Source organism: Candoia aspera, chromosome 3, assembly GCF_035149785.1.
Source record: "Candoia aspera isolate rCanAsp1 chromosome 3, rCanAsp1.hap2, whole genome shotgun sequence".
In the NCBI taxonomy this organism is placed as follows: Eukaryota; Metazoa; Chordata; class Lepidosauria; order Squamata; family Boidae; genus Candoia; species Candoia aspera.
Genome location: NC_086155.1, coordinates 203920632 through 204057314, shown reverse-complemented (window position 1 = coordinate 204057314; position 136683 = coordinate 203920632). Strand labels below are relative to the sequence as shown.

The 136683-nt window shown below is 42.1% G+C and overlaps 1 protein-coding gene across 1 annotated transcript; it reads left to right on the top strand.

Moving 5' to 3' along the window:
• The first annotated feature begins 15275 nt into the window (after positions 1 to 15275).
• On the top strand, positions 15276 to 119050 carry KCNK9 (potassium two pore domain channel subfamily K member 9). The gene is made up of 2 exons (XM_063299704.1): positions 15276 to 15558; positions 118138 to 119050. The coding sequence occupies exons 1-2, from the start codon at positions 15276 to 15278 to the stop codon at positions 118974 to 118976; spliced, it is 1122 nt and encodes a 373-aa protein (XP_063155774.1). The 3' UTR covers positions 118977 to 119050.
• Positions 119051 to 136683: the final 17633 nt, after the last annotated feature.

Genomic DNA, 136683 nt, shown 5'->3' with positions numbered 1-136683 from the left:
GGGAGTTGAAGTCCACTCATCTCAAGCTTGCCAAGCTTGAGAAACACTGACCCAGCCTGTCCGGTTAGTTGTTCCGGATTTTCAGTGTGCTTTGCAAACCCAGGGAATGGGATGAATTGAATAATCATACTTGTGAACTTGGATGTGCAAACTTCTAAGCAAGCAAGTATCAAGGTAGTACCTTCTCCTTATCATGTTAGTTTCTGTACGGAGTTTCCTTCCTTCTGCAAGGGAATATATTCAACCATAACCTGCCCTCCCACTTGCAGTGCACCAGGCCAAGAACACTTTTCATGGCTGACTTACTGTACTATGCCCAGCCCAAGCTGCTTTTAATCTGGTTTGTTGAATAAGCCTGCACTCAGTACTAAACCCAACCAACCACCCAAATGTTTAGCATGATGTCTGATCTCAGGCACTCTGGGTTTTATTGTTTGCTTAACCTTGTCTCTCAGCCTGGGGACCAAAAAGCAATGTATCTGCAGTATAATTCGCTAGGTAAGTTACAAATCATGCAGCTGTACTTGCACAGCATGCTAACTTTGCTTAGTGTTTTGCACAACCCCAGCCTGTTTGGTTGGTCTATGCTTCAAAGTGTTGTTCAAACCAAGAACAATGATGAATTCAATAGCTAGGTCAAGCAGATTGTGTGACTGCAGTCATATTGGAATATTTAGCAGAACGGAGGGCTTTCTCCCATTTGAATGGTGCATATAACCATGGTACAGTCATCCCTTGGTGTCACCCTTATTCTGCCATGCCCTCATAGCACCACTTTCATCTCGTCCCCAACCCATGCATGAGACAGCCTTAAATCATGCTTAGCTGTAGTAGGGTTACAGTAGTGATTTCCCATTAAATCAACAACAATAACTGTCAGTTTCAGTTGAAGGACAATCTGTCCCACTTGCTGGTGGTGCTGTAATCCCCTGATTCTTGGGGAGCAGGACAAGCCCATCACTTAGGGGTAACATTGAGCTGGTGCTCTTCATGGTCTCACCACCTGGACCCAAGGTCCTCTCCTCTGGTCAGTTTCTTTTCTTCCCCTGGGGGAAGAAGAAGCTGTTGCGATTGGTGACTTTTTACTCACTGGATGGGATGTTCAGAAAAGGGGAGGAAAGCAAAAACAGTGATGCCTTGTTTTGTATGCTCTAAACACCCTAAATCATTCCTAAATTCCATTCTCCTGGAAGCCAGAAAGAAGGATATAACAGCAGAATGGAGTTTGGCAATGGGGATACCAAATTTTATGCTTGCATAGTTTTTTGCCGCCTGACGGATGGGTGGAGAGCATTTGAAGGACTCAACCACACAGCTTCCTTGCTCCAGCTCCAAGGTGGCCCACTTAGAGACATATCCTCAAGGTGGTAGCCTTATCTCAGTGCCAGTCTGCTGCTGGGGCAGACTGAAGCCGGATCAAGATGTTTCAGCAGGAAAGTTGTCTTTTTCATCAGAAAACAGAATAAAATCACCTATGCAAATATCTACGTGGCATGAAGGAGATGCCTTTGGAAGATTGATGTCCTGTAGGTCTCTTGCCCTGCAGGACCTCCACCTATGGCCCTCCACAGCTATTTCTTTTTTGGCTCCTGGTGAGAACAGGTCCTGAACTGGCAGCGATTTTCTTTTCCTTTTCCAGTCAGGAGAATATCAGCCTTAAGGAAAACCAAATGCAGGTCTCCCACAATGTTGACCTTCCCATCTGCATACTACAAACTTAGAAGGACCAGGCCTTTCTTTGTTTGACAAGCCTGGGTTGGAAGAACTGTTAGGAGCCCCTTGGACCTCTTGTGGCTGTTCCTCCTGGACAGGCTCATTCTGATGTCAACTGGTTAACTGTTGTTTTTGCCAGCTCAGCTGCTTTGGAGAAGTGCATGGTGGTGATGCTAATTATTTGAGGGCACCTGGTTGGAGTAGTAAGTAGCTGTGTGGGGAAGCAGATGGGAGTCACTCTGAGACAGTGACTGCAGCCCACAGTGGAAGCAGAAGGGAGAAGGGAACTCAAGGAGAGAGGGACTTAACCAACTCCTGTCCAAAAAGTCACTCATGTTACATAGCTCACCAGCGTTACCGTACATATCTCAGGGAAGGGAGGAAAGCATGCAAGGCTAAACCCTATGAAGAATGGCTAAAGGAACTAGTTATGTTTTGCTTAATGATGAGGAGACTGAGGGGAGTCATGATAGCAGTCTTTCAATACTTGAAGGTCTACCACAGAAAGGAGGGTGTCAATTTATTCTCCATAGCACCTGAGGGTAGGACAAGAAGCAATGGGTGGAAGCTCATCAGAGGGAGATCCAACCTGGAAACCAGGAGGAATTTCCTGACAGTAAGAACTATTAAGCAGTGGAACAGCTGGCCTCCCGGAGTTGTGGGTGCTCCATTGCTGGAGGTTTTCAAGGAAAGATTGGACAGCCATTTGTCCATGATGGTATGAGGATTCCTGCCTTGGGCAGGGAGTTGGACTAGAAGACCTCCAAGGTCCCATCCAACCCTATGATTCTATGATTCTATGATTCTGTGATTCTGTGATTCTGTGATTCTGTGATTGATTCTGTGATTGATTCTGTGATTGATTCTATGATTGATTCTATGATGTCTGTGTGAATGAGCCCAAAGCCATGGGGAAAAATCCAGACAAAATCCTCTGAATTTCATATTAACTTGGGGGAGAAGGACAGTGAAGTTGCATATAGATCCAGGTTTTTTCAATGAAAAATAACAAGAAATGGACAGGATCAGGATTTGGTGGTGGTGGGGGGGAGGAATTCCTGTGGGAAGAAGACCCTGTTGATGTTGTCAACTTGGTGCTGCAAATCTCTGATTAAAGCATTATGCAGATGAACTGATTTCTACATTTAATTCCAGAGAAAATAATCCTTGGATTCAGTTTCTGAAAGGGGGAGAGCTGTCGAATTTCAGTGTAATTCTCCCCCCAAAATTAAGTGGCATTGGTTTTGTAACTAAGCCTACCAAGGCCTCTCATCGTATGCTTTGCAGTTCCTCCCTCTGGTTGGGCATTTCCTTTGGGAGGCAATGCTCCCTTGCAGCATTTAGCATTCCTTCCTGGCAAAAAAGGGTAATCATTCAAGAGGACGTTTTCATTCCAAGCTGCTGCCCCCAGCCTGAGCTCTATTTTTAGCACAGCTCCTTCATTGCTATTGATCCCAGTCACCCTTTGTTAATTAGATACACACAACACCCGCAGAATTTGCACCTCATTTATCAATTCTCTTCACCATCTCTATTCCTGGAGATGTAATTTGGAGCCCTCCTTGCGACAGGCTATTGATCTGTGCCACAACTTTACTCCGGTGTCGCACACTATTTATAGAAATTGCTATATGCAATTCCCTTCCTGTGCTCCCTTATGGGTATCAGAAAGGGCCAACATAAATCAGACTTTGAGGTCTGAGAAGAGAGTAGAAGAGATTTCTGGAGCAGGGGAATGTCAGGCATGGGACTTTGGCATTAAGATGTTGCTAAATCTTTCATTGCTGGAAGATGAGGTGAAAAACAGGATTAGTGGCCAGTTAGAACACAAAGTCTTCCAGGGACTTTCATGTCTCCTACCAAGTCACATCACTGGCTTATCTACTCCTATATTGCTTACATAATCCTTCCCAATGTGGTATCCTCAGACAGTTTGGATTATGACTCCATTATGACCACTCACGTGGACACTGACTATGTTGGCTGAAAATCCTGAGAATTGTGGTCCTTGCAGCTTGGAGGGTGTTGATTGGACAAGGTTGCCTTAAACAACCATGTCACTCTCCAGATGGAAGGCTCTTCATGGTATGAGTCACTGCACATTTCACGGGCTCTTCATTTTGCTGGACCAGTGGTAGGAGGAGAGAGCACTCAGGATGTGCAGCTCAAAGATAAAAGGCTGCCTTGCCCAAGGTAAAAGAAAGGCAGAAGCCCTACTATTCTCGGTGATTAACCCCAAAACATAGCACTCATATCAAGAATGGGCCTCCTTATGAGTAAGGAATTACTCAGAAATAGAGTCCTCCATGCAAGGGAGGAATTCTTTTGGTATGGTTGTCAGCTACATCCTGAGATGAGCTGTAGGAACTGCAGCTTTCTAAGCTGCTAGTTCAGAACAATCAGTAATAGCAAAAGTGGCTTTGTTTTATATACTTCTAAGACATATTTTTTTGTTCGGGCTTAATGTCTTGTTCAGATCCCACCATTTTACTTAGTGTTATATGCATAATGGGCTTGTTATGGCATGTTCATACTAACATTTGAGGAAAGAGAAACTGGGGGGAAAAGGAACTGCCTTCCTATCATGCTAGATTCCAAATGCAGGTTGCATTCAACCAGAATCCCTCCCCACCACCCATTTACACTACACCAGACCTGAAACAGTTTACACGGGCTGTTATCACATATCACACCCAGTCATAGTTTGTTTTAACCTTAGTTAAAATATTTACCCATTAGTTAAAAACCTTTGTTATAAGATTACATGGATCTGTTGACCTTGGGTCAACCCTTGACTTGACCCTTGGATTCTGCCCTGGTTAGTGGATTCTACTGGGAGCCTCAAACTTCCTTGGAACTCCTGTGCATGAACTTTGGCCTGGATTTTGATCCTCTTCTCCTGTTGACTTATTTGGGAGGTTGCTATCCTGGGCTTGTTCCTTCAGACAGGATGCCAAAGGATGCTGCTTCTCTGCCTTTTGCACTCATTGCTGGAAATTTCCATAAATGCAATCTGCTCATAAATTTGTGATATGCTGCCAAAGCCTCCCCCACCAAAAGTGCACACCTATAGATCTGGCCAAGCCATTCCTTTCAGTCTATGACCAGCAGCCATCCCTCACTTGGAATCCTTGCCCTTCTCTCCATTTTCCAGGGCAAAGGATCTGCCTGGTTCTCACCTGCCTTTATATTTCAGACAGAGAGAAAAAGGATGTAGAAGTGCCTTCACTATTATCCTGACAAAATGTCATCTACAATTAAGCAACAGGAGAGAGGAAAAAAACCTTTATGCCATGCTGCCTTTGTTCTCTTTCCCAGCTTCACAGCAATAGGATTACTGAACGTATCTATTAAATGGTGCATTAATTGCCCTGCCATCCCAAAACTTTAAATTTCACTTCAGTAAAAGGAGAAAACAGCAAAATTGGACACACCTACCTTCCTCCGTTTGCTAGCTGATATGAAAAAGCCAAATTATGATGGGGAATCAACCAAAGATTATTCATTTATTTATTTTGATTACTTTGCCAGGGGCCTATATGCCAGTTCTGATCCAAAAGGAAAAGTATGTTTGGGTGGCACCCCTTCATTCTTTTATTCTGGTCTGCAACTTTTCCATCAGCTGGAGGGCCACCTGATTTTACAAGGCATTTTGGACTCCAAAAGTGGGCAGGAATAGGGCCATTTTGGAAAGGTGGGACAGTAGTTTTAAATAACAAAATGGGTATTTTAAGCACTCATGTGGCCTCTGAACTCCATCCAGGACCCCCCCCCCTCAATGCCCAAAAGGGAGACAAATGTTTGTTCCCCCACACAGACATACTCTGGGGCTCACAAAGAGATGCTGATAGGTGGCATGTAGCTTTTTTTTTTTTTAATCCATTCAATCATGTCCAATTCTCAGAGACTGCCTGGACAGGTCCCTGCAGTTTTCTTGGCAAGGTTTTTTCAGAAGTGGTTTGCCATTGCCCCCTTCCTAGGGCTGAGAGAAAGTGACTGGCCCAAGGTCACCCAGCTGGCTTTGTGCCTAAGGCGGGACTAGAACTCACGGTCTCCTGGTTTCTAACCTGATACCTTTAATCACTATACCAAATTGGCTCTTATGTACTCCTAGGCTATCTTTTTTTCCATCCCTGGTTTACAGGAGTAGCACTTTCCATCCATAGTGTCTTTCTTTCCGTGCTCTGGAGTGATGCTAAGTTGGAAGTCATTGGGAATTTAAAATAGCCAACTTGCCTCTTGATGCAGGATGAAAACCCACTAAGGCTAGGCAGCAATAACTGGGCCTGCTGGATGCTGGTGTCTTCCCATGCTCCTTCCCTGAAAATGTGGCTTGCTGATACCAGTCCTGAAAAGAAACTGTCCAGAAGACCAGAACTCTCTTCTTGTTCTCTTCCTTGTAGAAACCTTATGAAGGCCAAGGGCAAATGCTTATGCTCTATCTCTAAGCCAAAAGGGAATGAAAGGAGGCAAGAGGCTCCAAGCAGGGACTGTTCCATGGTTGCAACTGACAGTTGGCCTTTTATTCTTTATCGTATTTATATTCCTAGAATAACATTTTATCTATCTATCTATCTATCTATCTATCTATCTATCTATCTATCTATCTATCTATCTATCTATCTAATCTATCTATCTAATTTATCCCCGCCCATCTCCTCCCGTTGGAGGCCTCTGGGTGGTTTACAAGTGATTAAAACCATCACAATAGTACAAAAAATAAAATACAGTAAAAATACTATAAATAGAAATAAAAAATAAAGAATAAAAAATCCAAGCGATGAAACGTCTAAAACAGTCCAAGTGTGGGAGGAGTGGTCTATAACAACCATCCCCATGTAGGTCTATTCCCCTCTCCACCCCAAGCGAGGCGGCAGAACCAGGTCTTCAGATTCCGCCGAAGGGCCAGGAGCGATGGGGCCAATCTTACTCAATTTAGTAACTTAGGAAACCACATTACTATGAGTTAGAACATTGCTCCTTCCTAAATGGTAATATCAACCCTGATGGACAGCACTCTTGCAGTTTCAGAGAATGCTGGAAATGTTGGTCTAGAAAAAGAGGTTGTTATGCAACGGCTCAGTGCACTTGAGCATCTACAGCAATGTTTCTCAACCTTGGCAACTTTAAGATATGTGGACTTCAACTTCCAGAATTCCCCAGCCAGCCATGAGAGTTGAAGTCCACACATCTTAACGTTGCTAAGGTTGAGAAACCCTGATCTACAGAAAGTCTTTGATCAATCAGGGGGCTCAAATGCCTTACAAGAAACGGCTAGAATATTTGGGATTCTATACTTTGGGAAAAGGGCTACTAAGAAGGAACATGTTCAGAGTGTTCATAAAATCATGCATGGCATAGAGACTGTTGCCCCTCCTCTCAAGGCACTAGAAGCAGGGGTCACACAATGAAATGAATTGGGAGATTTAGATTTAGAACAAAGAAAATCAGTGCTTCCTTACATAATATATAATTAACCGGTGGAATTCATCATCATAAGATGTGGTAAGGACTACTAATTTGAACAGCTTTCAAGGGGATGAGATACATTCATGTAGGACAGATCTATCTAGGACTATGGGTCTTCAAGGTTACTTCTGGGTTGGGGGCGGCATGGCTCCAAATATCAGTTATCAGTTTGGTAGCCAGTTTGGTCTAGTGGTTAAAGCAACAGGCTAGAAACCAGGAGATGGAGAGTTCTAGACCCACCTTAGGCATGAAAGTCAGCTGGGTGACCTTGGGCCAGTCACTGTCTCTCTCAGCCCAACTCACCTCACAGAGTGGTTGTTGTGGGGAAAATAGGAGGAAGAAGGAGTATTAGGTATGTTCGCCACCTTAAGTTATTTATAAAAATAATAAAGGTGGGATAGAAAATAAAATAAATAAAAATAAATCATGGAACAACAGTGGGAGAGGGGAATGGCTCCACCTCCAGCTTGCCAGCACCCTAGAAACATCTATTGGCCACTGTGAGAAACAAAATGCTAGACTAAGGTAAGCCTCGTTCTGATCCAGCAGAGTTATTCTTACATTCTTTCTCCATGTCTGTGAGCAGTCACAAGCAATTCCATAAATGTGGTATGGACACAATTATCCAAGTGCAGGTGAACTCTTGGAAATCTGTTTTCTTCTGGAACAGCAATAATCAGTACGAGCAGATAATCAAAATCCGTGGAAGCTATGTCAATCAAAATCTGCCCATTGGCTGATTTAATGGTGCACTATGACCAATATTGTCTTTTCAGCAAGGAAGATTACGGTTGTAAAAGCATTGGGCATCAAAGATAATCTAGTCAGTGAGTCACATTTGTAATATTTTTGCAGTATTAGAGAGCAACGTAGACGCTAGGCAGAAGAGGAATTCCCACAGTCCGTTTCTTTTAATTGCTCTGTCTGCCCGGAATTCTAGTCCTTGTGAATTCTGGCTCAGCTTGACAGATTTCCCTCACTGAATTTAAGCTGACATGTCCCCATCAGATATGTCCCCATTCATTTATCATTCCCCTCCTCCCATCTCTGTCTTGTAGATGTGCTCACTCTAAAGATTGCAGCTTAATGTGATGGTATATCCAAATACACCAAGATGAATTTTTGTACAGTATTTTAGTAATGTGCATGTCTTGATAAAACACTACGCAAAAGTCACTCAAAATAACTATTATATGTACTATGGTAATGGATTTTATTTAGTGTAGTGTTTGAAAATAAACGAGCATTGCATTTATTGAGGTAGAGAAATACAGGGCTCTTAAAACTAAGTGGAAAAGATAGGCAACAATTACACCAAAATGGATGCATGTGTAATGTTTTATTAATGCACACCTGCATAGTAGCAGAGGAACGGGGAAGAGGAATATTTCAAGGTACTGAAAGCAGCGGCATACGGCAAATACAGCAAAGGCTTGAGGAGCGAGGTTAACTTGGTTACAGAGCTTTGCCTTCTATCCAGAGGTTCTTGCGATGGGGAAATAATAAGATTACACTGTCACACAATTTGTGTAACTGTGACTCAGTAATGAGTATTGGATATTGATTGGCCCTCTTCGCATAACACATTTAACTGGGCCATGTGGCAAGGTAGCATGCCTTTTGAACACGCTAAGCCAAATAAATCATCCAAACACTTCAAAGATGCTTAGCTTTAGCCTGTAATTGTCTTAGGGCTGTTTGTGGCTAAAGTAGTTCAAACTGGTCAGTTGTCCAAGTGGTTAGTGTGCCTTTTTCCTCATCAGCCAAGGACAAAGTCCTAGAGAGACCCTATCCTATGCAAATGGGACTTGGTCTAGATTAGTGTTTCTCAAACTTGGCAACTTTAAGATGTGCAGACTTCAACTCCCAGAAGTCCACACATCTTAAAATTGCCAAGTTTAGAAACACTGGTCTACAGTAGTTGCTCCATCTCTCACCATTTCAGTTTTGACCCACCCCTTTGTAGTGGCTGTGGGTGTCATGAGTAAGGATGGCGAGCAGGGGGCTCCCATCCAGACTGTCAAGCGCATGCGTAGCACTGAGGAATTGTTCAGCCATTCAAAGAGACACAGATCGGGACCACCTTAACCCTTGGGGGTTATATGTCTGGGTTTTTCCCATGCTTCTTCAGTTTGTTAGGATTCCTGTTAAGTACTAGTAATAAATATTAGAGACCAGTTCCTCGTCTCAGTGTGTTTCCTGGTTGTTAGGACAGTGGGCATTTGAAAGGGGTGGGATAGGATAAGATTCAGCCCGTTATCTTCTGTAAAAAGGCTAATGAAACTGGAGAACTGTAGGGGAAATAAAAACATGGATCTGGATGGACAAAGTCTGACTTATATAAGGAATTCTTTTTCATATTCCTATTTTTTTTAAGGGAAAGGAATGGAGAATTCCTAATGCCTTGGTTTCATTGTGCGAACAAGATCAGTCATGGGAACCTGGAGCAAAATTTGAATGAGAATGTCAGAAACATTCTTTTTCAATTATTTATTGGGTATTTTAAAAGAATATAAGAAATAAGTAACATAAAAAAGAAAATCAGGCACAAATAGCAAAATGTGGGTGGATAAACTACAATTATTATAAAACTAATATATTCCAATACTTCATTAGGAACTCATACTACATTTTCTATTCAAAATCCACATATCTCTGTTGAGCTTTAAACTAAAAAACACTTCGTTAACATTATTCACATCATTAAGAGAAAGTGTAAATAGTAAATAATGCATCCCACTAATACTATGAATTATAGAACTAATTAAAATATGAGCTCTAAAAAACAAATTTTGAGTGAGGCACAGTTCCATGTATGAGATGTAAGAAGCATTCCTAACAAATGGGGACAACTACTTCTATCTTCTCAAAAGGACTTGATGTGTGATGTTGGTCTGAACATGGTTAATATGCTTATTTCAGTTTGTCAGATAACTTTTCCGAGTCCTGCTTTTTCTGCAGGCACTCAAAGCAATCAAATTATACTCCTTTCCATCAATTTTCTTCCTACCACACCACCACCACAAGGTAGAAGTTGGACTGATTGTGTGACATAATTAATGGAGAAATGTTGGTAAATTGTACAAGTAATATAACAAGTTGAGGGGAAAAAAAGAGTACTGTGAATACTAGGTATGCTTAACATTTAATCTGTAAGGTTGTGAAAGTTACTGTGATGGATCCTGTACTGGGCAGAGGATGAGACTGAAGGATCTCTGAAGTTCCTTCCAACTTTGTGATTTGATCATTTTATAACTGATAGCTATTCTGTGAGCTTACATAAAACATCTCCAGTGTTGCAACTTGTTCTGTGGAAGACAGATCAGGACCAGGGATGCAAGAATTCAGACTGTGATGGCATTTGCATAGAATCAAAGGCCATCATGGGGGGAGATGGGCAGTGATAAAAATACAATAAATAAATAAATAAATAAGAATAGAATAGAATAGAATAGAATCAGGGACAATGTTGGAACCACAGTTAAGTTCCTACAAACCACTCCATTTCTGTTCTTTGATGTACAGCCAAAACTGAATGCATAAACAGACTAAAGAGGTGATGCTTTGGAAGAGGCATTACAATGGAGATTAAATTTTTACACTCCATAGTCTCAGAACTCTGCAGAGAAGACTATGCCTTCAAGAATGTCTCAAGGCCTTTTTGGTTTGGGAAATGGCAAATCCAGACCATTTCCACTGATTGCAAATGGTTGGGGAAAACTACCACACTGGACAACATCTCTCATGTAATCTTGTCCATTTGGATAGTCCTTGAACAAGGAGGACCACAGCTGAGTTTGCACTATGGATCGTTTCCTGCTATGTTCTTGTTTATTGATCCAGTTACTTCCAGCTCTTCATGACTTCATGGACCAGCCCACGCCAGAGATTCCTGTCGGTCGTCACCACCCCCAGCTCCCCCAAGGTTGAGGCCATCACCTCTAGAATATCATCCATCCATCTTGCCCTTGGTCAGCCCCTCTTCCTTTTGCCTTCCACCTTCCCCAGCATCAGCATCTTCTCCAGGCTTCTCATTAAGTGGCCAAAGTACTTCAGTCTTGCCTTTAATAAGAGCAAAGTCCACCCAGTGTTGAGCCTCAAGCATAGCATTAAGAATCATTACCAGTTGTGTAAATGCAGTTGCAAGGTGTGTAACTGATCTGGTTAAGCATGGTGTGCAGATACAACCTCTGTGTCATGCTTAATGGCATCCCAACTCTACCCCCTGAATGCACAATCTTTGTATCACATGGGACAATTACTTGTTTTGGGTCATTCGATGGATTGTACAGCTCTGTTCAAACATTATTCTACTGTTCACTTGAAAGATCTCCCAGAGTAGGTTGCCTCTAGTCAAGCAAAACAAGAGGATCCCTGCTCAGAGTCTTACAGCCTGAAAGGCAAAATGCAAAGGGAAAAAAAACCAACAGGTAGGAGGAATGGCAAAATCCAAACTTAAGCACTCACTCTCAACAGCAAAGAAATAAGACTAATGGCCAGCATCTGAAGAAGAGAGACCAAGCAGTCAACCTCTATCACTCCTGATCCAACCTGGGAGTAATGTCTGCATTAGAGACAATATAGTTAGAGTAGAACCTACTCTCTTGCTTGCATGGAGGAGGAACACACACACACAAATGCCCACAATGGTGCTTTTTTTTAGTAATGTGTAAATACAAACTCAGCTTCTGATATTTCCTTACAGCCTTGTTTCTTTGCCTTTACCAGAGTCCTGATGGGCGTTTCAGACAACGGATATGGGAAATTCAGGTTGGCCACCATACAAAACCTCAGCAGAAAGCTACAACCAGTTTTAACTCTTCAAGATGTGAGCAACAGATACATGAAAGCCAGTTCTAAGCATGTTTCCCTCCTTCTCTTGTGTCATCATAAGAGGTGACCATTCTTCTTGTTCAGTTCTGATGCAGCTGTAACCCCTTTGCCTCTTGCTGAATTTTGTGGTCTCCCCCTCCCCATGCACACACATGTAATTGCTTTGGTGTCTTAATTTTTAAAAGGGGGAGTGTTAATCTTTGAAAACAGTTCACCCTGAATTAAATCAAAAGGCTAGATTCAAGCAAAGTATGTTGGATCTACTCTCTCTGCAATAAGGTGAACTCTTTGGTTGATTTCAGCAGGAGCAGAATCATCCTACAGAAACCCACTTGGTTGGAAAGACCTCTGGTTGAGTTCAGTGAACTTTCTTCTTGTAACTGAGAATGTGAGTGCAACTGACTGTCCCACCTACACCAAGGAAGATAGGAAACTGAATCTGAAGTTCATCCAGAACAACAGTAGGGCCTTCTGGACCATTCCTTGGGACTGAAGTTGCAGACACTCTAAATACCATTCACTTACCTCTGAGTAGACACCTTCAGGTTTACCCTTTTGGTACAGCTCAGTTAGCTTGCAGACAACCCTAACTTTGCAAGCCGCTCAGAGTTTTGAACAAGGAGTAAGCAGGTGCCGTGGACTTTCTGCTTCAGGGCTGTGAAAGGTGCAGCTGCAGCAGGGGCGCAACGGGGTAGAAGGCCAGGTGGCCACCTTCTCTAGATCTTCGTCCAGGGGCCACGGAGCAGCCCAGAAGCCCCTCCTCCTCCTGGCGGCGGCGGGAGAGGAAAAATTCCCACAACTCAGCAAGACACCACGCCTTGAGAGACTAAAAGGCCCACCAGCGCGCGCCTCCTGCAATTAGAGCCGGATTTCAAACCCCGAGCAGAGGGGGCGGGGCCGCATCGGGGGCGGGGCCAGAGGCTGAGACAACGAGGCCGTGGACCGCAAGACAGCAGCCCAAGGACTCAGCAGGCCAGCTTCCTCCCCCCGCCAGACAAGGTGGGTGGATGGGAAACAAGCGGGGCTGCCTTTTTCTCTCCCCCAGCCTGGGAAAGGCTCCGCTTCGGTTCGGTGAGCCAGGCGCCCCGTGGCGGGGGGGATGGGGGAGGCACCGGCGTCAAGCCGCGGGTTACTCCCCCTACCCAACCTCAACTCTGAGACTGGAGCAAGAATCGACCCGGCTGCCTGGCTCAGGCGAGGAAGGGCCGGAGGGGAGAGGTCGCCTCCCCTTCGGCCGCCGCCTCCCGTGGTCTCGATCCTGGGCAGGTGGCGGGGCCGCCGAGCCTGGAAGGAAGGGCGATTCTTCCTTTCGCGCCAGGGAAGGCAGAGCTCGAGTCCTGCAAACGCCCTGATTCCTCCAGACTTCCTGGGCGAGGGGGAGGGCGGTTGGGATGGGGAAGGGCCGAGCGAACCCTCCTATTCTGGTCCCCCTAATCTCGATTTCTTCCTTTTCCCAGCAGGGTGTCTCGGAAAGCTGCTGCGGGATTCAGACCAGCCCTTCCCTCTTTTCTGTCGCCTGCGAAAGAAGACGGAGAGGAAAGGAAAGGGACGGGGGCGGGGGGCAGCGGGCGATCAATCGCCTTCCAGGCGACTCCAAGCACGGAGCCGAGCCGGGGATCGCTTGCAGTCTTGGCCAGCCTCCTCCTCCTCGCTGCTTTCTCTCCTCCCCTTCCCACGTTTGGGGAGGGGGGAGCCCTTCTGCAGAATGCAACCTCCCGAATCGAGGCTCCCGCACGCACACCTGTCTCCGCGGATGCCCCAGCCTGACTGATAGATGTGCATTTTCTCGCACTCCGCCGAGTTGGCCGAGGCAGGCCAAGAAGCCGGGCGGATCCAGCCTCTGCTCCTCCGAAGTCAAGCCGAGGGTCGGGCTTCGCAAGCCAGACCTTCATCCGGAGCATTTCTTTTGTTCCGCGGCGAGCGCCAGCCAGGTCCAGCCGAAAGCGGCAGGGGAGGGGCGGCTCTCTTTCTCCGGGCTCTCCCCCCTCCCCCAGCCTTTCTCCTATTTGAACAAGTCTCTCAAAAGTTGAGTTAAGTGAGAGGAGAGGTCGAACAGAGAGCGGAGGAGGAAATGGCAAAGAGCGATTGACCCCCCTCCCCCGAAGATTTGCCGCTCCCCATTCTCCGCCGCTGCCCTCCCCACAGGCCCGGCCAGGTTGGGAGCTCAGGAGGAGGCCAGGCTGAAGTGGAGCCGAAGAGGGTTGCCCGGCTTCCCCAGGGCTGTGCGCGGAGCACCTCTGGAGATAGCACTTGCGGGGGTGCGCGTCTCCGGTTGGCTGATCTCTCGCTCCTGGTGCTCCTGCCCGCAGAGCATTCGCATTTCGTCCCCCCTACACCTTTTCTGGGAGGAGGAGGAGGACCTAAGGCAGCCGCGGGGTTTGCAAGCTGGTCAGTCGCTCTCTCACTTCCCGGAAGTTCTCTCTCCGTCCCTTCCGAAGTCCGGGAGCCTGGCCGATGCCGGGGAGGCCTCCTCCGGGACAGCACCACCGGACTGGGCACCGCTGGCCGCTCGGCCGCTTCTGGGGAGAAAGCCCAGCCGTGCCCGGGCTGGAAGAGGCGTGCCTCTCGGCCGTCTTTCGATGGGACTCCCCTCCCCTCTGGCCCCCCGCGCACCTCGTTTGAGCCCCTCTGATGGGACCCCCGCATCCTTCCACCCCTCCCGGGGCTTAAGGGCCGCCCGGTAATCAAGTTCCGGAGGGGAGCGTCCCCGGGAAAGAGAAGTGAAGAGAGAGAGAGAGAGAGAGAGAGAGAAGTAGAGTTCGGGACTTCTCCGCGCCACCGGCTCGACGTGGGTCGCGAGTTTGCCAAGAGTGGGCGGCCGGGCGAGAGAAAGCGCAGATCGGGCTGGGGCCACGCGGGCCGGAGCCTCCTTTCCCCTCCCGACGGCTCCAAGCTGGCTTCTTGAGGAGGCGCCGTTGATGGCCCTGCGCGCCGGGACGGCTTGCTTGGCGCAGCTCTTGCGCAGAGTTTGCCGGCTGCGCCTTCCTCTGTCCAGACGCTCCAGCAGCCTCCTCTGCCTCTCCGCCTCCCAGGAAGCCGACCACGCAGGCGGGGAGCAGTCGCCGCCGCCGCCGCCGCCGCTTCAGCACCAAGGACAGCAGCCGTGCCCAGGGAGTCCCGGCGCCCGCCGCCGCCCCCGCCGCCGCCGCCGCCGCCCCGCGCTCCTCGCCTGGCGGGGCGGCTGCCTCGGGTGCACCCTGTCGGATCCGCGGGCGGCCAGGGGGGGACATGGTCCCCTCCGTGGGCCCTTCCTGGCGGCCATGAAGAGGCAGAACGTGCGGACCCTCTCGCTGATCATCTGCACGTTCACTTACCTGCTGGTGGGGGCGGCCGTCTTCGACGCCCTGGAGTCCGAGCGCGAGCTGCGCGAGGAGGAACAGCTGAAAGCCGAGGAGACTCGGCTGAAGGGGAAATACAACATCACCAGCGACGACTACCAGCAGCTGGAGGAGATCATCATGCAGTCCGAGCCCCATCGCGCCGGGGTCCAGTGGAAATTTGCCGGCTCCTTCTACTTTGCCATAACGGTCATCACCACCATCGGTAAGTCCCCCTGTCAGTGGGCTGGTTGGGCGCTGAGGTGGGAGGGGGCTGGCTTGCGGGGGGGGGGGGAAGGAGGCCAAGTCTTACCTGAGCAATTGAAAGATGGACCGCGGGGCGAGGAGGCAATAAGAAGGGAAAGATGCCTCCACGTAAGTTTGGGGTTCGCTGAAGGGTTGGCAGCTGCAGGATGGTGGGAAGAGAAGGCAAGGAAATCCGTGGACCTCAGGCTGAACTTTCACCCTTCCTTAATTTGCTGGGGGTCTCCCCCTTTCCTTAAAGGGTTATGCAATTTGCATTTCCCAAACTTACACTTGGGTCTTTTCCACTTGCCCATATTCCTGGGGAAAGTTTTCTCCCTTGCAAAAAGCTAGCATTCGGAGTGAAAGTAGTGCCTGGAAGGCTTTAAGAGGAAATTAACTGTTGGTTTGATCTCTCTACTCTCCTGTCTGGGAAGCAACACAAATAATGAACAGGTTTCCTCAGAAATACTGAGGGCAATGCAAGGAAGCGTTTCTGGTGTTTAGTCGTTGGCTTGGAATCCCTGGTACAAAAATATTTACTTTGGAAAAGAATGTCAAACCAGCAACTTTTCAGGACAGCTAGGCCTGCAATCTTAAGCACAAGCATTTGCAAATAACTCTGGTCAGATTCAGGTTTCTGGGGAAAATGGGGTGAAGGATTTGAGCTGCAAGTCTTTTGTTGAACTTGGTCGTGTCCTAGGGAAAAGATTTGCAAACTTCCATGGTTGTTCCCTGGCCATTATTATAAAACCCTTCTAGTGAGGTAAATAGGAATATTTACAGATTGATAGTTGGGACGATGTTACATCTGAGCCCCAAAGTTGTTGTGATACAAAGAATTCAGTATTATACTTTTAACTCTTCCTTCTGACTGTTTACTAAGGGAAGGAGGGGAATTGTCTCGAAAGTGTTTCCGACTATACTAGTTACAGCGGTCTTTCTCAACTTCGGCAACTTTAAGACGTGTGGACTTCAACTCCCACAATTCCCCAGCCAGTCAGGCTGGCTGGGGAATTCTGGGAGTTGAAGTCCACACGTCTTAAAGTTGCCAAGGTTGAGAAATACTGAGTTACAAGCTCACAACGTCTCTCTCTTTTTCTGAAAGAGAAAGTAGTCAGCCATCAAACAATATAACAATGGGAGTATTTATTTTTCAAGAGTTGAACTCCTCACTGTCTTTAAAGATCTAAACTGGTTATAGTGGAGTAGAATTGGCAATGCATTCAAGGGAACCTTTCCTTCCTACATTTAAAGTAAATATTGGTTTATCAACCACATCATCCTAAAACTCCTGGCTAAAAGGAAGCTGGCAAAAAAGCAGAGTCAGAAAAGATCCCAGCACTTGGCTGAATTCCCTAACCATTTCTGCAGTTGTTCAGCTACAAGACATGTATGTTTAATAAGCCAATAGATATGTCCTCTTAGGACACTGCCACCCGTGGCGGTCCAAAAATATCACTTCAGCTCTGGTTAATTTTGCCTTGGTTGGATTCTGTTGGGCAGGACATGAACAAATAGGATTGTGTGATTAATCAAGATGGACATTATCATGTGACTGTTTGGTCTTGTTGCACCAACACAGTCATTAATACATGAAAATGCTGCCTGTTTTCTAAAGAAGGTCCATTCCACCTTAATTAGAATTGTCAGGGAAACAACACAGCTGCCTCTTACCTTATGTTTAAGTTTTGACTTTCTTACCTGTGTCAATGAATTGCTTACTGGAAAGACAATCCAACACACTTCTTAACTGATGTCTTCATTTGGGAAAAAGTTTTGTGTGTGTCACATGCGTATGCTCATTCCCTGCTCTGTCACATATCAGTCTCTTCCTTACCTTATAATAAAGGTTCCCTGTGAAATTCATTGTCTGAATGGCTTAGAACCAGTGTTAACATTTGTTTATTATTGGAGCGGGTAGGACCATAACATTAAAGCATCACAACCGCTTCTTTTTATGGTGTTTTAACCTACCTATCCTAGTTAAGTGTCCTTTGACAGTTTCTGTATGCTATAGCAACATTTGAGATCAGTTATGTCAAGTATTTTGCTTTCATTTGGGTTGGCTATTAAATAAATAGTACAGATAATAAGAGCAAAAGTTGGACAACGAAGGGGAAATATTTTGTACAGATGGAGCCATTTGTGAAAACTTGCTGTCCTCAACTTTTCTGAGCTGTTAATTTTAGTAGGAGACTTAAATGCTTAGCTTTTGGCTGTCTCCCAAATGTAGCTAGAATTTCTAGTTCTCATTTTGTTAAAAACACAAACAAAATCAGAATGGTGGCCAAGATTTAAGTAATCCTGGATGCCATGGGCTGGCAGTGCTTCATTAAGAGTGGGAATAATATACTTTGTGCCTACCCATCCAACATCTGACTGTAGGTTTTAGAAGTCTAGATAGTTTCAGCTGCAGTTACAGATGGGAACCTAGGATAATTTATAGCGAAGGCAGTTCCTGGAGCTAACTCTAGATCCTGAAGGGAAATATAGTTGAGATATATAAAATGATACATGAAAAAGAGGCTAGAAATATGTTTTGCTCTTGCTCAGTGTGGAATTTGTAGTCCTTTCTTGTAGAAAAATACTGCAGAAATCAGGACTGATTAAAGGAAGACCCTCTTTACACAATACAGAGTTCAACTGTGGGATTCCATTCTACCTGTCTGTCTGTCTGTCTGTCTGTCTGTCTGTCTGTCTGTCTATCTATCTATCTATCTATCTATCTATCTATCTATCTATCTATCTATCTATCATCCATCCAATTACCTAAGGAACTCTAGGTGGCCTACCAAGTAGTAGGTCACTACATTCTATTCCAGGGCCTGCTGAAAGAACTAGGTTTTCACAGCTGTACAAAAGCCCAGCAGGATCAAGGCCTCAGGAGGGATGCTCTTCCAAAGGGGAGACATAGCTATGGAGAAGCTGTACCTCCTAGATTCCATCAGTTGCCAATGATTTAGAGCTGGAATATGGAGCATGCCAACTCTTCCAGGTATTACTGGTTGGGCAGATGCAATAGGAGAGAGAAGGTCCCTTGACCACCAGATGTCATGAAGGACACAGAAATGCCAAATTTAATAAAGGGTACTAGATTGACAGAAAGAGTTATCAATGGCTTCTGCCTTCCAATCGAAGGCAGCATTGCCATGTATATTGGTTTCTAGGAAGCAACAGTGACATGTCTGTCCTTTTCTGTCCATGCTCATGAACTGTCTGAATACGCCTGTGATACAAAATGCTGGACCAGTTGTGCTTTTCTTACATTTTTGCTGAAATACAAACCTTCAGCATTCATGTGGCGGTGTGTCGCATCATTCTGCCTTAAATCAATGAGTAAATTCTTTGCTGAATGCTAAGGATTTGTTACTCCTCATCATGGGATTAGTTGCCTGCAGAACACATCAAAATCAATGGGAAATTAGTCATGATTTAATTTCAGTCCTGCAGAATTCAGCCAACTCACAATCCATGATTCTGTTTGCACAACACACACGACTTGTTACTGAATTAATCCATTTTCCAGGTTCACAGTATGCACTGAACCATAAACTGCTGAAGTAGGTTAGGTTTGTACAACATCCTAAGCTTTAAAAAACTAACCGAGAATGCTAGCCAAGCTGTGTGAATGTACGTGTTAGATCTTTTACCTGATGTGTTGCTATGTGTGAATGCAGCCACTCTCAGAACAAGTGAAAATATATTTGCTTTCTTTCATTAAGCAGTTAATTTCTTTCACTCACTCACTTACATTTTTCCCTTTTTTTTTACTTTAGAGAAAAACATTTTTAAAAGTTGAAAAAACAGTTGTTGACCTGAAGGGTGCCACTTTTGTTGAGTGTTCGGTGTTTTTTTTTCCTTTTGGTTTTGTTTCTATTTTTAAACTCACCTTGAAGACATTGTTTGCTCACACTATTTCTGTTCTGAAGCCACCTGAGTACAATTCAGAATAAAAATGTGTTTTGTGGCTTAATGAGAAAAGATTTAGGGGTTCACTGGGCTGGGTTAGTAGGAGTTTTCTTGCAAATGTAATTTCCATTGTCCATGAATACATCTAGCTGCACTTTCTGGATCTGATTCTTATCAAAGATTGGGAGGGGAAAGGAAGGAAACAACAACAACAACAACAACAACAACTCCCCAAAGGTTAGTTTCTCTGGGAGATAAATTGGCATTTGACTGTGAGATGGTTAAAGCTTTCTGAATCCTCTGTTTGTTTAAAATATTTAAACATTTGGAATTAAAATGGTCTGGTTTCCTCCCAAGCACTGTCCGAATTTGATAATCCTTTTACAGTTTGATTATTAACACTTATTCCTAGGATACTGATTTTTTTTTTTGTTTGAACCACACCAAACCAAAAAAAGATAGGTTTCAACCCAAGGAACAGACACTGTAGTTTCGGCCAGACAGTAGAGGGGAAGCAAATAGGTGGGTGACTGTCAATAAGGAATGAGTTCCCCGATGGGAGGAGATGGGTGGGGCCAAAATAAATAAATAAATAAAAATAAATGAATGGATATGAGCAAATGCTGTTGCTGATAGGATGATCTTGTTACAGATTATTGCTGAATTTTGGGTTCAGCTGGGGATCCAGGTGTGAAATGGAAGCTTAGTGAAGAGAACGTATTTTGTCCTTGCATATTTTGGGGATCTTTCTATTTTACCACTGAGATGCTTCATATGTTGCCCTAAGCCCTAATGTGATTTGTAAAGCATACTTGTAAGCATGACTTAGGGCAATGTGTGGATGCACCCAGTTGTGGTTTATTCAATAAACTATAATTAATAATAATGATTAATTAAATTTATATGCTGTCCAGCTCCCAGCGACCTAGGACAAGAGTTGAACCCAGTCACTGTTTCTCAGCTTACAAGCCCAGTAGCTAACTGGGTCTAATCTTTAAGATGTCCCAGAGTGGCATTTGCAGCAAACCATGATGATACCAAAACAATGACTTGCAAATGCTGTAATTACATATTTGCATCTCACCATCTGGCAAAAATACATATGTCCCAGCATTTGTGGGACAATGATGTACAACTCTTTGCATTTCCCCTCCTGCAGATGTCCATGATCATAGGCAACCATGGGTGTCTGTGTGTGGGTCTGTGTGTGTGTATATGAGACAACCTTGCACATTGTAAGGTTACATTGCCAACTCTGCCCCTTACATACTTGCAAGTAACTTTGTGATGCAAGTATAAAAGGGCTGGGCTTGTATCATGGCAGCCCAGCACACACTTGGTCTTTTTGGCCTTGTTCGTAGAAATGATGCCTTGCGGGATATGATGCCTAGGCCTGTGGTGCCCGCTGTTCTGGCCTTGTGTTAGGTTTAGATGGCAACTAAGTTTATTTAGTGATTGTCCCAGAACTCTGAAAGATCCAAATTGAGGAAGAGTTTAGGACACCACCAATTATCTTCTTGATGGTTGATGGTGGTCTGATAACTTCTGTTACGGTTTTTAACTAAGAAAATGGTTGTCTGTGGCTATTTTACCACTGCAGCAGGGGCATTGCTGTTGCATTTTTATCCTCTACTTTTAATGAGTTGGATCCAGATGTAGGAAGGCTTAATCTATTGAAATCCATAGGACTTTAGTTAGCTGTGAATAACTTGTCCTGAAGATTTCATTAGGACCAACCTACCACAAGAAAGGTTGGCTCTAACTCAATTAATTCCTACTTTTTAAGTTTTCAAGTTTGAACAGTTTTCAAATGGTGGTAAAGTGGTATATAACCATATCAACAAATAATCGGTATTATTTATTTATTTTTTAATTTATATGGCTGCCCATCTCAAATTCATGACTCTGGGTGGCTAACAACAATTAAAAATGATACAAAAAACATGTGACAATAACGCCCCCCCCACACGTATATTATCAGTGCTCAGGTAAAAACCACCAAACAACATAACTGTTGGACAGGCTCTGCTACATGTCTGGATCCCCAAGTGTGGTGATAAAACCAGTTCTTCTGAAAGGCCAGCAAGGTTGGGGCCAATCTAATCTCTGGGGGCCTGATGTTCCATAGAGCTGGCACCACAAAAGAAAAGGTTCTCTTTCTCAGTCCCACCAGATGACATTCTCTAATAGACAGGACCCAGAGCTTGCCTCTCCTGCTGAACCTAATGGGATGGGTGGATATGATTGGGGACAGGCCATCCCTTAAATTTATGTTTGAGTGGGAAGGAAGGAACTGATTTACCCAATGCCTTCAAATCCTCCTTTCACATTCTCCAAAGATCGTGGCACTGCTACACTTGACACAGTAGATGTGTTTATACAGCAGATCTAATCTGATTTCCAAATTAACACAATTCCTGCATTTCCACTGAAATTGATCCTTAAGCTAGTCAAGCAGATTGGGTTGGTACATTAGGCTAAGCCGGATTTTAAAAAAATCACTAAACTAGTCAACATTAAGTCTAATCATTAAGTCTAATCAAGTTTAGCCATGTGTGCTGATGCATCTGCTAGCATTATGGATGATTTGGTTAAATGCGTAATGTACATACAACCTGTGACCTTGCCACTGAATGTGCTGTCAGCAATGACCTGCTTTGGGCAAGTAGATGTATGTTTCCAATGGCATGGTTTGCTTTTCTACCAACTGCATTTTTAGGTGTACATGTGCCTGAAGTGTATATGTGAGGATCTTATTTCCCTCTCATCTCAAATCTATGAGGGAAGTCATTCATCATAGAGAAATTAAGAGTATGGAAAATCCAGGCTTAATGTGCACTTCTTGTTCTGGCAACATCAAGTGATGGTGACTATTTTGTGTGGGGAAAGATTAAGGAAGATAAAGGATCTTCATCTTTGCATCCATTTCTTTTTCTGTTAACCCTTTCCCAAATTTTCCCCATCGTTGAGACACCATGGTAGACACTATATAGAACATTAGCTTGTATGGGGGTGGGGGGTGGGGAAATGGAAGGGAAAGTAGGGCATGATGGCACTGATGCTAATTTTATGGCTCATGTTATTTGCATAATGACATCCCGACCATCAAGAGTTGGACTGCGTATCTATTCTTACATGAAGTCTTTGCGATACAAAAGGAGCTCTTTTGTTTAATTGTTAGTTAGTTAATTAATTAATGTTGCTTAATTGATAGGACCCAATGGTCCCAATGGGTCCATTGGTTACCAGTGGGGTTTCTTCACAAGGCCAGTGTAGCAACACAGTGAATTCCTCCAGAGAGGTCAGGTTCTTTATTGACATTGACCAGTATTGTCAACTCTACCTGGCAGATGTTCCCTGGGGATGGTTGAAGAGGCCTATCCTTTTGCCATAGCCTGGTGCCTGATAGTTTTAATTCAAGAGAGAGATTTGTGGACTCCATGAGCTATAATTGACCTCTCCCCAAATGTGGATGAATTGTAATTTTTAAGGATGTGCCTGGTGTCTCACATTGTTTTGGCAAGGTGCTTTCTGCTATTGGAATGTCATGATGAACCTGTTGGAGCACTGAGCTGAAGCATGGACATAACTCAATTTGTTTCACCAATATATGGAGTCTGTCAGAAGGGTATAAGCAGTCCACCTTCCCTTAAGTTTCCTGTGTGGTGTTTTCAGTCAAGTAAAACCTTTTACGCAGGGTCATGACATAATGAAACATCTGTATATTTCTCTCTCTGAGAGTTTAAGGGAAGGAGAACTGTATATACCATTCTGATAGATTCTGTATAGCCCTTCCTATATAGATTCTATATAACACCACAGAATGCCAGAACCTGGATAGCTCCTAAAGCTAATGCATTGCATGTAGGAATCCAAAGTGCAAGTTCAACTCCTAGTAAAGGGTTTGAATCCCATTGAATAAGATCTGAAAATTCCTAAAGATGGAATAGGTTACATACTACCTCCTGGAGGTCATTAAATGCGAGTGTTGTTATTTGTCTCACTGAAATTACTCCTACTGGCCACAAGAAGGCCCTGTGCATGGACAAAACACTTGGCTTAGCTTTTTGGGGCAACCAGAGGTATCAGGGGAGGCCCACGTGTGACATAAAGTGAACCAACGGGTTAGCTTTGCCTCACTCCTTAGAAGCAAAAGAGCCACAGTATTTTTGCAAAATAGCTTTGAAAGGATGTGTAGCTCAGAGTTTCACAGCCCTGGCCATTTTGAATGGGACAGAAGGAGGAGGTGATTGAATCTTTGAGGACTAATTAAATTTGAATTAAAGGCAAATGAACTTACATCAGATTTAGTTGCAGATCCTTCTTTGCCCTGACCCCACCTATTGTTGGTAGTGGATCCCCTCGCAGCATGCTCTTTAAAGGCCAAATAAGTTCCTCAGCCTGAAAAAATGTGATGCAGTGCTATTTAATTGGCAATACCAAATTTTGAACTGGGAGTCGTCTGTTTGCAAAGCATTCCTAATTTTCCTTATATTGTGCTAGATCCAAAAGCCTTAATGATATTCCAAGTGTCTGACAGTTTAGCTATGTTACTTCCATTCAAGAAGTTCCTGATTTGATCTTTACTTGGTCTTCTTCAGTAAGGCTGAAAGGAAACAGAGATGTGGCAACTGAATACTCCAATTCATATGTGTAGTTTGCAGATATTTCTCTGTCAGCTACTGTTGTGTAGACCAATCTGAAATATATCCTTACCCTACCCTTGGCAGACATAATATGAACTGAGAGTTGGCCAGAATGGATTCCATCCATCCGTCCATCTATTCATCCATCATGGCCAACTCCACTTATAGCAGATGTAGGTTGCATCCAGTATAGGTGAATTACACTTAGTTTCCGCTGATATGAAAGGGAGCAACTAACTCTTGTCAGTGATTTTAATGAGACTTCCGTGTGCTTAACTTTCCAATGTAGCCAGACTACTGGCAGGGTCACATCAAGGCTAACTGATGCCCTAAGCACAGTCCAACCACTGTGCCCTTCAAAACTCTTGTGCCCTGAGATGGAAACGAATATGCCACCTGAAGACATTTTCAAACCAAACTTTTGAACTTCAGGCACTCACTGTGCCAAATAAAACATTTTTTTAAACAATGCAGATTAAAGCTGAACACAGCAGATAAGGATGATAAAATTTTTTGACTTAAGTCGACTGTGGCGGTGCAAGAGTTAAGGGCATGAGAGCTAGGGGAAAAGTTCTGTGGTGCCTCCCATCCCTCGGTGCCCTCAGCATGTGCTTATTTTGCTTAATGGTTAATCCAGGGTGGACTACTAGCCCCTGGGGCTATACAGTGCTTCAAACTGGAAGGGTGAAAGGTGCTTTGGAGCCCTCAGAAAGAGGATCTAGCACCCACTTGTAATTCCTTGAGGCAATTTTGTCTTCTCCCAGGATCCCTTTTTGCTTCTGAATCCAAAACACTTCACAGCCCTTATAACCAACCCTGTTGGGCAACTCCTCGCTTGCATGAGTATAGCAGTTTTGATATTCCTTTTTGGGTAGGTTATAGAAATAAGCATAGCTGCTGAGTGGAGATGTATTCAAAAAGATGGCCTACCCTGCCTCGCTTTTTGAGTCGGTACATAATTCTGCAATGACACATATGAAATGTGAGCCCCCAGGTCCATAGAGGGGTGGAGTAAAGTGATGTCAAAGATCACGGTCTGAGAACAGCCATGCTGCAATTTCAAAAAGCTCCTCCCAGCCCTGAATTGACTAGATGGACAGGCAGGCTCACTTCTTTCTCTCTCCCCTTTTCCATCCTCAGCCTTGGCACCCTCCTTATCTACAAGACTGGTAGGTAGTGATAGTACTATATAATGTACGCTGATGTAAGGATAAGTGTGAAAAATATCAATGGATCTTGGTGATACAGGCAGTCCTTGCTTAACCATTCATTTAGCGGCTGTTCAGACTTACGATGATGCTGGAAAAACCAACTTATGACCGTTTTTCACACTTACGACTGTTGCAGCATCCCCATAGTCATGTGACCATGATCTGGGCACTTGGCACCTGGTTCACATTTATTTATTTATTTAATTTTTATCCCGCCTTTATTATTTTTATAAATAACTCAAGGTGGCAAACATACCTAGTACTCCTTCCTCCTCCTATTGTCCCCACAACAACAACCCTGTGAGATGAATTGGGCTGAGAGAGAGGGGCTGCCCAGTCACCCAGCCAGCTTTCATGCCTAAGGCGGGACTAGAACTCACAGACTCCTGGTTTCTAGCCCAGCACCTTAACCACTAGGCCAAACTGGCTCTTATTTATGACCATTGCAGCATCCCATGGTTATGTGATTGCCATTTTTGACCTTCCTGTCTGGCTTCTGGCAAGCAAAGTCAATGGGGAACCACATGATTCACTTAATGACCACATGGTTTGTTTAGTACCCACAGTATTTGCTTAACGACCACTGCAAAAAAGGTCGTAAAATTGGTTCAGATTTGCTCAATGGCTGCTTCACTTAGCAACTGAAATTGTGGTCCCAATTGTGGTCATTAAGCGAGGACTACCTGTACTGGAGATTCCTCCCCCTTCTTCTCCATTACAATCTGTAAAAGATATTCTTAGGAAGATCATTCCTGAAAAGATTTGAAGATAGGGTTCTTGACAGTCTAGGACCATTCTTGTAGAGCCATTCAAGGTTCATGGAGACAGAGAGATGGTGTCTCTTTTACAGGCCTCCCACCCCAGACCTTCTTCTCCATGTATTGTAGTACTAAGGTATACTTGAACCCTGAGCAGCTCATGACTATATAAACCTGGCTGGGAATTCTGGAGTTTTCAGGTCCAACACATCTGAACAGCAGCCAGATGGGGAAGGCTGAGAGCTGTCTTAGGTTGTGTTTTCTCCCTTCTTTCCATAGGTTCATTGGCTACGAGCTTCCACGAATGCTCCGATCTCACAGGCATTTGCTCAACCCCTGTTCTATTATATATTTACCCAACTTCCCACATGCATATCTGTGTGCCTTGTGAATTTGCCCTGAAATATAACCTCCTCCCCCACTTTTCTGGTATGTGTGTAACTCTTTCCTTTCCAAACTGATAGCTGTCCAACCTCATGAGTTTCCTGTTAGTGAATACTATGACTTATAGTCCCAGAAAACATAGATGGGCACACAAGTGATGCTCTTAGGTTGAGTGAGATGGGTAAAAGACGGACAAACAGAAAGTGCCAGACAGGAACACCCTGGCCAGAGTCCACCATCCATAGGAGAGGACTTGTTGTTTCCAGAAGATGGCTTGTGGATCACATACGAGAAGAACCATCATCTCTTTCCTTGCAGTTTTAGTGCTTCCCTTCTCTGCTTTCAGAAAATGTATTCAAATACATTTTAATGTAGCCCTTTGTTAATTATGTCATCATGATTTTTTGAAACATTTACTTTTCTGCTGCCTTGAGTGCCATTCGCTAATGGAAAAGTGTGGTATCAGACTTAAGGTCTAATAAATAAATTATTCCATTATGCATGCTAGGGCTCAGAGCAGCCAGCCCCTAAATTTCCTAAGGTTAGAGACTGCCAATTTGGACTGTTTAATTTTGTAATTTCCATAATTTATTCTGATTGCAACATCTGTGGGCTTACATATGCCCACAAAATCCAGTTTTGCTATCAGGTGATAAAGGGAATTTTGGTAGTGGAGTTGACATGAATCCACTTATAGATGCAATTAAAATTTATCTGTTTGCCCCGCTCTCCATACTGAAGTGAGCAAACAGCGCTGTCAAAATGTGTTTCTACTATCAAAATCACCCAGATATTTCTCTGGCTTTTAGGAATGTTAGCCATACTTGTTTTAACACCATAGAACTTTAGGGAACACCGAATATTTTTGCAAGCTTGGGTGGCGAATGCAGAGAAACTGAGGCAATCAACAGGTAGAACAATTGGTGGCTGCCTTGAGCTTTATCCAATGATGAGGGGTCAAAGGAAAGCATGGGATGTGGGGTCCCTTCCCCATGTCTACTATCTACCACTGACTTGGTAGCAAGTGATGTATGGATATGGTGAAGGTGAGGATAGTTTGCAAGGACAGAAAGGTATCAAGAGGTATAGTGTACCGCATTGGTGTAAGGTGCATTTAGTTAGCTTTCCTTTCTTTTTCTCTTATCTCCTGTCTTTAATTCCTCTTGCCTATTACTTCTCAATATTTTTCTGTCTTTTGCAGTTGCTTATCCCAAAAGGGAATAGAGAGGTGGGTATGGATGTGCCACTGAGTTTTGATTTAGATGCTGGTATGTCCCCCATAGAGAGGACAAGAAGTTTAAAATTTCCCATAAACAGCAATCTGATGCTGAGTTGGCCCATTGATTGACTGAGTCATCTGCAACTTCCAGCAGCTCTCTAAAGCAAATGGGCTCAGCCTGGACTCAAAGAGCTGCAAGCAGTTCTTGTCCCCATTTTTTATGCCCCTGGAATTCTTTCTGAATGTAGTTGCTGGTAATCAGTGGCACAGTTTCCCAACGTTTTGAGTTGGAAACAGAGAAAAACAGTAGGCTTAACTATTTGTGTTAGGCTAAAACAGGCTTAACATAGTTAAGCAGGCCTCCAAAACCTAAAAAATAGCAACTGTTTCAAGAACAACGGAAAATCCTGCTCTGCGTTTGCAGCACGGTCATGTTTATTTTTCTCCAGAGCCTCACCCTTGTCTACTCTTGCCTCTCAAAAACTGCAGATTTGGCATTCTGAGTCCATTAACCTGTGATTTTTAACTGTGAGATGGGGTATGTGTCACCCTCTGGAACTGTTGAATTCCAATGCTCATCTGGAGCAGGTAGCACCATGGTTTAATAGTTTGCATATCGGCACCACGGTCGCAATGGTGGCATCACAGTTGTGACTGTGGTGCTGATATGCAAGCTATTAAACATATTGTGCAAGACTGCCCACAACGTGCATTCCCTGGCTCCGTAGAAGATCTGCACGAAGCAAGACCAGAAGCGATCGCCTGGGTAGCTGAACTGGACATCCAGTTATGAGGCTACTGCTGTATCCCTGCAGAAGTTTTGTATATAATCGTATGGACTGTGTGTATATATTTGCCTCCCTCTTGTCATATACTCATCATATGCTATATATATAGCACCATGGTGAAGCATGATGAGACTTCATTTGAGAATATTTGGAGATGTCAGAATGTGAACATGGACTTTTGCTGGTGCAAAAGCTGTGCCCTAGGACTGGGTGCTGGTTCTGCAGTTCTGCGTTGGCTCATGTATGTATGCATGTATGTATGTATGTATAGAGACTGCCCAGCTGCAAATGACTCTGAGTGGTTTAGACTGTAAAAGCCAGAAGCAATACAACGAAAAACATAAGTGATACTCATTAAAAAAACCATACACACACAACATCCTACAGGGGCTCAACAACTACCCTACCAAGTCTGGGAGAATAACAAAGTTTTCAATGTCTTCTTGAGCATCATCAGAGTGAGAACCATATGGATCTCCAGGGGAAGCTGTTTCAGAAAGCAGGCACTTTCAGAAAAGGCATGCTTTTGAGGTCCTAATAGATGATATTGTTTCACTGAAGGGACTTGAAATCCATCCACTCTGCTGGGGTAGTATCAGGTAAGCAAAACTATCAAAGATAGGTGGTCCCTAAAAATTCAAGCCCCATGCCATGAAGAGCTTTTATACCTCTTTTACATTTATCCATTTTTAATTGAATTTATATGCTACTTTAGTCCGTGCAAACACTCAAGGTGGCTTATAGTAATTAAAAAGAAAAAACAAAACGTATCAGCAAAATCAATACAATCAAAGTTAAAACCAGTATCATTTAACTAAACTAACAGTTTAAAGGTGGTGAAAGAAATAGAGAATGGGGGCAAACACCTTGAGATTAGAACAGTGTTTCTCAACCTTGGCCACTTTAAGATATCTGGCTGGGGAATTCTGGGAGTTGAAGTTCAGACATCTTAAAGTGGCCAAGGTTGAGAAACACTGGATTAGAAGCTACATCCTCTCTCACATACCCAATAGCTGAGCTTCTGACAGTGAGGACACCTCCAGAACGGCATTTCCTGCTGGTCTGAGTAACTGGGCAGGTTTGTAGTGTTGGAAGTCCTGGCAAATCCAGCATGCCTCATTAGCATGTGAATTAGCATGTAAATTGAGTTGTCCCACAATGCAACTCTGAGGAAGCTGTTTGTTGCCACTCCCACTTTTTCTCTCTCTCTTCCTTCTTCTTCCACCCAGGGAGAAGCAAGCATGCTGCTCTCCTCCATTCTGGGCACCATATGGTGGGCCTGGAATTCCCCTTTCTTCCATGCAGCCCTTGGCAGCAAAATAGGGCTGAGGCGTTAGGGCAAACTAAGTAGTTAGAAAGCAAAGCAGAACAAAGGAACTTCATCTTTTCCACCAAGATGGATGTAACAGAAGCAACCATAAAGTCAGTAAGAAATTCTTTTACTTATCTTAACCTAATCTGTCTAAGCGTGTGGTTCTTTATGCTTGAAAGATCCAAAACCTGTATTTCTCTGGCATGCTCATTAAAGGTATCTAAGATAATATTCTTTTTCTGTGCCAGCTTCTCAGCTGTGTTATAAGCTCTGTTCCATTTTAGTGGTTCTAGCAGGCCACTAAATTCACTTCATGTAGTAGGAAATGTGGTCCATCAGATCTTCTTGAAGGCCAGTATCTTTTTGTCTTCAGCAGGCATATTAATTCCATTCTGACTTGAAAACACACAGCCACACCTCTAGCAGGCTTCCCCCAAACTGGAGCCTGGAAGATGTGCTGAATGGCAGTTCCTACAATTCTAACCCAAAGATCATATTCACCAGGACTTTAGGGACTTGAAAGTCCAACACAGGAAGAATACAGTCTTGACTATTGTATAATTGTGTTTGGCTCTTTTCAGCTTCCTTTTGAAGAGCTTAACTTCCTTTTGCCTGCCATTATAATTGGAATGTCAAATGTCTCTGCCTGCCAAGGGATATCAGGGCAGATTTTTTTCCCCAATGATTTCCACATTTGTGGCTGGAAGGTATGTTTTACAATTCCTGAAAATCAGCATGGGAATGCCATCCACTAGCTCTTTGCATTAAAGTCTGCAGATGGTGCAGGTCTCTGTAGAATTCATGAAATGATCTATGGAAACTTTCATGTAACTCACCTCACAAGTCTCTCAGAACAGAAGTGACCAGTGCTGTATTGTAAATGATCAATTCACCCTCTTGTTATGACAGTCCCCAGAACCATGACCTGATTACTACTACTACTACTGTTACTACTGCTACTAATATGTACACACACACACAGCATAAGAACCCTTGCCCTCCTGCATTGGGTGAGAAAGAGTGCATGAACAAGGAGAAACAACTTACCCAATTCTATACATTTTAATCTCCAACATGAACGGGTTGTTTCAAAAATCCAATGCATCTCAACTGCCCATTCAAGAACAAGATATTTAGGAGCGCTCCTCAGCTGATAGCCTTTTTGTTTCACAGTTCTTCTGGTCCCAGCATACAATGTGGCTCTGATAAATCCAGGCTGTTCAAAGTGTTTATCAATCAATTCTCCTTTTGTTGAAACTCTTCCCAGGGCCAGGAACCCAGACAAAGTGGGGAGGAGTTGAATTGATCTGATATATTTGGAGTTGATCAGTTGTAACTTCTTCTGGTATGCTAGAGAGAAACATCTTCCACTGGTAGGGGATAATCTAACATACAAAATGCCAAGAGCAGGATAATTTTCCCTCTTCCACTTCTTGCAGTTTTAGAAAGTGTAACTTTTTTGGAGATAAAACGATCTCCATCCAAGAGAACAATAGAGGTATGTTGAGATTGCACATGTTTCCAACCCTCTGGTCATGGTGTTATTAGGGGTTGATCTATTACCAAAGTTGAGACTGCACATTTATTTAGCAAGCTGCTTTGCATTACAGAAGAGAAGAGACAAAACCAGGTGTGTCTCTTGCTTGGAAGGTGATGCAGTGATAAATCTGGAAGGATGATGTAATAGCTAAGACCCTAATGTGTGGCCAAGGATATCATCCATGAAGGGTCGTGATATTGATAGCATACTCTATAGGGTAATACCATTGATCCAACCCTGGAAAGGGTTGCCCAGAACTATGGCTGGCCGTAATGACATATTATTGCTGGGACAATCCATGTTTCTCTCTCACTAACAATGCTGTGAGGATTACAGGTTCCTGTAAATTTTGATTTTCTAAAGAATGGATGTTCAGGATCCAAAAGCATTTTTTTCCACCTCTACTTGAGAGGAAGGGGCTCTACATATGCTCCGAAGTACCTTCAGTTATTTCCTCAAGCAAGGCTGAAACTTAGCAAGGAAGGCAGACTCATCTGTTGTCTCATATCCAAGTTCCCTTGGATATCCTTGGATTCCTTCAATCCTCTAATGAGGTAGTGCTTTGGCAAAATATTTTCCATCTTCCATTGCATCACTGCCATATAGGAGAAGAGCCAAAGAATAGCAACAAATTCTTTTTCTTTATTTGCATCCAATTAGCAGATAAATGCAAGCATGCCTCTTAACAAGGATTTGCCTTTTTTGGGGAATATCATTATCATCTCAGTAAAGCAAGCGGTTTTAGAAAAGGTGGTGAGCCAGTAGTCCTCTAGTCAATTTAATGTTGCATAACCTTCTTATGGCAAACTTCCAAACGTTAACAAAAAGTTTATGTAATGCTGAAAAAAAGAGAAAGAAATGAAGAGAACAAGAGAGACAGAGGGGGAAATGAAGCATTTCTTTTTCTGATGCAAAAGCAAAGGAAATGGATATAGGAGACCCCTTAAACCAAAAGCTGAACTGAAATGGTCTTATCAAATACACCAGATGAAGACTGACAGAATATCTGCTTTTAGCAAAAATATGACAGGGTTTTTAAAAAAATAATTTGCCCTCTTTCAACAACTATTTGTTGTATAACTGTTGGTGTGGCAAGTGTGCGTTTCTTAGTTCACACACACACAACCATCAGGCTGTTTGATTTTAGTCTTTGGCCTTGCAGATGGTAGGGTGGCAGGAGCTAGCAGTATATGCTGGACTAGATGTGTAACATCTGGCTTAATGACAGGGTGCACACAACACACATACCTAGGTTATTGAATTAAACTATTTTCTTGATGGGTGAATTCACTGAGCCATGAACTAAGCAATCAGGCTGGGTTTGTATGATATACTTAGCTGCTCAACCCTCCAAAACCTTCTCAAAATAAACACTAAGTTTTGCCAGCTGTTTAATGCAGGCTGCTTAAAGCTGTTGTCTGAACCCAAGAACCAGCTTTCTTTTATCCCTATGAGAGACATTCACCTCTCTAAAGTTGCAGGAAATGGGCTATGTTCCAATCAGCAACTTTCTGGCTCACAGCCTGTTAATCTCTATGTTCTATTAGACATAACCCAATGGAACTGGTGGCCCAAGTAACCATTTCTGTTGAATTATCTAAATCCTCATGCTTTTCCTGTTTCTTAGGGCAACTGAAATTCAACACTTCCAAAAGTTGAATTTAGTACTTACTTTTCCTTTTCACTTATGCTGGATGATGCCTGAAGCAAGCAACTTCATCTTGGCCAACTGGCTGAGTCCTAGGTGGTATACGTCACTTCCTGAACTTTGGCTTGGTACTCTAGCTTACGTTAGCTAGAAGGTGATGCTTTTCGTTTCCCCAGAAAGATTCCTTCTCTTGCCCAAATGATGTTGAAATACACAATGCTGTGAACCTTACTACAGTACAATTGATTCTGTCCCTGCATTATCTCTTTCCTACCATGTGTTGTCTTAAGCTTTTGCACCACTGAGCAGTTGCTATGGTTAAAATGAGATCCATCCAGTTCCAGGCACCATATAGTTGAAACGCACACTTTTCTCTCTCTATTATTCTCCCCTTTTGCAAGGAACAACAAACTTCAATTTCATGCTCAAGAACCGCATGCAAATCATGACAGTAATATTTGACTTGATATTTCTGCTTATTGGCTATATTTGTAGCTGGGAAATCACAGTTCTGTTTATCCAGGCAAGTGGAAGAAGTCACATGCTCTGGAAATACTCATGAATTGCAGATGGCTATCTCTTAAATAAATAAATAAATAAATAAACAAATACATAAAAACTCTGGTTCCATAGAGGGATGAGATATGTAGGCTGGATCTGGTTGAAAGATCAGCACCAAGCCATATGATTTAAGGCACTACAAAAAAGTGTGTTGTGTGCATCAAATAGTAAATAGGTATGTCTGTAAATGGTGCTAGGCGTTCTAAGCAAAACTACAGAAGAGAGTGAGATATTTGACTTGGCCACTGAAATCCAGAATGGATATATATGCTCATGGATACAACTCATGAAAATCTATTGTGTTCTGAGAAACCCATGAATGTGGTGGAGAAGCAGATGCTCAGTGTTGATGCATATAAGGAAGACCTGTTGTTTTCTATGGATTGCTCTGTATTAAAACACAGGTTAAATGGAACTTTAGTGCAGCCATTGATGTAACATCTAAGCACTTGAAAATATCTTATGGTCATCCCAATTACTACAGAAATATAGCTGGTAGCTAAGACGAATGCACCTGATTTCTCTATTTACTGTTTGCATCCACTTCTATTTCTGAAACCATCTAACTGCAGAACATTGCTTTCCCACTAAATGATGACTTCTCCCTACACTCTCAATTGCTGTGTTTATGTGACATATCTTCAGGGGTTAGCCCTTTTTTTCATTATTGGTCCATGCAACACCTTTGTAAAATTACGGTTTTGTTTCAGCTTTCATTTTTCCCAGCTTTTTGAAATTCCTGCCATTTTGTTGTTGTCATTGTCATCATTTGAGCCTTCTGAGCCCACCATAGAATTTCTAGCTGATTGAAATAAATCCAGAAGCATCAGTAAATTCATTCATGTCAGTCCTGGTTTGTCTCTGACAGAGTAGACGCTTCAATCTGCGCCATCAGAGTCTCCTCTACCAGGAAGGACTGTACCGAAAAATGAATTATTTCAGGCATGAAAATCAATGGGGGAGACTTCAAGTGTTGCATTTGCGAAATGGGAGAAAGAGGAGGCTATGAATCAAGACTCTTCATCCTGGATAGTTGCTGAGTAGGCTGGACTGCCAAGCAGAGAGGGAGGAAGCCTTGGCAATCAGCAAGATAAGTAAGAAGGAAGGGGGAATTGCAGTATCAGGACTAGCTGATGTTGTACAGACAGTCTAGATGTTGTAGTGATGATGAAAATGCAAAATCAGGAAGTACTTAAATCAGGGGAAGCTCCAACATAAGAAACAGAGAGTTAGCCTTAGGTGTTTGAGAAAATTAGGTAGTGGGGATCATGGAATGAGAAATTCAGGCCAAAGGCCAGAGAACAAGGCTGGGCAGTGATTTTCTCATCTAAGGGCTTCCCAGCTGAACCCTTTTCCAGCCTTTCCCAATCTACTGTCTTCCAGTTGTGTTTGGATCCCAGCTCCAAGAATTCCCAGCCAGTGCGGACACTAGCTGAGAATTTTAGAAGATGCCCATCCAACCCATCTGTAGTGCAACAGCTTCAGAAAGGCTGCCCTATCCACCGTCAAGCAGTTCCTCCTTTTGTAGACCCAACTTTCTTTTGGTGGGCATGCTTAGGAAAAAAAAAAATCTTCCTTCACTCTATTTGGCAAGGAGTAAGTGGTTGAAATATATCAAATGAATGGTTCTTCCAAATCTTTGGTTGATATATGCATTGGAGAAAAGGGGCTGGGTATTACAGTCTGTGTGTGATTTTTCAAAGGCCCCATGTTTGATGGCATGCATTGAGTCTAGTGACTTACATTGTCTCTCTTGGTTTACAACAGCTGAGAAAGATGTATGTCAAGTATGCAGGGAATCATATCATTATACTTTTGGCTTCCATTCCAGTTCCTAGTGAGCTGCAACTGACATTTGCTCTGGTTTGGTTCCTGCTGAGGTTCAGCGACGGATCTGGCATATTCTGCCATCTGATTCAGTTTAATTTTTCATGAGAAACTTTTAAAAGAAATCATATTATTTACACATATTAATAACCGGAAGGGGTGTTAATGGGTGAATAGGTCGCTATTCAATGCAGGCAGTAAGATTTATGAAGCATGCCAAGAATGAAGCACAAATGCTAAAGAAACGCTTATTTTATTTATATTGTTTAATTTTGATTGTACAACCAGAAGCAAGTGAAACAAGTGAAAGAACAATAACATCTATTTCAGAAGAGAAAAGAAAGGTCTTTTACATAATCATGGAACTTTCTCTGTGATTAGTGAACACCAGCAGTCTATTTCCAACATTTAATAATGCTTGGAAAACAAAGAATTACCAGCCTTTAACGGATGAATCCTAGGTTGTATAACCATTCTGTATTTTCTACATTTTTGGCTTGGTGTTGTTTTTAAGTGAGAGGAGCCTTCAGAGGGGTGTGAATTAAACAAGATGGCAGCTCCAATTACATGATCAAAGCCCCACCCCTTTTTGCTTGCATTGTAACACACATTAAAAGGGGGAGATCCTCCATCAAGACTAGTTTGACCTCCACCGCCTCATGGTTGCCCCTGTTAGTCAAGAGGAAGAGTATAGTAGCACATCAAACCCAGATTTACAGAAAATCTTCTCTAAGAGTATTTTTCTTTTATGTGTTTGTTCTAATGCTGTCAGGATCAGTAAAGTTCCCATCAGGTGCTTTGTTATTTGGCTGAACCCTTAATTTGAATGAATAATCTATTTTTTCCTGAGTTTAGCTTTGATGCAAGTGAGACTTTCAGAGAAAGGTTCAGCATCTGTTCTAGTGGAAGGAAGGAAGGAAGGAAGGAAGGAAGGAAGGAAGGAAGGAAGGAAGGAAGGAAGGAAGGAAGGAAGGAAGATTTTGACTTGTGTTCCAAGTTCAGTTTGACTTCCTGCATGTAGACCTCCTTTAAGTTTCCCTTGACATTAAGTCCAGTCGTGTCCGACTCTAGAGGGTGGTGCTCATCTCCGTTTCTAAGCCGAAGAGCCGGAGTTTGTCCGTAGACACTTCCGTGGTCATGTGGCTGGCATGACTAAACAGAACACTGTTACCTGCCCGCCAAAGCGGTACCTATTAATCTCCTCACATTTGCATGTTTTCGAACTGCTAGGTTGGCAGGAACTGGGACTAGCAACAGGAGCTCACCCCATCATGCGGATTCGAACCACCGACCTTCTGATTGGCAAGCTCAGCAGCTCAGCGGTTTAACCTGCAGCGCCACTGCGTCCCTTTTTTTTTTAAGATCTCCTTTACTCTAATGAAAATGAAAAAAAATTCACAACAGTATCAACCGTCCTTCCTTCTGTCCTTCTGTCCATCATAACTAAGATTGTAAAAAATAATTGGCATGTTGACTTCTCTTTCTTTCCTTTTTTTCTTCTCTTGCCCCATGTTATGATAGTCTAAGATATATACTTTGATAAGGCTCTAAAAGACAACAATGACTTGTGATTTTGTATTCTGTGCACCAGCATGCCCATTCATCCCTGCTCACGGAATGAAAACTGATCTGTGCATGGTCTGTGTATCCACCTAAAAGGATCCTGGGTGGCGGAGTGAAATGCATTTCTGATGATGTCCTGCCCCATTTTCACTTTCCAGGGCTGGAAGCACATTGAAGAAGAAATAGCCTGCAATCAGCCAGCACAGAAAAGAAATACAGGCTAGCTTCAAAAACTACTGTGCAGTGCTGAATCAGCCCTAAGGCTCCCAGGTTTGGGCCATTCATTCAGCTGGATGTCCGATACACGTTCTACTTCAAAGCTTCATGCGGCAGCTCCACAGGACCCACACACAGCATGCAGGATGGTGCAGATTTCTTGCCTAACTTGTCCCGTGGCTACTGACATCTGCCTTGAAGCATGTGGTTTGATTATCTTTCTCATTATCTTAGCTACAAATGTTATTAGTAGCCATAAAATTACCCATTAAAGAGAGAGAGATTACTTGCCTGCACCACCAAGGGAGATGATAGATAATTTGCTAAATGGGTTTAGAGCAGAAATTCACTCTTTGTGGCGTGTGTGTGTATTAAGAGAGAGTGAAAGTGAGAACTAAAGAGTGCACTCTTGTTGCATCACCTATTCTCCAAATGAACTTTGGAGAGCCATGCCCTGCATACTCTCATGCTCATACCAGCAGGGTTAATAATTCCCCCACCCCCAGATCTCTCCCAAGAGATTTCTGTGCTCCAATATACTTTCATACATTATATACATTAACACAGTATACATTAATTCATTAACGTTATTTCATCAAATCTGAATCAAGTCTACCACGTTTGTATTTCTATGATGCTTCAGAACACAGAGAATGTCTCCTGTTTCTGAGTATAACCCCTGCGGCAACCTGGATGTTTTGAAGACAGGAGCAGGGGATGACCAGTCTCACTGACTGAGTTTTAGAGAAAGGAAAAACCAAAAGGGTTTTCTCCTTCCTGATTTGCCAGCTCCACCCTTGGATGCATCTGGACACTGAAGGAGGTCCAGCAATGCTTCATGGTTTTGCCCCTGAAGAAGCATGCGTAGGATGGCAGCTCCAAAGCTTAGTCCTCTGTGTGTCTAGCCAAAAGCAAAACTCATTGCGCACATTGGATTGCCATCTCTCTGGGCCTTCTGCACTATAGAGTTGGTGCTCTCCACCCATCCATGAGCTGGCAAAGATTGAACCAGTGTGAAATAAGCTGTTCCTATGGCCAATCATTTTCCTTCCTTGGTTGTCTCATGGCCAGTCCCTTGGCTTCCATTCAAGGTAGTGGGTGGCAAAGTCTAACAAATATTGTGCTCCTTGAGACTGCCCTTGGAGAGGGTCAGAAGAAGACAGAAAGGACTACTCTGGTACTAATATAGCTGAGAAGCATTGAAGCCTATCTCACTGAGAGGCTAGAGATAAGGTGAAGGCAATATATCCAGGATTCATGGCAGAGGAATGATAAGCTTGTGTTCTGGATTGATGCAAGTGGCAATCCAGCCTTAATCGTTACTAATCTCAAGCTTTATAGGTAGAAGTATTAAATGGCCTTCTACACAAATGATATGAACATTTTTTTTAAAATAATGGTTAACTGAACAAACCAAAGTGACCTGGCTAGCACATAATGTTGATTCGTAATGGGGGAGCTTGTGCTTCGTATTAAGCCCAAAGTGAGTAAATCACACTGTAAAATATACCTTATATTTAACTGCTAAAAGCAGATAAATCACATTAGCACAATGTTTGGATCAGGTCATCCATTAGAAGATTCTGCACTAAAACAAACTATCCAACACTGATTCTTGGGTGAATGAAAAGAAAACAAAAATGAGTGCAAAGACCATCCAAATTATATCTCTGCAGTCTGTATGAATTATGTACATTGAACCCATTTCCATAATTACTTTTTTCTTTGATTTGTTCTTCCATTTGTATAATTCATTCTGATTCTTTAATCATGATATAGGTGTGTGAGTGTGTGTGTAGGAGTCAGAAGTAACCAGGAGCTCTGATTTGAAGTCTTAACTCCCTGGAACCTCAACCTGACTTTTCCAATGCACCTTAAAACACCTTGACCTTGTGGCCTAGTGGTTAAAGTGTTGGGCTCAGATTGGGAAAACCCAGGTTCAAGCCTGCCTCAGTCATGGAAATTCACTGAGTGGCTTTAGGCCAGTCCCTTTCTCTTAGTCCTACGTACCTCACAGGTTTGTTGGCTGTGGATATGTTGCCTTTTGCTCCTGGAGAAAAGGCAAGATATAAATCTAACAAATATAAAAAGGAAGATATTTGCTGTGTTTTCTCTCTCTGTTCTCCCCGTACTCCAGCCTCTGCTTACGTTCAAAATCAATCTTCCCTGTACTATGCGGTTTGGTTAACCCATGGTAATGCAATGATGCTCCTGGCAAGCCTGAAGTATCTACTCACAGGTTGTAGAATAATTGTTCTCTGGCCTGAAAATCTTGTGGATTTGCTCCAGCTGAGTCTTTCTATTGGACTGATGTCATTCTTGATGCAGAACCACAACCGAATTTCTAACCACCCAAGGAGGTTGCCTCTTGTACCTGTGTATAAGAAGGTGCTGTGGGCAGCATTTGTTCTCACTAACTCATGCAGAAACCAAAACCCCCCAAGGATTTCTGATGCTGGTGCACTAAAAATAAACTGTGAGGGAATTTAAGCCTAAAGAGCACCTCTAATCCAGAAAAGAAAGAAGGGGAAAAAAAGAACCAAAGATGTTGGCAATCAGGAGGTTGGGAAACTTTCACAACAGCTGCTCAGCCAAGATAGTTTTTTTGTGTTACTGAGTCCAAACAAAATCCAACCTCTGAGAGGTCTTTGTCCCCAGGAGATAAGGCAGGCAAGGGCCAAAACAGAAGCCCTAATTCAGTGTGCTGTGTGTTCTCAGTGAAAAGCAACAGCTGATCCCACCACGGAGTAGCCTTCTCCATGTGAGGGAGTGAAGTTGGGAAAGGCAGCAAAAACACTCCTCAACCCATTTTCCTCATAGATCCATGCACCAACCCACAACGTTACTAACACACATCCAAACTGGCATTCCAGCTGCCTGTGATAATTGAGCCACACCGTGGCATTTTCAAGGACATGCCGATGTCCAGAGGCAGCCTCACCCCACCCAGGCTCTTAGCTCACAAAAAGAAACCTTAAGACGGGTGGGAAGGGTGTGTGTGGAAGGCAAGCTGATAAGCAAATGGCATGCAGATGGGGAAGTGGAAGCCACGTCTGAAGATCGGTGGCTATTTCAAGCAGGCAAGAGGACTATCATTCCACTTCCAGGACCACCAGTTATGGTGAGCAGCATCTCCTGGTGGGAGTCCTGCTTGGAGCTTTGCTGGGACCTCAGTAGCAACTCGAAGAGGAGCAACCACGCTGAGATTGCACCTCAACCCAACTAGTGCAAGAACTTGAGGAAGGGGCGAAGGTTGTGAGCCACCTTATAGATTTTGAACTGAGTATTAAAAGTCTGAGTGTTCAAGACGTACTTACATGGCAACAGCAACTTGCAAGTCCTAGATGGGTGGAGTTGACCTGGAGTAAAAGCCTGTTGCTGGAGAAGACGTGTGCTGCAATAAAGCCTTCTGCACAGATTTGCAGTGCTGTGGTGTGGGCAGTCCTTGGAAAGCAAAGAACACCCCCATCCAGCTTGCCCAGCTGAAGCAAACGACTGGGACCTTCGGTGGTTTTGCTGGGCAGACCCTTCCTATGGCAGCACAAGCCCCACTGAATAATTCAGAGGCCTTGTAAATTGCCTGCATGGAACGGTGGGGGAGTCGGGTGACGGGGGAAGCCGTTTTACTTTTAACAATGGAAAAGGAAAGGCTAATTTGCCTCTTAAGAATGAAGCAAGCTTAAGCAAAGAAATATTTAGGGTATATTTCTGCTCCTGTCAGTACTGAAAAGAGCGGGGCTGGGCAAACATAGCAAAGCAGAAGGTATTAACAGAAAGAGAAAGAAAAAGAGATTTAGGAGTGTATAATTTCTGGAGTGAAAGCAGTGATTGTTGCGTTTATATACTACTTACTGGAGTGCATTTTTGCAGCTCTGCATACAGTCATCGGCACTGAATAGTTTTCCACCACCAAAGGACAACTTTTTAAAAAAGGACAACATTGTATCCTCCTTTCAGGAAAAAAGGTAGGATTTTGCTGGTCTCCACACTGGAATTTGCTTGCAGCTGGCCCCTGCCATTCTATTTCTGTCTTGATTAATTAAAAATAATTCAAGGGTTAATAACAAGACTGATAAATAAAGCACATTCTGCACACCCCCTTCAGCTGTCTAAACATGGGCTGAATTGTCTATTTCTCTCCCTTTTCTGAAAAACCACACGTCACAGATCCAGGTGCAAATATAGCCATCAGGTCTTTGAAAAACCTTATCCAAGAAACCAAGGTGATAAAAATATACTGGTTTCTAAAAAGGAGGCAGTCTTTCATTTAACAGATTCCAAAGACAAGACAAAACCTCACAAGCCACAAAATACCAAGCCCATGTGATGATTAAAAGATTTGGTTTAATATCCTGGTTAGAGCCACCTCATGTTGGCTCAAGAATAACAAAAGCCGAGAATGGCAAGAGAAGTTTGAAGCCATGGGAGATGTGCACTAGGATCAGCAATGGTTTTGTGGAATGACACACAGAAGGGACAATTGTTTCATAGGAAGGGAGAGGATGATGCCTTCTTCTTGGATACTTTCTATCTTTGGTGCTTAGATTTGGGTTTGAATGTCAGGAGAAAGAATGGATGGGTGAAGAAGAAATTGTTGGTTGGTCCAGTGGAGATGCCTAGGGCAGGTTCTTGCTCAGTTATCTGGGAATGGTTTGACCCTGCTGCTCCTGAGGAAGTGGACAGGATCCTAGGGAGTGTGAGCGCTACCACCAGTTTTTTAGATCTGTGTCCCTCCTGGCTTGTTAAAGCCTCTTGGGAGGTGACACGTGGGTGAGTTCTGGTGGTGATTCATGCTTCTCTGGGAGAGGGGGTGTTGTCCACCCTCTTCTTAAGAGGCCATCAATTCTATTCCACTCTGTTGGATAACTTTCGTCCTGTCTCCAATCTTCCCTTTTTGGGGAAGATTGTTGAGAAGGTGGTTGAGCTGCAGCTCCAGAGGATTCCGGATGAAACAGATTATCTGGACCTTTTTCAGTCGGGGTCCAGGCCTGGCTACGGGATGGAAATGGTATTGGTTGTGCTTTTTGATGAAGTGATACATCACAGCGTAGGAAGAAGATGGGGATACGTACCCGTCAAGCTGTTGCTGTTGGAGTAATAAACATCATGTAAAGTGATATTAGCCAGAAAAGGCATTACCAGACTCATGATTTTTTTGTTATCATAGACTAACTCCTCTTCCACCTATGTAAAGCTTGTAAGCCATCTGTGTTTCCACCACACACCACTCCATTGATTGTATTTTGTTCTTTAAACTTCCCACCTTTGTCACTGAAGATCTTATCACATTCACCCAACCATGACTTTGATTTTATTCTTCCGCTTTGTCCATTTACTCTTCCATCATATATTTCTTTTGCAGCACAATTCTTATTCATGTCTATGTATGATGGAAGCATCTCATTTATGGTTTGTTTGCCCTGGTCATTCATGTTTGTATTCAATACCTGTTCATTCAGGATCTTTCTTGATTGTGTTGGTTCTGGTTTTACCGCGCGCTCTTCTCTATTGGTTTCAAGCAAAGATCTAGCTAGTTTAGCATTCTGTTTCCCAAGTGGTTAGCCAGATATTCACAGAAAACTGAAAAGCAGGACATATTTGTCATAAATGCTTCTTGCTCTGAACCAGCTCTATTAAGAGACATAATGTCTCCTTTGCTGGAGTTAACACTTAAATTATCACAACCACAAGCCACTAATATCTCTCCTGATTTTTTTCCAGTCCCCTACTGAAAAACTAGGAGTTTTGAAAAACTGGGAGAAGGAGAAAAGTGAACAGAAAGAGGTAGTAATGTGTGTTTCAACACTACACATGTAAATTGGTCCTTTTCTACCTTTAATCAGCATGGCATTCGTCCTCTGTGAATTTGGAATTGTAGTTTGACCTGGGCATAAAGAATTCCCTTTTGAGAGACTTAAAGAACCACTTTCCTAAGAAATTTTTAGACAGAAGGAATGAGAGAGTTCCTTCCTTCTGATTCACCTCTCCAACTGTCCCTCCCTCCATCCATGATTGACTCAAATGCCTGAGTCAAGTGCTGAGGAGCAGGCTGGAAGCCAAGCCAATGAGGCAGCCAAGCAGAAGCTAAGAAGCATCTGGGTGGTTTTGTTTGGAGGCAAATGGCTCTGACTGCAGAACAGTGGTAGTCTTTGTCCTTGACTCTTAGTTAGATGGAAATGAAAAGTGGAGGCCCACCACAGCCAGTTCAGTCCATGACTATAAATCTCTAGAATGAAGTGCCTACAAATCCCATTTCTCTCCCCTGGAATTGGCACTGCAAAAGAGACGGGATTTGTGCTTTGGCTCTGGAAATTTCCGATACATCCTGCAAGGTAATGGATGATCTTCTAATATCACTGCGAAGATGGGAGCGATATTAATTGTAGTCCATTGCCTTCCTTCACTGCAATTCTTCCTCAGACCCTTTTTTCCTATTTTTATTTTTTTTTAACAAAGCAAAAATAATGTTTTAACAAAACAAAAATACTGTAGTGATAAATGGAAAATGAAAAAAGATCCATTATGTACCGATCATATACACCTACATTGTTTCTAACGTATTATTAAATCTAAAGCATATTATAGCAATGTAGCATTCCATCCAAGTATTAACAAAGAACACATCTCTTAACTTCATTCTTTATTATCTGGAGTGCTGTTTTCTTTCCACTTGTGTAGAATGATTTTCTTGGTTATCTCCAGACTTGATGGAGCCAAAGTTCTCCGCTCATTATACCTCAATCCTAGTCTTGTATGGCTGGAAATATAGCCGCAAAGAGAACTATTTTGTCTGTGCTCACTTTGCATGCAGAAGAGAATTTGGGCAAATGTTTTCCCCATTTTCTGGTGTAGATTGGATCATCCAAAAAGAACAAGCCAAAGAATAGTCAGGTCTTTTACTAGCCTATAGTCTGAGAACCACTAGGACTGGGGAAAGTAAATTAAAATACTAAGTGCCTCAAATTCCACATTCTCTTCAATATTAACATTTACAAATAATGCCAGATAGGGATAAGGCAGATACTTGGTGTCTGTACAAAGTATTCTTATAAACCTAGTGTTAAAATATTGCTAGCATACATGATGGCTCATGGGACTTGGTAGTTTTTTATTCTGATGTCCAGCGTGTCACACTTTTGATGTCATCAGTCCATGGTCCTCTTTCACCCAGTCTTATGACTTTGACTGGGACTATCTCTCCAGATTTGTAAGGAAGGCTCTTTCCCATTTCAACCATCAGAGATTCATCTAAACTGAAGAACTGAGGAATTTTTTGCTGATTACACACACTTCCCCACCAAGCAGTGACCCAACACCTATCCTTTTAACACCGATAGGTTCTATAGACACAGAGTTTGGAACCATGCAACATGCCTGACTGGGTTACTGAATTCACCGATGTTCTAGGTTACTGAATTCACCCTAAACATTCAATTCATCAAATAGGCTGAAACATGGAAAAACTAGCCAACGCTCAAGCTTTGCAAAGTGTGCAAATGTGACTATTAGATCTTCCACTGACCTGGTTAAGCCACATAGACTGCTATGAACCTATAAATGCTTCTAATTGGCCTGAAGTTGTTTATGTATCTGGGATTGCAAGGAGAAATGTAAGGTGTGAAAACCAGGTCTGGCATTCATTTCTGTGAGTGGAACAGAGTTTTTGAAAATTTCAGGATCTCAGGAATTATTACTGTGATTTCTATGTATGTCCCAGATGAAATATGGGAAAGAGAGAACCTGGCCTAGTTACCTTGTTCTAATAGTCCTACAAACTACCATTTTTAGCACCCTACAGTGATCCAGAATTTGATGGAATTACAGGTAGTCCTTGACTTACAACCACAATTGGGACTGGAATTTCATCGTAAGTCGTTACGGCCATAAGTCGAGTTACCATGTGACCAGCCCCAATTTTACAACCATTTCCATGGTGGCCATTAAGCAAATCACTGCAGTCATTATGTGAATTACCATGGTCATCAAGCGAATCCAGCTTCCAGCAAAAAGGGTTTAAAGTGTGATCATGTGACTGCAGAACACTGCAAGCAGTTGTAAATTCTAAATTCGAGCCAGTTGCCAAGTGCCTGAATTGCAATCACCTGACTGCAGGGGTGGTATGACAGTTGAAAGTGTCAGTATAAAGCACTTTTTCTGAGGCTGTCATAACTCTGAACCATCATTAAACAAATGGTTGTAAGTCGAACTCTATCTGTAAGAGAGTCTGGGCTCCTGTTCCTCTCCTCCTAGCGTTGCCTACATATTGCATTTTACCAAGCGAGGGTGATCTTTGAAAAGAACGTATCAAGCACGTTGTACATGCTGGTCTTTCCAAATGCCTTCCCACTGTACATGAATTCATCCTCAGATCTCCTCAAACCACTTCATTAAGGCTGAAGAAGGTTCCTTCAAGTTCCAAGCAAGGAGAACTTTGCTTTTACAAAAAGTTGCAACAGATGAGTTATATTAATAGCTCACAACCTCTCTTCTCCTGAAAGGTGAGCAAGCTCATGCCGCCCTCTCCCAGGGGAGTGAATGATGAATTTAGGGGGATTTCCAAGAGAACCACAACTAAAATTGATCTGCTCGAACCTCTGATCTGGAGCAGTAGTATTCTGCTGTACTCTCCCTTTCACACAATGGAACAAACAGTCCTTCCAAGTAAGACTTCCTCAAGTTGTACCCTGTCTGGTTTGGTTTTAACTATAAATATTGACATTTTATCATGAAGGGTGGCAACCAAGCAGGATGGCGAATCCAAGAGATAATGAAGTTTTCCTCTTCAGCTAGCTTGTCTCTCTGGCTGCTGTTGTCATACCTTAAGCTACTGACTTGGGCTGATCTGAATAGCTGGTCCATCAGGCATACGTCTTCAGTTTGATTGATTATGTGCCATCAAGTTGTTTTCAACTCCTAGCGACCACATAGATGGATTTTCTCCAAGTCGATCTATCCCTAACCTGTTATTTGAAGTCCCCCAACGGTGCACTCATCGCCACTAACTGAGTTCCATCCACCTTGCTGCTGGTTATCATACTTCCTTTAATTTTCCTACTTCAATCTGGTTCTCCCCTGCATAGCCATTACTTGAAATATTGGATAAACTCTTGCTTCTACTCAATGCTTTTCAAAGAAGCCTGTTCACACAATCATCTACCACCCAGATAGAGGCATTAACCGAAAATAAACCACGTGTTGCAATTACATATGTGAACCAACCTATAAGGAAAAGAACCAAAAAACATCCAATATGAATTATAATTCAGGATTGCACTCATTCCCAAGAAACTGGCATGGCTATACTACTAAGCCTTATTTAACATGTGAGAAGGTATAAGGTGGTTTCAGACCATTTATTTTCAGCTTTCTTCTCCTACTGTTACTATTCTTACATTTCATCCATATTGTGGGAGATTGAGAAACTAAATAATAGATGTGTTGACTATTCCAGAAAAACATAAAAAGTACCTTTTGGATGGAGAAGTTCAGTAGTCCATTCTTCTAACAGTACCTAAGAAAGACTCTGAGATGCCTGTGAATAAAGCAAAGCAATGTTATTCACTCTTCAGCAACTTGTAAAAAGAGTTGCGAGTAGGTGACTATTAAGTATGTAGGCTTTCCAGTGCTGGCATCCCAGCTGTATCCCACACTCTACCTGAAGAGGCTCAATTACATCTCCATGGTAGGTTTTGCAGCCCCTGGTGAAGCTCTTTCTATTCTCAGCTGTGCCAGTTGTAGTGGTTTTATTCTGTTGAGGTTGGTGGAATCAGAGATGGGGTTTTATGACCTGCCTGGAATCTTGGCTATTGACTAAGTAAGCTAACTCCTGATGCTAGGTTTGACTTCATGAGTTACTGGGTAGAGGCCATGGCTTAGTAACTTGGATGGACAGAAGACTCTTCACAACCAAGAGTCTTGTGGCACCTTAAGAACTAATATTCATTTCAGCATAAGTTTTGTAGACCTTATCAGTTCTTATGTGCTCAGTGATTAAATACAAGATCAGTGATTAAGAATTCTGAGTTTTTGTCACTACTCTGCATGTACCACCTAGCTGGTGGCATGTGGGTGAAGAGTATGTTGATTTGCAAAGAAGCCTCTAGATTAGAGATTGAAGCTTGCATTGAATAGTGTGAATATGATTGTGGTAAAACTGGGCTATGGTTGCTCTTGCACCATACTGGCCAAAACGTGCCCAGACTGACCATACTGTATTTACTGTTAGCAGGGAATGCTGTATGTGGCATAGCTATGACTTAGACTGATAACCTAGTCTACTTATTCTTTGTCTTACTAAAAGGTATTGTATGAAAGTCTTAGTTGACCACAGCCTTAATGAGTGGCAGAAATCAATATCTATGGGCTCATCTGGTGATAGCATAAGGAAGATTGGGACTTGAAATGTCAGAGAAGTAAATGGTAAAGTACATGGATTAATTAATGACATGAATAAAAGGAAAAGTGATATGTTGTGTGACCATGAAACTAAAATAAAGGGGGAGGGTGTAAGAAATCTGAATGAAGATGGTCTGATTCTGTGGAATGCACTTGATGAATTCATGCAGGGAAGTGAAGATTTAGGCTTAATTATGAATGAAAGGGCTAACATCGTCGTCAGAAACAGCAATGGATAAATTGGTGTTACCTGGGCTATTCTGGGTACATATAGGCTGGTGACATTTGCATGTGACATTTGCATGTGACATTCCAATGAATAGTGATAGTAGAAGAAGCAGAATTCAGTTTTGAGGGCAATGTATAGCCTTCTGAATTATTCTGTTTGGTGACATGAATAGTTGGGTAGGAAAGAGGACTGAAAAAGTGATGGGGCAATTTGGAGACCAAAAAATGAATGAGAATGATGACTGGTGAGCATTTGCTTAGAAGGGCATGTTTGTTTCAAATACATGGTTTAAGCACAAGTCTATTCACATGTTTACATGGTGAAGGGATGAATATAAGCCTAAAAGCATGGTTGATTTGATCATTTATGATGGAAGATTGTGGGACAGATCATTTGGTTGTATCAAGGGGAGCTGCTAGGAAAAAAAAAACTAGACATGCAAGAAAAAGAATGAAGTGAAAGAAACTAGAGCGAGATAGAGATCAACTGCAGAAAAAGAAAGCACAAGTCCAGTTTGAAACAATGCTAGAAGACAGATTAATCTCTCAACAGAATGAATAGGACACAGGCATAAGGAAAGAGAGAGAGGAAACTACTTCGATCAGAGTGAAAAGGATCATATTTTAGAGTGCCCCAGAAGTGTGTGGAATTGATTACAGAATGCAGGGAGTGGTACGTGATGGATGTAAAGTAAGAGTGAGAATAAGTGAAATACTTAGCAAATGATCCAGCCCCGAGCAGGGAATAAGACAAGGACCTTGGGTTGCTTAGTGTATGTATATATTAGTGTATTTTGTATAGTGCAGTTAGTGTATTTAATTGATCAGGAATGCTTGTGATGATGTTAAAGGTGTGCTGGTTTGGGACGTGAATGTATCTGCACTCTTTGGGGCAGCCAACAACAGAAAATGAACACAATATTTATTTATTTATTTGTCAAATTTGTCACTGCCCATCTCCTCCGAGCAGAGGAACTCTGGGCAGCTTACAATGTAAAACAATAAATACACAATAAAATTTCAATATAAAAACACATTATAAAACAATTTCGCAGAACTACCAAATATAATAAAATCCAGGTGGCTGTGATCTCCTTCAGTCATTATGTAGGAGGGGCACTTCAAGGCACTAGCCAACCCCAAGTATGGCGATTCTCCTCCCTGCCCCAAGCCCGGTGGCAAAGCCAGGTCTTCAACTTCCTCCGAAAGGCTAGGAGTGATGGGGCTAATCTCACCTCTGGGGGCAAGATGTTCCAGAGGGCAGGTGCTCTGAAATATTATTCAAACAAAAACACAAAACTAAAATGATAATTGTATGATAACTCAGGCACTGCAAAACTCAATCCAAACAAAACTCAATCCACACTGCACTTATGCTGGGCTCATTCTGACCCAGCCCTGGGGGAAAAGCCAGGTCTTCTCAACCTTCCAGAAGGCCAGAAGGATCAGGGCCCTCCAGATCTTAGAGGAAACTGTTCTATAGGGCAGGCACCATGACAGAGAAGACACAACTCCTTGGTCCCACAAGATGACATTGATTAATAGAGTGGACCTGGAGTGCACCCATCTTATCAGATCTGTGGGATGGGCAGAAACGTTTGGAGATAGGTGGTCCCATAATTTTCCATCACCTTGTGGTGCTGCTAGATGATGGAAAATTTGTTGGCTGACAACCTGAATTATCTGCAGCAAACAGTAGAAAAATTGAATGAGGCAACAAGGAGTATGGATGTGAACTGTAACATATCAAAAGCCAAAGTAGCTTTATTTGACAAGGAAAATTTGAGGAATGATTGCAAGTTATGTAAATGATGGAAAACTAGAGCAAATAAGTATGTTTGGGTAACTTGGTAGGCTGTTTACTAAAGATGGGGAAATGGATGGAGAAATTTTAAGATGTATAGATGCTGATAGAAAAGTAGTGGGTGGTGAGTGGTCGCTTGCAAAGAATGCTTGTTGAAAGAAGTAATTATGGCTGAATAAATGAGTGCTGAATGAATGTGGACTGAAGACAAAAATGAGAGACTACTCATGAAAGAAGTAGATTGGGGTGGTTTGGCTATAGAGAGAGAATGAATGAGGATCTAATCTTAAAACAAATTTAATTAATAGATATATAAAGGAAGAGTTCACATGGGGTTCAGCCTCTTAGTGGGAGCCCATAAAGTTTTTACTTGAGGCAAATTGGTTTTACCTTGGTTGCTATTATATGTATTGATGTTTCATATTGTTTGTATCTTGATTTTAAATGCTATTAGCAACTCAGAGTTTCTACAGTGGTTATATAAATGGAATGAATGAATGAAAATAGTGAATGGGTCAAGAGGAAAAGGTAATCCAGGAAAGTTGTGGTTTTCTTCTTCCTTCTTCTAAGGAATTGGTGAATGTGATCTCAGAACCACTGACTGTAATCTTTGAGAACTTCTGGAGTACACCAGAAGTGCTAGAAGATTGGAGAAGAGCTAATGCTGTCCCATCTGTAAAGAAAGGAAAAAAAAAATGGACCAGAAAACTACAGACCAATCAGCTTCACATCAGTACCTCAGAAAATCTAGAGAAGATAATCAAGCAGTGGATTTGTAAGCATTTAAAAAGGAACAAAGTAATTACTAGAAATCAGCATGGGCTTATTAAAATAGGTTATGCCAGACAACCCATATTGCTTTTTTTTTTTGGACAAAGTGCTTAGATTAAAAGGCCAAGAGAATGATGTTGATATAGTGTAGTTAGGCCTCAGTAGGGCATTTGGTAAAGTTTACGATAACTGCCTTCTTGATAAAAGGGAACAATGTGGAATGGGTGGTCCAATTACCAGATGGATTTGCAATTGATTGAATAACCATGACCAACACATGGCCATTAATGGATCTATGTCTACATGGAGGGAGGCATGCAGTGGGTTACCCCAGGGTTTTGTCTTGGGTCCTGAGTTCCTCAACATTTTCATAAATCACTTAGATGAGGGAATAGAAGAGATGCCTGTCAGATTTGCATATGATACAAAGCTGAACTTAGATGGTCAAGGTTCAAACAGTAGAATGTCTGGCCTGGACAATCATTTGTCTTTGCTATAGTTCATTTCCCTGTCCCAGCACTCTAGCTTTGGCCAGGCATGTTGCACTGGGTCCAAACATTGGTAAAAGGGTGCCATCAGGATAAAGCTTTTATTAAGAGCTCTAGAGTCCAGCTCAGGAGAAAAAACAGAAGATCTTCCAAGTGAGAACCATGCTGACCTGCAGTATTCCATTTTAACAGAAGTTAAATACCATACTTACTTCTAAAGAGATACTCCTGCCCCACAAAACTACTGGCAGAGAAATCCTGCTTGATCACTGGTGAGCTCCAAATGTGGGGCAGTTAGATATTTCCAAAATCCTGCTCCTCCTTTTCCTCATCTATATTTTCCCTTTGGGGAGCTTGGGGATATAGCTGTGGTCTTGGTGGGATAGATTTGTATCTCTTCTCTGTTCTTCCCAGGTTGCTTCTCACCTATTCTGAATGTTTTTCATAATCAAAGGCTTGCAAAGAAGTTGGAATGAACTCTGTACTTTGGCTTCCCTCTTAGAGGTTGTATGGATCCTGGTCTCCAAGTCTGGAGATAGAATCTCATGAATTCTTTAGCTCTTAACTTACTACCAGAGGGTCCTTTAGACTGCACTCTACATTCAGAATAACTTCTCCTGTGCAGTTATGGCAGTGGTATAAATTTTGTCTTGCTCTGTTAAAGCTGTGATTTATAGTACAGAAAGTGAAGCTGGTCTGGAGGCCATTTCTGCAGTAGTGATTTCAAGTTTCTTCATAGCATCACCTGGCCTTTGTTGAAGTGATGTAAAGCCTGTTCTCACTACTGTTATTTTGGCACAATGATGTTTGGATGACTCTAAAAGCGGGGAAATTAACCAGAGCTTCAGTCTGGCTGGAAGAAACCCACTTTTAGCTTATCTACTTTAATGCATGCGCACTAAGGTGAAGCAAAGCAGAAAGGTTGAGCCAAGCCAAGAAAACCAGTTATTTAAAACTCTAGTTAGGTCCTATGTTGTTTATAAGATCCCGCAAGGTTAAACATCTTATTTTATACAGTGCTGCAACTTTTCTGGCATCAGCCTTTTTATGAGAATTAAGTTTGGCTAGAGTATATGGAAATAATATTCATTCATTTGTTTGTTTATTCTTTAGAACTTACACAATTAACCTCTATAATATGCATATATTGCTTTCAGGAGAAAAGAAGATAATATTCAGACGAAAAAGGCTAAACATTTTATTATGGTTTTGAAACATTTCCTTCTAACTGGGTCAGATTCCCCAACAAAGTGCTCAGCCGAACAGCTTCTACTGCTGTTCGGCTAATGCACCAATTCACAGTGTTCTCCTGTAATAGGATGTATTATCGCCTCAAATGGATCTCCACATTTGAAATATTTGTGAAGATACCAACAGACCTTCTTTCCCTTTATCTTGGATTTGACAGTTCAGAGTTTGTCGTGGCAGGGAAGTAAGAACAGAGGAGACCGATTCTGCCCTGTCCTTGACAAGATGGAAGTATGGCAAGAAAGGATTAAACAAATATAAATTGCTGGGGAGGCATAAACATAACTTCTTCTGTCATCTCTCAGGAGTCAGAAGTGTGGAAAAATATAGTTATTAGAAAGATAGGGAAATATATTGGTTTCATAACGCATGTTAAAATAGTGCTGCTTGACCATCTCCCTTGCAGTTCTGTTTGTTGAAGAGTTGTCTAATGTCAAAAGTTGATTTAGAACCGATTCATAGTGTGAGAAATGCAGCTCACAGAATAAGTTTGAGAAAGTCTTGAGAAGCAGCAAAAAGTTTAGTTTGTTAACGTTCTTGCAAGGACAGGCGCCCAGCCAAAATAGGCACACCCCTTTACATAAAGCATACAGTTTTATCCCCTATCCCGGCCGTTAGAAGCCCTCCTCCTGTTCCCCATTGGATAGGTACTTAGGAGTTAACAGCCTATCCGAAACGCCTAAAAATACCAAGGGAAGTCCCGCCTCTGTTTATATCTCCCATTCCTCACTTTTTACCTCCCCCAGTCCCTCATTTACTTCTTCCCTTATAAGGCAGCTAACCCCCTTGGAGCAAGTGGGTCAGGGTCCTGTTTGACCGCAAAGTTTGCTAGAACTGGTTTTGAGCATATTTTCAGCATTGGTTAGGCAGCTTATTTCCTTTACATCTGCTAATAGGGAGAAACAGTCTCCTGTTCGCCCAACCACATATCCCACATCATCAATATACTGACAAGCAAGCTTAGTTTTGCAATTTACTGGAAAAGCAAGCTTCATTTGGCAATTTACTGAAAAGGCAACTTCTCTTCTATTGCGAAAACAACATTTTTGTCCCTTTTTCTCACAATAGCCTGTTGCAGGCAGAAAAAAAAATAAATTGCAATGCTTCAGGAATTTGATCAGCACATCTGATGGCAGAACTGTCTACTTTCCAGGTCAAAGTGCAGATTTAGTTTTTGATTAACCATTGGATTTGGCAGTTTTCAAATGTGCTGATAGTTTCCAGCCTTAAGGATACATCAAAATATATTTAAAATGTGGACTGAAAGAGAAAGGGAAAAAAATCTTCAGAAATGCATATTTCTTAGGAAATGCGAGTTTTCTTTTTCCAGATTTCTTTTTTTTAAAAACTTAGGCTAAAGTAGAAATAAGACTGAATGGACTTAGGAGTAAAGAGATGGACCAGGAACATATGTTTCGCTTAGAAGTACAAGAAGCTGGAATGTAACTAGGCCTAAACAACATCAGTGTAATTTTTTAAAATATCTGCAGGGCAGATGGTTATTCTGATATCTTAACTTCTCATCCAAGCTGTGATGCACAAGTATTTTTTTCTCATTCAGGAAATCTCTGTGCTGTGAACAAACGAATATTGGTTCTGCAGGGGAAAATGTATGTATGTATTTAAATTTACTCTGGCTGCCCACTCCAAAAGACTCCAAAATGGCCAAGTTAAACTAACATGAAAATTTATTTTATTTGAACTAAATGTGGGCTGTTCTGCCACTGAGTGTGCTTTTGCTGCCATTGGCATGATCTTGTTTGAAGGTTTACCTTTTGTTAGCTTTTGAATTTTGGATAGTTTTGTTCATTTGATTGTACCTTGGGTTGTGTGTGTTGGCCTAGTTTGAAAGAGAGGCAGAGTAAAGTCTGAAATGCATTTATTTAAAATAATTAAATTGAATCAAGTGTTTGTCCTAGCCCTATCAAAATCTTTTGCTCTAGCCCAGTGTTTCTCAACCTCAGTAACTTTAAGATGTGTGGATGTCAAGTCCCAGAATTCCCCAGCCATGCTGGGGAATTCTGGGAGTTAACATCCACACATAAAGTTGCTGAGGTTGAGAAACACTGCTCTAGCCTTACCTATTTTTAAAGTGTGGCCAGAAGCACACAGTGCTGAAGACAAGCGTGGCCTTCAGCCCTCTGAATGATCAAACACCCCCTGACTTATGAAATTCATTGCAAGGATATCTGTTGGGGACTGAGTCTGTCAAAAAAGTCAAGAGTGACTCTGCGATTGAAGCTCCACCCCTTTTGCACATGCCTCACATTGATTCAATGCCTTGGGATATGTTGAAAGCCAGTTGCTAAAGCTTTGAGAAGAATTCAACCATCCACAGATGGTAGTCCAGCCAGTAGATAGAAGTGATAAAGCTAAACACTGCACCATCTAGTTGCAGAAAGAGTATAGAGATAATAGGTCCTCCATTTCATTCTTCCTAGGGTTGGCTGATTGACTTCCCACTGTGTATATTCACTTACACACATGCCCATGCATTTGAATGGAACAGAATGCACGTTATGCGGGATCTTGTGATGTGCGTCAGGAAAATCTGATACCTGCAGAGACCACCAACAGAGCTCTGAAAAACAGTAGTTGGGTTACTGTAGGAGAGCTAAAACAAGCAGACATCAGGGGAACTAGAATTACACATAAACGGTTAGTCCATAATGGGAATGAGAAGTGTCCATACAGTATATTCCCAGCAGGTTGCAGTGAAAATAATGCTGATATTTAGAAGAACTGGACTAAAAATGATTTGGAATGGGGAGACAAATGCAGAATTTGGAGAAAAATCTACAGAGAGTAGATGAGAAGACATGTTGGCTGCAAACATCATTTTTCGGTTGGATTCATATCATGATGAAAACTTAAGAAAAATATACAGAGAAAGGTTAATTGGTTTATGGATCAATTAGAAGAGGTAGAAGCTAGTGCAAAAATATATCTGTCCTTTCTGGAGGATGAATCGCCTATGGGCAAATTAGCTAACATGCACAGCAAAGGTTGCTTTTGCTTAGCTCAGTCCTATCAATGGCCAACTTGTCATCACATATTACTCAGTGAAACCACTGAAAAAAAATGTCCCCAATCTTTCTATTAATTCTGTAAAAAAGGGTTCTGTTTGTGTATATCTATATGTGTGAATGTGTTATAGCCCTAGGTCCTACCATTATTCTTACAACAGAAACCAATTACTTTGAACACCCACCCATAGACGCTGTTAGATTAAGAAAAAAGTATGTGAAGAGAGCAGAAAGGATTTGGGGGCAAAAATATATTTTTATAAAGCAAGACTGAAATGATTGGGGGTCCATATTAAGAAGAGGGTGAAGGGGAAGCCCCTGATATTTAACTGATCAGAAAACAAATGTTGTGACTTGTGCATTATTTTAAAAAAAATGATTAACTTCAGAAACAAGAGGGAAGCCCAAATTACATCTATTTATCTAATGCAGTGTTTCTCAATCTCAGCAACTTCAAACACAGTATTACAAAGATTGTGGCAGGATATAACTCCAAGCAAGCAAGCAACCAACCAATGGGCAAAGACTGGAAAGGTTAAAATAAGATGATAGACCCCAACATCTTCAGTGTCTGCTGAAGCTCAAAGCCATCTATTCTTCCTTCTGAGTGTTTCTTGCCTGAGTTTCTTGGGCCTTTCCCAAGCTGGAATGGAGCCTCTCCTTTCAATTGCAAAGAATCTTTTATGGAACAGGTGGGAGCTTGTTGGATAGCAGAGAGCTGCATAAGGTGTTACGAAGGCAACAGAGAAAGAAACACTAGATTTAGGGAGATAACTTTTGTAATTAAGTATTCTTGAGACTGGTGCTTGTCTGAAAGAAAACAAAAGATAAGCTTAATTAGGAAACAACACGATGATGGGAAAGCCTAAATTGCTTAAGCTGTCTAACCAATTGGAGTTGTAACCTAGAGACATGTTTATAGGTGCAAAAAGGCAAGGTGTGCAAAGTTAGATTTCAGCAGCTTCTTCACAGGCTGGTATTGGAAACAGCTCTGCACACATCATTTCTCAGTCTCGGGCTATCAGCTATAATAGACCCACAACTCCAGCCAGCATGGCCAATAGGTAGTGATGGTGAGAATAATCATTCCACAATATTTGGGGATTCAAGGATTCAATATTTGGGGATTCAAGCAGGTAGCTGGATTTGATGGTTCTTTAGCTCTGATCCAACACCCATGAAATGCCAGCCGTAGCCTTCTGCTTTGCGGCCCAACCTTCCTCATTTCACCTTCCCTAGATGCCCCTGAAATCAAGCAGAGCTCATTAAGTTAATATTTGAGCAGCATTTCCATAGCACAGAGTTGGATGTTTAACTACTAATTGCTGACATGAGGCATGAACGGAAAGCTCCAGTGCATAATTCATTTTTCTGGTAGATGAATTGGCCACTGGCAAATTAGCTAACATTCACAGCAGTTCTTCCCAAAGGTTCCTCTTGCTAACTCAGTCCTATCAGTGGCCAACCTGTCATCACATATTACTCAGTGAGCCCCGAAAATATATCTCCGCCTCTTCTGTTAATACCGCAAAAAGGGGTTCTGTTTGTGCCTATGTGTGAAAGTGCTATATCTACAGTGACCATATGTAAATAAAGGACAGACCTTTATTTCAGAAAGCTGTCCTTTAGGTGTATTTATTTTTCAAAAACTCACTTTTGTCCTTTATCTGGGTCATTTAACTTTTACCTTACAAATGGTACCACTTCATGCACAGTCTTCCATATTCATATGCAAAATATGGACATTGAATTGTCTTTTTTAGAAAAATACATGCATGGTTTGATTTTAGATATTTTTATTAGAAAGGCATTTTTGTAAAGTTTTTCTCGGCTTTGCTCCTGCATTTACCTTTGTAAAGCAAAGTTATAAACATAAAAAAATATATTTTTTATCCTTATGAACCTCTTTCAGATTTACTCCTTTATCAGGTTTGTTCTTTATTTTTTTTCAAGAAAATATGGTCTCTGTGGCTAAAGCCCTAAGCTTTACCATTATTCTTACATCAGAAACCAATTACTGTTCAGAGGTTTTGCTTAGCCCTCGGTATCACCCTTCTGTTTCAATTCATTTCTGCCAAGGGTTTTTATTTAAACCCCAGGTCTTGGGCACACTTTGACACACATGCGTATAGACACACACACACACAGAGTGTTAAACTAAGGGAAAAAAGCAGGTGAAGAAGAGAGTGGAGTGAATCTGGGGGCAGAAATACCCTCCCTTTCCAAGTAAAACTGAAAGATTAGGAGGCCACATTAAAAAGAGCCAGAACGGGAAGCAACTTCATCTGTTTAACTGATTAAAAATGAGTGTTGTGACTTGTGCATTGTTTTCCTGAATAACTGACTTCAGAAAGGGAAACCAAAATTGCATCTTTCAAAGGGACAGAAAAAAGCAGTGGCATAGATTTCTTTTCTTCATTATAGAAGTTCACTTCTACGTGACTTGTTCATTCAATTTTCTTGGAAATAATACAGAAATGGGTGGCATTGTTTTGGCCAGCTGCCTGTTTTTTTATTGGTGGTCTCACATCCAAGAGCTAAGTAGCTGTGGCCCCATGTAGCTTTATCAAAATCAGCCAAGGTTAACTAAGTATTGCCATTTCAACTGGGCGTCCTTATAAGAAGAGGTATTTAAAATGAAGATGAAGGAAAGGGTGAAGCAGATGGGCTTGTTTAACATACAGAAACATGATAGCCATCTTAAGTCTTCTAAAGGGATGCCACATAGATCCAAAACATATATTTTTTTTCCTAGATGAGCCAGCCAGTCTTTCAAATTTTTGCACCAAAATTTTGGTCCAGGAAATTTGGCTACAGTTCCTCCAAACATCTCCAGGAGAAGGAGATCTTTAAGTTTTCCAGTGTCAAGCCTCTCCCTTAATGGTGATGTATTATCATTACTGAAAAGGCACCATGGATATAAAGGAATTTAGAAATTACCTTGGGGAAGGCATGACAGAACCATTAAGGAAGGACTTATAAGAAAGGTTGTACACTCCAGAGATTGAAGCAAGGGTGTGAAAAAGACCTTAAACCTTGCCTTGATTTTCTTTAGTATAAGATGGGCCAGAAAGAAACTTGGGCAAACTTTCAAGATTCTGTTATTGTACCCTACCACAATAAAGTATATTAGGTATGTTCACTGCCTTATTTATAAAAATAATAATGGTGGGATAAAAAAAAATCTAAAAAAAAAGCATTCCTAGAATCCCTATGTTATCTGTTTTCTGACCTGGCCTAACTTAAAGGGATGACAATGGGACAAGTTCTCTTATGGGGTCTTCCTATGGATTTCATGGAAACCTGGACAACCAGGGAGATGACAATCACACACTGAAGATTCTACCTCCCTCTTGGCCCCTTGTAACTCAGTGAATGCAAGAACACCATGTTCTACCTGGGTTCAGAGTCATGGACATTAGAAAGACTTTTCTATGGTTCTATCAACACAATAGTAGAATAGTCTGGTATGGAAAGAGATAGCCGACTCATAGAATTCCACATTATTGTGTGCATTAAAATTTACGTCTGCAGAACAACAAGAACAACAAAACACACTTCTTTGTATCTATGGACATACTATTACAACCAGAGAAATCAAAGGGATCAAAGTTTGTCCTGGACTTCGTATTATCATGGAAGAACATAAAGATGGAAACACCAAAAAAGAGAGAGAACAGAATGAACTTTCCATCACTGACTTCTCTGCTACATTCTGAAGAAGCTGCATTGTTTGATTGTATTGATTGTAGAAACTGCCATTGGTCAGGTTGTTCCTATAATGATTGCAATTTTTGAACACCCATTAATTTTTTGTGAAAAATTTAGTTCTTGTGATTCCTTATTAGCGGCGCTTGTGAGATACCTGCAGATATATATTTTTCAGAGCCCCTCCAAGGTCTCTCATATTTCTGACAAGATCTTGGAGGTCCCTGAGATGATGATAGAACTTATGCTGCAGTATTGTCTGTACAATGCAAGGGCCCTTGACTTTTTCCCCCACTACAGTTAGCAAAAAGCCATTTAAAAAAAAATCCAAAACAGAAGAAAATGTTTCCATAAATTATAACAGACTAGAGCTGTCCCTATGTCCCAGCTGAAGCATTCAGAGCAGGCAACAATGATACTTGCTTTGCTAAAAAATGTCGAGAAATTGCTGAGTAGCAAAACCTGTTGGGTCCAAAATGTGGAACAAGAAAAAGTCTTTCTTTTAAGAAGTTAGCTCTGGAGTCAATACCTGTCCCCAGGGAGCATACCTCAGTAGGGATGGAACAGAGGCTGGTCTTGGCTACTAAATATGTTGGTCAGTTGCCACTCTGGTTTTTTCTAGCACTTTAGAGTGCACTAAATGAGGAGAACCATTGTAGTTGGAACACTGTTGCTGGAATGCTTCCAGCAGCATGGACCTTTGGGGCAGCATGGGCAGCATGGACCTTTGGGGGCAGTAGCAACCTTTGGAATGTTGAGAGCATGTTATGGGTGCAGTCATAGAAAGTGTGCAGTATGGTGGGAAGGCTTGAAAAGGAAGGGAAAGAAGGCAAAAGAAATCAAGACAGAGAGGGCAAATCAGTTTATTTGTCCTAACTGCCAGGAGCCACGCTGAGACAAGGAACTGGTCTCTAATGTTTTATTGCTTGTACATAACAGGAATCCTAACAAACTGAAGAAGTGTGGGAAAAACCCAGCCATATAAACCCCAAAGGTTAAGGCGGTCCCGATCTGTGTCTCTTTGAATGGCTGCCCAATTCCTCAGTGCTACGCATGCGCTTAACAGTCTGGATGGGAGCCCCCTGCTCGCCATCCTTACTCATGACATTATTTCATAAATGGCGACTTAGCCCAGATGGGCAAGAAGAAGCCTTTCACAGTATTCAAAAAGCCTCCCCTTTGATGAATTCACTATAAATGAGGGTAGGATATTCCTCATGCAATTTTCAAGATTCTTTATTTACCCTACACTAGCATTAAAGATACCTACTGCAGTCGATGTAGTTCTTCCTTGATCTTGCCCAGTTGCATGGGGCTTGACCGAAAGGAGAAGGTGACCCATCAAAAATGGTTGCCATGCTGTGCATGGTCAGTCACTAAACATCAGTCTCCCTGAGGAGAAATAGACAAGGCAGGTGCTCCAAGGTAAGTGCGTATAGGATTGCAAACCATTCAACTGTGACTAATAAAACTGAGGCTCAGATAAGTGTGGGCACAAGTCTATTACCAGCCTAACTTCTCTTCTTGTTGCTAGACAGTGTTTCATTTCCATAAATAAATCATTTTGATAATAACTAAATGAGGAATGAACTATCATCTGAGTTGGAAGAACCACGGGCTGAACCCTTGCCGTTGCTACTACCATGTGTTTTGAGTTGTAGGTACTTCTCTAAAATTCTGAATTTCTCAGTTGAGTTCTGTTGGAGTCGCTGCTGCAAGAGTTCAAAACGTGACTTGGAAATGAACCAGGAAATTCTTCTGAATCACTCTGCACTTATCTCTGTGGTTAGTAGCATTTGCAATTTGTCTGGCAGAGTTGTGACTGAAAAGTGGAAGAGCATTTCTCTCTCACAAAATGGCTGGGCACAACATTGTCTGCAGATTTGGGAATCTGAAAGGGTTTTGAGACTTCCTTTTATTTAAAATCTGGACTAGTAACAGGCCCCTGGAGAATGTAGACTAGAGACAGCATCCATTTAAATTAACGGTTAATATGTGTCTATTCCTGACAACTTGGGCTGAATCCTGGATAGACGGTTGCTAATATGGGATTCACACCAAAAACATCAGAAGTTCTCAGGAGAGGAAAAGCGAAATATATAAGAAGAACAGAAGCAAATCTGGTCTACTGCTCTCTTTCATCACAGGTCCTCCCACCAAAAAAAAAAGAAAAAAAAGAATAAAGTATCTTTGAAGGTATAGAAATATTAATTTACGGAATTGTTCCGTGTTCTGCCATAGCTGTGACAGTTCTTTCATATATACTGGTTCCCAATATTGTATTTCTAGGTGCAAAGATTACTGCAGTCAGGAAATCAGAAGATGTTTAATCCTTGGGAGAAGAGCAATGACAAATATCAATAAAATAGTTGAGAGCAGAGACATCAAGCTGACAACAAAGGTCCGCATAGTGAAAGCAATTGTATTCCCCATAGTAACATATGGCTGCAAGAGCTGGACCATAAGGAAGGCTGAGAGAAGGAAGATCGATGCTTTGGAACTGTGGTGCTGGAGGAAAATTCTGAGAGTGCCTTGGACTGCAAGAATATCAAACCAGTCCATCCTCCAGGAAATAAAGCCAGACTGCTCACTTGAGGGAATGATACTCAAGGCAAAACTGAAATACTTTGGCCACATAATGAGAAGACAGGACACCCTGGAGAAGATGCTGATGCTAGGGAGAGTGGAGGGCAAAAGGAAGAGGGGCCGACCAAGGGCAAGGTGGATGGGTGATATTCTAGAGGTGACGGACTCGTCCCTGGGGGAGCTGGGGGTGTTGACAACCAACAGGAAGCTCTGGCGTGGGCTGGTCCATGAAGTCACAAAGAGTCAGAAGTGACTGAATGAATAAACAAGAAAACAACAAATATATCATAATGCAGCCTTCTCAACCTAAGACTGTCTAGTATGGGCCCTGTTCCTAAAACTCACTTAACCCTGCCACTAACCCAGTCAAATTGCTTTACTTGTGCACACAGTCACACTAACCAGGCCAAACCCCACAATTCTGATTATGCAATCCCACATCCCCATTACTCCATAAATCAGTTGTATCCTGGAAGCCCTTGTGGGTAGGGATTGGCCACTATATCCAATCATTGTTTGGAATGTGTGTTCTGTGCAGCCAAGCCTTGGCTGTGAACCTGGGAACAGAGAAGCATGCTTTTTATCATAGAGTTGGCAGGTAACCCCAGTGTGTGTGTTTTTGTTTATTTATTTATTATTCAAATTTCTATTACTGCCCATCTCCCCCCAAAGAGGGGGACTCTGGGCAGTTATTTATTTATAGAATTTATATGGCCACCCAACTTGAACAATGTAGCTCTAGGTGGCTTACAAGAGAAAACAACCAAAATAATCATGTGACCTGGCTCACATTCTTATCCTCTTCCAATGACAGCTTGTACAACCTGGTCACAGCACTTGTGGAAATAACCATGTTTTTAAAGCCATCATAAAGTCCAGCAGGGTCAGGACTAACTGAGCAATTGGGTGGGTAGGTGGTAGATTATTCCAAAGGGCAGGCACCACTACTGAGAAGATACGCCTTCTAGATTCCATCAGATGACACTCCTTCAGAGGGGGGATCCAAAACATGTCCACCCTATTGGAGTGAGTGGGGTGGGCAGACATCCTTAGAGAGAGGCGGTCCCACAAATAATCTAGTTCTGTGCTATCTAATCCAACCCCTGCTTGGTGCAGGATCTGGAAAACATTTCAAACACATAGTACCCAGTCTCTGTTTGAAGACCTTCAGTGAACGGGAATATACTTCTTTATATGGCCACCTCTTCCATGGGTTAAGGATCCTTTCAGCCAGGGAATTCCTCCTAATATCTAGCCTGAAATTACCTCCCCAGAGTTTCAATTCACTCATTTCAATCCAGTCCTTTGGGGCATCAGAGAACAAGTCTACTCCACCCTTTATATGACCATCCTTTATATATCCAAAGACTGCTATCATATCTCCCCCCAGTCTTTTCTTCAGAAGAAAAGGCTGAGGGGAGATATGATAGCAGTCTTTGGATATATAAAGAAAACAACCAAAATAATCATTAATATGGATTAGACATGTTTTGGATCCCCCCTCTGAAGGAGTGTCATCTGATGGAATCTAGAAGGCATATTTTCTCAGTAGTGGTGCCTGCCCTTTGGAGTAATTTACCACCAGCCACCCAATTGCTCAGTTGGTCCTGACCCTGCTGGGCTTTATGATGGCTTTAAAACCATGGTTATTTCCACAAGTGCTATGACCAGGTTGTGCAAGCTGTCATTGGAAGAAGGTAAGAATGTGAGCCAGGTGTTTTTCTTTATATATCCATATATAACAACATACCCAATTCCTCACTGTATTTGGTTTCCAGTCTCCTCATTACCTTGGTAATCCTCCTCTGAATTTACTCCAGTGTGTTGGTATCTTTTCAAAATTGTGATGCCCAGAACTGAATGTGATATTCTTTCTCTCCAGATCTATTTTTTTTAAAGCTAGGTATGCAAGATGAAGTTAGTTCAACTTTGTGGGCAACTAGATCTGTTTTGTGGTAAATTTAACCCCACTGGAATTATTTGCCTGGGTCAATTAACTGCTATTTGGTGTTTCTATAACATAGTAACCACTTTGATATACATATATAAGGATATTGTGAGGATGGGACCGTGGTGGGACTACTTGTGGCCATAGTGACCTTTGAGTTATAGTGTTTTTAATCCTATTCACAGGGATGAATGGGATTATAAAGGTTCAATCAGAAATGCCATTGTTTCTCCTGGTAAATTGGACCTAGTTTAGAGTGTTACCTGGGACAGTATGGGTTGACAAGAAACCATCTTCAGGCACAGATGGATAAAAAGTGCACAACATTAGCACCTTACTCCATGACTGCTTGAAGCTTGAAGCTTCTTAATCATCCAGGGCACAAATGCTAACAAAGGAATATCCTTTTTTTTTGGCCTGCTTCTTAAAGCACTGGGACGCGGTGGCGCTGCGGGTTAAACCGCTGAGCTGCCGATCGGAAGGTCGGTGGTTCGAAACCGCGTGGCGGGGTGAGCTCCCGTTGCTAGTCCCAGCTCCTGCTCACCTAGCAGTTTGAAAACATGCAAATGTGAGTAGATCAATAGGTACCGCTTCGGCGGGAAGGTAACGGCGTTCCGTGTCGTCATGCTGGCCACATGACCCGGAAGTGTCCTATGGACAATGCCGGCTCTAAGGCTTAGAAACAGAGATGAGCACCGCCCCCTAGAGTCGGACATGACTGGACTTTACGTCGAGGGAAACCTTTACCTTTACCTTAAAGCACTATCTATCTCCTTTCACATTCCAGTCTTGACTTTTGGGACTCTAGGGTGGAAAGCACAGATTTCAGCTTTGCCCATAGTCTTAACTTACCTCTGACCATTGATGAGGATGCCACTGTTCGATGTGAGGAAGTCACACACAAGCTAGAACTAGTACACAGCTGCCTGACTGATTTCCCCCCACTTCTGTTTATTAGTTCTGCAGAGACAGATGATATGACCCTAATTCATACTTATCTGATCACCTTTGAACTTCTAAAATCCCTGTCTTTTCTCCCTTCCTCCCTCACCTTTAGGATGCTCTTGAAGCTACCATATTTGGAACTTCAGAGAAGAGAGAGTCAAGTTTCTTTAAGCAGAGAGATGCTGCCTCTGAGCAAAAATATCTGATATTGCGTAAGAAAAAAAAATCTTTGCTCAGATATCTGGCCACTGTTTTTCCTGCCTGCGCTGCATAACAAATGTGAAGAATGTGCTTATTATGATTTTCTAAGCAGTTGGAAAGTAGAGGGAACGTTTTTAGTGCTACTTAATAAATGTTGCCATGAAACCTCAGCATAGTTATCTGGGCAGTGCAGATAAAAAACTCTTCTCCCATGCTTTAGTACCCAGATAGTTTTTCTATTCTCTGACCTTTACAGCACATTATCGCAAAAGCAGTGCTGCACAGCCTCATATTTATTTATGTACAGTAGATAAAAATATATGGATGCTGGCTTCAGCTGAGTTCATCCAAACCCAGCACCCAAGACTCAGCCTTCTCAAACTAGCATTTTCCAGATGTGTTGGGAGCACAGCTCCCAAAACTTTAGGCAGGGCGTCTGGGAATTCTGGGAGATGTAGTCCCATGAACACATCTGGGAGTTACTGAGTTATGGAAGGCTGACACGGTATTAGTTCATATATGGGAAAAATATATTCACATTTCTCTGTCGTGAATTCTGTAACCTAGGAAGAGGAGATCAATGTCTGAGATCAGGTGCTAATCCACAAGGCAAAACTGGGGCAACTCAGTTCCGAATACATGTGTGATATTAGTCACAGGTATCTCTCTCCTATCTATGTGGTTGCTAAGAGTTGACACTGACTTGATGGCACATAAACTACTCCTCTCTCTCTCTCTCTCTTGTGGATGGAGCCTTGTTCAAAAAAGTTTTCACTGTGGAGAACTTGCACTAAAAAGAAAGAAAATGTATAACTGATTTTTTTGTGTGTGCCTTCAAGTCAGCCTTGACTCCTGGTGACTGCCTGGACAAGTTCCTGCAGTTTTCTTGGAAAGATTTTGGAAGTGGTTTACTCTTGCCTCCTTCTTAGGGTTGGGAGAGAGTGACTTGCCCAAGGTCACCCAGCTGTAAAAAAATTAAAATTGTTATAATATTTTTTCTCTTCTCTATTTTCAATACTCTAAATTATCTAAATAATAGAATGTCAAAAAAAAAAGAATCTAATTAGTGTGGTTCATAGCTTAGCATGTTTCATTGAACCCATCTGACAATGATTTATTCAATGAACCCTTTTAAAACAAACCATGGCTTAACATATGTGAATCCTGCCATAGTATATTATACTCTTGAATCAAGTGTGTATTACTTAGAAGCATTACATAGATGAGATGTGGAATTCTACCTGAATTCTGCCATGTTGTATGTATAATATCTAGTAATAAATCAGCCCCCCAGAGTCACTTGTTGAGATGGGCAGCTATAGAAATCAATCAATCAATAAATAAATAAATCAGACTTGGTATCTTGAATTAGAATGTTGAGTTTAAATACTCTTCCAGTAATCTCTGATATTCAAATATTTTGTTGAATGCTTAGTATCTGTTCTTGACATCTGGGGACAGATGGTGATATATATGGTATTTGAGAGCATAAGATAGTTGAAATTAAGGGTTATTTAGGATTTAATTGTTGACATGCAGCTGTGTTTCAGAAGTAATGGGATTTGAAAATTGTCATCTATTTAGCATATGTCAGCAAGCTTTGCTGACACATAACTAATATTTGATATTTAACAACTGATGACTTATAGCAGTGTTTCTCAACCTTGAAGATGTGTGGACCCCAGCATGGCTGGCTGGGGAATTCTGGGAGTTGAAGTCCACACATCATAAAGTTGCCAAGGTTGAGAAACACTCGCTTACAGTATAGGATTTCCATTTTGATGCCTGCCAAAACTGTCATATACTAACCATTCTAAAGTATGTGGGTTTTTGGAAGTATAGGGTTCAAAAGCTAAAGGTCAGGTGTACAATTTTCTGCATGTTTGCAAATGCCATCATGCGCTTAGTGAAGTCAGTGTTCTTATTTGCAGTATGTCAGGAATTCATAGATCCACAACAGAAAACCACATTACACAGGGGACAACCATGGAATCCAGAAGGTTCCTTTGTTCTTGGGCTTATGGTTCAACCCTTCCAAGGGAAGTCTACCTTTCTGAGCCAGTGAGCAGGTGGGCACACTTCAAAATGAAAGTGTGAGCTCCCATTATTTTCTGAGCATCCCTATTGATGTCTGGGGCATTCTTACAAGTAGGTTGTGCCAGAGGTCCATGCTTTGCTTTGTAACATGCCAACTTTTTGATTTTTTTTTAAAATCTAAAATGAAATAAATAAATCAAGTAGGGCAGAGACCCTGGCAGATTGCAAGGGAGGTGTTTGCAAGTATAGTGGTACTAATATGCCTCAGTTTGAACCATTTTTGTTACCGGCTATTAAACCTCCTATTTTATTTTATTTATTCATGTATTAAACAAATTTATAAGGCTGCCCAACTCACACATGGTGACTCTGAGTGGCTTACAGAATTAAAAACCATAAAAACACAATACACACCCCACAGCAGCAGCAAGCACATTCCTATCAGCCACTTGATTGGCTCTGAAGTGACCAAATAAATAAATAAATAAATGTGGGGAAAGGTGGTCCTGCAAATAACCTGGCCGCAAGCCATGTAGGGCTTTAAAGGTGGTAACTAGCACCTTGAATTGGACCTGGAAGAAAATCAGCAACCAATGCAGCTCCCGCAAGGGAGGTGACACATACGCAAATCTAGGCTTGCGCAAAACTATGCGGGCTGCTGCATTTTGAACAACTGAAGCTTCTGGATATTTCTCCAGCCATCCTCTGTTACTATCATGGCAGGGCAGAAATGGAGGAAGCTCATCATCTGAAACATTGGTAACACCCAGTTATTATCAAACGTATAAAACTGCTGTCAGTATACCTTGTTAAAAGACCCCAAAATTAGAGTAGATGAAGGTTGTCTCCTGTTCCATCTGCCTTTATAAATAAGATTCTGCCAAGGCTTTAGTAGTCTCCCCACCAGTTAACCATTTCAGAAGACCTTACTTTTGCTTCAGATGGAAATGTTCTGTCTTCAGGTATGGGTGGACAAGGACAACATGAAGACCTGGTTCTGCTGCCTTGCCTGGGGTGGGAAGGGCAACAGCTCTTCCTGGGGGTGGCTGGTGGCATAGAGTCCCCCGTACCAAATGTAATCTCTCCCACTTGGATTTTATATTTACAGTATAATTATTATTTTAGTATTTTGGTTGTTTGCTTTGTAATTTTATATGTTGATGCTTTTAAAAGGATAATTTTATTGTAAACTGCCCAGAGTTCCCCTTCTTTTGGTGGGAGATGGGTGGTGATAGAAATTTGAATAATAAACAAACAAACATGATCATGGTGGAGACCTTTATTGCATTCAGATTGCTGAAAATGGTTTCAATATAGTCCTTCCCCTGAAACCATTGGAGTAGTTTAGTGATCGCCAGATGTGATGAAACAGCCATGGATTTTTAAAACCATGGTTAAGAGGCAAGAAATGAACAGTACAAAAATGGTTCAATTCCAGTATAAGAGGAGGCTAATAGAAAAATGCTCACAATTTTAAAGATTGTCGGGGCGGGGGGGGGAGGTGAATTAGATGGACTCTAGAAAGACCCAATAAACCTTATGAATTGCGTAACTAATGGCTGATGTATTTCAACAAATTACACAAATAAAAATGTTCTCAATGTGTTATGGGTCCTCTGGATTCCAAACCTCCTGGGTGACACTTTGTTGAAATGATCCATTCAGAGCAAATCAGAAAACTGGAAAGGTGAAGGAGATGGTGAGACACGTCTTGGAAGAAAGCAGAGAAGCCATTGAGTGCTTATGATTATTAGTCCAACTTTGCTTCCAGATTGCATTAATATTTGAAACCTCCTTGGAGAAGCATTTTAGGAAGCAATAGATAAATCGTGGTTAATAATAATGCAACATTTTTCTAATGTCAAGAGAGAAATGGAATAGTTTTGGGATGGTGCAGGATGGAAAAGAGTAGACTCACTCAGATACCAGTGAGGTGGAAGACAGACCCCTCTTGTTTTGTTCTCTTTTTGTTCTAGAGATACCGATGCTGTTCTTTGCCCTGCAAAGATGAATTGCATCCCATGGGAAGAAAATGTTTATTGTGCAGAAGAACTGAACATTGTCCATAATCCCACACATGTGGCCCCTATAGACACTTTGACCAAGTACTGGTGTTGGATAAATTGATGTAATGTTAGCTCAGGAGGAACAGAGGACTTTTCATGGCCAGAAGCTGCTGGTATGTGGCTGGATGTCCCTGTGATGATGGCTTGGTTTTTGGTTGTTTGGAGGTGGGGATTGAGGAAGGACTTTTAAAGGAATGAAATGAGTGCTTCACTCTGTGGAGAAGCCTAAGGCATCCCTTTTGTCCCTTAAACTCTTCCCCAAATGGGCGAAAGATTAGTTGTGGGTTGGGGGGGAGAACAGTTGAGGAGGTTTAAAGAGGTGAAATAGATACCTTAAGCTAGCTTTGAGGCACCCCACTTGGCCCCTTAGGCATCCCCAACCCCTCCATAAAGGTGAAAAAATGTTAGCCCTGCCCACTTTGCAAAAGGGTTTTATGGGAACTTTTGTGGTCCATGGGCTTTGCACCTGTAGTGTAGAAAATAACATCCCTGTTGCTAATGGACCACCTTTTCTGGGGCAGAAGATGGGATGCCTACCTTTCTCCCTTTTTTGGTGGTGCTGATAGTAGTGTGGGTTTCTTTAGTTCAGTGAGAAGAAAAATAATATCAATCATGGTTCAGGAAAGGGAGGTTATCCTTGAACCTAGTAAATCTACAGTCTGCTTTGTCATTAGCAGGGAAACCTGTTACTCTACACTAACACCTATTTTGCAGTAATAGTAGTAACTTCTGCGCCCAATTTGAAGTGCTGGTTAATAAAACCTGGCACGACTCAGCTCCAGTGTAGGTAGGGGTCTGCTTTATCCAACTTGATGTTGCCCATCCTGCATGGGCATCTAGACAGGATCCCACCTGTACAAGAAGTAAGAAGGCAGGGACTTTACTGTGTTGGGTCCACTTTATGGAATAAGCTCCCCCATGTTCTCACTTAGTCCTTATGCTCCTGGTGTTCCATAGTATATTGAAAACCTTACTTTTGAAATGGGCATATGATGCCAAACAATCATCACTGGGTAACCTTTAATTATATGTTCTGGTAAATGAACTGATTTGATGCTGTCTATCTGAAAAGGACATTGATAGGTTTCATTGTTGGGCTGTTGTTTTTCTTTGTTACTCTCAGTCTTACAAGAGAGTGGTAGAATAGTGCCAACATATGAATGAACAAATGCTTCCAGAGTACACTCTTTTGCTGTCAGAGAGCCATCTGACTGGAAAACCTTTCCATTCTCCAGGCAGGACCTTCATGGGGAGCTCTCCCTCAGTCAAACTCCCTTAACTCCCTTGCCCTATGCCTTAATTGGAATCTTAACTGGCTTTTCATACTTTTTCTTGGTGTATTTATCTGCTGCAGTTATCCACCGGGATGAGGAAGTGGTGCCTTTCCTAATTTTGCTATTTCAGTAGGTTTTGAAGCTTGATTATTAACTTCCTTGAAGCTATTAGGCAGTAAGTCTGAGTACACGTATCATAAGAAAGAAAGACAGGTGTTTTCCAGACTGACTTTGCATGGAAATACTGGAAGAATTACATTTCCATGCTGTTCAGATACAGCACAGATTGAGTTTAACTAGAAACAGGATACAGTTTTTCTGGCAACAAGTAGAATAGCCATTATTTTATGCTATGCATTCCAGCTCAAAACCATTTGTACATGGCAGGAACTGGCATCATACAATGTACGATTCCCCTAAATGCTAAGGAAGAACAGACTCATGGTCTACCCTGACAAGGTGGGTATTTGGACCACTGAATCCCAGAGATATTCCATCTTTAATACTGAGTGGGGTTGTGCTTCTCTCTTCAAGATGGGTGCAGAATTTGGGGGTCTTCTTAATCCTCCCACTTCTATTTGAGGAGCAAGTGGCCAGGAGGAATTTTGCACAGATTCCCTTTTTTCTGTCAATTGCACCTTATCTGGACTGGGATGCTCTTTGGAAAGTCACTCATGCTTTGATCAACTCATGTATTGAAGATTGCAGTGTGCTCTATATGGAGTTGCCTTTGAAAATCATTCAGAAGCTGCAGCTAGTCCAGAATGGTATGCCCTTGTATCACCTCTGCTTTGTGAGCTTCACTGGCAACTAATAAGCTTTTTGGTGCAATTCAAGGTGCTGGTAATCATCTATAAAGCCCTTCATGGTAAAGGACCTGGCTATCTGAGGGATGGTCTATCTCCAGTACTTTCTATGCATCCCTTAAAATTGGACAAAGTTGGCATGCTCAGGTCCCATCACCTAAACAATGTCATCTGATGGAACCCAAGAAACAGGACTTCTTTGTCACAGTGCCTGCCTTCTGGAACAGTATTTCTTTGGCCCTTCCTGACCTTGTTAAAAAGAGCCCATAAAACCTGTCTTTTCTTCCAAGCCTTGGGCTAGAATGTTTTTGATATGGCTCTTTTTAGAGACTGATGGTTTTTTTCCCAGATCCCTGTTGCTGTTCTGTTTGTATTTTTAAATTGTTTTAATATAGTATGCCACCCCAAGTCAGGCAACCTTAAAGTTTAAGATGATGATGATGATGATGATGATGATGATGATGATGGTGATGATGATATGTATTTGTTTTAATCTTCTGGGCTTCTATGGCAATGTTACAAGAGGAACCTGCACACAAGAACTGTGAAGAAGTTCTTGAGAAGTTATTTCAGCTTTCCTTGAATGTTAACGTTTGAGGAAGGTCTCTTATCTTATGCTTCAAATGTTGGCGAGATGGGCAGGAAGTGACCCTGAATGTTTATGAACCCTCTGTTCCTTGAGCAAAATGAATATTTATCAATGTACCCAGAGCATTCTGAAATATTTGCTTGGAACATGGGTCATTTTCCTACAAACATGACATTCTTCTTAATAATAGTTTAGTAATGCATGAGTAAGAGGTGAGTAAAGAGTGACTAAGGAGACAAATCAGGAAAGAGATGAATGAAAAACAGAGATCACAGATATCCCATTTAATTTGCATTTCTTGCTTGATATTGACCAGTCAAGAGAAGGTAATAGGGTGTGATAGGAAACCTTTGCTTTCTTTTGAGGATTGCATTATTCTGGGGTAATCTTTGGGGTCTGCATGCCAGACCTCAAGCAGATGGCCCCTCCTTTCTCTAACTCTCTGCCTGTAATGGTATGTGTGAATGACCTTGAGAGACAGGAGGAAGAGTTGCAGACTAGGCAACAGTCAGATAAGGGACAGCTGAGGCCACAGAAGGAATGGGAACATTTCACAGTAGGCCTGTATATATGCTTTAACAGTGTTCTTAAACTAAAAATAAAGAATGGAACTTACCTCTTTAATGTGAAGTTGCCTGAATTTGATATAATTTTTTAAATAAATTGTGATCTCCCAGGGAACCCCTAGTGATCTCTCACAGAACCCTAGAGTGCCACGGAACCCTGGTTGAGAAACCCTGCTCTAGATACTACAGCTTCCATAATCCTCTCCTTGTTGGCCATGCTAGCTAGGACTGTGGAGGCTGGAACACCAAATTTTCAAGTAGGCTTCAGGAAGCAGAGATCTGAACAAAGTGAAAAAGAGCAGGGCATTTTAACTCATCTTTGAATCTAGACTTTTGACTGATTGAGGAGCCATCAATTCAATTATTACCTAAATTGCTGGCTGATTTTTTCCCCTCCCTGGGTACCAAGATGTGATTAGGAATGATTCGAAGGTTGCTTGAGGTAAAGGAGGAAGGAATCTAAAAAAGTGAACCATTGGTGTCTGTTCAACAACATACAGCAAGAGTTCAGGGATAGGGTTTTTTGGTTTCAGAGATTTATTTCCCTTTCCTATTCTGTAGGTCATCTTCAAGTAAAGCAATCAAGCAATTGATGTTGATGTTGCTACCCGTTCCATTTTACGTACAGCACAACTTCCCTACCTCTCTGCTTTTAAAATATTCAGCAACATAGTTGAGAATGATAGTGGATACAAATGAGTTTTTCCAAACGTAACTGCTTGCCAAGGCAGCTGCTGAAACCTCTTTACAAACACTCAGAGCAGCGCTGGTTACTGCTTGCTGTGAGACTGCAAGTTCCTCTCTCAATTGGAATTAGTGTAAACAGAAGGCTCAACCTGAGGTCCTGGATCTTCATGGGTCTTCTGGAAGCTGAGAAGGTGGTCCCACTGGACCTCTGAAAGCTGGTACCTGACAGAAAAGGAAAATGACTTAGTACATAAGTGAAGAGTAATTATGTCCTATATTTAATTTTAGTTAAATGTAAACGTAAATGTGAGCAGTTTAGTGACCCTAAACTGCTCACCTAGCAGTTCGAAAACATGCAAATGTGAGTAGATCAATAGGTACCGCTTCGGCGGGAAGGTAACGGCGTTCCGAGTCGTCATGCTGGCCACATGACCACGGAGGAAGTGTCTTCGGACAAACGTCGGCTCTTCGGCTTTGAAACGGAGATGAGCACCGCCCCCTAGAGTCGGATTCGACTGGACTTTACGTCAAGGGAAACCTTTACCTTTACTAAACGTAAATGTAAATCAATGGGTCCTGGGCCCCCCAACTATTTTAGGCGGGGGGGGGCTTTTTCTAGGTATCCTTGTTAAAAGTCAAATGTGGCTCTTGGTGCAGAAGGAGTTGGACATCTCTAGCATGAAGGGGTTTGTTGGTTCCAGCTGAAAATCTGGTTCCGTCACCATGCTTGGAATGGGGAGAGGAAGAGCCATTCCTGGGGTTGGTTGGTTCCCTAGTCCTGCCGGGACCGGTCTTATCCCCTTATGGGTTGAATTAGATGTGCTGTCACTTGGATTTTATTGTATTTTATATTGGTATTTATTGCTTATTGATATTATTTATGATTTTATTGAATTTTAACTGTTTTTATTGTGAACCGTCCAGGGTCCCCCGTGTGGGGGAGATGGGCGGTGATAAAAATATGATTGATGAATGAATGAATGAATGAATAAATAAATAAAATGAAGGCTTCTGTCTGCAGAACAATTTGTGCAAAAATCTTATTGTGACCAGATTGGAGAAGCAGAGCTAAAGTAGGGTCTCTGTAGGACCATCCTGGACACCTGATGATTTTGTTCAGTCATGACTGAATGAGCTGCACAGCTTTTAAACTATTCCCAGCACCTCGGAAAGGATGGGAGGACCATCTCACCCAAATGTATGTCTACCTGTGTGTGTGAGTGTGTACGTGTGCACTGCGTACCACTCTCCTGATTCTTCCAGGGCAGAACTCCCCACCTGATACACATCCCTAACCCTGCTCATGCTGATTGACAGCAATTTGGAAGGACTGGGAAAGAATAAATGGAAAAGGCAGGGTTGATGTGTAGCGAATGGCAGATGATACGTGGAGAGAGACAGTAAAATGCAGGACAGGGCATAGGGTTCCTCCAGAGTTAGCTGTGCAGTTAAGGGGATTTATGGGCTATTTATGGCAGATGGTACAACAAGGAGACCATTCTGGCTTGACGTCAGACCCTGCCATTCTGTTGCAGAAGAAGCTGCAATTCACACTGCTCAGTCCCATTCTCTCTGTCTTGCCCAGTGCTCAGCCTGTCCCTTGTGCAGCAGTGATGCTGGACATACAGTCTCTGTCTGCTTAAAAGGATGGAGAACCATTTCCTGAAACTTGATTTTCATTTTATTTAGATTCACCTTGCAAAACAAGATCACCCTGCACAGGTCAGGAGAGGATTCCTTTCCTGGCATTTAATAAGGATGGGCGGGTTGTCAGATGAGCTAACTTATGACTGAAGAGAGGCTGGCTTTCAGAAAGCATTTCTGACAGAGGTCAAGATGACAGCTCTCTTGAATATTCCTTGATTTGACTTTTGAGATAGATACTAGCTGTTTTGCAGGGTTGAATTCCCTGCTCAAACACATTTATACCAAGCAAATAAGTTCCTCCCCCCCTTTCTCTTTCTCCTTCTCCTCCTCCCCTCCCCCCTTCTCCTCCTCCTTCCTCCTCCCCCCTCCCCTCCTTTTCCTTCTCCCCTCCCCCTCCTTTCTCCCCATCCCCTCCTTCTCCTTCCTCCTCCTTTCCCTGCCCCTCCTTCTTTTTCTTCCTCCCCTTCTTCTCCCTCCCCTCCTCCACCCCTCTTCCTCCTTCCTGCTATTTAAATCCCTGATTAAGCCTCCTTCCTGGATTTATCACACAATGGACATTCAGAAGACCCCACCCCCATATAAACAATAGATTTATTAGGAGCATATCTGCTTGTCATGACTCATTAATGATCACAACTGTCTGGCCACATCCCCTAAAGCTTCTTGGATAGTATCATTGTGAAGGGAGTATACACACACACATTTGTGTATACAAAGGGCCTAGCTAATCCAGATTCCCATTCCTATGGAAGAGGACACTTGGTGAAGTGGGTTTCTTACTGATGTGGAAGTGCCATATGCACTGGCAACTGCAGATTCATACCCTCCCTTCCCAGTGATGCTAAATATGTGACCTTAGAGCATAATCAGGGTGTATGTTAGGGTTGAAGGTAGAGTGACCTATGGTGGCAAGGTAAATAGGTAATATCCCCACACAATGGACCTACCTATGGAAGAGTTTTGAGTCAACTGCCCTGTGAATGATCCTGTTCTGTTAAGACTATTGCAAGGACCCCAGATTCCGTCATAAAACTTGCCATGTACTTCTCTATCTCAAGCAGTTATGATCTACTTCTAGTAAGGAAGCCTGGGAGATCCAGTTGGCTAACCCTCCAGGCAACACACAACTTCCCCACCCCAAGACTGAATAGCTAGGAAGTTTTTTGGGGGGTGGGCTTTGAAATGTCCAAGGGAAAGAGCATTGTGGTTAGGGGGAGAACAGTTGTCTAAGCTTGCTCCAAGTAGGAATGAAATCTTCAGGATTTGAGGAAAGAAAATCAAATGCACCCAGGCTACCATATGCAGTAAGTAACCAGATTGAGAATGTTTATGTTATTTTATTTCGGATGAGCTCAGAACAAGCTCAAAGTTTTACTCAATTCCTTTTACAGCTATTTTCTCTGAAGCTTTCCAACTCGGAACGAGCCTCAACGTTGTTCCTTTGGTTATACTTACTCTTGAAACCAGAAGTATCTGTAGGGTGCAATAACATAATTGTGTGTTTTCTAATAAAGTAAATATTACTTGAAATGGACAATTTTAGTGGCAGTTTTTGTCTTGGGGTTCGGTTCTGATAACATGCTTCTGATGGCCTCAGTCTCTCCAGACTGATACCAATTGCTGGACTTGAACAACTGCTGGTGGTGTTTTATCATTAGCTGAAAGAGGAAAATCCTTACAATACTATGACGCTAAAGTGCATCGACTATGCAATGAGGTCACCAGAGACTGAAGGCATAGTAAAAATGAAAGGAATTTCATCTGGTGGGGTACAGGAGGTGGGCCTTCTCTGCAGTGGCACCTGCCCTTTGGAACATCTTGCCCCCGGAGTTGAGACGGGTTTCCTCACTCCCAGGCTTCCGGAAGAAATTGAAGACCTGGTTCTGCCACCTTGCTTGGGATGGGGAGGGTAACAGCTCCACCTGGGGGTGGTTAATGCCATAGCACCCCCTATTGATTGTGATTCCATCTCCTCTTAGATTTTATATTTATTATCTTATTTATGTTTTTAGATTGTGATTGAGGTTTAGATGTTTTTATTATTGCTTTTATTGTAAACCACCCAGACTTCCCTATTGGGGGAGATGGGTGGTAATATAAATTTAACTAATAAATAAATAAAATAGTAAATAATCCTCCTCCTCCTCCTCCTCTTCTTTCTCCTCCTCCTCCTCCTCTTCATTTGTCTTTTTCTTCCTCCTCCCCTTCCCCTTCCCCTTCCCTGCCCCCTCGCGTCCTCCTCCCCCTCCATCTCCTTCTTTCCCCTTGTCCTCCTGCACACCATTCTCAGAACTGGGAAAGGTTTTTCCACCTTCCATTCCTGAAAATTAGATTCATTAGATTTGTCCAATCTTGTTAGCAGCTGCTATCAGTGGTGTCTGCAGACCAGGTCAAGGGAGGGCAAGTGGCGAAAGCAGCACTATCCCATTGCAAAGCAAAATTTTACCCCTTTTGGAAAGGCATCATGGTGTTGCATACACTGCATCAAAGGGGGGATCAAAAGCAATGGGGGATGCCTTTGGCTTGTGTCCTGTAAAGAGACTATGAAACACCACTGAGGTTAAGGAGATTTAAACGGTTCAAGAGTGAGCAGGACTGCATGAAAATAATAATAGTAACTATGTAGGAGAAGAAGTTTTTTTTTAAAAAAAACCCGTCACAAAATTCTCTTTATAGGGAAATTGTTGAAAGTCGAACAACTCTATGTACAGGAGCACTGTCCGCCCTTTGAGGTAGTCCATATGGGAAACCAAAACCATGACAAAGGTACTAATGCTACCTTTATTGTAAGTTTACAGTAACAGAATCTTGCAAGTCTGAAAGCATTTTCCCCCTCCCCTGCCTTTACTTTCCAGGGAACTAGGGAGGGTCCCTTCTGAGATGCCGTCACCACTCCCATTCCTACTGTGGGCTGAGACATCTCTTGTCTGAACATTGTCTAGGCCAGAGTTTTTCAACCTTGGCAACTTTAAGATGTGTGGACTTCAACTCCCAGAATTCCCCAGCCAGCCAGGCTGGCTGGGGAATTCTGGAGGTTGAAGTCCACACATCTTAAAGTTGCCAAGGTTGAAAAACTCTGTCCTAGGCTGTGGCTCCACCCTCCTCCTGTCTCCCAAGGTTAGTCTCACAGCCCATTACAAACACCCTTGCTCAAAACAACATTAAAAAGGATGGCTGACTGAAAGCGACCAGGGTTTCTACAGTACCAGCCCATCCTGTGGAACTTATTTCTAAGCAGACACAACACGATTTGCACTTCTAGCCTTTCTGGAAGTGTGAAAAAAAAAATCCACTGCTGGAATCCTCTATATGCACTCCTGATGGTACGTACCCCAGATTCAGTCATACAGTAAGGGTATACAGTAAGGGTAGCCTTACTGTATATTATTTCTTTGCTGTGACTCAAGCAAAATAAAACAAAAAACAAAAATAACATTCCTTCCAATCAACCATAAAACTTACACATTGGTTTGTTTGCCTGTATTTGTTCTACAACAAGTTCCCTAGCATTTTATTCAAAACACACTAGCAATGGAGGATATTTGGGTTTTTTTTCCTCCCCTGCACAGCTGCTATTCTTGCTTTTGTCTTCCAGATCGTATTAAACATAATCATAATAATGATTATTAAGGCAGGTGTTGTGAACTTTCTTGCTGTTTTCGAATGGGACAACAGCCTTTGCTTTAAAAGCAATAATGGAACAAAATCTGGGAATTTTACCAGGAATCTATAATTGAGTTTGAACAGCTACATTTAGGGCACGAAAGAGAGTGCTGTTTCTCCGCCTTTCCTCAATAATCAGAATTTATTGATAGAGTAATGAGGTTTTGTGTCATAATGAGATGCAATAACCCAAGTCATTGACTTCTGGAGTTGGGCTACTTTAATATGGGCTGCAAAATCTGGACAACCACTAGTTAGAGTTACATAAATCTCTTCATTGCCACCTAGTGGTCTTCTCCTTCTTGAGTTTTGCAGCCCATGTATGATAGCCCTCCTTTGGAATAGCACCTATTTGCTGGTACGAATACCCCAGTCTTTCTCTTTTCCCCGGCTATTTTAGTAGTACTCAAGGGCATCGTAACATATGAAAATGTTAATAGCAGTTTCAGCAGATGGAAACATCTGGCAACTTGGGAATTAAGTAGGATGGGAATTAAATGGGCTGGGAAATTAAGAAGGATCTGGCCTGGTTAGTGCTTGAATGGGAGACCACCACAGAATTTGGATTTATACAACCTGCTCAGCTAAAATGGGGTTTTTGCTTCTCTGTGTTGTGCTACCACTGCCACACGAGAACATGATTCCAGTGAAGCTCAAACTTCTTCTCTTTCCTCAAAATTCCCAAGCTCCAGATCCAAAAGCCTTGGATATATCCTATCACCTATTTTATTTATTTATTATTTCTTCCTCCTCCTATTTTCCTCACAACAACAACCTTGTGAGGTGAGTTCCCTGCTTTCATCAGATCTGGGCTGCTAACTGATGAGATTTTCATTTATTTATGGTACTTGAGACATTTAATCCATAGTGAAATGCTGGAAAATGTAATTTCCCTGAAGCCTGAGTCTTCAGCACAGATGTCAGGTGAGCAGAGTCCACCACCATCTTAGCCTCAAGTTGAGGCCAGATGGGGATTGCAAAAATAGGTTTCTTGGTCTCTTTGCTGCCATCTGGTGGTCATTTGGCATTTTACAGCCTGATATGGTAGCCCTAGCAGGAAAGGAAGTGACACACAAAAAAAATCCTCTTGGGTAATTTCCATTTCCCCTACCCTCGAGGCTTGCATTTTAGGGCTACCATCTTCAGTCAGCAAAAATCTGGACAGTCCCTTGGTGGCAGAAGAAAAGATACCCCTTCACTATCATTGACTGGAACCATCCACTCAGGAAGGATCAGAACTACTGTAAAATGGTGCCCCTGACTCCCAACCTTTTAGGTGGTCCAGAAGGACACCATGGTTGGTAGTACTGAATGCTGATGAGAGATCTAAGAGAAGCAGAGGAGGCACACTCCCTCCCTCCAGGTCCTACCTCAGGTCCTCCACTGGCATGGCCGATGCAATTCCATGTTTAGGTCTGAAATCAGACTGAAAAGGGCTCAGACAACCCGCTTCCTCTGAGGTGCTCTGTGGTTAAAACAGTTGGCAGTGACAGCGTTTGAAAACTGAAGTTTCTGCCTGCAAATTGTGTGTCGTGTTTTTGAGCTACAACCCTTTTGAACAGGAGGTGAATGACAGACGAAGTTCAGGATATTTATCCAGGAAGAAGTGAGCAGTCTCGAGATCCCACATCAAATTCAAATGCTTGTTGCGTGGGATGCTCTTTGTTTGGGTGCTCCCAAGGTTGATGTTATTTATAGGACTCTCCGTGTTGATTTTTGTTAATGATGAATGTTGCTTTTTCCAGAGAGGTTGCTCTGTTAGGCTAAGGGGGTGGGGATGTTAGGTAGGAATGACTGAGAGCGTTCTTCATACCTTTCACTATAGGGCTGGCGGTGGGGAACAACCTTTGAGTGGCCAAGGGCTGCTTGAACATATTTGGGCACCTGAGGGCTGCAAAAGCAGTGAAACCATATCTCAAGTGTGTAGCTTGGTCAGGAATATGGAGAATGTTTGGGGTATCATGATATACCTACCTATTCTACAGCTTGCATTAGAGTGTTCCTGCATTTCCCCCCTTGACATAACAGGAAAGTTTGCTTTCGGTTTTTGACCATCCAAGTCAGAGGTGGGTCTGAAACATTTATTTACGGATGTTCAGGTGGGGGGAAGGGGACATGCTCACCATGATGTCACTGTGCAAATGCATCATAATTGACATAATGATGGTGGCTTATACTGAATGTCTTGGCTTCAAGGGCTGCAAACTGGGGGCTCAGGAACTGTCCACTAAGGTGATCCTGGAGATTGCCCAGCCCTTCTTATCTGAAATGCCAATTAATAAGTTTCTAATGCAAGGTAACTTGAAGTTCATTTTCTTTCACTAACTTTGCATGGAGGTTGCACTCAAAGCTTCACAGTTGGAAAAGGACCTCTTCTTACAGCCTCATGAAGGTACATATAGGGGATGGAATAAACGGAGAGACAGGATCCTGTTGTAGACAACTGCAGAGCTGACCTTGGAAGAGGAATGCAAAGGCTATTAGCAAAACGTGAATTAAGCCCAAGAAGAAAGAATAACAGATACTAATTATAATTCTATAATAGCAGAACTTTGAAAGCCTGGTAGGGTTTGTCCTCCCATCACTCTTATACCAAAGAGAGTCAAGATGGGACAGCCTTGAGGTTTTTTCTTACCCTACCTTATCTTCCCAGGTTCAATTCATGTTGCCAATGGCCTTTCTTCTCCAAGGTCAACTCTACAATTCTCACACCCACTGAGAAGAGCTCACAACTGAAAATGAGTCTGAAGGTGAAAATCATAGGCTGTTTTTTGGAAGATGGAGCAATGTGCAGTGGAAGCAAAATTAGCTCCCTCAAATGTGCTTGTTTCAACTGAGAACTAGTTGAGGTAATAGAATCTGCATACCCAGCCTTCTATGTGCTAGCTGGAGATCATGAGTTTTGTAATTCAACATATATGTCATGAGTATGGACAATATAGGAAGTTGGCAGTATACAGTAAACAGTAAACAGTGTATGTGTGTGTGTGTGTATATACATACACATACATACAGTATACAGTATATATATACCCTATATATACACTATGTATAATTTTTATTAAATATTTTAAAAAAGGAAGATAAAAACTAATACAAGCTAATACAAAATAAGAAAAAGAAAAGAAAAAGAAAAGAGAAAGCTAAAAGTGCAAGAAAGGGAAAAAAGTAAAAGAAAGAAAACAAAAAAGATACAAGAAGTAGCTTCCGATCTTTTTTACAGCAGTTATAAGTAAAATGATAAATTTACCTCTTACTCTATGGTTACAGTTTAGTTCTCTTCTTTCTATAATATATCCTGCCTAATTATCAAAACAAAAAGTCCATAAGGAATTTCCAGTCAGCAATAAAGTAGATATTGTCTTTCCTCTGATCAAAGAAGTCAATTTAGCCATCCCAGCAATTTCCATCGTCTTTACCAACCATTCCTCCATTCGGTAACGCTGAATCTTTCCATCTTTGTGCATACAGTGACCTCGCTGCAGTTATCATGTACAAAAACAAAGTTCCATGACTTTTTTCCAACTGTTTTTCCATCAATCCCAAAAGAAAATTCTCTGGTCTCAGTTATATATTAATCTTTAAAATCCTCTGAATCAGTGTGTGTATTTGACTCCAGAATTTCAACTCAATTTTTTTGGTTCCTGATGAAATAAATTCTTCACCCAAATTTTCATAAATCAAATATTTTATGTCCTTTTTTCTAATATGTGTCTCTTGTAGGCAAATTATATTTTGTTTTAATTTTTTCAAATAATGATTTTTTTCTTTTGAGGAGCGTTTGCTCCATTTATATTCTATGATAAGCAGTTGTAATCCATAATCAAGCCAAAAATTTAGAAAAATTGGTACTTGTAGCATCTAGTTCAGTATCATCCCTTTCAGGAAGAATAATAACTCACCAAGTGGAATTTTTATCCTGCCACTCGGAAAATCTCTCTTTAGCCATAAATTAGTTACATCTGAAAGTGGTTAAGAAATGAAGCTAGTGCAAACTTATGTCCAGGGCCGCAACTAGGGTCTGTGTCACCCGGGGCAAGCATGGATTCCGCACCCATTTTGGCACTCCACCAGTGCTAATTTTGGCGCCCCACCAGCGTGGCACCCAGGGCACATGCCCCAGTTGCCCCCGCTAGTTGCAGCCCTGCTTATGACCCTATAGCCTGCATTACAGCTGTGAGCTTGATTGGAATCCCTCAACTCCCAGCCACTCAACTCATGAGCAGACCACAAAAACCTCAGTTTCTGCAGTCTACTCACAAGAAGCAGCTGTTCAGAATGCAAGTGGGCAAACTCACGATCTCTCCTTTTTCTGGAGAGACTTCATGGGCCAGAATTCGCTGCCTGGCCACTGATCTCAGCTGCAATACCATCCCAGCTCCTTCAGGAACGTCTAGTTCGCCATGAATGCTCACCAGAAAGTAGTTGCCAGTGAGTTGTCCATTGGACCTCCAACATTATTCTAGCTCTCCAGCTTATCAGGTAGTTTTCCTGTCTTCCTGGAATTATCATGGATGAGTAACAGTTTTTCTAATACATTGGATTAGAAAAATTGGTTCCATACATTAGTAATGTCTCTAAAGGTTTACATCTTCCTTCTCCAAAGCAAAGAGTATCTAATTGCATATATTATTTGTCTTTATCTAGTCTTTGGGGTTTAACTCAGCCCACCACAGCTCAAATGGTTTTGCAGTGTCTTCCCTACCTCCAATTGGCATGGTGATATTAATTTTTTGCTTGGTTAAAACCAATTTGATTTTCAGTTCAAATGAAGTACGCTGATTTTTGAAATTGCTTTCTTGCACTTGGGCTTTCAAATATACCTAAGGCAGGGGTTAAATAGGAAAGGGGTTCAGCTCATTCAGAAGGAACATTGTCCTGATGGTTGGATTATGAGAGGAATTCCCATTCAGAGTTCGAAATGGGAAAAGAGCAAAGAAATCAGAATGAAACCCAGTGACAACAGAATGAATACATTTTCCAGCCTTCTGCAACAGGCATGCCTCACCACAGCTGCAGCCCAAGTGAGCCACCTGCTCTTCACCTGTTTCAGCTTTTCATTTCAATCCATAGAAGGGACCAGTTCTGGTTTAGGTTCTGGGCAAGACGGAGAGAGTTGCTTTTGCTCAGATTAAGTTGCAAAACCTAAATTAAACATAGCAAACTATGCTTCAAGACTCAGATTAGATCACAGGTAAGCACTAAAATCAAATTTGGATTTAATCATATTTAGAATAGGATGAATTTCAGTCTTATTGATTGCAAGATTTCTGTACTAAGCATGATGAAATCTGGATCCAATCTATTTTGTCTTTTAGACCTGTAGTAATGCAATCAATATGTCCTTCCTTCCTTCCTTCCTTCCTTCCTTCCTTCCTTCCTTCCTTCCTTCCTTCCTTCCTTCCTTCCTTCCTTTTCCCTTGGACTTGCTTCTTACACTCTGACAGACTGAAATGAAGAATGCAATGGTATCTTCACCATATCTTATGGTATCCTGCCAGGGCTGGACCTTGACTAGATCAAAAGCTGGAAGATTCCAGCTTTGCCTGATTTTAAAAAAACGCTGAGGCACAAAAGACCTCATGCTTTCCATGAGGTTGCTATGATGGAGCAAAAACAACAAAGAGTTTAACAAGTTTGTTAAGGCATACCTTTTTGCAGACTATCCTTGACGGCTGGTTATGACTGGTCCTTGCTCAACCCCGGAGGCAGATAAAGTGATATTGCTATAGCCCAGAGGTCTTACATTCATATCATCCCAAGGGTTCATCTGGACTAGCTTGAGGGTGTTTCATCAATAGAGGCTTCCAAATAAAGGGTGAGGATGCCTGCCTTGGGCAGCGTGTTGGATTAGAAGACCTCCAAGGTCCTTCTGACTCTATGAACATTGCAGCCTTTTCATACATTAATACAAAGTTTCCAGTAAGTTAAAAATGAAGAACAACATGGCAAACAATTGAGCATAAATGCATTCAGGAACACCTGAAAAGAGTGGGATAAAAAAATCAAGGTGGCAATCACAGCTAACCTTTATCGTAAAAGAGAGCCACTCTTTTTGCTGTTTTGTTTTGACCACTGAGGCTGTGTTGATAGCCGTATGCTGATGGCTGAGTTTTCAGTTGGCAATCGAGTACAAGGATCTTGCATGGAGAGTAGCTTGGGGCACTGAAGCTCCTGGCTTTGCAGAGGACAACCGAGGAACCCTCTTGTCATGCGGAACTGATGAAAGTCTAGATGGAGGTACCTCCTTCCTTGCTCCTGCTAGTTGGCTTTAGCCCTTTGCCCTGCACTGGACTTGTGGGTCCAGCATCCTCCCCAAGTGTGGCGCTTCCCATCTGCCTAGGTTGCTAGGGTGTAGGGGGAAAGGAGTAAAGCCATCACAGTCAGGGCCATGGCTGGGGCTGGCTTTCCCACCACAGCTCTTCATCCAGGCCGAGTAGGCCCCAGGGAAAGCTGCATTCCTAGCTCTCCTGGTTGTAGCGTTGTGCTTCTCACCCTAAAGCAAGGAAGAGCTGGCGTGGGGACCATCCCTGGCCCTGGCTGTGATGGTTCCTCAATGTAGGTCCAGGAAGGCACCTAGTACCCCTTGGCTTGCTCTGCCTGTGGAGTCTTTCCAGTCTAAGGGAGGATCAGTAGGGTCTGGTCAAGATGAGCAAGTTGCCGCCTTACTTCCAGGAGACATTTTCCTGCTCTGCATGCGAGTGAGGTACTTTCTTTTGTTCTGACGTCTCCTAAGTATTGTTTTGGGCTGCATATAATGACCTGGGGGGTTGTGATTTTAAGAACCCTATTTCAGCTATTCTTCCAGGAGCAATTATTCTATAATTCTCTTAAGGACATGTTTTTAATCTGGCAATTGAAAACCCTTCAAGATATTGGCTGCATTCTCACACACAAGCTGGCTAACCCACTGTTATGTCCTGAGCTTCTTGGTTGAATGGGGATAAAAATTTCAAGTCTCCCATAACCATGACACTGAAACCAAGACACTGAAACCATGACAGTGATTTTTAATTATTACTGAGGAGAAAAGACACCCTTTACTTTTTAAGGTTTTCTTTTTTTAAAGAAAAGCCTGATCTGGAATATGATGTAGATGGGGAACCATGCTACCATGCTGCTGAAAATGGTCCCCTCAAGACATCACAGTGCAAGTAGCAGGTGGAGGGGATTTTCAGCCCTAAATTGCTGGGACGTTGGACATCCATATTACAGTAACGGTGCAGAGAGCGGTATCCCATGGCCCTTCTTTTCTTCAGAATAAAAGCTATCAGTTTAAGGACACTTTTTAAAAGCAAATTAGATAAAGTAATATCTTCTCTCTTGACATTGGTGAGACCAAATTTTTGTGTACAAATCTGAGCCCACATTTCCAGAAAGATATTAGCAGATTCAGACAGGTTCAGAGAAAGCTGACAGAAATGATACAAGGATTTGGGTCCATGCCCTCTGAGGACAAGGAGAAGGTAATGGGTGGATTAGTCTGGAGAACAGAAGATTGAAGGGAGACATTACAGGTAGTCCTTGCTTAATGACCACAACTGGGACCGGAATTTTGGTTGCTAAATGAAGCAGTCATTAAGCGAATCTGATCCAATTTTACAACCTTTTGGCGGCAGTTGTTAAGCAAATCACTCCGGGCATTAAGCAAACCACATGGTTGTTAAGCAAATCATGCAGTTCCCCATTGATCTTGCTTGCCAGAAGCTGGTTGGGAAGGTTGAAAATGGTGATCACTTGACCACAGGACACTGCAATGGTCATAAATACAAACCAGTTGCCAAGAGCCCAAATCGTGATCATGTGACCACAGGGGATGCTGCAATGTTCATAAGTGTGAGGACTGGCTGTAAGTTGTTTTTCCCAGCACCGTCATAAGTCTGAACCATCATGAAATAAATGGTTGTTAAGTGAGGACTACCTGTATATCCATGTTCCGGTATAGAGAAGCTACATGGCCATGAACTATTTTCCACAGACACAGTAAATAGGACCAGAAATAACAGGTTTAAATTGCAGTTCCCATATTTCATTTAAATATAAAGACATTTTTCCTTATAGATCTATACAACAGTAGAACAGTCTTCTGCACAGGCTTCTTCATTTCTTATAGGTTTTAAAGAAGAGTCTGGACATCTACCCCACAAGAATGATTCAGCTGATTTTCCTACACATTGCATAGGGTTGGACCTTTCAAACTCCAGTTCTATTGATTCTGTGAATGTGTGACTTGGCGTTGAGTAAAGCATTCCTAGCAACAGTGCTGAAATGCCCCATTTAATTTGGTCTGGTTCATTATTTGTTCAGCTGATAATCTTCCCTTGCCACTTTTCCTCCAAATTTCTTCTGTGCTAAAGGTTAAATATTACATGTGCAACCAGCATGCACTACAAAATGCTACTACTCGTTTACTTTGGAAGTTCATGTGCAAAAGTCCTTTGATGTGACTCCTTAATTTTGGATGAATCTTGATGCTGGTTATGAAATTATATGTATGGGTAAAACAAGCTGCTTTGGCATGCATGCACAGCATAGTTCCTGGATATTAAACCCATGTTCCCAATGTACTGAGTTCTTCATCATGAGTAAATTTCTCTATCTGGTACAATTCATTTTGTCACAGAATTTTAGACTTAAAGGCTTTCAGCTTCAGCGCAATGAACTAACTCATCCTATATTTACACACTGAATTTTTTTACGGCATACTTTCAGTGAGAAGCTGTCGGAAGGGTGATCGATTCAGACTAATAAAGTCAATACAATCCAGCAATATGTAAAATTAGTACAGAGAAGCTGCAGCTGTAGAACTAATAGCATCAGCTAAGCCATAAAATTCAACAAGCCGTAACATATGGTCAGATTCAGTTATTCATTTCATTTTTTTTTCCAGTCGTGAGTACTTCAGGGGGAAAGAATCTTGAGGTTTTTATTTATTTTTTTCTTAGAAAACGTTGAGTTTTCTCAGAAAATTAATAAATCATGCTTTGCATCTGGAGAATGTAACGTGTCAGCTATCTGAAGTGGAGTGATGGCTTTGTCCCATCTAAAAGCATAATTATAGCTGGCATTTAGATAAATAAACATGACTTTGAGGGGAGAGGGTCAAAATTGGTGGCAGCAGGAAAAAGGACTCCTGGGCAAAAGTTCAGATGGTGATAAAAAAGTTGAGGAGTTCAAGTTGGCACTGATGTTGCTGGGTGAGCATAAGGTGGCATGAGCAGAATTATGATGTGAGCTCTTAGCAGGTGTCCTAGTATATCAACCAACAACACTGGACTGGCTTAATTCATCCTTTTGTCAGCCCAACAAGGTAGACCAGATGAAGACACCAAGGTCATATAGGTCATTTGATTGTAACAGCTTTAGTAACAGAATCTTGCAAGTCTGAAGGTGCTTCCCCCTCCCTCCCTCCCTCCCTTTATCTTTGTGTGAGCTAGAAAGGGACTTGTCTGAGACACGTTCTAACATTATTTTCTTGGCCCAGGATCAAGCCACTGAAAGTTAAGCAGGATCCTTTGTTGGCAGGTTCCTTTGCCAACAATCAAACACAAGTTGCTGCAGCTCATTATGGGAGGGTGGGGGGGGGCGGACCAATACAGTAACATATCTGACTAATGATCTTCAAGACCTCATTTACTGACCAGTTAATTAAGCAAGGAACGTGGGATGGTGCTACTGCTAATAATGCCACTTAATTACCAGAATGCTAAGTATTATGAGTCGTGGACAACCCTTCTACATTTTCTGATTAAGGAGTGGAATTCTAAAAGATTGCCTGGGGTGGGTGATAGGAAGAGTCTGTGATTGAAGATGCAGGTTTAAATGAAGAATGCAAGGGAGGTTTCTTTGGTCAAACAGGTTGCAGGCTAATAAAAGACACTCTTCCCCCCATCCTGCTTTTCAAATGCACTTGTCCTAACAGTCAGGAATCATGCTGAGACGAGGAATAGGTCTCTAGTGTTTATTACTGCTACATAAGACAGAAAATCCTAACAAACTGAAGAAGCGTGGGAAAAACCCAGACGGATAAACCCCAAAAGTCAAGGTGGGTCTGTTCTGGGTTTCTTTGAATGACAGCTCAAAGTCTCTAAACTACGCATGCGTTTTCCCCCCTGGATAGAGGCCCCCTCCTGCTCGCCATCAGTACTCATGACAGCACTTCGCTATAGCACAAGGAGGCTAGTTTTGGAATGAAACTGAAAGGTAATAGAATGTATGAGTTGGAAAGAACCTTATAGGTCATCTAGTCTAACTCCCTCTCAATGTAGGAATCTACTCAACCATCCCCAGCAGATGGCCATCCAACCCATTTGCAAAACTCTGGGGAGAAGACTCCACCATTATTCTAGGCAGGTTGTCCTACTGTTTAAGTAGGAAATTCATTCTGGCATCAGGAACATCTATTGGGGTGGAGAAGTATGAGTAAAAAAACCAATATGGCGGCCACAATTGCAATATTGAAGCCCATCACATGCATTGCACATAAGCCATCATACTGACTTTTTTGCCCCATCCCACCATGGATAGTTCGGGTTAACATTCAGCCTAAATTTCCTTTATCTGAATTTCATCCCATTGCTCCTCCTTTTGCTAGCAATTTCAACAACGAACAGCTCCATTTCCTTTTGCGTGAGAAGGCCTTTAGGTATTTGTAGCCTGCTCAAGTTTCTCTCCTTTGTTTTTCTGTTTGCAACCTGAATGTGCTCAGCTCCTTTAATTGTTCTTCATAGGCTTACTTTACAGAGCTCTTAGTTTTTTGGTAGTTCTACTCTGAATTTGCCCCAGCATTTCCATCTCTCTTTTAAACTGTAGCATCCAGAACTAGAGAGAGTCCTTCCGGACTCAATTTGTCATGTTTCATTAGAATTTTTGGAGCCTACAAAAATAGATGCCATCACCAAAAGCAACCAATGAGAGACAGAAGGACTTGGAGCAGAGAGCTTCTTTTCTGTTGATGCATTAGATCAGAGAGGGACAAGCTGAAGCCCTGAAGCCCCTTCGTTGCAGCCTCTCTGAGCTCTCTTCAACCATGTGCTGAATTTTGATGGCGCAACTGCCACAAATCAAAAATGTACTACACTCACCCACCCACTGTTTTTTATACAACTATCTTTGCTTGAGGCAGCTTCTGTTTTGTTTTAAACTAAAGGAAATTTTAAAAAAAACCAAATAGGGGAGAAAGCCTAGGAAGTAGGCATGCCCCATTGCCATCCCTGGGTGTCATGTTCCCATTTCAATGTGCTGTTAACATTGTAACGTTTCACATGTCATCTTCTGTTCCGTGTTCCTTCACCCTGGGTTTTTCCATTCCTTCCCCCTCCGTTGTTTTGAGGGCTTGGAATGTATGTTTGGGTTTGCACTCCTGCTCAAGGTTACTTTCCCAGGCACGTCTAACGGCTTCTAGCACCTGGGAGGGGGAGCGCCCTGACGAGGGATGGGGCGGAACTTGCTCACAGGCAAGGCTTTTAAGTTTGTATTTGGCGCGCTTTTGCTCATTCTCAGCTTTCTCTGTATTTGCATACTATTCCTTTAATAAATCAGTTATCTTTAAGCCCGAGCTTGTGAGACTGAGTATTTGGGATTAGGCAACCGTTACATAAAGCTGAGAATCATTTCATCCATTTTCCGCTAGCCCCATCCAATCGTTGGATAAGAGGGAACGCTAGCGATGACCGAACATCAGCTTCGCGCAAGTGATGGAAGCGAGGAGGAGCGGGAGGCGGCAAGGATCCGACCAGCTCTAACCTCGAGAGCGCAAAGAGCAGCACGTCGGGAGTTGCGGGATGTCCAACTAGATGAGCTGCTGATATCCATGCAGGAGAGCCTCAGGAGTGAACATAAAACTGTTATGGAAAGAGCACCGGGGAGGGGGTCTCCACAATTATCCTGGGAGCCCGAAGTCCCCTTGTCACCGAGGGTGGTGGTAACCAACCAACCCCTGGAAGAGCCGGTCACTCCAGCTCGTATGAGGGCATTAGAGGATAAAATGGATCTAATAGTGACAATCCTTAAGGATCTACCCAGAGATGCAGAGCCCACCCCGGAGGATTGGGAGGAAGAGCCGTCACAGTACCCCAGGCACAGTACCCTACCAACCAGGGGGAGAAGCAAGACTCGATCAGCCCGTCAGGCGGGGGGGTGAGAGGCAAGACCCCCTAGGGATCGGCCACCCATGGGGGCTCGGCGTACGCTGACATTCGCGGAACCGCCACAGCCAGCTGAGCCGGCAAGAAACTTCCCACCATTTGGAGTAAAGTTTGATGGGGATCCCACTACGCTCTCCTTCTTTATCACTAATGCCAAGCATTATATGGAAGATTGGGGCCGGAACTTTCGGTCAGAACATGGCAAAATCAATTTCATCGCCAACAAACTGAGAGGAAGGGCAGCTGATTGGTATGTGCAACTGTGCCAGGCTGAGGCAACTGAGTTAGAGGACTTCGAGGACTTTTTGTGGGCACTTAAACAGCATTTCGAAGACCCTCTAGCCCAAGAAACAGCTAAAAATGCCCTGAGGAAACTCTACCAAGGGTCCCTCTCAGTTGCCAATTATGCGTTGGAATTTAAAGCTTTGTCGGGGAAAGTGGAAGACTGGTCTGAGCCAATCTTAATTGAAATGTTTAAGCAGGGGCTAGAACCAGAAATCCTTCGCTGGGCACTAGGAAGAGATGATCCCAAAACGCTGTATGGGTGGATTCAGTTGGCGGGCAGCGCAGAAAATGCCCTGCAAACCTATGCCCATACCAAAGAGCTTAGACAATCGCGTCTTGCTAGAGGAGCGCGCACATCTGGACTTGCCAGCCGCCCCAAACCGAAAACCTGGGAAGAAGAAAGGGAACGACGATTCTCCAAAGGTCAGTGCCTGAGATGTGGGAAAGAAGGGCATCGAGCCACGTCGTGCCCGAGACGCCGTCCAGAGGAACGACAGACGAAACCTACAGTAAAGTCGCCTGCTCCTGCTCCACCGCGGAAACTGAAAGCGGCCGTCGCAGAACTGGACCCCCCAGAACTACCCTTCGGAGAAGAGGAAGAAGAGTTGCAATTCGAGCAGCCGGCGGGAAAAGCCTACCACCTGCCCTGAAGGGCGCCCTAGGGCAGGTGGAAGAAACCGGGCGTAACCACGATTCGGTGAGTGGAAATTTCCCCACACTGACGGTTAAAGTTAAACTGAGCTCAAAAACCAAAACTGTGGAAGTTTGGGCCATGCTAGACTCGGGCTGCTCCCGTTCCCTTATGCACCCTGATGTCGTAGCGGCTCTGGAACTGCCCACGTTTCCTTTGCCAAGACCCATGATCTTCACCCAATTGGATGGAACTATGGCGGGAGGGAAAGCAGTCAATCATTCCACGGGACTGGTCGCCTTGCAGATGGGCTCCCATCAGGAAAAGCTGCCATTTGTGGTAGCTCCAGTGGGGGGTCCTCTGGTTATCCTGGGGATGCCTTGGTTTGTGCAACAAAACCCTTTTATCAACTGGCTACATAGAACTGTGACTTTTGCAGATGGATTTTACAAAGTACCCGAAAAAGACCTACTGGAAGACATGGAGGGTGGAGGGGCAGCGTATACTACTGTGCAAACGCTTCAACCTCTACATTGTAGACCAAGAGTCTGTTCTGACCGGTAGTGAAGCCCCCAAGATTTCCTGAACAGACTCTTCCAAGTCTTGGTGACCTATTCTATACATAGAATGAGCCTGCATTTAAGCCACCACTCTTCACTTAAATTTGTTTTTCAACCATCAGTGTGGAAATCCACTAAATCATCCCCAACAGGTAGCCCTCCAGCTAATTTGAAACCCCCCATGGAATGGAATCCACCTCTGTTGCACATTAATCTTCACCTAAGAATTCATAATTATCAATGAAGAGATGGCAGATCATTGGGGCTCTATCTCTGTGCTGATCTCTATTATTTGCTGGACAACATCTATGGACTCCCAGAGCCAATTCAAGGCCAACGTCTCAGAGATAGGAAGATTATTGGCACCTACCTGTTCTTTGCTGATCAAAAAGGCTAAGGGGAGGGGCAGACCTGGTTAGAAGGAAGCCTCAGGTCTATACATTAGAGTGGGGAACAGTGTGTGTCTGTGTGTCTGTGTCTGTGTGTGTGTGTGTGTGTGAGAGAGAGAGCTAAGAAAGCCTGTATTGCTGCCAAGAAAACTACATGGACATCTTCATGGAGTCACTTCTGCTTGACCCAAAGGCGACTCTACAAGTTTAATGCTGATTCTCCATGAAAAGAAATGATAACTTAAGTACCAGATGTGTACACAGTTCAGTGGATTCCTATGGCTGTGAACAACGGAGGTCAGCAAAACTTTGTTTAGCTGTGTAGATAATGGATGCAGTTGGCTTAAATCTCCACTCTCCTAAATTGTGGATCTGCGGAACATAAAATAAAAATCTGAACTGTCAGGAAGTGACTTCATCTCGGCACTTAAACTTCATCATACTAAATGTCTTCCCCTTCAAGGCTAGAACAGATAATGCAGTGAAGAGGAAAATGCAAACTTCAGTACAGTTTGGGTCATCCCAGTCTGGGAAGCGTTCTCAGGCTCCTCCTTGACCCACAGAAAAATGGGGCCCAAAGCAGTTTCCGGGCTCTGAACCCTGAGGGGACGTGGCAGTGAGAGAACATCCGGGCAACAAGAATCTGTTCTGATGAGAAAAGCAAAGTCAGTAAGCTTTCATTAATCTAAGGCCCCTTGTTTCTTTTTTCTTCGGCGAAAAGAAGAAATAAAAGTTTCTGCCATGGTTTCAGGGGGTGAGAAAAAGGGACAGGGACTTCCCAGGCACACACCCAGGAACACCGTTCCTATCTGAATTGCAGTGTTTATTGTTAGGATGCTATTAGGTTGATAATTTGTGTGTATTTCCAATAGATAATTGTCCTTGGCTTGATAAACAGTACATATACAGTTCTCCGCAGACCAGTGTTTCTCAACCTTGGCAGCTTGGAGATGTGTGGACTTTACTGCCCAGAATTCCCCAGCCAGGAGGGTTAGTGTTAGGGCTAGGGCTGGGGAATTCTGGGCAGTAAAGTCCATACATCTCCAAGCTGCCAAGGTTGAGAAACATTCCCTCCATCTCTGATTCATGCAGGGTCTGTCATCTCTTTTACTTCCTGGGTTGCTTGTACCCGGGGTCAGGGAGGGTAAGAGGGAAAAATAACCCTTTATATTTAGTATTTATATATTTGCATATCAAATTTATATGGCCACCCAACTCACAAAAAGGGACTCTGGGCAGCTTACAACTAGATACAAAGAAGAAATATATTAAAAAACAATTATATTAAAAAGTTAAAAAATCACAAAGCATACAGGACATTAGATGTTAATAATGGAGCCACCTCAAGATCTCACTGGACCACTGGGACCCCCAGGCCTGATGACATAGCCAGGTCTGGAGGGACTTCTGGAAAATAAGTAAAGACTGTCTCCTGAGCTTCTGAGATTCAAGCATCTTTGTCAGGCTATTATCACTGATGCCCACTAGAAGCCATAGTCCATTCCACCAGCAAGCCCCCTCAGTAGCTCTGTCCTTCAGTCCTGCTAGGACTTCCACTGGAGATTTCTTCTCCACCTGTTCCTTGATGCATGCAGTATCTCCAGGCCATGCCATATCCAAACAACTCCAGCCATGTCCAACCACCTCCTCCTCCATTGCTTAATACCTCTGCCTTTATATAAAGTTAGCTCTAATGCCTTCAGCAAAGGATTGTTACCTTGTCGTGGTGCTGGAGCTTGAGCACCTCAATGATGCCATGAGCTAAACTGTGAAGGGCCACCCAAGACGGGAAGGTCATGACAGAGAGATCAGTCTAAATGCAATCCCTGGGGAAGGTAATGGCAACCCACCCCAGTATTCTTGCCGTGAAAACTCAATGGATCAGTACAACCAGAGATATGTCGGTATACCATCGGAAGATGAGACCCCCAGGTCGGAAGATGGTCAAAATGCTACTGGGGAGGAACAGAGGATGAGTTCAACTAGCCCCAGACGTGATGACACAGCTAGCTCAAAGCCAAAAGGATGGCTAGTGGCCGATGGTGCTGGTGGTGAACGGCGAATCCGATGTTCTAAGGATCAACACACCATTGGAACCTGTAATGTAAGATCTATGAGCTAGGGCAAATTGGATGTGGTTATTGGTGAGATGTCAAGATTAAAGATAGACATTTTGGGCATCAGTGAACTGAAATGGACTGGAATGGGCCACTTCACATCAAATGACCACCAGATCTACTACTGTGGACAAGAGGACCACAGAACAAATGCAGTAGCCTTCATAATGAATAGTAAAGTGGCTAAAGCAGTGCTTGGATACAATCCAAAAAATGATAGAATGATCTCAATTCGAATTCAGGGCAAGCCATCTAACATCACAGTGATCCAAATATACGCCCCAACCACAAATGCTGAAGGAGCTGAAGTAGAGCAGTTCTATGAGAATCTGCAGCACCTACTGGACAACACACCTAAAAGAGATGTTATTTTCATCACAGGAGACTGGAATGCTAAGGTGGGCAGTCAAATGACACCTGGAATTACAGGTAAGCATGGCCTGGGAGAACAAAACGAAGACACTAGAAGTAGCCCAAGAAAGAAGGAAAGCAAAAGGCAACAGTGATAGGGGGAGATATGCCCAATTAAATGCAAAATTTCAGAGGTAAGCCAGAAGAGATAAGGAATTATTTTTAAACAAGCAATGCATGGAAGTGGAAGAAGACAATAGAATAGGAAGGACAAGAGACCTCTTCCAGAAAATTAGAAACATTGGAGGTAAATTCCAGGCAAAAATGGGTATGTTCAAAAGCAAAGATGGCAAGGACCTAACAGAAGAAGAAGAGATCAAGAAAAGGTGGCAAGAATATACGGAAGACCTGTATAGGAAGGATATACAACATTGGGGATAGCTTTGACAGTGTGGTCAGTGAGCTAGAGCCAGACATCCTGAAGGGTGAAGTTGAATAGGCCTTAAGAAGCATTGCTAATAACAAGGCAGCAGGAGACGACGGCATCCCAGCTGAACTGTTCAAAATCTTGCAAGATGATGCTGTCAAGGTAATGCATGCTATATGCCAGCAAATTTGGAAAACACAAGAATGGCCATCAGACTGGAAAAAATCAACTTATATCCCCATACCAAAAAAGCGAAACACGAAAGAATGTTCAAACTATCGAACAGTGGCACTCATTTCACATGCCAGTAAGGTAATGCTCAAAATCCTGCAAGGTAGACTTCAGCAATTCATGGAGCGAGAATTGCCAGATGCACAAGCTGGGTTTAGAAAAGGCAGAGGAACTAGGGACCAAATTTCCAATATCCGCTGGATCATGGAAAAAGCCAGGGAGTTTCAGAAAAACATCTATTTCTGTTTTATTGACTGTTCTAAAGCCTTTGACTGTGTGGACCATAACAAATTGTGGCAAGTTCTTAGTGGTATGGGGATACCAAGTCATCTTGTATGCCTCCTGAAGAATCTGTATAACGACCAGGTAGCAACAGTAAGAACAGACCACGGAACAACGGACTGGTTTAAGATTGGGAAAGGAGTATGGCAGGGCTGTATACTCTCACCCTACCTATTCAGCTTGGACGCAGAACACATCATGCGACATGCTGGGCTTGAGGAATCCAAGGCTGGAGTTAAAATCACTGGAAGAAAGATTAACAATCTCAGATATGCAGATGATACCACTTTGATGGCTGAAAGCGAAGAGGAACTGAGCAGCCTTATGATGAAGGTGAAAGAAGAAAGTGCAAAAGCTGGCTTGCAGCTAAACCTCAAAAAAACCAAGATTATGGCAACCAGCTTGATTGATAACTGGCAAATAGAGGGAGAACATGTAGAAGCAGTGAAAGACTTTGTATTTCTAGGTGCGAAGATTACTGCAGATGCTGACTGCAGTCAGGAAATCAGAAGATGCTTAATCCTTGGGAGAAGAGCAATGACCAATCTCGATCAAATAGTTAGGAGCAGAGACATCACACTGACAACAAAGGTCTGCAAAGTTAAAACAATGGTGTTCCTCATAGTAACATATGGCTGTGAGAGCTGGACCATAAGGAAGGCTGAGAGAAGGAAAATCGATGCTTTTGAACTGTGGTGTTGGAGGAAAATTCCGAGAGTGCCTTGGAGTGCAAGAAGATCAAACCAGTCCATCCTCTAGGAAATAAAGCCAGACTGCTCACTTGAGGGAATGATATTAAAGGCAAAACTGAAGTACTTTGGCCACATCATGAGAAGACAGGACACCCTGGAGAAGATGCTGATGCCAGGGAGAGTGGAGGGCAAAAAGAAGAAGGGCCGACCAAGGGCAAGGTGGACGGATGATATTCTATAGGTGCTGGATTCATCCCTGGGGGAGCTGAGGGTGTTGACGACTGACAGGAAGCTCTGGCGTGGGCTGGTCCATGAAGTCATGAAGGGTCGGAAGCGACTAAACGAATAAACAACAACAAAGCTCTAATGCACATGTGCCTGCATCCAGCTGTTTTCATTAGATGTGAAGCTTCTTGGTGTCTATGTGACGGTGAATCTGGCTTTGGCATATAGAAGAACACTTTAACCTTGAGATCATCAGGGCAACTTACTCTGCCAGACACTGATGAACAATGCTTAACGATATCATACTGGGTTATTCCTATCAAACATCTGGAGAGATGTTGGTATCCCAAGAGCCTTTGAAATTGTTTTGCAATGGCTTTTAGAACCTAGAGGTTTGTCAAAAGGTCATGTGGTAGCATTTTCTTGGTTACAGATTAAATTAGAGTTTTGGAACCTTCCAGATCAAAAGGTTGGTGATGTTCTTTCTACCTCGTTCCACTTTTTATTTCTTAAAATATTTCTCAGCTCTTCCACATTGATAACAGGGGTGTCCACAAGGTATGGTCAAAAAAGTCAAGATGCCAGCTCTAACGGGGCAATCACAGCTCCTATTTTTTATGTGTGCTGCATGACCACATCCTGTGGATAGATCTCTTGGTGGGCTACCATAAAATTATAAAAAATGATAACAAAATGAAAAACAAAGTGGGGGGGGGGGAGAAAACAAAATGCATATGGAGGCACTGTGGTTGAGCCCTCCCCACCACAGTGGAAGAAGAATTCCATCACAGTGGAAGAAGTATGTTGAAAGGACATTCCATATTTATGGATCTTCTGCTCCCCAGAATATGAACTGGAGCTAGTCAACTTCCTTGCAGGCAAAAGATCTGGAGTTTTTTTGGTTTGCTGGTTGCCTTGACTGTAAGTCATAACTTAACAATAAGAAATGCAGAAGCATAACTTTCTCTACATTTGCAAATCAATTGTGCTGTCATAAAATGCCAAAGACTTCAGGCATCGGGGAAAAAAAATGCACAGAACAGTCAATTATCTTTAAAACAGTCACTGATTCTTCCTGTAAAGGTCCAGGAAATACTCTGCAGTGTGTTTTCTTTCTTTGGAAAGTGGGTGTAGAGTTGAGTGGGGAGAAAATGCTAAATTCTGCTCAGGAAAAAAAAAATCTTCTGAGAAATGTTGGCTCAGCTTTGACTTTTTTCCCCCATATAAATGGGCTTTGGGGATAATTATTATTTCTTTTTTGTCTAGCACATCTATATCCCACAAGAGGTGGCTTCCTATTTTAAGATGCTAAAAGCAAGTGACTATTGCACAAAATAGATCAATGTTGTTCTGGTCAGAGTTAAAGGCCGTTTGGGAGCTGATGGCACAAGCAAACTGGCCTGGGTTCCTCCACTGGCCATTTGGGGTGAAGATATGCAAGTGAAGCTGCCCCAGAATTCTCTGATCATCCATGCAGGAAGTGATTCCTAAGCTCCAGAGCCAAACTTTCTCAGATCCGGATGTCCCAATTCCATTATGAGCTGAACTCAACCACTTTGTGGTCCATTTTAGTCATTTAATGGCAGCATAGTATCATTATTTTCTGCCCTTTCCCAGATACATTTACGAGAACCTGCAATATAAATTAGTGATTATCGCCAGCTAAACACCAGGGTTAACAGAAGTTTCCATTTTAAATTCTGGAATTTAGAAATTAAACTTTTGGTTGTTGTTGTTGTTGTCGTCATCATCATCATCATCATCATCATCATCATCATCATCATCATCCCTTTTCTCCAAGAACTTCACTCTGAGCAGTAAGTATTCATTTTATCCATTTTATCCTGTGAGTTGGGCTGAGGGTGAGTGTTTAGCCCAAAGCCACACACATTCATGGCTATGGGTGTTCTTGAATCTAAGTCTTTCCTATCCTCGTCCACCACCTTCACTACCATACCACACTGGCTCTCACAAGGACTGCAGAAGATGGGAGGGTGTGGATGTGGAAGAATCAAATTATGAAGAGAAGTAGGTAGGGTAAATATAAGGGACGCGGTGGCGCTGCGGGTTAAACCGCTGAGCTGTCGATCGGAAGGTCGGCGGTTCGAAACCGCGTGGCGGGGTGAGCTCCCGTTGCTAATCCCAGCTCCTGCCAACCTAGCAGTTCGAAAACATGCAAATGTGAGTAGATCAATAGGTACCGCTTCGGCGGGAAGGTAATGGCATTCCGAGTCGTCATGCTGGCCACATGACCACGGAGGAAGTGTCTACGGACAAACGCCGGCTCTTCGGCTTTGAAACGGAGATGAGCACCGCCCCCTAGAGTCGGACTCGACTGGACTTTACGTCGAGGGAAACCTTTACCTTTACCTTAGGTAGGGTGAATAGAAATGAAGATTTTATTCTGAACAAGCCTCCTTCTGTTTTGACCCGTCCAGATGCAGCTTCTGGCATATTGTACAAAACTCTCCAAAAGGAACAAGATTGGGTGGAAGCACAAAGCTTCCATGAATGTTGAGAAATATAAGCGATGTGGATTTCAACAGTGGTTCCATTCTTGATATGGAGAGTTTGCTTATAAGGGGTATTTTCATGTATTTTTTTTTAAAGCATTGTAACTATCAGACAGAAGGCGGGGCAGAAATCCAAATGAAAGTGGAACAGCGTGACGGTGCTCCTGGGGGAAGGGTAAATGAAAGCTTCTGGCCACATTGGGCATGAGATTTCCTTTCTTGCTTGTTAAGTGCAGTCCTATGTTTTCTGATGGCACCAGGAAGACAAATGGGACATCTTCTAGCCAAGATAGCCATTTCTTAATGCACTGAACCTCTTTGATATTGAAGGGGGTTTCCTTCTGGCACAGCCTCTAAATTCCGAAAAGATTGTCTCATAGCAGGTGCCAGAGTATTATTAGCAGACTCATAGCTGAGCTGGCAGCTAAGGATAGTTTGGGACTAATAGTGCATAAATGCAGTAATCTAAGGTGGCCATTATCACCCCAGAAAAGACATGGGTCATGACCATAACTGCTTAAATAATAGGGAGTAGACATGTATGAGGAAGTTCCTCCCTTGCTCTCTGACAGCTTGCCTTGTGCTGGAGTGTAGTAAAAATGCTATGAGGCAGTGGGTTTTTGAAGTAGTTGACCTGAATGTCACAGTGTCAATTGCTGAAGAATCCAATTCCCTCCATAACTTATATTTAAATACCATCACTGTGAAGTTGATTATTTATTATGACTTTTCTTCATGTAGATGTTTGATCCCTGTCTTATAAATGGCTTTCAAGGTAGCAGGACCCACAGTTACTATTAACATGATTGGCTTTGGGAGTAACGTGCCACCACAGACGAGAAGTTGTATGGCTCTAGCCTTGGAGGAGGAAGAGAAAATAATCTTTCCTAACATTGCCATCATTCCAAAACAGAATGCATTAGAGCTCCAAAACAATCAAGCGTAAGAGGCATTGTCACTAATCTCATAAACCTAACAAGTTAAAAGGTGTCCATTGACTGTAAGTTTCTAAGAGTCTCTATTGGCAGGAAGCTTCTCTGGCCTTAATTTCCCCTCCAACTTGGGGCAAGAAGGAAAGCAAGCAAGCATCCCTTGGAGAGCCATTATTCCCTCCTTCCAGACCATCCAGACAAGAAGATGCAGTGTTGTCTTTCTTCTCGTAGACTTGCTGACCCCATGCTGTAGGAACCAGTGATTGTAAACAGTTCCATCAAAAGGGTGGGAGGATCAGAACTGGTCAGTTCATGTAAAGCATCAGAGGACTTCTGCCCTCCAGCAAAGCAAAAGGTCATTTTGGGTGAGGTTACCTTGCATTAGATGAGATATTTCCCCCTGCACTGTCCAGAGTCCTGTTGCGATACTGCCTTGACTATTATGAATCTTCCCTGTCTGTTAAGTGCATTTAGTTTCCTAAAACGCTCAGTGTGAGTTGGTATAGGAAAGACATGTTCTTATATTGGGGGAGTGATATTTTCTTTGTATGCAAAATGGAGTGGGAGTGGGAATGTGAAACCTCTGGAGGGAAATCACCCCCATCCTTGATTGATTGATTGGTTGATTGATGGATTATGTGTCATTAAGTCAGCATCAACTCTTAGTGACCACATAGATAGATCTTCTTCAGGAAGGTCAGTCCCCAACCTGGCTCTCTGGGTCTTCTAATGGTGTGCCCATCACTTCTGTAATCCAGCCCATCTACCTTGCTGCTAGTCATCTTCTTTTCTTTCCTTCCAGAACAATGGACTTCTCAAGGGAGCTGGGTCTTTGCATAATGTGTCCAAAATATGATAATTGGAGCCTGGTCATTTGAGCCTCAAGTGCCTCTGGATTGATTTATTCTATTATCAATGTGTGTGTTTTCTTGGCTATGCATGGTATTCTCAGGAGTTTTATTTAACAGCAAAGTTCAAAATCATTGATACTCTTTCTATCCTACTTCTTCAAACTCCAGCTTTCACTTCATAGAATGCCACAGAGAAAGCCATTGCCTGTCTGATTTTGATCTTTGTAAGTGTACACACATCCTGGCATCTGAATATCTTTTCCAAGGCCTTCATTGTACCCTACCAAGTGCTAATCTCCAGTGTATTTCTTAACTGCTGGTTCATTTACTGTTGACAGTCAGTAAAAAGCAGAAGCTATCCACCACTTCAACATCTCCATTGTCCTTCAAACGCTGGTTGCTGTACCTCTTGTTACGAGCTTGGTGTTTGCATTTCCTCTTAGTCCCATTTTTCCACTGTGCTCTTTAACCCTTCCCAAACCACAAGAGGTGTGGTTATTTGGGATGTATCTTACATCAGTCCAAGTATGAAACTCCAACCCTGATGGCATCTCAGAGAGTCTTAAAGACTTGGATGTTCTCCCAGGCCTTAGGCCAGGTGGTGGGAGCCCCTTGCTGGTTTGTTTGCATATGTTTTGTGTTGTTGGCCAGATTTGCCACCTGTTCTTTAGTTATCATTTATCTTATATTTTTATCCTGTTTGTTACATTATGAGCTGCCCAGAATTGGTTTGGAGTTGGACAGTTTCTGAGTGAGTGAGTGAGTGAGTGAGTGAGTGAGTGAGTGAATAAATAAATAAATAAGCAAACTGTTTAAGATTTATAAAGTTTTCTCCATTGGGGAGTTTTTGGTTCCAAACCTTGATGAAGAGAGTCAAGGCTGGCATAGGGTAGGAAGGAAACTGGCAATCCCATTGCCAGCCCCTAGTCTTTCATTGCATTATTGGTCTGTTTTTCTTGGCTGATTGTTATGGTTCTTCATGTGTTTTATTCTGAGGTTATGTTTTATATAATCCTATTTTGTTTTATGTTGCTCTTACAGAAATCACCTTCTCACTTTTGTAGAAAAGTAGGTAATACGTTTTGAATACCAATACTAATCTGATGTCCCATTTTCCATTGGCTTTATTGTTATAATGGAACACCCACTTGTTGCATTTGCTTGCTTCTTTTCCTCTTCTTTTCATGGCAATGCAGCAGAACCTTTTAAGAAGTGAATAAATATTTAAGCTGGTGTTAGAAGAAGGCATTTTGGTCAAGGTATCTTTGATGGAATTCAAGGAACCAGTCAAGGAGGTCCAGCTGACCACTGTGCAACTCTTGTGGTGTGCAGGCTCACTTTCCTTTGTGAAGGAGAAAGTGGCTGAATTCACACAACTTGCCTAAACAGGTCCAGTAAAGCCTCACAGATGTATTTGCACAGCTTGCTAGCTTGGTTTGTGTTAAACTTAGTTAGGGTTTGTTTGTTTGTTTGTTTAGGATTAGCATGTTGGCATGTTTATGATTCAATGTATTGTGTGAGGAGAGAAAATTCAGTGACTGGGTAAAGCATTCTGAATGTAGCTCTAGAATCCTTGAATTCAAAAGGGCCACTGAAACTATGGAGTCCAATTCCTGCTCTATCCAAGTATCCCAGAAGATGGTTGTCCAGCCTTTTCTTGAATTAATACAACAAGGGGAATCCTACCACCTCTTTGGGTCATGGATTCTACTCTTGAACTGCTCTTAGGATGTTTTTCTCAAGAGTCAACTGGAATCTGCCTCTCTGTGAGTTAATGTTGTTGTTCCATCTCTTTTACCCGGAATGATAGAAAATAGGTTGAATATCTTCAGTTATTTAAAGAAGGATATTTAACCCCCTCTTCTCAAGGCTGAATATTCACAGACTCCTCAATTTTTCTTCATAAGACCATAATCCCCTGATTCTTGCTTCTTTTCCCACCTGTTCCAGGTTGTCCAAACCATTTTTAGACCATGAAGTTCAGAACCTAGAGAATTCAGGCTGAGGACCTGTACTAGTATTGAATATAGTACAACTGTTAGTTCTTATGAGGAGCAGCTGGTATTCCTGATGAGAACCATGCTAATCACATCGCATTAGGCTAATTCTAGATCAGCTTTCGTAACATCATTTTTTTTTGCTTTTTTTGGTCTCCTTCTAATTTTCCAAATGTCACAACTGCTTGATCAAATGAGCATGTTGACAATGCTGAAAAAAAATTAGAAAGGACTAAAACATTTCAGTGCGAGCCTCTAGTGACTAAAGGTCTAGGCTAGTGTTTCCAGTTGTGGGTCCTTTCAGATGTTATGGACTGAAATTCCCATAATCTCAGACTATTGGATATGCAGATGAGGCTGTGGTTTGAAATATAAAAGGGAAAGACTGAACGTTTATTTCAAGACTGAGGAAAGCTGCTGAGATGAAATTGCTCCTCTTTGGATGTCTTCACCTCGGACAATTCTGCTTTTGTCACTGCCCTTAAAATTCTTGGCCTCATTTGCTCACACCTCCATTGAATCCTGCTGGATCTGGTGATTCACACAGTTTTGCTGATGATGAGACAGTGCTAAATCTGAAGAGGTGATGTCATGGCAAGCTTGTAAACCAAAACAGATGCATCACCACAGGACTGAAGAGCAGTGTGAGGGCAAAAGAAGCAAAAGGGAGACAGAGAAATGACTTTGAAAAGCAGTTCCACTCTAAGGAAACAGAAGGTGCTAAAATATTTCATGCCTTTGCTTGAATTTTCAGATTTCTTTTTTTTTTAAAGAGATGAATGCTTCACCCTTTTATTTGTGCAAATGTAAGGAAAAGTGTGGAAAGGAATTCCATTCCTCGGGAAGAACACAATTATCCCTAGCTTACATGACCTGTTTATGATGCTGTATGCAAGTAATTCACTTTTAGATAGTTTTTAGATTGCCATTTTGTGGGTGCGGAAAAACCCAGCTCTAATTTTTGCACATGAGCTAAAAACTCAGCTACCATATTTGCACATGTGTGAACAGCGGCGGACATTTTCCACCTGTAGAAAATGTTGGCCTCTGTGTTTCCAAATGTGTAGAAAGCCAGCCACCATGTTTTATGTCTCTTTTAGGATTCAGATCTTACATAGCCCACAGACTGCCCGAGAATCTGAGTCCAACCATCGCCTTCACCATCGCAGGAATCCAAATTAAACCATCCCTGAAAGGTCACAGTCTAGCTTCTGCTTGAACAGAACCACTAAAGGGGAACCCCCCACATTTCTATTTAACAGGTTCATCTATCAAGCTCCTATTTCATTGGGGAGGTTTTCCTAACATTCAGCCAAAATCTGTCTTCCTTTAACTTGTAACCATTATTATGTGTTCTGTACTCTGAGGCAACAGAGTAGTTTAGCAGGATTATTTATTATATTGATTTTTAAAATTGTGTCCATCTCTACTTCATGTCGTTCTGGTATTTTCAGCCCAATTTTCTAACATATCAAAATCATTTTGAATTTTGTTTCTAATGTCAAGAATAATAGTTATCTCTGGTTTGTGTCAACTGCACATATGATAAACATTCCTTCCATTTCATCCAAATCATTAATGAAAATATTGAAAGACACAGAGTCCAAGACTAAACTCTGATGCTTCACTCTAGTTTGATATGGAACCATTTGAATAGGGTTTTCATGCCAACTGAGGATCCATTTACTTAATAAGCATCTACGAATAAACATGCTACTTGGCTTGTATTTAATTAGCTTGCTAATCAAGATGTTATGAGGTACTTTATCAAATTCTTTGCTAAAATCAAGTTTTATTATGTCTACAGCCTTCCCACAGTCTATTAACAAAGTTCCTTGATGAAAAAATGAAATAAAATTAACCTGACAAGGCTTGTTCTTTATCCATACCAGATGGAAACCTCTTTTTCTTCTTTGCTGCTCTAAATAGCTTGGGATCAGAATACCATTTCCAAAATGAATTATCAATCCAGTTTGACCTCAGAGGTCTTTAACCCTTTCTGACTGCTGTTTGAAGAAAGGGCTGTGACAGCTAAAAAGGCAGAGGCTTTTTCCCGACAAAACCTTTTTGTCGAAGAGGTTCATCTTTCTAGACTTGTCTTTATTGTATTTTTATTTGCCAATAATTGGGCTGCTGCATTTTGGACCAGTTGCAGCTTCTGAATGGTCATCAAAGGCAGACCTAAATAGATTGGACTGCAGTAATCAAAATGAGTGGTGATGAGAGTGTGAGTTACTATTGCCAGGGCCTCTTGTTCTAGGTAAGGCCACAACTAATGTACCAGCTGAAGATGGGCAAAGGGTGCAAGTGCTTATGGCCTCTGCATGCCTATCTAGCAAAATCTGTGAGATCAACATGGCTCCCAAGTTGCAGACCTGCTTGTTTATTGGGGGTAAACCCCTCCCCCCCAATTTAGAATTACTACTGCAACTGACAGCCCTTCTGAGCAAACAACTACTCCATCTTACTAGAGGTCAAGTTCAGCCTATTTCACCCCAGCCATACCTCAACAGCCTCCAAACACTGGGTCAAGACTTCCACAGTATCTCCAGCTTGCCGTATGGTGAAGATGAAAAGCTGTGTAGCATCAGCATATTGGTGATACTTCACCCCAAGCTCACGAATTACTTCTCCCAGGAGATTGAATCCACAAATACCCACAAGGCTGATTTCTCAAATGTTCATTCAGAAAGGAATGGAATCTCTGGAGCATGGTATTCCCAACTTCCAACAATATAGATGACCCAGAAGGATACCATGATTGATGTCATCAGATGCCTTGAGAGGTCCAACTAGATTAAGAAAGATAATCCCCCATCCAGTTCCAATGAAGGTCATCATCCAGAACAACCAATAGGGTTTCTATTCCACACCAGTCCAGAATCCATACCAAAAGAGATCCAGATTATCTGGTTCTTGAAAGGAACCCTGTAGCTGGGTCCACACTACTTTCTCAACAGCCTTCCCTAAACATGGAAATTTAGAGACCAGGTCCATTACCCAAAAACAAATAGGTCCAAGGGAGGCTTCTTAAGAAAGGGGTGTGCCACCAGCTCCTTCAAAGAGAATGGGAGCACCTCCTCCTTCAAGGAAATATTAATCATCTTCTGGATCCGGCCATCATATTTCCCCTAGAGTCCCAGAGAAAACAAGAGGGGTATGGATCAAGTCCACATTGGCAGAGGACACATTAGAGAGCACTTTCTCCACTTCATTGGACTCTAAAGACAAAAAAACAAACAAACCACCAGATAATGTTACAAGATGTTGCTTTAGGCACCAAGCCAGGTTCTGCCTGTAAAGAGTTATGATTATAACGATATAATTCTATCAGTAGAGTGTCGTGTTAACAAGTCACAGTGGTCAGGCAAAAACTCTGCCTGTCTTTCCTTGACAAGGAATGGGCTGGGCACCTTTCAACAAGGCTGCTGAATTGCAAAACCCTTGATGCAATAAGAGCAAGAGAAGTACCGCCGCAGTGTGGCCTCAGATAGGAGCTCTTAGCTGTGCTTGATCAGATTTGCCTTTTGCCTTTCTCTGCTGAAGCTCCAGGCATCTCTTTTCCACAACTTCTCCTGGAGGTCTTCAGTAAACCAAAGAGAACCCTGGGATTGACCAGACAGGGACCACTCAAGAACAAGTAGATCAAATGTTCTGGCTGCCTTCTGATTCCAGCAGACTATCAAATTTTTGCCTCTAAGCATATTCTGAGATCTATTGGGAACCAACAGATGCTCAGGTGGACCATCTTAATGGGCCCATATGCCCTATGGAGGCAGTGGGCAGTGACAAATCTCATCTGAATGAGGAAGTGATTGAAGTATGACAAAGGACTCATGTTCTTTGAATTTCACACAATCTACAGATGAAAGATGTGAGCAAGATGAAGACTGAGAAAGGCCACATGGTCTTGGTGAGCTAGGTTGCATGAGAATCAGAGAACTAAGTAACACTTGATCAGGAATAACCATGGTAGCTGAACATTTCTGGGGACCACAGGTGAAGGAGGGTGTCACTCAGAGCCAAAAATTTCAGGGAGCAGAAATATGGCCTGCTTTAGAATGGGAGGAGGCAGAGACTTTGGATGGACAATGTGACCTCTGAGCTGACAGTGAGAAGAACAAAGCTAAGTGCATCTGGGCCAGAGGGGAGAGGAGGCACCAAATTGTGACTCAGAAATCTCAATTAACAGGAAGTAAGAGGAAGTGCTCCAGAACTTTGATCAAAAGTAGCAATCCAGAGAATCAGGGATTAGCCAGGGCCATCTGGTTTAGAAGCAAGCTGGGGGGACCCACCCTCTTCTCATAAGTAAACTCCAGCGTTGTGTTCCAGGATTTGTGTTCAGATACCTTTGTTTTCATGAATTCCAATTCCTTTATGAATTTATATTTGAGAAGTGTCTGCTAATTATCTCAAGGACTTTGCTTTTGATTTATGTACCCAACATTTATTGTTTCTGTGCTAACTCAAGTCTTATAGGTTTTGTGCCATCTCAAGTGATTTGGGCCCAGATACCACCCATTGGATCTGTGTCCCAGCCTCCCCGTAGCGTTCTATGAGATATTGACATTTGAGACACTGTTTGGGTATTCATCAGTGCTAAATGCCTTATTCCATCCTATTTTAATTGGGCGTTTGGCATTGCAAGGTACAAGAAGGTTATTCTTTCCCTTATTTTTAATGAAATTGATTTTTAAATCATAAGATTGATGCTTTTCTTTTAATCTCCTTAAAAGGAGAACAGGCTGCTGTTTTCTGGCCACAGACCTCAAAGCTACTAGGGCGAGGAGGTAATGCTGTAGAGTTTGTTTTCATTTTTCATCATTATTGCTGTTATCACCATCACTAATATGGTCATCACCATTATTATGCTGAGGTTACAGGTGAGTAAATTGCACAGGCTGTGAAAACTCCATGTCTCTTGGAGAAGGAGCTTGGTCAAGATGTCTCCTTCCTCTAGGAATTTGGGTGATGGCAGCAGAAATACTACATAGCCCATAGCCAGAAGTTGCACCCTGCACCCAGGAGGAGGAAGGTGGGGATGTCAGGGGCAGCCAGGAGGGTGGAGACCCTTCCCATCATACACTACCATGTTTTGCTCCTCTGGCGGACCTCTACAGAACTATATTTGCACCCTTTTCTGGATCAAACCCTTAGGTCGTTCTTACCTGTTGCCTTCATGTTGTTGGAGATACGAAGAGGTAAGCAGCACATATCCACACTATGCTTCCTGGACTCCTTAGAAGTAGAGGCTGGGCCACAATCTGTCAGGGATGCTTTAAACTGCCTTCCTGAACAGCCTCAGTGGCCCCTTCCAATTTGTCAGCTCCGTGATTAAATGAAATCCTGATCAACCTCTACTGGTATAAAGACATCCTTGGTGCATCACCTGACATTAAAAACGAGATATCCTGCAGCTTGGACGCTCTGGAACTACTGATAGATGGGATAGGGTTTCCAGACTGACCTAAAGAGCTGTTCTTTCATTTGTATCTGTCTGTCCATCTGCCTTTTCAAACTGAATCTTGTTCAAGGATTGACTCGTCCTGTGATATAATGCTTAGGAGGTTGAGAGATGGGCGAAGGGGGAGAGAGGGGTGCATGAGGATATCTCTTGAATGTGTTAGTATGAGACATCAGGTCAGGCACAATGTGAACTCTGGGGGCCCCTGTCCAGCAACCTGAGCAGAGAGGAGGCAGATGTGGAGGACTTCGTGCTTGGCTTTCCACTTCAAACTGTAAAGGAATGTCTCCTGAGACTGCAGCTCAGCATTCTTCCTGGAATGCTAGTTTGGGATGTCCATATTTATGGAGGGGTGAGCATTTAACTTAAGCCCTGTGGAAGAGTGAACTCACCACCCAGAGTGAGCAGGCATTTTTTTCCCTCCTGGGATCCAGAGTTGCTTCCTGGTGCTGCCAGGAAGGATGGTTAAAACACCCTCTCCTTCACTGGAAAGCTGGTTTCATAAAAGGGATCCAAAAGCAAGCAGGAGGGGTGGGGGTGTCAGGAAAGGAATCAAGCCGGGAAGGCAGCAGAGATGTGGACGGAGAAACTCCAGCCCAAAGGCCAGGGCCTCAGCAGCCATCTTTGGACTGCAAGAGAAAAACTTCAATTCTTGGAGCTGCAAGACCAGCTGAGAGGCAGAGCTGAGAGACGGGGGAAGGAAAGAGCCAGAACAGAGGCTGCAAACTTAAGGCCCTGAGGCAAAGCGCCACAAACCAGCTCCAGAAACAGAGGACTGTGAGTGCGGGGTGTGGGGAGAGAAAAAGCGATTTGAAGTCTGTAGAGGGGTGAAAGGGGTTTTCACATGCAAATGGACTGAGACTGGCTGCAGGAGCTGAAGACCTGGGGGAAAAGGAAAGATTTAAAGAGCTAAGAAATAGTTAAGATAAGAAAACATAATGGTACAAACATAGAAATAGGAAAATAGAAATGGAACACAGAGACAGAAATTTATAAATTAAATAAGAATAGAAATAGTTGTGAACTTACAGGTAGTCCTTGGCTTACAACCACAATCGGGACTGGAACTTCTGTTGCTAAGCAAGATGGTCGTTAAGTGAGTCACCCAATTTTATGACCCTTTTTGCTGTGGTTGTTAAACAAATCACATGGTATTAAGCGAATCCACTTCCTCCATTGACTGTTTGTTGGAAGCTGGCTGGGAAGGTCGCAAATGGTGATCATGTGATCCCAGGATGCTGCAACTCTCGTAAATACATGCCAGTTGCTAAGTGTCTGAATTTTGATCATGTGACCGTGGGGATGTTGCAACGGTTGTAAGTGTGAGGTCTGGTCATAAGTCAATTTGTTCAGTGCCATCGTAACTTTGAATGGCTGCTAAATGAATGGTCGTTAAGTCAAGGACTACCTGTATAGTAATAGGAAGATAGTAGAATAAGGTAGGAAAATAGAAACAAGCACAGATTTAGCATTAGGTTTAGAAGTAAGGAATAAGAGTTTAAGTTTGTACAATAAAACAGTTTTTTGTGTGGGAAAAACAAATACAGTCTTTGTGTTCTGTACCATATTAAGAAAAACCCGAACAAGCCCCTTCCCTTGCAGTCTGGTTACATAGGCCAGCTGCAAATCCATGGCATGATTTCATCCTTTATTTTCTTATCTGTAAAATGGGTTGAATATCCTCTACTTATTGATATGAATAGAATAGAGTTTAGAAAGGAAGGATGTAGGAGAAAAAGGAAAGCAGGGGTTAATAATGTAATTCAGATTCTGTTTTCTTCTCTGGCTTAACAGCAGGTACCTCTGTACAGGTTTATAGAAGTGGTGCAAAAAATGTGGCCCAGTGAAATGGATCCGAGGGAGCACGTGGCCCAGCAACCCCCCACTTTTCTCATGGGAAGGGGGTGGGCCTGCGCATGGAGTTGAAGAAAAAGAATTTAGAACAGGCTAAAGATACAGGTTCATGTTTGTAGATTATGGCTGCTTCGCACAACATACTAAAACCTCAACTTGGGTGAATTCTGTGTTCACAAACTGTGCTGTGCTTGTGCAAAGTATATTTTGGCTTGCACAACATAATTGTTACACAATAGGACAGGGTTACACAATATGACACAGGCTGTAAATTGACCATGCTGGACCACAAACTGAAAGATAAAGGCTGTGTTGAGTTGAGCTCAATCCTTGGTGACTTTGAGGAGACATGGTGGTGGAAAAACACACCCACCAGCTCATGTAGTTTTCTTGGCAATAACATGGAAGTCATTAATTCTTCTGAGGTGTTGACTTCACAGTCTGGTCTACAGCTCAGAGATTCCCAGTGGCCTGTCATTCGAGTATAACCAAGCCCTATTACTTACTTTTTCAAGATCAGCATTCTTGGCTAAATGTTGCCATACTAACCTGTCAACTCCATTCAAATCTTGTCTGCCATTTCGTATAAATCTAGCATAATATTCCTTCCCAATATTCAGACTCACGTGAATTCATTTTATAGTTGCTGTGTTGTATCAGGGCAGACTTAGATAAGACAAAAGATATTGAATACATAATCCTGACCTATAGCTTTGGCTGTAATCCAATCTTTCACATATTTATTTGGAAATAAGGCACACTGTGCTCAGTGCAATTTGCTCCTTGGGTAAATGTGCCTTGGAGTGTATTCTTAACAATGTTCTTAATCACAGCAGTTCGACTTATGTCTTTCTCAGAGATGGCTTGGCCACACATGCTAACATGTAGATGAAGGCGTTTGATAGACAAATATGCATGATTATATCAGAGCAGATGACATCATGCCACTTCAAACTTTCTCATTCTGTGAATGGAATTCCATGGATTCCCAAAGGGAAGCACTGCTAAGTTCCAGAGTGAATGTATTGCTTGTCTTTAATTATTTTATTTCATTTACATCTCAGATTGATGAAACATAAATGCATTACTTAAAACAGGGTTTCTCAGCCAGTGTTCCGTGTAACCCCAGGGTTCCATGAGCAGTCACTAGGGGTTCCCTGGGAGATTAGGATTTACTTAAACAAATATTTCAAATTTGGGCAACTTCACATTAAAGAAATAAGTTTCACGCTTTATTTTTAGTTTAATAACATTGTTAGTGCATCTATACAGGCCTACACATGAAACAAATATAATAATTTTGTAACTTCTGGCCTATCTTTGAGCCTGCATGTGCAGGGGTTCCCCAAGGCCTAAAAAATATTTTAAGGGTTCCTCCAGGGTCAAAAGGTTGAGAAAGGCTGACTTAAAAGTACAAGAAAATCAAACCTGAAACAACTAGTAATGGAAATGAGGTACTAACTGACTTCTGCAAGCCACAACTCACTGCTAGAAACTCAGCACCCTTTTTGGTGGTGGCCCATGCTGAATTGATTGATGGATCAACTGATTCATTATACTAGGCTTCTATGCTGCTCCATTGACTGACTCTGGGAGGAAGTGTGGATGTTGTGACCATTGTCTCCCTCTCTCTGGGTGACCCTTTCAACCTTGCCTCTTTGCTGTCATCTCTTCGATTTCCTGACAGGCACTGAACTACTGTATGTCAATGGGATTTACTTACAGACCTCTCTGTGGCAGGATGGGGTGGGGATAACTTTTCATGATGAGGCAGCCATCCTTCTTCTGAGTAATGCTGGTCTTAGAGCAACCTTCTGCCCTTCTGAATAAAGAGCCAAACAAATGGTACGATAGACTTTATGAGAGAAAAGCCATGGGATTCTGTTGCTTATATCCAGGATGATGAGGGAGGGATGTTCCTTTGAAGTTCAGAGTTTTATCCTCGTCTGTTGGTAAAGTCCACTGCCTAGCATCAAAGAAAGTTGACTCCCTTTGTAGTTCTAATTGGCTCAATTCTTGCTTAGTTTATAGATTCAAAATATACTTGTGTTTGGTCATATCATGCACTTTGTAGTCTTCTCAGAAATAACAGGTGGAATGATTGTTCTCACCTCGGGCATTTTTAAGCAAGCTATCTATGTGTTTCTTTAAACAGACGTTCAGAATTTGTAACTGGTGGTGCCTTATAGTCGTAAAGATAAAGATGTTCTTGAGTTCACTTTGATCCTGAATGACTGGCTGGAGACAACGGCACAGTTTTCTTGGTAGCAATAAAGAAATTGTTGTTACTGTCTTCTTCTGGGATGCTTTTGTCACATCTCACTGATAGACTGCAGCCCTAGAATTTCCAAACCACTAATCAGATCTGATCTTGCTTACTTCTCAGCAGAGTCAAGGCCAGCCAGGGACTGGCATCTTGTACCGTCTCCACTTTGGTAGTTAGTTTTACAATTAATTTTTGTTTCTGAGTCATAGAATTTCAAAAATTGGAACTCGGTGATTATCCAATCTTATTCGCTGTTCAGTGCAAACTGAAAACAATGCTTGATGTATTTGACTGTCATTAATTGTACATTGCTTCAAGTACACCCTTGTAGAAAAGCAGCCTGTAAATAATAGGATCATGGAGAAAATCTATCTCTGCTCGCTAAGAGTTGACAACAACTTGATGGCACATAATCAATAAAAAATAATAGGAAATTTAAAAATAAAATTTTGTATTCCAAACAGCATTTGTTTTGTCCTGAAATTCACTTTTAGACAAGATTTGGTGGAAATCAGTTTAGCTACTTGATAGAAAGAGAAAATACTGGGGGTTGGGCAGTCAAAGTTAGCATGCCTACCAGAAGCTTCTTCCTGGAGAGCTTCTTCAAGGAAGTCCTTTGGTTTGAGTCAAAAAGATTTTTGCATTGTATTGACCAAAGCAGGTCATATTTGACTATAAACTCTGGAAAAAAAAAATGAATTACCATAACCAAGCCTTGACTGGCATCTGGAAATTGCTAACTGATGATTTGAGCAAAGAAACTCATTTTTCTGGCATGTATGAGAACACAGGATTCAGGAGAACAATATCTCATGAACATAAGCTCCTTTACTTCATTTGTTTCTTTTAGAAAATCAGTGTGGCAAACCTTGGGTTCAGAGGACCCCATTATGTATTTTGAGGATGGCTGGTTGATTGTTAGATTACATACCAATCATCTCCTGGCAACACAGTCAGACCATCTGGGAAGTATTGGAGTTGACGTTTGGTTTACCCACAAGGCACTAAGTTGGGGAAGTTGGCTTGATCTCTGTTCTTGCCTTGCTGATTTGGGTTGTCTCAAAACCAGGCTTATTCCTGACTCCATATTGCAGGGTTTGGCAACATTTATGGACCAGGGATGTGTTTGAAATTTTGCCTACTTGTAAAAGGTCTGCCAAGAGGAAGCACCCATTTACCAGAAGATGTACCATCCCCTCAGGATGCTCTAAGACTTTTGTGGAGTTCAAAGGCATTCTAGAGGTGGGTGTTTTGCCTTGCAACATGCCAACTTCCTGTTCAATCATTTTATTAAAAGAATCTTTATAAAGTCAGATTAGACAGGGAACCTGGTGGGCACCAAGGAAGCTGTTGGAAGTATGCTGATGCTTAGAGGCTAATCTCTGTCATATATATCACTGTGCACTGATGATGTTACATAGTTGGGTAATGAAATGTCTATAAGCAAACAGCCAAGCTCAGAGAGAACCAAAAACTCTACAGTTCAGCCCTGAGCTACAGGTATTTTCTTCTATTGACATCACTGTGAAAGTTCTGCCCCTTCTATGCTGCTTTTGACTTTGCCTGTTTTTCATAGTTCAAATTAAGTTAAATTCATTAAATAGGTAGCATATTTCAGGTAGCACAAAAAAATTCTGTTTTGGCTGTAACATATTATCAGATACTTCTTGCAGACTTTTAACAGCACAAGTTTAGACAGCTAAATCCAGTGGGAGGCAATGGGAGACACTTGGTGGATATCTTTAAGGGTGCACCAGAGATCTGCTTTTGCCAAGCTTCTTTGTAACAAAAAAAGTTGCTGTTGAAAGAGTTGAAATGCCTGAATTGATTTGCTTTCTGCCAGGTCAGAACATAAGTCTGTCTGGCTCAATGTTGCCTAACAACTGACAGAAACAACAAAGTGTCTTGCGGCACCTCACACTGTAATGCATTTATTATTGCCCAGTTTTTTTTATAGGGTGCCACAAGACTGTTTTGCTGCAACAAATGAAGATAGCTAGTGGGATCTCAGAGTAGCTTCCCAGGCTCTGCCTAGAGATGCTGTTGATTGGAGCCAGGGCCATGCTTATGCCATGCTGGTGCTTTCCCATTGAACTGCAGCCCATCCACAGTGGAGAACAGGAGAAGAAGAAAACAATTGGGATATACTACCAAAACCAGGCTGTCTCAAAAGAAAGTGTGAAATTGGACCAGAATGAGAAGCATCTCTAGCATTCTGGAGTTTGCTTCCCTTGGTTTTGATGATGGAAATGATACCTCTTGATGGGAGAAGAGAAGAATAGCTGTACTGGATCAGATCAGAGCTATTTCTAATCCAGCATCTTCTACTACCTTCTGGAAACTCACAAGCAAGATGACACGGAAAAGACTTTATCTCACTACACTGAAATTCAAGAGCACAGGGGTGCCCAATTTTCATTGGGCTGATGTTGCTTGGTCCAAGGGTCTTCCCAGCCTTTGAGATATTCATTGGGCGGAGGGTCTTCCCAGCTTTTGAACAGCATGTCAGGAGGAGAGAGCTGGACTGCAAAAGAAGGAAGAGCCAAATGAATAAGATAGTAACAGTGAGGAGAAGGAAATTAAATGGAACTAATGACATTGTAATATTATTATTTTAATGATTGAAATTGTGAAGCTGTTCAGTTTTAACATGCAGAAACCTATCTGTGGTGATCCTCTTCAGTTCTCCTTTGATTACCAGGCTAAAATAAAATGAAAAAGTATGCGAGCTAACCAATCAAACAAAATGAAACAAACAGAAAATCAACCCAAAATTCTCTTGTACACATAGCCTCTTTCTCTCACCATCTCACACGGATACATACTGCACAAGTCTCATATAGAGAGATACAGCATACTGAGGGAAGAGAAATGGTAATGTGGCATGGGATTTCTGGGTCACTATTGGGCAACAGAGCTATGAGTTGGGGTGAAATGGAATGCGTCCAACTCTTGGGCCATGATGGGCTGCCAAATGTAAAGATGATGGGTCAAGCTAAGATAAGACTGCCATCATCCATTTTGCAGACCTTAGCTCATAGCTTTAGGCCTTCATGGTCTAATGGAGTGAAGGAATGTAAGGTATAAGCATCCTGACATGATTCCTGGTATGTTTTGATCAGATCTTCCTGCCTCCCCTCCCCTCCCCTCATGATTTCCCCAATGAAACACAGTGTTTTATCTCATCTGTGGCACCTATTTCCTTGCATTATACTAGAACCTCTGTACATTTTAAGTTTGGGGGCAATTACTGTATTCTTTTGTTATTATCTGCCATCTAAAGCTGCCACCAGCTTTGGTGTACATACACCACTCTGCCCCAAACTAGTTTTTAAGCCCACATTGCTTGGAAATTTTGGGAGTTGTATAAAAGCAACTAGAAAGCAACAGACTTTGGGAAGGCTGATTCTACTGATACTGTAAGCTGGTTTTATCTCAGAAACTAATGGAAATCTCCAGGCAGCCATCTTTGATAGCCAAATTCCACATCCTAGAGAATATTCACAATATTCACTATGGAAATAAAAAGTAGTTTATATAAATAAAATTGTTATCAGCCCAAATCAATCCACTGAACATTGAAGGCCTCTTCACAGAAGTTTATAGACCATAATCTACCATGCTAGTTTAATGTGGGTTGTTAGCTATATATTCTTCAATGTCCCAGTCAAGAGCTGAGAGAGAGTGACTGGCCCAAGTCCCTCCAGGGAGTTTCCATAACCGAGGGAGAACTGGAACCTGAGTCTGGGATCTTCATCACCACGTCTCATGGACTCTTGGGCTGAGAGTGAGGGACTGGCCCAAAATCATCTAGCTGGCTTCCATTCTTAAGGGAGGTTTAGAACCTGGGTCTCCCGCTCCTACCCGGCACCTTAACCACTGCGTCACACTGGCTGTTATGAGAGACAGAGACAGGGCTCCCCCAAAACTGATTTTTTACATGCTTCCTTACTTGGGCTTCCAGGCTGAGTTTGGAAAACAAAGTAAGTTTGATAACAATGCTGAATTGATATCCACAGCACACTTGAATTCTGTAGAATTTCAGCAATTATTCTAATAGACAAACTGATTGAATCTATAAGGGCAGAAAGCAGGTTTGAATTAGACCTGGATACTAACATTTATAGCAAAGATCCAAAACCAGATAAGAAGTTTGAAAGCGCATTTCTTCCATGGGCCAGATCACCACCATGACCATGAGCATGAGCATGACCACCACCACCACCACCACCACCACCATCACCACTATCTGAGATTCTGGGGCAATTTAGAGGGTGACCTTAAAAGTGCTGGGTGTACTTTTTTCAGTGAGTTTATTTCCAGATGAGTATATACCAATTTTCAAAAAGCTTTAAAAAAAAAAAAAGTGATTCCCCCCTCCCAAGCTGTGGTTTGCCCTTGGTCTTCAAATGCTGCAAAAGAGGATCACATTCCATAAACTGGAGAGAAGAAGAGGAAAACAAATATGATTTCATTTTCATGCAAATTACATTAAAATCACATTAAATATAGGTAATCTTCATCCAGGTTTTCAATAATTTTCCCTGGTGTCACATTAATAATTATAATTTAATAACCACATTGGGAGGACACATGGGGCTGTATTCTAGGTTTTGGGAGCTGCCTGCTGCTTCGAATTTCCCAAATTGGGAATTTCTGATTTAAATTCCCCACACTCTTCATTTGCACAAGAAAGATGGCAAGATGAAGTTTTGTGGAGAATGTGTGCTCTGAACCTACATACAGGGATGTTACAATCGGAATTGTAATGATGTGGTCATATTTTTTGGGTGGGGTTGCATTTCAACTGCTGTTCTTGTATTTTTTTAAAAAAAGAATTATTATTATTATTTAAATGTATTTGCCACGTGACTCTAATTCTGGATTACAGGATGAAATATATATATATATATATATATATATATATATATATATATATATATACATACATACATACTGTACATTAAGCATTTTTCTAATGTGGAACCATTTCAGGCAGCACATGAGTTCCAACCATTCTCTAGAAAAATGCTCTGTATAGGAAATTAATTCAGGCAGATTTGGTGGTGTTGAAGCCAGCCCCAGGAGATTGTGCATGGAGATAATTCACGATTTGTAAAAAGTTAATTTCCAGGTAATGAGGAATCTTGCTCTATTAAGAAAGGTGTCGCTTGGAATAGGTGGCCCTAACAATCAACGCAAGGCTGGACAACTTTCCATGGCGAAGATGGAAGCTGCATTTTGGAGTGTATTTTCCCCCCCCAGTTCTGAGGACTACAGCGCACGTATCCGATATCCAGTAGTAGCCTCAGTGACATCACCTATGCTTCAATGTCATTGCACCAAGGATGCAGATGACATAATTTGTGTCTTTTGTGTGCTTATGTTATGAATCACATCGTGACACTTGCTCCTTCCATGGATTCCCAGGGAGTGGAGATGAGTCACAAAATAATTTACAATGTTTCCCCCACTTTTCAAGGGTTTGTTATTAAGGGTTTGTTTAAAGCTTAAATCGTTAATAGACACCTGAATACAGAGGAATACCACCTCATCACTTCTCAAAGTTTTGCCCACAGGTTTAGGATGGGTGCTTAGAGAAGTTTTTCACGACTGCAGAAATGGGTTTCAGAGCCACGTACAACCTGGCCTTGTATCAGGTGAACACAACAACTGTGTGTTTAGAGCTTAGTGTGTAGTGTGAATCCAGCCTCTGACTCTGATACCAGAAGTCCTTCTGGACCGGTAAACCATAACCAATAGCCTTGATAGCCTTCTCTTCCATGACGTTTACCTTGCTGTGGCTATCCAAAGGTGTGAGCGAGTTGTTACAATGGTGGCTGATTCTAAATCCCACCATTCAGCTTTAGCACATGACCCTGATGGCCAAGGGACCAGACCATCTCCCTCTCTCTTTCCTCCAGGCTGTGCCTTTCTCTGCCCCGAACAGTCCCAAACGTTGTAAACTTTCCTCATATCTTAAGGACTCTGGTCATTTCATCCTTCTGACCACCCCTTAGTTGCAATCAAAACTGCCTCTCTCCTCCATCACTTACCCATGTCGTCCTTTTGCTTCTCCAGGTTACGGGCATGCCGCCCCTGGAACAAATGCCGGGAAGGCATTCTGCATGTGCTACGCCGCCCTGGGCATTCCACTCACCCTTGTCATGTTCCAGAGCCTTGGTGAACGCATGAACACCTTTGTCAAGTACCTCTTGCAACGGATGAAAAAGTGTTGCCGGATGAGAAGCACAGAGGTCTCCATGGAGAACATGGTGGCTGTCGGCTTCTTCTCCTGCATTGGCACCCTCTGCATTGGAGCAGCTGCCTTTTCTCATTGTGAGGAGTGGACCTTTTTCCAGGCCTTCTACTACTGTTTTATCACATTGACTACAATTGGGTTTGGGGACTACGTGGCCCTTCAAACGAAAGGAGCCCTTCAGAAGAAGCCGCTCTACGTGGCCTTTAGCTTTATGTACATCCTGGTGGGATTAACTGTCATTGGGGCATTTCTCAATCTGGTTGTTCTCAGGTTGTTCATGAACATTGAGGAAGAGAGACGGGATGCTGAGGAGCGGGCGTCTCTGGCAGGAAACCGGAGCAGCATGGTGGTCCACATTCAAGAGGATTCTCAGCATGGCCGTCCGCGGTACAAGGCTGAGGTCACCGATCTTCAGTCCGATTGTTCCTGCATGTGTTACAGGTCCCATGAATACACTAGCCGGGTCGTTTCCCACCAAAATTCCTTCAGCTCCAAGCTGAACCTTCAGTACTTTCACTCCATCTCCTACAAGATTGAGGAGATCTCACCAAGCACACTAAAAAACAGTCTGTTCCCATCCCCTGCCAGTTCCATCTCTCCTGGATTGCACAGCTTTACAGAAAACCACAGGCTGATGAGACGGCGGAAATCCATTTGAAGGCATTTTCTTTGCAGGGTGGGTGGGGGGTGCTTTTTTTCCTAAGGTTTTTTTTTTAAAAAAAAACAGTTCCTCGTGTGAGTCAGAGTTAAATCCAGGAAAGAGAAACCAAGGGAAGGACACCTGTCCCCTGAAACTCAGCTCTGGAGCACGAAGCATGGACAGACTTTTTTCCAGCAAAAATATGCCTTACATTTACCCTCCCTCAGCTATCCGAGATTTGAGGTGATGGGAAGTGGGTATCTAAATTCCAAAGTTACGCACCTGTGAGCTTTTTTGTGCCCTTTGGCACTTTTGACCTAACAAACTCTTTCTTCTCCTTCACAAGCAGGTCGTTATGTGTGTGAACTCTGGTGTGTATGTGAGTGTTGAGTGTGTGGGTACGGGTGCACACGGACAATTCCACTACTAATGCCATGTGGCTAACAAAAGTATACATCAAAGCATCAGGTATCAGTTTGATTTCCTATATATTCTTCCTCTGAAGAAATTGTGTTTTGGCCTGCTTTCTTGGATCCAAAAGAAAAACAAAAACGAAAATGAAAAATAAAAAAAAATGGAGGGGGTAGGGAAGAGCTGCAATTCCTTTTTTTTTTTTTTTGCTGAGTCAAGCATGCACCATAAATGGTCAATATACTGAGTGAACCATTCTAAGTTTTTTTTTTTTAATGCTAGATTTTATTAGACTGTATTAACTTTTTATTTAAGAACAAGGCAGGAAAGAAAGGTTACTTTTGCTTGCCAGGTCAAATCCTTATGGAAAATATATATATATATATATATATATATATATATATATATAAAAATACAAGCATGCATTTTTAAAAAACGGATATGCATTATGAAAATACAAGAGGAAAACAAATCCCTCTTGATGGAACCAATGCTCAGAAGCAGAGTATGGATTTTAAATGCATTTTCTTTAATTTTCCGTTGGGGTTTCAAATATCCACCAAGCTTGTAGAGATTTCTGTGTGTCTGTGGATGTGATGTAAGGAATGGTCAGAATGAATGTTTATTTATTTTTTTAGGGTCTTATTTATTTAGCTTTGTATAACGTCAAGTTCTGTGTTATTTTTATTGGTGTGACTGTAATGAACGTGCCTGATGGGGTGCGTGCGTGTCTGTCAGTGTACAGCTGTACCTGCGTGCACAGGAATTATATCTGGGAATGCTTGAACAAGGATGGTATACAAAGGTGGATGAATATTTTTATTTTCTCATAAAAGAAGACAGGGTATTCCTTGTTTTAATAAAAAATAAAAACTGATATTGATACTAATGCTACTAGTAGAAGTGCTGGTTGGTCTCAGGAAGGATTAAAAAATGCTTTGTGCTTTGACCAGCTGAGGATATGCTTGTAAGACCAAGGTCTGTCTGCCTTCCTTCCTTCCTTCCTTCCTTCCTTCCTTCCTTCCTTCCTTCCTTCCTTCCTTCCTTCCTTCCTTCCTTCCTTCCTTCCCTGACACAGTTAATAGAGGCAACTGCACATGCCAGAACTGGTTCTGCTTTGAATGATTGCCTTTAAATGGGGCTTCTTTAACCAGGATCTCCTTGGAATCTCCTTTAGAAAAAATACATCCAGGAGGACATAGTAATGATCCAGAGATCCCCAAATGGTGAGGTTTATCAGGGTGCAATGAGAAACAAGTTAACATAGAAAGGAAAAGCATAAGTGAGTCCTAAATACACGCCCCCCCCCGCCCCCATCCCCAGAGGAGACTTCTCTGCTGTGTCTCTGCATGAATTCCTATTCTTGTCTAGACTCTTTCCAGTCAGCCTCAACTTTAAGTGGATAATTCAGTGCGTCTGGGCTGGATGTAACAGGATTGCTCAATCACAGAGATATGCAACGACAAACCACACTAACAGGAATCTCTCTATGGTGGCTCCTCATAAACTGTAGTTCTGGGTGTGCAATTAGTAATTAGCCTCTCTGAGGCCAGATCACCCAAATGCTTATGAATCAGAGATACAGCAGAATGTCTTGACCTTAGGGCAAAAGTTCCCATTAGGCTGAGTTGTGTAGAAATTCAAGAGACACATGTGAGAGACTAATTCTTACTTGTAGACATTCAGAAAATAAGTCCTGGTTCACATACTACCCTAAGACTATGGGTCACAAGCCCCAGGGAGTTGTGACTCAGCCTAAGAGGAGTGGCTTTATTTTTATTTTTTGGTTTACACATGCAAACGCTGATCCAGCTAGAGCAGAACTGTATGACAAGGCCGTAGCTACTCTGCCTGCTATACTTGATCCACTTACAGTACCCTACCTCCAGGATCTAGTGCAGTGTTTCTCAACCTTGGCAGCTTGAAAATGTGTGGCATGCTGGCTGGGGAATTCTGGGAGTTGAAGTCCACACATCTTCAAGCTGCCAGGGTTGGGAAACACTGATCTAATGTGCTCACCCCCAGCATTTTGTTTGCAGGGCAGACGAGGAATTGTGTCCGTGTTCCATTTTTGCATCCAATAGCAAAAGGCTAGAAAGTTTAAGCAGAGGTGATGGAGGAAGGAGGATGGGAGCAGAGAAGAAATGTGTCTTCCTTGGAAAATGGAAGCTTCCCTTTCCAAGAGTGCCTGCTGACAGTGGATACCCTACCCTATGTCTGGGTAGAGCAGGTAAGCCAATTTCAGGGAGGCTAAATACAAATTAGCTCAATCAGAGCCAAGATCCATCAGGAGGTGTGACAGGGAGATGCTGATGGTGCTGAGCTATAGTGTCTGACATCCTTCACCTTGCAGTTTGGAGGCCTCCAGGGGCTCCCAGATTATAGATTAAAGTTGAATAATTAAAAATAAATGCTCTATTCATTTCTTGCCCAATCCCAACCCCAGTGAAATCATTTATCTTCTTTGTGGGCCTTGCAAAATGTGCAAACATTGGTCTGAAGCCATAACATGGGTTTTTGGTTTGACCTAGTATGTTGTGGGGATCTGCTCTTGTGGTTTGCAAACCACAGTGTTTGGCTTAATGAGTTGATTTGTTCAACTGGTGGTGTATCCACCAAACCGTGTTTAAACAAACGACGGCATATCTTGATGTGTGAATCTAGTTTTTGATTTTAAGACTGAGCTGTCTTTCACTGAGATTATTGAGTACACAGTTCTGCCAGTGGTTTTCAAGTATTAGGAAGAGGCCATGCTTGGACTTCTGCTATTTTTAATTTATTAAACCCACTTCTATCACACTTTTCATTTTTAAAACTTCAGGGTTGTTCTAGCTATGATTTCTAGTAGCCTTTTGCCCAGGCACTGATTACCAGAAGCATTGGACAGACCCAAACAATTCAGTCTGTTCCAGTGATTGCGGGGGAATGGGTAGGAAAGAAAAGAATGAATCTGACAGGAACATTTTCTTGCATGTGATCACAAAAGAATAGCCCCTCTCTCATGTCCACAGAGATTCCTGCAAATTCTCTGCCCCTTGCATGGCATGGACCCTTTCATACTGAGCAAGAACTATTGCTGCCAGTTCGTTGTAACCCTCCAATCTCTACATGTAGTTGATTTCTGGAAGACCTCAGGTGATGATGGAGGCATCAGCCTGAATGGAGTTTCTGCATTTCTATTGTCCATTCCCTGGAAAGCATGGTTTGCCTAGTCCCATCAACCATCTCTCATCACAATTCTCTTGTGCAGTAATACTATCTGCCTTGATTGATGGTTGCTTTCTAAAATTTCATATAGAAGTGTGTTTCCTACTGAAGATCTTCCTTAATCTGGAGACGTCCAGCATTGCAATTTAGGACTTCCAGCATGCAAAACCTCAGTTTTGCTATTCAGTTCCTATGTGCTTTTTTCCAAGTTATGCTTTCCCCTCCTCTGCCTGAGCAACTTTCAGGGAACAATATTGACATGACCTATGAAATAGTGTTCTGCTATTCTGTACCATAAATCCAAGGTTGCCTTTTCAAGAATTTGATGCCATAGTCTTGATTATCCACTTATCGTGGGGTGGGTAGGTGAGACCAGGTATATGGTTTAAGATTAAATGAAAGATTATTGAAGAAAATGGAAGCATTGTTCCACTAGCAGGAAGATAGAGGCCAATGGAAGAATTATAAAAGATACAGGACAAATCTGAGATTTCCTTTATAATGTCCATACTAATATCTGGGATCTAATTAAGATATTAAATTAAAATCTTTTACAAAGGCAAGTCATTTAGAAAGGGATGCTGGAAGATGTGTATTCCAGTAATATTATGGACTTTCAAATGTAGATTTTAATAAAGTTTTGATGCTGTCAGATGTACTGTACATATTTGCAAAGTTAAATCAACCTGTTGCTAATTTCAGCAATGTGAAATGCAACATCACTTTAGGATGACGAAAAACAGAAATCACTTGTTTGGCAGCATCATTTGTCAAAAAAAAAAAAAAACAACCAAAGAAACTTATAACTTTGAAAATTAGAGGAACTAAAACTCCATGAGATTTTGAGGAGTATATAACATTAATTAATGATTGAGTGTGCTATGGGATTGTTTTTTGTTATTTAGTTTGATGATTTGTTAGGTAACTTAAAGTAAAAAAATTGAACTTCCAGTTCCTCTGAGTGGGATTTGCAAATAATTAAAGTGCAATTAAAGTGCATAATTAAGTCAGATGTGGAGCTCCCATTACAAGATGATAGCAGATATGCTAAATTGATTATTGAAGCTGATGCCTGAAATTGGATCAGAATATTGCTTTACAGAAGGAGTTAAGACTCCATCTCAAAAGAGCTGATTATAGTGATCAAAGAAACTGATTTGCAGCATATCACAAGGAACAAAGAAAACATCTGATTACTGAGAAGCCAAACATTGATTATAGCAAACAAGGCCTCTATGATTGTTCAGCAAACCATATTAACCCGTTGAATGAATCCAGACATTTTGAACAAAGCTTGGGGAACTGATGCAGTTCTTGGCATCTGCAATTCAAAATCTAAGTTAATAGCTGATGAGAAACCTCTCTGTCTTCCTGAGAGACGTAGAGAGCTTCCAGTCAAAAGTACAGCAATGTCGAAAGGGCAAATAGTTTGAAGGGGCCCAAGATAAGCATCCTACTGGTCTTGGTCTTGTTTTGTACTGGCCCAACATAGATGCTTCCTTTAGATCTGCTTTGTAATAGTTGGGTTGATCCAGCAGTAAGGATGAGTACAGGAACTTGAACATTTTTTTCTAGCAAGTGATCCTCCAGGGATCAGAGGGGAGAGCTGGTATACATGGAGTGATTTGTGGATGCTCTGTGTGAACACTAGAATATTCAACCTGGGGTGTCAGGAAGAGGCGAAAGTTTGATCACCACCAACAATCTAATACCACAATCTAGGCTGCAAATCTACAGGGGGATTTATTCGCTCCATGCATTTAGATATTTAGCTAGTATCCAATCATCTAGGTATCTAGGCATAGATTCCATTTTTCCTCAAAGAAGCTCCACCCCCATAAAAGGTCCACTCGATGGTTAGACTGCAAGGCAGACCATATTTGCAACACACACTCATCTTGGTTAGTGAATTAACCCATTTTCTGGGTTTACACAATATGTAGAACCATAACCAGTACAAAGGGCTGGGTTGGCACAACACACTGGCCATACAAAAATGAACCAAGATTCAAATTAGCCAAACCCAGTATATTGGGTGCATTCAGCCATTAGGTCTTTAAAGGGTGTGCATTGTGTGAATTTCAGGGCCCCTACTGTCTGGGTTGCAGCCTTGTGTGGTGCAGAGTGGTAGGCAGTCATATTGCAACCAAAAACTCTCCCCATGACCTGAGTTTGATCCCAGTGGAACCTGGATTCTTGGGAAGCCGGCTCAGGTCGACTCAGCCTTCCATCCTTCTGAGGTTAGTAAAATGAAGACCCGGCTTGCTGGGGAAGGTGACTGGGGAAGGCAATGGCCAACCACCCCGCCTGCCAAGAAAATCTTGTGAAAGTGGCCTCCCTCCAAAGGGTCAGACATGACTCGGTTCTTGCACTGGGGACCTTTCACCTTTCACTGTCTGGGTGTGCACAACAAGCTAGGCTAAAATGGGTTGAGCAGTTTGCAGGTATAGGTGCCAAGTGCTGTGTAGATCCCTAGTAGGTTCTTGTCGAGTGTGTGGTAGAAAACCAGTCCTTCTCTTAGCATATTATATGAATTTGGACATCTCATTACACCATGATATGATTTGTTGGGGTTGAGCAGATTAACTCATCCAGTTTACAAGTGATATGGAATACTGGGGATTCAAATCTGGCCTAGTCTATTCCATGCTGACTTTCAGTGGTTTTTGGAAAGATACTCACAGAATTTTTGAGTCCGTCTCTCAGAGTTTCTCTCTCTCCCCCTCTTCTGCTTGTGATAAATGGATATTCTGATGAACAAAGATCTAATCCCAGTGCATTCCACTTTTACTTAATTGTCTTGTCAACCTTTTCCTACCTTGGCTGCCGATCATGAAAGGCACAAACCTATACGTTAACACCCACAACGTTTCTTTTTTAAAGAAAAGAGAATCCAAACCAAGATTAATGGTGCAGTCCCCTTAGTAATTAATATTCACCGCTGCAATCGCTGTTCTGTCTAGGCTCCGTGTGAGGACTGATGGGATTTAGCACTGCTGCTTCTTTTGAGTGGATTGAATGGTTGTTCCAGTAACTAAAAATATGCTCCAAAATGTATTTTCTCCACTCCATGGACCTCTCTACGCATCTAGTAGCTTGGATAAACGTCCCATTTTCCCTGCAGAATAGCTTGTTTGAAAATGTCTATCAAGATCACAGTGTTGTATCTGCGGCAAAGGCGAAATCCTAGTTAAAGAGCTGCAGTGACAGGTTTCTTGCTTGTTTCTTTTTCATGGCTGTTTGTTCGCTATCTTCTGTGGGCATCAATGTCTTGGCATGTTAACAATTACGTTCGGGTGACGACTTCCCCTCCTAATTCTTCATTATTACAGAAACTGGGAATGTTGTGAATAGCAGAGAAATGCAGCCTGTTTGTGTGAGTATGGAGAGGAAGCAGGAAATTGCAAGGCATTAAAAAGAGCCCTTAAACAGCTAGGCGCTGATGCTTAAAATGTGCCTATGCTAATTTATGTTATTATAGGAACATTTAGAAATAATGACTGGAATTCATTTAAAGTTCACAGCAGCCAAAGCAGGCCGATGAATATCCCATCAGAATCCTCCAAATTGAATTCCATTTTTAATTAATTTGGATTCTGATCCAGTGCTTTCTCTTCAGTTATTATGAATTTGCAGAGCTGCAAAGACCAGTGAAGCCAATGCAAAGGAAAGTAGAAGTCTCACAAATGGCCTTTCAACCCTTTTCACCAAATTGTGGGGCTGGGAAAGGGGGTGGACTTTTTCTTCAGGTTTCTCCAGAGGGAGGAGTGATTCTCTGATAATTTCCCCAGGGCAGGGCTTCCTCTTCGCACCACTACTGAAAAGCCTCCATGGGAGAAATCATTGAAGTCTTTCTTGGAATTTAAATGAAATGTGGAGATCCAGAGGGGTTAGAAGTGGCTGCAGAGAGAATGGTACAATGAGAAATAGGGTATTTACATTCAACCTTTTGCCAAGAAGTACAAAATTTCCACATTTTGTCCATGAAATTTTTACTGAAATCTCTTTTCCTTTGAAGAAACATCTTAAGCAATTTGTCTTTGACCAAACTGAATGAGAACTAGTACAAAAAGATGTAATTTCTCGGTACAGTGCAGTTCTTTAAAAAAAAAAAAAAGGTTCCATATAGCTTCCCCCCTCTAGGAGCACCATCTTTTCATGCACACACCCCAAAATACCACTTTTGTCCCCAGCAGGTATTTCAATACAGCTGTAATCCAGAAGCAAGAGTGAGTTAAAGGTTCACCTCTTATCAGGTCCCAGTCCTCACCCAGATGTTACTACTGGGACATCACCAGTTTCTTTTCCATTTCCAAATTTTCAAAAGCTGGGTGGAAAGCAGAAGGAGAAGAGCTGAGGAAGGGCAGGAAAAAGATGGGGAAACAGGGCCAGAGAACAAGGTTAAGATAGGGAGTTGATTTAAAAAAACCCGAAAAGAAGGAGAAATAGGTAGGTTTCTCCAGAGGCAGTCAAAGAGAAAAGGAAGACAGCACATAAACTGGGTAGTATGGAGAAGCTCAGAAAGAGATGAAGAAGCCAGAGCAGGGGTGGAGAAATATGCACACCTTTATATACTGTACTGTAGGGATAACATTTCTATTCCATTTTAAAAATCATTACAATCTCAAAACCAGGAAAGACATATACACAACAGAAGATGCAGCTAGAGCAGGCTGAATTTGGTGTCTAAATTAAAAACAAAACTAACAAAAACCAACCAAAATTCCAGCAATAAGAAGCCCTGTAAAAACTATGTTGTGCTTCTATGTGCAATTAAGTGTGCATATTTGCACAGGCTCTGGATTGTGGAGGTCAGTTCTTAATCAAAGGGTGCTGAAAACCTGCTTGGACTATAAGTTTCTTTGTGTATCAGGAATTAAGAATGATTTGCTGTTTGAAGCAGAGATTCAATATATATTAGCTCTGCATTTCTAGTATCAACTCAACAGATGTGTTTGGATACCAACCAGCTGGCCACAGATAATGCTGGCCTCTCTCCTTGTCTTCCATGTTTCTTCCTACACCTAGCAATGAGTTGAAGTGAAGGTTTAGTTATCACTGTCTACCAGCTCATACACCTTTGCCTTTATATCCCCCATCTCGTGCGTTTAAAACATATCTTACAGATGATCTTAGTAATTACTAATTTGGCCAGGCTCCTCAAACAACTGGTTAGGAGGGAACTAAGGGATGGAATTAGGTTGCCCAAGGCCACTGAACTGAGGAGGTGAGAGTTGATCTTTGACCTTCTAGTTCACACTCTTGCCCCCCACCATTATATTCTAGTTTTCTATACAAAAAAGCCATTCACCGATGACCTGTCTCATGATTCCAGTGAAATAAATATCCAGCTGCTACACTACTGTACAGTTGACTCAGGCCCTTAAAGTCTTAAACATTAGATGCACAATTTTCTACCTTCTGAAAAATGTCTGCTGAGAAGGCAGTTACAAGAGCACACTCAACTAATGGCACACTGACAAGGCCTTAGTTTTAACTCCAGGTGACCAAAACATTTAACATTTCCCTCCCCACTGAAGAGGCAGAATGGTAAATAAGGGTGAGCTCTTTTTCAAGGAACCTTGGCCACCATTCTTAAGCTTGGATCATTGCTGGAAAAGAAAAACAGGAGATTGTTCTTCCCAAACCTGTTATCTTTGTGATCGGTTGGATTCACATTGGATCACATGCTGGATGTGTTAGAGCAGAGGCTGAATAGCCACCTATCAGGGATTCTGGACTTTGGATTCTTGCACTGAGCAGGGGTTTGTTAGATGTCATCCTCCCAACTCTATTGTTGTGTGTGATTTGGGGGCTTTAACTCCCAGAATTCCCCTTTAGCATGGCCAAACTAAATTCCACATTGGCTGGAATTCTTGGGATTGAAAACCAAACTATCTGGATGGCACCAAGATGGAGAAAGCTGAAATAGTTCGTGTTGATACAGCTTGTCACTGGATCGGGGATCCTTTGTTGTCATCCTTACCAATGAACAATTGTGGTTCACTCCATTTTGCTGTTATTAAATAGGGCAAGTGTAGTCATCACAGAACAGAGATAGTCAAGTGAATGGAAAAACCAAATGGCCTTGTGGCACTTTAAATACTGAAAATATACAGTATATGTATTATAGAACATAACCCCCTCCCCTCAACATTTTAGGGCTGGGGTGGAGACTCATTTGCATGTTTGAGAACATATTGTAGAATAGATGCTGAGGGACTTTTCCATTCACAAAATGGCTGCCGTAAGGGACAGCGCCAGTTTACAAAGCATGGATTTGTGGGAACATTCCCTGCCTCATCCTGGAGATCAGCAGGTTGTTTCTTTTTATCTTTCTTCCTGGACAGGTGATATACTTCCAACTAAACTCCGGGTTTCCCAAGAAAGCTTATGCTGCCCATTGGGGACCCAGAGACATTCTTAGAAATAAAGATAAGGCTGATGTTTTCCTTTGCAGCATGCCAACCTTTCTTTAAAAAAATGAATAAATGATTTTTTTTTAATGTAAAAAGAAAGCTGAGACATGAAAACTGGTGGGCACCAAGGAAAGTATCTGTGAATGTACAGACATGGTTGAGTGACATGCTGGGGGCTCCAGGGATAAATATTTGCGGACTAAAGTCCAAAGCTAGTAGCGTAAGCAACATTTTAAGTTTTAAGACACCACAAGACTTAGTGTTGCTTTTGATACAACAGATGAGCCCAATACATTTCCTGAAATCTATTGAATGGATTAAGTTTTCCAGCAGGCCCCCAAATACTGGTTGCTGGCTCTTTAATATTCTCTTCTTTCAGCCTCACTGTTCTATCCATGAGAAACGAGAATAAAGAGTTTTCGAGTGTTGATCTAGTGAGTCATATCAAAGTTTATGGCTGGATTGCATTCAAAATAAACCCAGAGGAGGGCCCCAGCCAGAATGAGAGGTGTTACCCTCATTCTGAAGTTTGCAGTCACCATCCACGTATGTTCATGTGGGTGTGTGTCCATGAGTGTGCATGTGTGTAAGTGTGTACATATTGATGCTGTTTCTGTTGACACTTTGATGGCATTGTGTGAACTTATTACTGAAGATGAAAAGTAGGAACAGAAGGCCTACATAGATTGCCACTGGAAAGGGTGATATGGGCTTTCCTGCCTGCAATGAAATGCAGGTCCTTTTGTGGATTAAAGCAACCTTCCTCTAAACTGGTACCTTCCAGATGTGTTCAGATGTCATAATGCATGTTTTGACAGTTTTACGAAACCTCTGAATTCTGCAAGCTTCCATGCATGTTGGCTGGGAATTCTGGGACTTGTTATCCTTATACATCTGGAAGGGTACCAGATTGGGGAAGATAGACTGGAGCTATTACCATATGAGCAAATTATGCAAAGCAAGAGTGACATAAGCCACAAGGTGATGGACCTACCTGGGCGTTGGGTAGAAATAGATTTAATTGCTTCTTGACCTTTTGGCTAAGACTAAGCGTACTATCTCATATGTTAATGCAAGCATATTTAATTGTTGCTTCCTGAACCATGATGGGAATGAATACAGTTATACTCAGATGTTTGCATTTTTCTAAATTTTGCAATGTAGCTCTCCAGTTTAAAAAAAAATGTACCAAATTGTATTTTCTAGGGGAAAGTGTTGCATCAGGAAAAAGAATAAATGACGATGCCTCTATTAGGAGAAATGACCTTGAAAATGAGTACAAAACTTTATATGGATTTTTCAAAACCGCCTTACAAATAGATGCAGAAAGGTGATGGAAATGAACTTAGTCAGAAAAAAATAAGAAATGAAGAGAAACAAAAATGAACAGAATTCTCCATCCATAGCAACTAGAGACTATCATGTTTTGGAGAGATCACTTACAATGGCTTTCCTGTGTCAGCAGCAACCTGTAACACTGGTTTTGCAATTTGCACAGCAAATATGGGGTATAGTCCAATGGCACCTAAAAGACTTCCAAATCTATAAGACAAGAAGTATTGGATACTAAGGCCAGGAGTGTGGAAATACAATTTTGCCTGATGTCAAATCTCAAAGTTGACTTGCAAGCTAGTCCTCGGACAAAAGTAACTGCAGAAAACCCTTGATTTAATAGGTGAATGTGGGGAAGGGTGTCTGTTAAAATAGAATGTCCTTGATATCTGAATTGGCTTTTAAACAGGTGTGTTTTATATGTTTTACATATTTTACACATGCATAAAATGGGCCTGGAGTTTTACACATGTGTATTTTATGTTTGGCAAACCGGAAGGATTTGTTGTATGCTCAAAAGCATATACTGTACAAGTAAATTTTGTCAATTGTATACAAAGTCCATTAAACCAGGTCCATTAAATCAAGGGCTTACTACAGTCAGTTTGGCAACTGTTGAAGAATGGTAGACAGAGCATTCTCCTGAGCTTCATGTAAACTGTTGATTCAAAGGAAATGTGTGGGGTAATGATAAAATATGGGGGCTGGTGAGGCCACCTTGAGCCATAGAAGCTCATGGGGTGACTTTGGACCAGTCATACAACAATGGCTACTTTATTTGCAGTCTGAGAAGTCACACATTGCAACAAAATGAAACCAAGCAGAAAAAAATAAAAACAATAAAAATAACATGAAACAGAACAAAGATAAAATAAAGCACAGGGAAGCAGGAAAGTACTTACTGATTAATCATATCCATGGCATGGGGAAAATCAGCGTTTAAATCAGCGTTTCTCAGACTTGGCAACTTTAAGACATGTGGACTTCAACTCCTAGAATTCCCCAGCCAGCGTGTCTTAAAGTTGCCAAGTTTGAGAAACACTAATTTAAAGCATATTACACACACACACACACTCTAAATTATTATCCTCCTAAATGGTAATAACAATTTTGCAAAGTTTGACTGCCCTAGGAGACACTGTCAGTTTACAAAGCACTGATCTGTGAAGGTCCACTAGCTAGTCTTACTCTTTTCCTGCTCTGTGACTTCACAGGTTGGTTGCTGTGGGGGAAAATTGGAGGAAAAAGTGCTGTGTATGCTGCCTTGAGTTCCTAGGGGAAAGGCTGGATGTGAAGCTATCAGATGAATGAAAGATCTTGTGTCTTATGTGAATGTTCCTGATTCAAGTGGAACATCCAAAGAAGGGGAAGAGAAACACATTTCAATGAACCTTCAAAAATGTCCAAGGAGCCTTGCACATAATCCCTAGGCCATGGAGTGCCATGACTCAATCAGATGATGCGTCTTTGAGGTGCCATAACATTCTTGGTTGGATTTTGCTTTCAATGATTTCCCTGGATAAAATGATCCAGTGTTTGAATGACTAAATCTGCTGTCAAGTGAACTAAGAATTGGTGAAAAGTATCAAGTTGCAACCGGTTGAATTGTGTTACTATGTGAACCAAACAAAATGATTCCTGTGTCTCAGTTTCATTTCTTTTATTGGTCTTCTCCATGCTGGGAGGTCTAGACCACACACATGGCCTTCAAATGCCATACTTGATTCAGCAGAATGGCTTAATAGGCAGTTGAACAGAAAACAATGTATTGCAGCTTACTTAAAGAATGGAAACTGTACCAGATCAATGTTTACAAAGTCCAAGTAGACAGTAAACCCCTGTAAAATATATGTAATTTATGCAAGGGATTGGATCTTTTCTTTTCTTTTCTTTTCTTTTCTTTTTTCTCTTGTAACGAATGCACTAAGCAACCCTGTATATATTTTACAATGTCTTTACAAAACAAGAGAAAAACAATGCAGAGAGAGAATCACTTACTGTAGTGTTGTAAAATAAATGCACTTTTTCTAATTTTTTCATTAAAATCTTATGGCACGTTTTCAAATGCATATGGGCTTATTTTATAAACATGGATATGAAAGAGGAAGTGTGGCATCATGTATTTCAAGGAGATCTACTTTAAGAAAATATGTTCTTTTGTTGGGAGAAGATGATGCAGATAAGTTCTGTGTACACACGTGTGTGTTTTTCTTTTTGATTGCTGGCGCATGTGCCACGCTGCTTGTGGCACACTGATTCAGTGATATGGACAGCTGCTACCCAAAGGCTGCTGGTCAGAGGATGGACCATCTTAGTACACTCTGGTTATCTCCCATCTACCACTTGTTCTCTGGAGAAGGTCCAGATTCTCTCCAATCTGGACATAACCACTGACACAACACACTCGTAATATTACTATTATAGCCTATGGTTATGTGTTCTCCATTTCTAAGTGGTAAAAAAATACCCAAGGTATCACCAGAGTTTGGCTTCCATTGAAAGCAGATCTCATGCTAATATGTCTTTGTAAAATAAGGAAATAGTACTTCTGGAGTAAACTTGACTCCGCTCTGGCCTATAACACATTTGTTTAGTTCTGTCCACAAACATTTTCTTCACCCTGTCTCCTCAAATGGAGATAGATCAGCTTCTCCAAGCCCAGAGACCTAGCATTTACAATTTCATTTGTACAAAATTGCTATACATTGCTATGCCAGCATTATCACATGTTTTTGATGGATAAAGGAGGGGCTGAAGCATGTTAGCTTTCCCTGGCCCAGCTCAGCCCACAGCCCATTGCCTTATTTCTATTATGCTGTTCATCAAAAAGAGAAATGAGCTTGACCTTCCTATCTCTGTCTCCTGATGAAAATCACAGAATGTGTCTCATAGGGTCTAGTGGAAGCCAGTGTGAAGATGCTGCTTCTGTGAGAAGACTCACATCCACAGGGGAATAGTCTTTAGCCATCCTTAAGGGGGACTGATGGTTATGTATGATGACCATGATGAGTGAATAATGATTGATAGATAGATAGATAGATATCATAGAAATGGACAGAGAATCATCTATCATCTGTCATCTGTCATCTATCATTTATCAATCCTTCCATCTATCACCTCAACATAGAGTAGGATAAGTGAATTTCCAGATTATGAGCCAAATATGGAAATCCAAGAGTCTCAGTCTGCTTGATTTCTCCAGGCTATTACCCGCATCATCCTTGCACCACACTCACCCTCCACCTCTGAAACACCTAGTGTAAGGCACAATAAATTATGACCAAAAGTTCTCAATAATTCAATGAACTCAGGGAATGCAGGAGGAAACAAGTGTGCCTCTCACGCATTATGGTGTGAAAATAGCCTTCCATTTAAAACTGAGAGTGACCAAACGCTGACAGAGTTAACAGCTTGGAGGAACATATTCTTTCCTGCCTACTTAAAACAAAGGAAGAATTTAAAAAATAACCAGCCCAAGGTCAGCAAGAACACTAAAGATTATTGGCATTTGTTTTACATTGTTCTACTCAATTCTCCCAGCTGCAAGGCTGAGAGAACAGCTTGCAGAAGATTGGGTTTAATTAAACTGAGCCTTAATGAAGTGTCTTTTCTCCATTAAATTCTGAGTGAAGGTAAGGATTACATCTGCCACTCCACTTGCTTTCTTTGTCCTTCCCAGTTTGGGTTCTAGCCATCCCTAAAGTGTGGACTCTTTAATAAATCTTGACCAAGGTAATACAGGCATTGAGAGGCAATGGTTCAACATCCCTTTGTTCAGGGGTGTCTGAAGGGTGAAGCTAAAAAAATCAAGATGGTTGTAATTGAAGCTCTGCCTGTTTTCATGGGCATCTCAGTGGAGCTTTGATTGCATCGTTATGGCCACCATCTTGATTTTTGGGGGCCATACCCTGTGGATACCCCTTCCTGTGTCAGAAGGATTTCCCCAACTCTCCCAATGTTGACCTTGTTCATAAAATCAGAGTTTATGTTCTCAACAAGATAAATGGACATACTTACCAACCGGAGTGGCAGACTGCAGAGAAAGATGTACTTGAGGTTAAAAAAGACAATTGTCAATTCATCTGCCTGACCGTAATTTTAACTGACTTACTGTCATATATCACATGTATATCAATGTACATTGAAAGCTTTTTGACATTCACTGCATGACATCTGAAATAATCTTGTCCTCTAAAATAATCTTCCTTATTTTCCGTGTGTCAACAGAGATGCTCAAACAAAACGACATTGCTTCCAACTCAACTAGGGACTCTGATATGAACAGGATACCTTATGAAAGCTAAAGCCAAAGCAATTTCTAATTTAGGACACATTTCCTCATGCAAATTAACACTGCTTTTGGCACTATACTTTCTGATGCAAGATATCTGCAGAAACCAAATTAAAATTAAGCATTATATATTCCGTTTTGTTTTTAATGCGTTGGGACACATTTCCACATAGAATGATACACGTTTTGACCCTGCCTATTTCAATCACATTTATTCTGAGGTAAAGTAAAGGTCACTTGGGGAATATTTCACATAATCTACAGCAAAAATGCAGATAGCTTGCTTCGCTGTGTTCAGGCAAACAGTAATCTACTGCAATGCTTGAAAAATCAGTGCCTCATTCAGAATTCTCCTAGGCCTTTTTCTGACCAATGACAGAACATATGGAAACCTTTCTGGGGGATTACGTTCTTGCAGGAACCGGAGAGAAGCATGCATTCTGGTAGAAAGGACAGGTTGAATATTAGTGTCACAGTCTGATTACAAGGTTAGAAAAGAAAGAATAGTTTGAAATGCAGTCACTTTGTAGTGACAGCCAGAGATCCTTAGAAGCGATAGATAGAGGAGCCAGCAGCCAATCTGGAGAATGTTTCCTCTTTGAGGGAACAGACTGAGTTGAGGACTTGAACGCTGAGAAGGAGCAGATTAATGAGTCAATCATAGAGCTATTTGGATAGAGAGGTTGTGGAGGTCTTTGTGATAACAGGATCTGTAAAAGAGATCAACATCCTACAACCCTCCAGGAGTTGGGTGGTCCTCCAGATACCTTCCAAAATGTAATAATTGCTATTTTTCTTAAAATTATGTTTTAATAAGGAGAGAGCTATTAATCATGCGGGAAGTAATCCTGTAATCTCAATTTCATCAATTTAATTTAAATTTGCTATGAATGAAAGTGAATTTAGCGTTGTCTTCTCCCACTTTTCTAACCTTGCTTTTTTTGTGTATGGACCCTGGGATGCTACTCAAAGTGGAAGTCTATTCCTTAACCAGAAAAGGTTTTATGTATGCCCAGGAAGTATTAGCAATGCCCAACTCTTGTCAAACTGAAACACAGCTAATTTATTTTGGGAACTAGTGCCAGAGGCTAGAATGCAAAACTCATCTAGGACCAGACAGTGATATTGGTGAAGCCAGGACAAAAACAACATTTAATTAATTTTATAAATAAATATAAATGTATTTAAATCCATTACGTATTTTTGTTGCAACTGTTGCAACTTTCCTAGGCCATGTACAATCCAAAAACCTAAAGTGGTAGACCTGTGGTACTGGTGGGTTTTGAGATCTTTCAGAGGTAGGAAGGATGTTAATTGCTTGGTTTCAACTTTTGTTTTGACTGTGGAGTTTCAGTCATTTAATCTTATTAGATTATATCAGAAGTGAATACTGGAGGAGAATCTGCCTTGATAATGAAGTGTACAGACAAAAGACTGTAGTTTCCATCAACTTTCCGATAACTCAGATACAAGGAAAAAACAGGAAAAAACAGGAAAAATGAAAGGGTCACCAGTATAACTGACCTTCAGTGATGATCTCATTGTTTCTCCAGTTTTGCAGTTCTCTAAAATAGGTTAAAAGCACATGTTGCCCAGTTCTGTAAATTCAGATATAGGATGAGGAATGGAACATGCAGGTTGACCAAGTTCATGCAGAATTAGTGTAACTCATTTGTGTGATTTCCAAAGTAGAATTCAGAGTTCCTCAGATCTGAAAGTCAACTATTTTAGACTGGATTTTGTCCATTTTATGACAAGGCGTGTACAGTTCACATCTCATGGAATTTGGCCGCAAATTATGTGGTAGACCTATATTATATGTGTGGGTGAACCAGTTCTCATAGTCCACAATGCAACAATTGCTTGCCATTAAGTTGTACAGCAAAGAGGGAGCACCTGCTAATATCATATTTCCAGACATGACAGGATGAGGGTTTTTCGGTCTCAACAAAGATCAGAATACTGTAGTTACAATAATGGTCTTCTGGAGGTAATATAGAGTTCCAAAAGTTGGACTCCGAACATGACTGAGAAAAAGAAGATAGATGATCTGAATTAGGGATTT

Coding starts and splice junctions, on each gene's coding strand:
- KCNK9 (XM_063299704.1), top strand. CDS start 15,276: ATGAAGAGGCAGAACGTGCGGACCCTCTCGCTGATCATCTGCACGTTC. Junction 15,559..118,137: donor AACGGTCATCACCACCATCG/GTAAGTCCCCCT, acceptor TTGCTTCTCCAG/GTTACGGGCATGCCGCCCCT.